This window comes from Xiphophorus maculatus, chromosome 17, assembly GCF_002775205.1.
Source record: "Xiphophorus maculatus strain JP 163 A chromosome 17, X_maculatus-5.0-male, whole genome shotgun sequence".
Classification (NCBI taxonomy): domain Eukaryota; kingdom Metazoa; phylum Chordata; class Actinopteri; order Cyprinodontiformes; family Poeciliidae; genus Xiphophorus; species Xiphophorus maculatus.
In genome coordinates, this window is record NC_036459.1 from 13347100 (window position 1) to 13465506 (window position 118407).

Here is a 118407-nt window from a genome sequence, read left to right on the forward strand (position 1 = left end):
CAATCAAGTCAAAAGAAATATTTGCGAAAGTCCAAAATAAGTGTTTTGCTATGCAAGCATTTCCATCAGTAGGACAAAAAAAAAAAAAAAAGAGTCTGACTGCTTGTGAATGTGACTCCATTAAAATTAAGTGTCAAATTTGAGAAAATAAAATAAAAAAAAATAATAAAAACCTTCCATACTCAAGATTCCTCAGGCAATTATTTCAGTAATTGTTATCTTAGAGGAAGATAACGATAAGAAACGGCTTTGCTTCAAACACACTTTCAGAGTTTTTCCTCGTTGTCACCACAAGAGGGCGTAATGTTCGAATACGCACCGGAGAAGTTCAATGGCTTGCAGCTGATGAAACCCAATTAAATGATATTTAATACAGAAATATTGAAAAGTAAGCCCATGTCGGGGCTCCTTCTGCATGAATTACTTCATGTAGGTGATCATTCTGTAGCTCAGGCTGTTTAATGGCGATATGGATCAATCGCCATGGCAGATAGTTACACGGACTTTGGACTTTACAGAAACACATTGGACCAACACCAGCGTTTTTTTTTTTAAATTGGTCATAATATTCTAATTCTCTGATAATCTGAATATTGTGTTTAATTTACCTCTAAACTATAATCATCTGAATACTGAAATACTATTATAAATCTTTATGATTAGTTTTTTTTTTAATCAACTTATTGTGATTAAATAATCTAGCAAAAAGAAAATTCTAATCTTAATTGAGATGCAGCTATAACAGACAAGTGGTGCATTTTTGTAGTCGCAGGGTTTGTTTATACATCAGGCTGACTACATTTTGCAGTCTGGACAAAGTCAGCGGAAACATTGAAAAGACAAAGAACATCCGCGCTAATTATTATTATATTTTTTTTATGTTTTAACATTGACATAAAAAAATACCTAGTGCATTGAATGACGTGTTGCCGTCTTCGCAACAGAGCTGAAACTCAATCTGTTAACTTTTAAGAGGGATTTAGTCAAAAATAAAAATATTTCTGAACGAAACGTGAAACCCACAATGTCTTGAATCGAGATGTGGAGAGAGGGAAGGGACGAAATGGGAGGCGGGGGGTGTTTGATGGGTGGGGATGCGGGGGCGCGCAGGCTCATTCCAGTGGGCTGGTGCACTCCCTTCCATCTCCACAACATTCCTACTTTTGGAGACCTGACCAAAGCGCGTCCGGACTCGGAGCCACGTGTCCCCCGCTCCCCACCTCACCCACCTCCACCTTCCCCTGCCCTCCCTCCGTTTCCTCTTTTTCTTCCCCCGACCATCACCCTACCAAGCCCTCTTTCAGGCCAGGTGTCAAGAGCGCCCATCGGCCGGGAGATGCAGCGTCTGGTCTGCCGCACACGGACTGCGGGCTCGGAGCTGCCGCAGAGCGCCTCGGCTCCCTCCGGACTGCTTCTAACACTTCTTTGAATCCACATATAAGGACATATTTCTTCACAATCATTTTTTTCCTCCCCCCCCCCCCCCCCCCCCCCACCACCACCAAAAAAAGAGAGAGGGCAAAACAGGTTGTGTTCAATGCGTAGCCATGCTTCTCATCTCGTCTCGCAGTGCGCTGCTGTCCGTCTACTACCCGCAGATCTTCCTCATCCTCACCAGCGGTAGCTACCTGTACGTTGTTCTGAATGCGCATGCTTCCTTTGAATTTGATGCGCTTTTATTTCCTGCAGCCTCTTATTGCGTGCGTAAATTGTGAGCCAATCACGCACAAAATTGGAACGTCAACGCGAGAAACCAAAACATATTTTCGACCACGTTGTAAAAAGAAAATCTATTTTAGGTCCCTATATATGTTTATATATGTATTTTTACTTTTACGTCATTCGTTATTGCTGTTATTTTGTCTGGGGAATACTTTGGAAAGACTCGGTGGAAAAACGCGCGACTTCTTTTTTTCTCGTTTAGTCATTTTCCTCCTCGGTGGAACACGAGCTGCCGATTTCTCCTCCAACACGCTGGCATATTCATTCAGAAATTGAGCCATAAAACGGCTGAGTGAAAACTCGATCGAGTGCAGCCAACATTTAATCTGCTGACCAGCTGATGAGATAACCTGGTGCAATGTGGATTTACACATTGCACCAGAACCACTCGGTCTTGGAAGCACCTCGTCAGAACCGGGCTATAACGTGGGACAGCAGCATATGGAAAATAGTTGTATTAAATGATTACTTCATGCTCTTTCAATAGAAAGAGGGGCCTTTGAAAGGAGCGTTTGGGACTTAGGGGCCCCACAATGATTCTGATTGCTACACCATATTTGCCTCTCATTGAGAACAAGGGCAGGTTCTGCTATGAAATCTATACCATAAACTATAGAACGCTTTCTTCAGGGATGGCGATCAAAACGAGCTCAATATCAACTAGCCTGACTTAATAAAAATTATAACCTCCCATCAAATTTGGGTCCCCTTTCTGCTTTAACAGAGAATGTTCTCCACATTTTTCTAGATTACTGTTCTGATAAAGTCTTTTCACAATCCTCATTCCTGCAGGGCGTTGTCCTCCGTGGTGGCCCTGGGCGCCAACATCATCTGCAACAACATACCAGGACTGGCACCCCGTCAGAGGGCCCTATGCCAGAGTCGCCCGGACGCCATCATCATCATTGGCGAGGGCGCCCAGTTGGGAATCAACGAGTGCCAGTACCAGTTCCGCTACGGGCGCTGGAACTGCTCTGCCCTGGGGGAGAGGACGGTCTTCGGACAAGAGCTGAGAGTAGGTCAGTCTCGTCCGGGACTCGCCTCCTTTTGGGGGGTTTATTTGAATGGTTGCTTTGTGATGTTTTAACAGTGGGAGAGAGTGGTAAAGAAAACATCCACGGCTCAGGTGGGAAAATCTGTCGACCAAATCATTTTTGGTCGTGAGAGGTCCGGTTTAAAGTTAAGCACCCGAGTTTAGCAAACATGAGGCAGGAGAGTGCTGATCTGATGAGACCAAAATTGGACTTTTTGGCAGAAAACTAACACTGTACCTGGTGGAGGCTATGTTGGAAAAATCCAAACAAAACCTAATTTGAAACTTGTGGCAAGAATGGAAGCTTTTATTCAATTTGATGGAGCCTGTGCACAAATTTCACTTTCTAAATGATACATACCCTAAAACCCTTGGTAACTCTATGGTTGTCTGGTTTACATTATAACATAACGTTCCAGAGTTGAAACGTTTAAGGGTTTCTTCTCACATACTTTCAACATTCAACGGAACAAATTCAAATGCAAAGTTTTAAAGATTTCAGCACCCAAGCAAACATTTCATCTGAAGCAATGTCCCAAAGTGAGTGAAGACATTTTTGTGTCAGGCTCGTCAGGTTTCTTAAATTCATACCTGTGTAGTCTATTAACACCAACTAAAAATTCACTCAGGTCGACATTCTTTAAAATTTTGACTCCTCGCAGGCGCCTCTTTGCTCCTAATGTGAACCTCATCCATAAATTGCTTCGGGTCCAGAATGTTTTGTTGCGGTTTTGCTGTGGGTTTGGATGCATGTTTAATCTAGCAGTTCTGGGAGCGATCACTTTCTGCTGTCTGAAGATAGGTTTTCTCAGAGTAAACAAATTTAAAGAGACACTGGAGATCCATTTTTTTTCTTGTCTTGTCAAGTCCAGTTAAGAAAAACAATTAAAGAAGATATGCTACGATCCATTAAATAAGGGCTTTATCAAAACGGGTTGGAACATTGGGTGTGGCTTTCCAAACCAAGACTATACAACAATCTTGTCCTGTAAGTGAATCTTACACAAGTTTACGATGGCGACCTTTAGGGCCTGTGAATTCATTAGGCTTAGACCAGAAAGATTCATGCAAACCACTAATTAAAGGCAGCTCCGGCAGCTGAATGCAACGGCATTCAATCAAAACAAATCACAGCGGGAAGAGACTGTTTGGCCACCGCTTTGCGCCCAATACCTTGAGAAATACTCTGCAGCGTCGAACAACTTCTCTGAATCGCTCGCGGATTTAGCTTGATGAGGGAAGACTTCAGCGTTTGTGGGGGAACTGCAGACTTGACGGTTTCAGTGAAGGAGTTTTTTACGTTGGAAGGGAGCCATCTAAAGGAGACACCATGCATTAATACCCTGGGGTAAACACTTGAAGGAGGAGGATATCCCATGTCCCGCAACTTTAGCACCAATAAATTAATTTTCCCCCTTTGACTCCACAAACATAAAGCTCTTTGTTATGAAGCTCAAACAGTAAACCCAGAAAAGATCGCAAATGGGTTAAGACCATCCACAGATCATCTGGCTGTGTTACGCACCATCATTTGCTGCAATTTCCTTAGTCAGAAAAAGAACAACACTGTATGACACAATAAAGCACAGCAACCCGTAGTCCCAGTGCAGAAAGTCAGCCAGCAGATGTCACTTTGTTTCCTTCAGAGTCCTGATGACTGCTTTAACAAGCCAAGCACTAACTGCTGAGATAGAGCCATTTGAGGCAAGACATGCAGAGACAGTCTGCTGTCTGTGTTAAATACTTCTGAGCAATGATCTCAGAGGAGCAACTGCTGCTGCTCATCAATCTGTGAAAGGGTTAGAAGGCCGTTTAGAAAACAACTTGCATCGACTATGGTGCTGAGTGTTCTCCAAAACCAACTTTTTCTACCTGCCTGTGGTCATAATGTTAGAGCCAATATATGTGGAAAACATTCGGTGCAGTTGCCAACCCTTGTGGCTGTTAACATCTCTGCAAACTCAACAGCTGAGACCAAGCAACATTTAGAAAAACTGCTAACAAACCCCAAATAACACTTCCCAGGCTCCAGAACTTGTTTGCACGGTTCACCAGACTCGAGAACAAGAAAGCAGAACAAAATGAATCTGAATAAACCACAAGACTTCTGTCTCCTTTAGACCAATGAGGCCAAAGTGGAGATTTTCATAATACACAGTGCCACATTTGGTGAGTCACACTGTTTAAGGAGCCAGTCATTTCCCCCCCTATTAGGAATATATGACCATTGGTTTTAGTTCCTCAAGACACTACCAATAAAAAATAAAATAAAAACACTGACAAAGTGAGCCATCAGAATAACACTGTCCACCCTAACTTCTCAAAAGCGTAGTTGTAGTGCACTAAAGCTTTTTAGAGACATTAAGAAATTGTGATAACGTCATAGAAAAAGGTTATATTGTGTCTACCTTAATGAGATTGTGATTTTACCTCGCTTTTAGACCTCACATTCCCAAATACATTGTGACAGAGGAAATCCAAAGGGGGGAATGCCTGGCCATCAGTGAAGGGTTTGGAGTGGCTTAGTCATAGTCCAGCTATAAAACCAAACTTTAACGAGGTCGTTCATGTCTAAAAACCCAGAAATGTGGCCGCGTTAAAACAATTCTGCAAAGTAGATCAAGGTAAAATTTCGAGATGTGAAAACGCTCACTGCAAAAGAACTGATTCCGCATTCTCTGAGAACTAAACGTGTTCTTGATGGGGTTAAGTTAAGAAAACTATCCTGATAACTAGTTCAAAAATGTCTCTGATCAACTTTGTTGCCAAACCGTACTCTAACCTAGACTCTCAAGTACTCTCAGTCATTTAATTATTGATTTGCATTCCAATTCTGTCCTCCTTTCTCCAGGCAGCAGGGAGGCAGCATTCACCTATGCCATCACAGCCGCTGGAGTTGCCCACGCGGTGACGGCGGCCTGTAGCCAAGGCAACCTAAGCCAGTGTGGCTGTGACCGCGAGAAGCAGGGCTACCATGATCGGGAGGAGGGCTGGAAGTGGGGAGGCTGCTCGGCAGATGTCAAGTACGGCATGGAGTTTTCGCGACGATTCGTGGACGCTCGTGAGATCAAGAAAAACGCCCGCCGACTGATGAACCTCCACAACAACGAGGCGGGTCGAAAGGTAACACACCGAGGTCCGATTTGGTCAAACGGAAGGATGTTATTAATGAGAGGTGTGGACTTGAGTCACTTGACTTCAGACTCAACTCAGACTATAAAATTGATGACCTGTGATTTTATTTGTGCTTGAGCATTCAAAAATACTTAATATCTTAATACCAAATAGAAAGATAATTTTGAGCAAGTTATACATTTCTTGGGGGAATTGACTGCCACATATGACAATTTGCTACGAATTGGGAGATCAGACTCCCAATGATCTGCCAGATGATCTGTGGAAGTGCCTGTTATCCTGAGACATTTGTGCTTCTTTTAGCTGGATTGTCTGAGAGCTCTCTTTAGCTCCTCTAAACATAGCACATGATGCAATCATGTCAACATTGACCAAATCCTATGAATGTATCCAATACCTGGCTGACTCTATGCCACAATGAATTGGGGCAGTTCTGCTAGTATAAGAGGAACCAACCTAGCACTAGGTCTACCACATAAAATGGCCTCAGAGTTTAAACCTTCCAATCAGTCTATATTCAAAAATTTAATTCAAGTTCAAAAATACTTTATTGATCCCAATGGGAAGTTAAATAAAATATGAGGAAGGAGTAGCTAAAGGAGCAGTTCACTGATATTTAATTTGAAGGAAATGTGTTTTCACAAAGTGGGACTGTTTCCGTCATTGCTAGAGGGATTGGACTCAGCAAAAGGAGTGGCTCAGCCAAGCTCCATTCCTTCAGGAACCGCCACTTACAACAAATATTTCATGTCCTAGTTGTTGGTTTTTTCCTCCAAAAGTGAGAAATGACAGTCACGTTACGTTTTTTTCCCTAAACAGTCCAATGATCTGTGTTTTTTTATTTGTAACAGTGGTGAAAATGTCAATAAACTGAAACGCTGAAAAGCTTCCACACTTGAATCTTCAAGTTAAAAATATTAACTAAAGCTAAGATAGCAGCTTTATTTAGCAATATTATTTACCATTTTGTCACATGTCCTGAATTATTCAGGAATTATTTAGTCAGGCGTCAAGTGTAATGGGCCGCCTTTTTCTAGCAGTTTAAATTAAATACTTCATTTGTTACTCCCATTTTTTCAATTTGGAATCATAAGACTCAACGGTTAGCAGAGAGAGCCGTTACTTGAAACTGAATTACCGTAATCGGACTATAATGCCATACTCATTGATCCATCTATCCACCCATGTCTTCCGCTTATTTAAGATACTGTTGGGGATTTATCAGGTTCACGACGGAGAGCAAGAAATCCTGCTCTAGATTAACACTCTTCAGTTCATTCTGTGGAATTCTGAGAAACCCTAAGGGATCAGAAAGAGTTGTAAAACCAACAAAGGGAGCGACATAAAAGGCATTCAGATCAGATAGAAGAAGCTCCTAACTTTATCTTTAAATCCCAGCCATCCCTACAAATGAAACTTGTTTCAGTTGCTTGTATCAAGCATCTGATTCGTGATTCGTATCACGTATCTGCAGGTGAAGGATAGAACATGGACAAACTGGTGAATGTAGAGCTTTTGCATTTGGCCCAGCTTTTTCTTCACCAAGAGAGACGGAAGAAGCATTCCTTCTCCTGCTCGGTTCATCCATCACTCATGAACAAAACATTCAAGTCAAAGCAAAGAATATTCTCGCAATCCTCCCTCTATTCCCTTCTCAGCGACCGCAAGCCTGCATACGTGCGCACACTGATCCAGCCGGAGTCAAGAACCGCTTCCAAAACCTTGATAACCCACCTCTGATTTGAATAATGATGTGTACGAACAAGCAGCCCTCTGTTATTAGAGCTTCAGTGACATAACAGAAAAAATATATCAAGTGTGGATCTAGATCAAAGGAGGCTTCCCCCCACCCCCTTTACATCGAAATCAATCACCTGTCTATTTTGTCATTTGAATGTATTTATAGGATGTTATAATGTACATCTGACTCAAACCACCATGTAAGAATATACACATGTAGAGTTACGCAACAGTTCTGGTCAGTCAACTCCTGTCACTCCGTTCTGTGGTTTGAAGAAAGGTAATGTTAATTACAGACTCCAGCTCGGAACTACGAGTCTCTCTTTTCAGGATTTTTTTGACACAAAGTTGGCTCGCCAGATGCTGTGCTGAAAGTTAAAGTGGTCGCAGAAATCCCAGCTCCCCAAAAAGAGACAGGCTTAACTGTTTACAATGACGTTACATTTATCTTGCACAGGGTTTAATACAGGTCTCTCGAACTCAAATTTAAAACTTTTTAAGACCACTATAAGTACAATTTAAGATGCACATCACAGCAATGGTGTTCGAAAGAAATACAGGGGACCAAAATTGTGAAATTGCTGGGGCCTTTTTGTGGCTCTTGGCAGCAGTTTTGTGCTTCTCACATGGTATAAAAGTCTCTAGCAAGCTTGCAGGATTTAGCAGCTTGTTACCAGTGGCCTTAACCACCTCGAGTCAGAACATAATGAGTGAAGATGTTTGTGTGTGACTCAAACTCTTATCGGATAGAAAGATCACATGAGAAAGACCTACATAAAATGTGAGGTTAAATAGTCTTGCCACAACAAGATTTAAGACTTGTAATTAACGTATTTAAGGTGATCTTAAAATTTTTTAAAACAAATTTAAGACATTTCCAGCCTTAAAGTTTAAACAAATGAATTTAAGGCTCTTTAAGGATGCGCTGACACCCTGCTGTCTGTCTGTATTTTCAGCACCTGTCCGTTTTGTTTTTCTAAGACATGCTGAACCTCAACTCTCTTTGTGAGCAGATCCTGGAGGAGAGAACGAAGCTGGAGTGCAAGTGTCACGGCGTCTCCGGTTCCTGCACCACCAAGACCTGCTGGATCACCCTGCCGAAGTTCCGAGAGGTCGGCTACCTGTTGAAGGAGCGCTACGGCGACGCGGTGCAAGTGGAGCCCGTCCGGGCCTCGCGGCTCCGCCAGCCCTCCTTCCTGCGCCTGAAACAGGCTCGGGGCTACCAGAAGCCCACGGACACGGACCTGGTGTACCTGGAGCGCTCGCCGAACTACTGCGAGGAGGACACGATCACGGGAAGCACGGGGACGAGGGGCAGGCTGTGCAACGGCACTTCCGCTCACACGGACGGATGCAACGTGATGTGCTGCGGCCGGGGCTACGACACGCACCACTACACGCGGGTCTGGCAGTGCAACTGCAAGTTCCACTGGTGCTGCTTCGTCAAGTGCAACACCTGCAGAGAGAAATCGGAAGTTTTTACCTGCAAGTAGGAGCAAACGGGGACTCCGAAAAGGAAGGGCCTTGAGATATTTATTACATTTTGCACATTTTGGCATCGTATTTCTAAAGAAACAGAAACTCAAGCTGAATTTGAGCTGCGGAAGTTACTGGGAGCAACAGAGACAAACAACTTTGCAAAGGTTTTCAACTTTTTCAAATATTCTTATGCAACAGCCGCAAACTTGAACATATTTTTTAGGGGTTTTCAGTGATAGACCAGCAATAAGTAGTTAGGTGACTATCAGCTTTGCACAAGCATGAAAACAATATTTTAGTTTTTTTGTGGACAGTAATTTTCACAACTTGGAAGATTTTTTTTAGTTGGATTTAGAGCTGAACTTGGACTGGGCCACTAACAGTCACTGTAGCTCTGGTTGTATATATTTTTATATGGAAAGGTCTGCATATAATTTTCTTCCCACTTCACAATTACGCATTACCTTATGTTGGTCTATCACATGAAAACACTAAAACATATTTAGGTTTGTGGCGATTATTTTTGCAGGAAACCTATTCGCTTCCAAACTGGTGTTAGAAGACGTTGCATTAATAAGGCAAAATTTTTGACATCGAGCAACGGCTGTTGGTTATTATTTTAACATTTATGTTCAGGGGAACATAAATCAGAAATGTACTTTGGACTGCCCTGGAAGAAGCCTCCACATGCGGCCAGAAGAAATGGCAGCCGAACATCTTCTCACACTGTATTCTGTTTAAACACTGAAAAAAATATATATATTAAAACTATTATTTATGTAGAACATCTTGCAGCTGGGCATCTCATACCACTCAAACATATTTCCTTCACAATGACCATCATCTGTTATTTAAAACAAACTGTACCTTCTTTGGCACATTCAGACAGTCACGTTGCCCTATACTTTGCCTCAAGATTTTACACTAAGGGCTGGTGTTGAACTGGCACATTTTATGCATAAACCCACCATCCCCAGGCCAGATGGGTTTGTTCCGCCAACAAATGCATTGCTTTAGGAATCCAACCTGTGAGTGTGAACGGCCCTCCATCCTGACTGCGCTCATTGTCTGGCTGTTGGACGAGCTGGTGCTTAGCAGAAAGCCACGCAAGCCTCGTTGGGAAATCCACGGAGGAGCGATCGGGCCGAGACGCAGAGTCCCACACGGCAGCCTCTGCTTACACAAAGCCTTCCAGCGTGGTTTAGGCCTACTCAGGCAGATGGCATGGGACCGTAAACCACATGGAAACGGGGAGGCAGGGGAAACGCCAAAGGCTTGCTATTTCTGGACAGCACCCTTAATGTATTTACACATTTGTTTTTGGTTGTTTTTAGGCTTTGTATGAGTTACAAAACAATTGGAAGAATATATTTTTATATGAGGAACGTGGCACTTTATGTCATTTCTAGCTGGAAAGAGTGTTTCTTATTCATGTCATTTTATACATATTTGAAAGCTATAACTTATTTGGAATTGGTGTTATTCTGGAATAAAGCTCCTGAAATGGAAATACTCGATTGTACTCGAAGGAACTTGTCCACTCAAAACAGGAGTTTAACCTTCTCAAGGCGTCCATAAAAGCTGAGTTACGTGATGTTATACCGGAGAAGTTTCCGGAAACATTACTGGGACATCTCAGTCGTTAAGAATGTCATTGGAAACTAGACTTATTTCAGTCATTTAATTCAAAAAGGGAAACTCATATTGCATAGATATGAGATATGAAACTGTTCATTTGGATAATTATTTTTATAATTAAATTTCGCAATTGCAAGACCAATAACATATTTTTAAAACCCTCCACAACAAGGGAGAGCCACTAAAGTTATTGCTGAATCCAAGCATATTCATAGAAGGTTGAGTGGAAGGTAAACTACACAAGAAAGAAGGATAACAGCAGCCTTACAAGGCATTAAATGCAGCAACTTTCTAATCAGAAAGGGCATCAAGAGGAGTTTTATCTGGGCTGAGGAGAAAAGGACTGCTCAGCGGTCCAAATTTCCTACAGAGCAACTCCAGAGGATAAGAGACATTACAGCCAACAATGCAGATGCCAAGCTGCTGCTGGTAAAACTACCTGGGCTTCCTTAACACCTTAGCAGAGTGAAGCTGATCGCCTCCATGCCACACAGCTACAGAGGTTTTTTTTGTTAAACTTTGTTTCTGCCATTTCCTTCCACAAAATTTTCCATTTGTATTCTTAGATGCATCACCCTTTACAGTCGGCTTCTTTAGCGTGGACCTTTTACCCTCCTTGTGAAGGGAATCACTGACTTTCCTAAAGACTGCGTAGATCAAAAATATAACATTTCTACATTAACAGATTTTCTGTCATATTCCTATTTTTTGTAGAGCTGAATTTGGGGTTTTACCAAAGCACACAAACTTTTCAATGATATCGTTGAGATGCACCTGTAGTTGAGAAGTTCGGAAACTTTAAAGGTTCGTAAGGCTTGACAACTAAAGAACAAAAGCAATTTTTTAAATTCACATACACTATTAGACCTTTTCTCCCAAATTTAAACATGATCTGGATATTATGATGCAAGGCGATCTTTGTAGGCCTTTGAGCAGCGCAATAGAGGTCTGTGATATAAAATGCTGATATGGGAAAGGGTAAAATTCTTGCATTGTCTGACTTGGCAGATGAGCGCCCGGGTTCCAGCCCTGCCACCTCTTTCAGCTTAGCTGACTTGCACACAGCCCTCTTTCCTGTGGGGCTGAAAAGCATTGCGGCCGGCCGGTCGAGCGTAAACTAAAGGCTGTTATGTTAGCCGTCTGAAATCCTGATGACCGGAACCCCGTAAAGCTCCCCCTACTGTGCTGCCGGATCGGCGGGGATAGTCCGTCGGATTGTTTCAACCCATTTTGTCATTAAAAATCGGAGGCAGAGCAAACAGGGTGGAGCAGGGTGGAGCAGGGCGCGGGCAGACCCGAATAGCGCCGCATTGTCGAGTTGTCAGAACGGCTCAGCTTATCGAGCGGCACGAGGAGGACAGGACGGAGTGTCGTTTTGCAAACTTGACACTTCCCATCCGATTCCCTCGGTCTTTCATGCGTTCGTACAATTACTCTGTGGACATTTCCAAAGCATGCTGTGATTAAGCAGAATAGAGCGGGATATAATAACCGCCCATCAAATATCGATAGAGTCAAATATGAGCACCTCTGCCAAGAGACAGGCTGTTTAGATTTTATTTTAATGAGATGGTTAATGATTTATGATGCATGCCATCAGTTTATTATACATGGAAGATGTAGTGGAAATCCCCACTATCGAGGAATAAACCCTTCAGTGCCAAAGCTAGTAGAAGTGCAGATGAGTAGAATCATTAACTCATGTTAGGCAATTTTGTTTTTTATATACATCTTTAAAGCATGCATATGGACAGATGTTTTCTCAGATGTGCAAAACAGAAATCTTGAATACTTAAAACACAAAACAAAAGCTTCAGAAAAGACAACAGTAGTTTAGAAAATGACAATTACTGGAACCACTGCTAACGAGGTTTAACAATGATCTAAAATTGTCATCTTGTCTTGCAGTTGCACAAGCTCACACTGAAAAAGGAAAAAAAGGGCAATAACTTATTGAACCTCCGTGCATAATTACTGGAGATAAGTTTGAGAGTGCGTTCACACCAATTATGTTTTAGTCAAACTTTAGTCCATTTGCGCAAGAAGGTTCGGTTAATTTGAGGAGGTGTGAATGCGCAATCAAACTCTGATCCGAACCAAAAAAGCGAACTCTAGCCCACCTAAGAACCTAGGTCTCGGTTCGGTCGAAGTGAACTCTGATGCAGTTTGAATGCAGAGACCGCTCCAAAAGCACAAAGCGGATTATAGCGCAGGGCAAATAAAATCAAAACAAATGCGAGAGACTCGAGCTGGCGACAGAAATGGCTCCTGGTTGTTTACCAAAGACAAAAGAGAAGTCCTACAAGCACCAATGCCTTTTGTTTCCATTTTGTGAAGAAGGAAGTTACACTGCGTATTGTTCAGAGTCGTTTCCTCCAGTGGTTCTTGTTGCAGCGCCACCACAAGGAAAGCAGTAAACAGGTTTTTCAATTAGTTTGGATTGTTTGACACAGAACAGTGTGAAAGCGAACTACACCAGCTGAAAATGCAACAAATGTTACAATTTGGTCTCCAATTGAACTAAAGCTACTGGTCCATCAGGTGTGAAAACACCATATGATTTTAGGGTCCTCTTTTAGGATTTGTTCTCGTCAGTTCACCCCAAAGCTTTTCTGTTGAATTCAGGTTAGATAGTTGAAGCAGAAGATACATTTTTGTCTGGTTAATCGTTTCTGTGATGATTTGGCTGCATGATTTTGATTCCTACTCTACAAAATTAACCAATAATGGTTGCTTTTTTAAGTTTGCAGTTAAGAGTCCACCACATTGTTATTTAAAATCGCCTGCTGTTCCAAAGACTAGGGGCCAATACAGGATTCCTAGGAAAATTTTAACAATGTATTTATTTTTTTAAATCACAGGCCTACAGCATCACAGATCTACCAGTCTTCTTTGTCACAGTCTTTTTGGGAGCTGGACAAAATATTGAAACACAATTGCATACACTACCAAAGCACAAAATCTTACAAAGTATTTTTGGTCTAGTTTCTAGTGCCAATACCTTAGTATACTTGAAATAAGACAAAACTAACTTACACATAACTTTCCAGCGACATAAAGCTTGTTTTAAGTTTAAAAAAAAAAAAAAAATGGTTCCACTGAGATTATTTAACTTAAAGACACAACATTTTCCTCATAAGTAAAACAAATCTGCCAGTAGAAGTAGTAACAAGATATTTGTACCAGAAACTAGACCAAAAAATACTTGACAAGATTTTGTGATTTTGCACTGTAGGACTACTTGGGTGAAATATCTGGTAGACTTTTAACACAGCATTCAAACTCCACTTGCATGTAACATTTTCTGTCAGCTGGATGGACTTTTACTTAAATTTTTTTTCAGTGAGAATATGGTGCTGCAGTAAAAGATGAAGTTCTAAGCTTCTTACACATTTTTACTGCGGGTGCCAAGAACCAATAAGGGTGTTATAGGTTGCTATGCTTATGTTTTGTTTTTTGTTGTTTTTGGTTGATTTCTGAAAAAAAGAGGAAGAAAAAAAGTCTTCAATTAAGATGCATTTCCCACCTCAGTCACAGCTTCAAGTTTTATTCTTTGATTAGATGTTTCCTCCCTACAATCCTAATAATAGGTCTAGTCGGACAAGCAGTTATTTTAAGCGGTTTAATAAGCAGAGCTTCATCCCGCGGCCACGATATTTTAATTAGGCGAGGCCGCGAGGGGGTAGATTACCTCACGTTTAAGACATTCTCTTTCATGGTAACGGCAAAAGCCACGTTTGGGCCTGAGATTAAACGCCAGCTCCTGCTGGTAACCTGAACCGTGTTTGAAAAGCCAGAAAGCCTCGACCCTGCGGTGCTCTTGTCTTTGGATTAAACCACAAAACATCGACGTCTCCGAGAGGTGCCAGCGTGTGTCTGCCACTCACCGACTCCTCATTCCCCCAGACTTGGAGCTCCTGACATCTGCGTCTATAGCATGCAGACCTCGTAGGGTTTTGGTCTATGTGGAATCACTTTGGAGAGGTAGAAAAGTTCATTCTACAGACTTTTCTGATTTAAGTATTGCGAGTAAAAGCATCTCTACTGGGTAAATGCACATTTCTTTAGCTGCTCTGCTTTCAAACCCACTGATGGGTGGAGAGAACCTTCATCTTCTGACATCTTTAGGAGTCTTTCCTCACAGTTTTGAGCAGCAAGCTTCCATCTCGCTCCTCAATGAGGAACCCCAGCTCCCTGAGCACGGAGTAGTCCACCGGGCCGCGCCTCTCCAGAGCAGCCACCAGCTCCTGGTTCTGCTGGTTGTTTTCCAGAATGTTTCTGATGGCGAAGATCCCCCACTGGCTGATAACTTGAGGCAGTCGGTTAAAGAAGACAGAAGACGAACTTTAACCAAGATATACTGTTAATATACAGTGCCTTGCAAGAGTATCTTTTCTGAATAAAATTTCTGAATTTTGCCACATTATTTTTAAAAAAAAAAACATACGTAAGTGGATTTTAAGTACAGGGTTTCTGCAGGATTCCCCAACGAAAATGTAAGACTTTTTAAGACTAGTAGTAGTGTCGAGCTTTTTTGAACAGAACGAAAGTAGAATAGTACGGCTCGGCAACGGAAAGTGAGGCAGTTGCAAAGATGAACCAGAAAGAGGTCCAGAAAATTGATGAGAAATGTACACTTACCTAAGATAGACGCAAAAAGTTAGCAGCAAATTAGCAGTAGCCTCAACTGCCTAGAGTCTCAGAACGCCATGTGTACAACTCAAATGTTTGCCTGACAGAAAAGTTGAACAAGAAAAATAACCTGGAATAAGATATAAAATAGTCCTGCCAGCACAAAACTTAAGACTTGTGATTAATGTGCTGAAGGTCAATAAAACGGTTTAGATCTAAGACTGTTCATGTGTTTTAACTCATTGCTAAATAGAAGGGGCAAAAAACTTTCGATCTGCAAAACTCATAGACGTACCCGGAAGGGTTTGTTGCAGTAACTTCAGCAAAAGCTGGTACTACTAAGTATTGACTCAATGAAGCCAAATACAAATACCTGCAACATTTTTCAGGTCGTTTAGGCAGTAAAAATGATTAAGATCCTCACATTGTCTCTTCCCAAAACAGTGTGAAGTATTCACTTACCAAAGTACAACATGTTTCTGCTCTGTGCAGGTATTAAAGAAATGATCTCCTGCCAATCATCGTCAAATTTGGGCTTTTTTTGTTGTCAAACTAAAGTTTTGAGTCGCCTTTTTGTTCATTTCAAGGGTTTACTCGGTTGGCTTCAAATGTAAGAATTTTACAAAGTTGAAAAAAGAAAAAAAAAAAATCAAACAGTTAAAATTCTTCATATCCAGCAATTTTTCCAAATTTGAAGAATTATGGTAACCCTGAACATGGTACCGCCTTCAAGCACCTGTTGTATTTGATTTTCTTATTTTTTTTTCTAATAAGCTGCAGGGAATCAGCAGGATGGATTCAAAAACAGTTTCACAGCTCAGAGGGAAACAATTATTCAAGGAACTCAAGCAAACTTCTCCTACACGCCAATTCTCCAGCTTGGGATGTCAAAACTCCTGTCCACACTGTGTTTGTTTTGGGTCACGGAGAACACAAGCATTCCAACCCAAACAAACCAGTTGTGCAGACGTGTTTTGGGATCTCAGTTTTCCCACTCTCATGTTTCCCAGATTTTTTTTGTGCGTTTTTTTTTTTCCTCCCCCTTTGCCAATCGTTTTGTTTTTGAAGAGAAACAAGGGTTGACAACACAGACAGGCAGACAGAGTTAGCACAGTTTACAACAAGTCTGAGAGGGCTGCATGGGAACAAAGGATCCCCTTCGGCTCAGACTGTTGGCCTGGTAAAAAGCCAGTATTGCAGAGAAATCCGTTTTAGTGAACTAACAATAGCGGCTGGGTCGACGCCCGGCGCAGTGTAAGCTTACAGTTATGAGATATGTTGCAAATGGTACGCAGAACGCAATTAAAGGGGCATAAGACGGTTCTGTAAGATCATAAAATGGATGAATACACAACTTTTCAGAAAAAAAAAAGAAATGTCAATGCAGGATCATTTCTGGAGAAATGATTAGATCTCCGTCCCTCCGGATTAAGACCTCAGTGGTTGTTTGAACATCGTAGACTGAAATAAATCTCACCTCAGTCTATTCGCCTCTTTATCATAATGCTGCAGCCATGGGAAGCATAGCTGTATAAAATTATCTTAACCCGCCACAAAGGTATGTGTAGAACTAATCATGTGTAAAACTATTCATACCGCAGTGGAGTTTAAGTTACTTTCGTTCAAATTTGTTTCCAGTAAGAAATGACAGAAATGCTTCAAATAAAATTCAAATAACATAAAAAGGAATATCTTTTTTTTTTTTTTTTTTAAGTATTATTTTACTTCATATATTTTTTTATAAATGGTATGGAAAATACCGTTTTCAATAAACAACGGAAGAATCTCTCTAGGCGTTACATCGAAGCCTTCTTCAAAATACTGACCAGCTTTTCTGAAACATGTTGCTAAAATTTAAAGATTTCCTCCAAATCTGCCATGGGACATGAAAAATTTAGGGCCTAATTGTAGCTGCCAGCACATTTTCTCCTTTTCCAACTCTTTTTTATAGATTTGCAATGGAAAAATACGTTTTGAATTCAAACAGCAGCCTCACATGTTCCTTCGGTCTCCCAGCAACCAGCCTATCCACAATTACCAATCCGCATGTGCCAGAAGCCTAATCATGGTGCTGTGTTTACTGTACAGCGGTTTACAGTTTTGGTTGGACCTAGAGCTTTGGCAGGACACCATGTGCATTGCTTCCACAACAATAAAAAAAACAAAAAAACACTATGATCTCCCTACAGAAGGTAATGACTAATGCGATCCCAGAGAAAACTCCACATCCTGGCCGAAGCTTAATGTTGTTATGTGGTGTTACTCCAGTAGGAAGGTCTTAAAATTTGTGCTATATTAGATTCACATGATAATTATATATTTTGTTCCCCAATGGTACATACAGGGGTCAGCTAATAAAAACAGAAGTGGGAGATCGGTGTAATTATTTCCAAAGAAAAAAGAAAAAAAAAGACTAATAAATGCGGCTTAAACGACCGACCACATTTAAAAGCCTCTACAGCAGAATTAATGACGAAGTGACATTTTTGAGAGACTACCATTCAAAATGTATTGACAGTGGAATATTTAATCTTCTGTAGGATTGTTCTCCATGCTGTTGTGCAGGACTTCCCTCAGTGTATTTTAAGCCTGGCGGGTCACCAGGCTTTACTTGTGCCCCCACCAGGCTAAGCGTTGCTTAATTTTTTAAGTCTCTTTAAAATGTTAGAATTTTTTTAAGGCTTTATAGTTGGTGTTCAGGTATTAATCTCCCAATCTTTCAGCAACGCATAACTATCAAGTGATATATTCAAATTTCCTGTCAACTTTAAACATTTTTTAACTTTAAACATTTTTTAACCGACAGGCCGTTGGATGAATGACTACACTAGCACACAACCACCAGGCTTAGCAAGTTTTCTGGGGGAAACTTTGCTGTTGTGTGAATTATTATGTGCCTTTTGCACATGTTTTTGAACAATTTAACAAGATTTTTCTATGTACAACCCAGTCTGGTCTCTCATTCTGAGTGGTATGCTTGTCCACACAGAATAATTAGAGAAAATAATTAGGAAACAGGTTGGAACGCACATTTCGAAAGGATACAAGGGTTGTTGCTGTCTATGTTGCAGTTGTCCAAGATGAGCGGGATGCCATCCAGCTCCCTTACCTGAGGACACAAATATTTCAACAAATTACAGCAGAAACATTTGCTACTTAAATCAACGGGAGAAAACAAAGTGTAATATTTCTGCTTTTAAGACACAAAAGCTGAAATCCAGATTCAAAAACCCATTTTCATCTCTCAATGTCTTACTTTTCATCTTCTATATTTAGAAGTTGCGCATGCAACTTGAGTCTGATACGCCTTCTCAGTCCATTTTTGGCAAATTTTTAAAGTAGTAATAATAATAATAAAAAAAGTGAATGTAGTAAAAATCCAGACTTCATGGGAAACATGGAAAATTCATTCTTCATTGTGACCAAAAACAGAAGACAAAAATGATTTTTTTTTTTTTTTAACTGGCAACTAAATAAATGAACAAAACCTACCCACCATACAAAATATCCCTGTTTTTTTTTTTTAAAAAAACACCAACATTTATCACCTTCTGTTTATAAATTCCAGTTTATTTCATGATTCTCAAACAAAAGAAAAGGTGGGTTGTCTGTAGCAGAGCCTCAAATGTGAGGGAAGGCACCAGTGTTAGTCCAAGACCACCGCACTGGGTGATCTGCTCTTCATCAGCTGTCTGATCCTATAGGCTTAATGACCATGTGTTGCCATTGCGGTTCTCCTCCAAACAGACTGGCAAGGGAGCAGAAGAACGGCACCAAGTGCCGAGTTTCAGAAAATGGAATAGTCATTTAGCGCGTCGAGGAAGCGCACGTCTGTGCTTCTTTCCACTTTGAGAACAAAAGCTGCTTACATTACATCCAAACCCATAAAGGGATGAATAACAAGCGAGCAGACCCGTGACTCTCAGACCGGTACGAGCCGTTCAGAGCTTCGCATGCACATCTTAAATTACCCCCTCTGCCAAAAGGTGAACAGAATGACATTTGGTTTACTGGAAGAAATCCTCGTGAAAACAGATACGGGGTGATTTCTGACCACTGACGGACCACAGATCAGCATCCATAAATATTACAGAGAGGCCAGCTGAGGGTGGTCATCCCACAGGCATTCCACAAATCTGTTTCTATTAAGCACAACTGGGTGTATGAAGAGGCCAACTCTTCCCTGACTGCTTCGTTAACCGTCCGCGAGATGCTCGCAGGCGGAAAGTGGACAAGATCTCCACAAGTAGCTTCAAGTTGAAACGAAGGAGGAAAGGAAGAGGAGAGAAAAATCACTAAGAAAAGTGTAGACATGAAAATCGTCATATTTTCCAGCTGTTTCTTCTAAAAACCCCCATCTCAAGGTACTATTTTGGGGGAAAAGGAGGCACAATCTGAAATCTTAAAAAGCAACTAGAATCAGCTCTTTGTTACACTTCCACCACAAAATATGCATCGAAATCGAAAAATCGATGCAAATTTTCTAATGCATCGATAAGAAAATTTGGGCCGATATAAAATCCAATATTAATAATGCTGCTATGGCCGATAACCAATCATTGAAGTTTAAATATAAAGCATATTTCAGCAAAAAGGTAGTTAAAAGTGCTTTACATCACAAAAACACAAAGATAAAAAGTCACCAAAAACAACATTCAACCAATTTAAAAAAATAAAATATAGATATATATTTATTTATTTTTTTCTACTTTTTCAACACCTTTTGGGGGGAAAAACCAACGAGAAGCAAAAATGAAATATCGGTTATTAATAATCGGCCCAGTTTCATTTATCGGCCCAATACTAGCGATATGAATCTTTCAGCGTCTAGCCACTTGACCAAACCCAATTTCTGGATCAGATTCTGAAACAAACATAAAAATTGTTTCTAAAAAATTGATACAGAAACCAATTTAACTATTCAAATGTTTTAAAGATTCTTTAGATCGTTTCATTTAAAATAATTCTACAAGGTTTCATACTTACGGTATATATATATATTTTTTGTTTAAGAATAAACTTTGCTAATACAGGAAATTTAAGTAACAGAATTTTATGCTCAAATCACTTTTTGTTTAAATATAAACTAATGCAATAAGTATCAAAGTAGTAGTCAAAATATAACTTTACGAAAAATTAAGCAAACTAAAATCAATTTTTGAGCATTTCGAAGATAAGTCCACATGTTTAACCCCTTTAAAGGCAGATTTTTGGCATAACTGAACCTCCATACATCCGTTGCTCTATGTGTTTTACAGATTAGACGATGGCTGCAACTAAGCATTATTTTAGTAATCGTTTTGTACAAGTAATTGTTTAATCGGATAAAAAAAACATTATTTAGCACCGTGTGCAGATTTTTCATTAGCCGCTTATTTTACACAATATTAAAACTACAGTAAAAGATGGAAATAAACAATTCAATTCCTTTTTTTAAAGTGGTAAGCACTGCATTGCCTAAAGTGCAATGACAGAGCATTCCTTGAGTGAACGCATGATCATTTGTAGATTAATTGAATCATTTTTGAATTAACCAATTAATAATTAGATAGCAAAAAATACTTAATAGGAGATTTTCATTGTTACAGAATTTGAACCAGGTGAAACTAAAACTATGCCACTTTAAGAGTTCTGGGAGGAACATATTTACAGAGGTCTTTTATGTTAATTGTATACACTTTTGTACAGTTTTGGCTTAATTACTGTCAAGTGTGTTGTCCTGTCAGCAAATGGCCTTTTTTAAAGTCTGCATACTCCTGCAATCAATTACTAAATTAGTCGATTAATCCGATTCATCATTTCAACACACGATCGGACCTTGTTCTGGTTGCTGGTGTTGCCGTGGCAGAGGTTTCCTATGAGCCTGATGAGGTGGGCCTTAAAGCTGACCACCGGGGAATCCGAGGTCGGGTCTTCCTCTCCGGTAAAGGGGGAGAAGTTCTGAGTGGCGCTGAAAATATTCCTACTGGCCTTCCCGATAGCATGCACTTGCTCCAGGAGCTCTGCATAGGGGAGAAAAAAGAAAAAGAAGAAGAACAGGATAGAAAAACGTGAGAAAGCACAAACTTCTACAGCTTAGTCATATAAATCTTTCACTCACAACTCTAAATTAGGTGGTTTGCTCAAAACTTTTTTGGGGGGTACTTGTGCTCTGATTTTATTACTTATCCACACAGAGGAGGTTTTTTTGACTGGAATCTTAAGTGTCTGTCCTGATGAGGAATTGATGGGAATCAGGATCTTCGGGGAGCTTGTCTGCTTTTTTCATTTACCAACGGTAGTCTCTAGAAGATCGGGATGGTCCTGCAGGAACATGAACTGCTTGTGGTCTGAGGTCATCTCACACAGCACGTCCAGCAGACTTATCACTGTTAGCGCCTCCTGCAGGACCTACACAGGATTACAGCAAGCAGATTAAAAATCATTTAAAAAATAATTTTTAAAAAAGTCTCAGAAAACTAGAAATGTTTGGGTACAAATTTAGCAAGCTGCAGCATTTATGACCTCGTTGCTGGAAGCAGAACCCGTCGCGAGCGTGAGAACCGCCCCGCAACCTTTCTGGAAGGAACTGGCCAGGAAATGGGCCACACTGGGGGGAACGCCGCAGCCGTCTGAACCCTCTTCTCTTAACTGGGCCAACAGCAGCTCCAGGAGAGTTACTCTGGGGGGAAAAAAGCACATGTATTTACTCTCTATTCTTCTTCATACAGAAACTAAATATTTACCAATATTTACCAATTAGTACAATTTTAGGTCAGAATTTGATCTGTACCTGTCATGATGGGACATCCCAGAATACATGCTTTCCACCAGAGCTGAAGATTTGAGAAAATGTTGAGTTGCCATCAGGACACTGGATTTGAATAAAAAGCAAAAATGTACTCTAAAGATCAATCAGTAAAACATCAAAAAGAGTGTTTCTTCATAGAGCATTAGTAGTTATTTCATTTGAGATTTTTGTTGACAACATTGCAGGTGTTGAGGAACAAATACCTTCCATTACAACTATGCAAAGGAAAAAGTAGACTATTTGCAGACTGTTGGAAGTAGTTAAGAACGTTCCATAAAAAACTGGATGTGGACAGGAAATGTACTTACCAAAACTATTATTTACAAATGTTAAACAACTGGAGGTCTCACAGACAGACCCATGTTTATTTTGTAATCAGATTAAGAAGGCAGGATAGTGAGGGAGGTTAAAAGAAACAAACAAAATAAAACTAAAAGAGAAATCTCTAAAACATCAGATTTCAAGTCAACATCTTTACCAGGGTTTACCATAAATTCGGACTTAAAGTCAGGCATTAAGCAAACTTAATAAATAAATAATAACTAAACAAATAATTGTTTGCAGTTTCTTACGACAGAGGACTAAAACTAGTTTTGATCTATGGTTGCTTTCTCTCTGTTGATCCAATAAACCAATCCAGACCTTAGTAACCACAGCTATTCTGACTCTTGAGCGGTTTTAAGATTGATGGAGAATCTTTTCTGTGCCCACTCCCTTTGATTTCTAGTAAATATTATTCAAACTGAAACTGATTTTAAAAAGAAAACTGTCAAAAAAACCCTGCAGCAATTCCTCAGTAGTTTCAGGCTCTGGCAGCTTCAACAAACATTCTCCAAGTATTTTGTTCATTCCACTCCTCTGCGCACCCCTCCCAAAAAAAAAAAAAAAAAATTATAATGAGTTCAAACGTCTGGAAGCCACACTTACGTCCAGTCCAGGTCAGGCTGGGTCCTGCACAGCTCCATCACTTTGAGAGCCAGCTTGATATTCTGCGGCTTTGACAGATCCTCCACTTTGGCCTCATCCAGACACGTGTGGAGAACCATAGAGGTGTAGTTCACCACCTTCTCATCATCAATACAGAGCAGCTCCCTGTTCACACACAAATCTGGTTTAAATAAAACTGCGTACGGTCTACAAGAGCTAAAAAATAAAAATAAAAATTTAAAAAAAAACAGTAAAAAGGCGTCCATTCTCTTGGTATAAAAATAAAACCGTTCTCACAGGAGGATGTCAGGGAAGCTGAGCCGCCAGACTTCATCCTTGCTCATCTGGTTTCCGACAGCGAGGTTTCCAAGAAACTGGATCCCACAGCGAAGAGCTGAGCCGCAGACGGAAACAAATGAGTAGATGATTAGATGGGAAGACAGAAAAACAAATAAAACACAGATCGATGTCGTAGTAGTCATCTTTTTTTCCTTTTTTTATGATTTAAACACTGCATTATGCTGCCAATTCAACGGATTCAGACTTACGTTCATATAAGGCATCTTTGGTCTCCAAATTTAGGGTCTGAAGGTAACTTAGGAGTTTAAGGGATATACCAATGAATCCAAGCTCCCTAGAGAATAAAAAAAACAGAGATTTTGTACACAGTAAGTGCAAAGTATTAGTAAAACTTTCATAAAAGTACCTCAAAAAAGTTTATTGGAATCCCAAATTGTTTAACCAACCAATACTTGAACCTTCAACGCAACCACTGAACTTCTTCTTCACATTCTGTTTGCTACAACCGCAAACTTCAATGTGTTCAAATGGATTTTAGAAAAAAAACAGAGAAACACAAAGTGGCACATAATTAGAAAGTCAAGGGCATTCTTGAAAGAAGGCTACAAAAAAATCCCATTTGAGATTCTGAAACACGATGATGGATACGTTATGGTGAGGAAATGCTTCCGTTTAGCACGTATAGTAAATCTGGTCGGAGTGGATTGAAAGCTAAACACAAGGGAGTACTGGACAAGCAGATAAGAGGTGAGATGGGATTAAAAACTATAGCCGGATTAAGAGCTCTAATTAAATAATCAAATTTTTTATATCAAAAGTTTGACACTTTTTTTATTCCAATACATTTTGAATAATGACTGATTTAATAAACTCATAACATTTGGATTACAGTAAAGTGAAGCAATTCAGGGTTAAGGTACCCTATAATCTGGAGTGTTGTGGCTTTGATTTCGCCCCACCATGCAGATCCACGTGCAGGGATTGGGTTAAAATGCCGTATGGGGATTTAAACCGGCAACTCTATACGTCATTATCTTCCAAATTACACAATAAAGTTGAGAAAATGTTTCTATTCCATAGAAAAAGACTTTCTTCCTTTTAGATTTTTGGCTCGAGTCTGTGTTGCTCTTTGCAGTCACAGTGTTTTAGTACGAGTGTGATTTTGTTCTTCCTCCAAAAGGTGGTAGAAAGCATGTTGCTATAGCAATACTAACACATATTCAGCAGATTTGTTTCCCCACCGTCTAACCTCGTCAGAATGTCTCAAGACTTTTAACTTACAGTTCATGGAAGAAAATGTGAAGAGATTCATTGGGTATGAATACTTTACAGTCTCACTGTGTAACAGGAGTTTACCAGCTTTAAAGAGACGCAGCAGAAAGCAGAGGCGGATTGGCAGTTCCATTTAAACTCTCATCTTCCTGCCGCTGCACTCTCAGCGCAATCACCTGAGCAGTTCCTGGTTGCGTGGGCTTTGAACGCAGGAGTTCCTCTGGGACCTGAAGCACTCGGCCGTGAGCTGGAGCTGCAGGGCGGAGGGCCGCGCGTCGTCATCGCCGCTTTCGCTCGCACTCTGCAGGCCTTCAAGCAGCCTGATGAGGACCTTGAGGAGATCAGAGAAAACGTCCTCCGCCACGGCATCCCTGCGAAGAGGGAAATTAGCGAGAAAACAAATTCATTTTACGAGGTTTGACGAGATTTCAAAACCAAGAAGGACATCCTTTTATTTACAACCTCATAGAAAATATTTCTATGCCATGATCATCTTCGTAAAACTCATTTCAGTCGATTTGAATGCTAGAAGTGGTGTTGACCTATTTAGTGTTGAAATCCTCAATTTAACTTGAAGGGCAGCTCAATAGTTCTCTCGTCCAATGAAAAAAGCTCTCTTCCCATGGATTTTTACTGGTCAAGATAGACAGCTTGAGGTTTCAAACCATCATGAAGGTGGTGAATTTAGAATAGGCTCAATTTGGCATCCTTCCAGTCCATTTGATCTCAAACTGTTTCCTCCTTGGAAAGTAGCACAGCAGCTTCTAACAGATTTCAGACAGCAGAAAATAACTGCGGTTTGGAGGAGAAGCATAAAAAACAATTCTCCGTTAAATTGTACTAAAATTACAGTTTACTAGAACAACGGGGCATAAAAACTTTTTTTTTTTTTTTATCATTGTTGCCTCGTGAGACAGTAATATTTCAAGCTTACTGTAATTAACTTCGTTTATGCTGCGGGGAAGCAGCTGAACTTGCTCTCAAACCTCCAATTTACGAGCAGCGTATCAATAACAGGAAGGCACGCATTAATTAAAAACAACCAAACATGTTTTCTGAGCATCACATTAAACTGAACACGATTCAAGCTAGCGTTAGCCTGGCTACCGAGCTTCACGTCTTCACGTTTTCACTAAAACAAGAGAGCGTACGGGATCAAACGGTACCTGTATTCCGCATCTTTCAACGCACTTGTAAACGTTTTCAACACCTGCAAGTGTTCAGGGCTCTGTTTCGCATTCAAAACGTCAGCGAGAGCCGCTGATATTTTCTGCTTGTCATCAATGGATTCTGCCATGTTTCCCTAGCTGCGTCACGAATGTGGGCGGGACAATGCAGGCCAAAACTCTGACTTCTTATTGGCTAAATTGATCGCGTAGGCGGAGTCGAAGCATGTGCTCGTGTTTGCATGTGTTGACTCGCCGCCTGCGAACTATTAGTGACAGAAGTACCGCATTATTAAGCGCAACATAGACTAAAGCTTTTAAAAAGGCAGTTAAGTAAAATTATGCCGTAATAAAAAGTATCTATATTTATTTACACATACATATAATAAATGAATGAGGCAGAAAATATTTAAAACAACTATTTGTCTTACTTCAAATCATTTTTAATGTTATGTATTTTTGTAGAAGTCAGTTTTCACTTTAACACAAAGGTTTTTTTGTATTTATATTTTTGTTATTTAAAAAAAAAAAAAAAAAAAAAAAAAAACCCTAATCGTGGATTTGAAAAATCAATAAAAAAAGACGAAACATCCAAGGGAGTGAATCATTTTTATAGGCTCTGTTTTTCTTGCATCCAGTTTCTCTGGATAACTCAAAACCGCAAACATTTTGAATAACCAAGACCACGAGATGAAGGTTTTGAACTGTTTCACAGTTTGAACATAAAGGGATGATGTGGAATGTCATGGAGCAGGTCATTCTCTTTCAACGTAGCTGAATTTGTAGACAGGTGAAAAACAATGTTCCAAAGAAGAACATAACAAAACACCTGCGCATTGGTGTAAAAGTTGAATTCACTGTTATATAGAAACCTTTGGGGGCAAATTATTGCCACGTGCTATTAGGTTTAAGCATTGCCTTTTCCCAGTAACAACTGAAATCAGTATTCGAAAACTTCAATTTGCATTTACTTAAATTATCTTTGTCTGGTTTTTGAATTCAAATGTCTTAAATGATCTGAAACCCGTGAGACAAAAACACAAGAAATTCACAACGGGGCAAATAACTTTTTCATGTCTCAGTTAGCCCCTAAAAGACGCAAATGGTGGCATTCGGAATTGAAGGACGTGAAGCTCGACAAATAGCACAAGCACTTCAACGTGACACAGGTAAATCAGAACACACTTGCACCGTCAAGTCTGCATGTGGAGCAAGTTCTCATTTTCGTCAGTGAATGTACAATTTCCCCCAACCGGCGTTGGAGCAAACATTACAACTGGAGCAACAAAGTCACATGAAAATCACTTGTGACTTCCAAAAATTGTGGTACACTTCAGATCACAAATCTATGTCGTTCCCTCCGTCTCTCCACGCGGCCAAAAACAGCACAGCTGTGGCTTGAGGAAGGTTCGTGTCAAGTAGAGTTGATTACGGATGGTAAAAAGCTTCCACCCTCAAGCAATTTGTCAGCTTAAAGAAGAAGTATTTGAAGAAGCAAATTTTCCAGTTATAGAAATCCCATTATTTATACACTGGAGTGGAATAACTGGAAATACCCCCACAAACTGGAAGTGGAGCAGTATGATGGGAGGAATCTGAGCAGTTGGATTACAGGAAAGCAGCACATTCTATTGGATTTTAGAACTGTAGGAAACCTCAGTCATGCCAACTAGTTGATGGATGGTTTAGTCTGTTGCAGAAGACAGTATTTAAGGAAACAACACACTACTGAAGGTTTTTATTATTCACAGATGGTTTTATTAATTTTTTATATATATGTTTTTTTTGTGTGAAAAAAACACTATTGCTTCAGTTAAATACAAGCACTTAAATGCAGAAGTTTGGCATCAGAAGAAGCAAGTCCACAAAATATGGAGTTAATTTCCAGCCAAAATTTTGCAAACAAATAAAGCATGCTGCACACAAAAAATATATGTTTCACAAATTGTTCTGCCAAAAAAAAACATTGCAAACAAATAAAGCATGTTGCCCACATATAAAACGTATCTCACAAACTGTCCTCGAGTAGAAAACGAGCTCTACTCGCATACGAAACGCTCTGCGCCAAATTTCTGCCAACAGTCATGTCATACCTTAGACAGAACCTTGACACCACAGGAGGGTGATATTCAGACAACTGAAAAGCAGTGTACTCTATAACCCAGTAGAGTACACTGCTTTGTAGGGGATAACAGTTTGCAAAGTCTGTTTTATGTGTGTGCAATGTTTGAGGACAGTTTGTGTGCTTTATTTGCTTACAGATTTTTCTTGGCAGGAAAGTAACGCCAAAACAAAAACAAAACAATGAAAACATTTTCACAAAGAGTGAAGGCAACAAACTCTAAACTGAAACACTTTTATGATGTATAGAAGAACTGACTGGCCACCTTCTAAATAATTTTTTTTCCTGCAAATTCTGCTTTGAAATATTTCAACACATCTGGCTAATAAATGAAAGCTTACATCTGTTAGCATTTGGCTAGCAGATGTAAGCTTTGTGCTATATTAGGGTTTGTTGAACAAATGAAAGCTAAGCATTGTACTAGAATCTGGTTAACAAGTGAAAGGTTAGGACTGTATTAGCATTTGGCTAACAGATTAAACCTTATTGCATTAGCACTTGGTAAACAAATGACAGCTAAGCTTTTTATTAGGGTTTTGCTACCATATGAAAGCTTAGCAAGGTATTAGCATATTGCTAACATACAAAACTTAGCATTGTATTAACATATGGCTAAAAGACAAAAGCTTTAGCTAAGCATTTGGTAAGAAATTAACATTTAATATATTTGTGTTAATGCCTATATCTGCATGAGAGTGCAGCATTGTGTTACCATGTGGTGAAAAAATGAAAGCACAGCATTGTAAGAGCAAGTGTCTCTAGAAAGGTACGCAGTGCGACTACAGCTAGCAAAAAGAATTTCAAGTATCAATCTATGTCTGAGGAGACGGGGCAAAATGACCACTTTCATTGATTCCAAATTTCATATTTAACCTCAACATCCTTCATGTTGCTCACGAAGAATCACAGAAATACTCCAATTCGCCTGGAAATAATATAAAATATTCTGGTATATTTTTTCCAAGTAACATAAGTAGCATATCTTGGAGATTCATGGCTATTTGCGTCTGATCAATTAGACTGACAGAACCTTTTATCTGTAAATCTGCAATTTCCCGTCAGGCATAGTGTCATCTTTGCAAAAATAAAAAATAAAAAATGCAACTTGCCTGAAACGTGAACCATGTTGTGCATACATACGACCTCACAGAGGCTGAAGACTGTGGAGCACAAAAATCTCTCCTTGCATGTTAGTAACCTGCGCTGGTTACTATCAACACCTGTAACTGAATTCAAAGCACTATGCAAACAACCTCCACACAAACTGAAATTTGCCACTGTTTTCCTTGTCGATGTATATTTACATTAATTATGTCATGTTTTTTCTTTCTTCTCATTCCTAACCAGTAGAATTATCTATAAAACCTTTACATTCCCTTCTCAGAACCAGAACTCGGAGATAAAGACGTGAATGAGGACGATGTTTTGTTGAGAAACGACTCCTGACTGGACATATTTCATGGACACCTCCAGAATGAGCTCCTTTGGGCCCAATACGGGCTTGATCTGGCGGATCACCCCTGAGGGACAAAAAAATTATTTAGGACAACAATGTAAATGTGACTTTATAAAGCGAAATCCCGTGTCTCCTTACCGACTAGCATGTCGTTTTGCGCACGCTTTATCACGTCGAAAGAGAGCAGCTCGTCGTCTGCTAAAATATCAAACAACACATCCGGCTCCTCCGGGAGAAGATCTTGTTTCGCTGCCGCGGACGTCCGCAGCAACACGATCTCTGTTGGAACAAACAGGTAAAAAAAAGAAAAGAAAAAAAAAGTGGGGTCGTCAGATTGGCCGAAGACTAAAACGTTTTCTTTCGCCGGTCTCACCCTCTGGCTCCTTTAAGCGTTGCGAGGTCGGCAGAGACAGAGCCGTGGAGGTGATGATGCGGACGGGGTCGCGAGCGCAGTCGCCGTCGTGTTCCTGGCACGCCTTGACGCAACGCACCACGGCGGACGCGTTACCTGCGGATCTGAGAGCGCCGGGCAGTCGTCAGGAAGAGAGACGAGGAAAGGTGAAGAAGCAGAGGAGGGCAGCGGGTTCGTGACAGTAAAGAAGGAATACAAAAATGAAATTTAGTAGTGAATCCTGCAGAACCCTGATCCCAAATCCAAACATTCCTGCAAGTTGTTTGCCGCACATGAGGCCAAAGTGACAACGATGAATCTCTGCCACCAAAATGAAACTGAAAACCATAAGGTGGAGAATCTAATCATAAATGTGAGTAAAAATTAGGAAGCTGACATTTGAAAATAATTGCTGGATGATCCATTTGTTGAGCATTTAGATTCACATTTCACTCTATATTGTTGATACATCCGAATTGCACGACCCAGCCCACAAAAACAACCACGACAAGATGGTATATCTGCTTACATTTATCCTGCTGACCAACGCAGGCAAGTGGCCACTTGCTATCGTTTTCAGCGAATTAACTGATAGCCACCCATCGCCAACACTGAAAAGCCCATTAATCATGCTAACTACAACACCGTCCCACCAATAATTGAGCCTCAGTGAGTTGGCTGAGCCCCAGGTGCCCCAAAATAAATGCCACGTTTATTTTTCTTGCTGTCCGCTAAGACCGCGTTCCTCTTTGATGTTTTGGTAAGGCAGCTTGGATCGCTTTTTATTTTGGGAAATTTGGGTTTTAGAAGTGACCACAGCAGAGAAAGTACAGGAGAACTGGTGAAAAGGAGACCAAAGAGACATTATTCTTCATCATTTTTTTGACTCCATGAACATAAAACATAAACAGAAAAGAGGCTAACGATCTGACTGGAAGTAGAGAGAAATAATATAAAGCCGAAAAACTGACACCGGACATGTAGTGCTCCGAATCCGGCTCTTTGTCAAAATCTTCAATATCCAGGTGTTTGTGAATCAAAAGTGTTCAGTACAGAATATGGATTTGATAGTTTTCTAACACAGAACTAATTCTGATCGCTCAAACTCACAACTATGACCAGCTTAAAAGTACAAAATTAAGGCAGGGCTAATCTTGACAACAAAAACAGCTGAAAATGTGAAGTTTTTATCACTAGATCAAAACCAAACAAATAAGAGCCAAAACGTCAAAGGTTGGGAAGTGGAGAGCTGCAGTCACTCTGCCCCCTTGTGGTGGCTGAGGGATGTAGCAAAAATATATATTTAAGACAAAGAACTTCAAATTTTACACATTTGAAATGCTTTAAAAGAATCTTAAGCTGCTTTAGAGAACAGAAATTAAACGGTAGGCAAAGCTGGATTTCCACCTGTTGTTCTAGTTCAGCTAGCGATAGCATGGCAGCACAGCCGGATGGAGCAGGAAGTTAGAAAAGCAGAAGTTTAGAATGTGAAGGTTGTGTCACTTTCATCTAGGCGAGGAATCACTGTAGCGAGTGTGTTGAGGTCGATGCTCTAATATTAGTGATTGATAGCTACCAGGCTAAAAGCAATGACTCAAACACCTGCCAGTCGTCCTAAGCTGGCAATGCTGTGAAAATCTAAAGCGATATCACTCAGAGACAGAAGCTTTGAAAAATGAACATAACATAAGTTCAAACTTTCTGTTTGTTGTGTGATGATCTCAGGCAAATATCCTCTGACTTTAGCAACCTTCTGAATTCTTACCCCTTTCCTGCTCGCCTGAAGTTAGAAGGACACTCGAAGAACAGACAGCGAAATCCTCCCTGGACGTTAAAGCAGGCCTCCTTGGCAGAACAAGAATGAGTTCCTGCAGCACATTCATCAATGTCTGAAAAAGACAAACATCAAAGACGCTTAATCATAGTTAAACTCTTGGAACCCCATGCAGCAGATAATGGTTAGTTCATGTTACCGGCCATTACAGCAATTCATTTCAGCGATGCTCAAAACTGCTTAGAGTGAACCACGAGGCTCCTCACTTACTCCTGATATTCTCCATTAACCCACTGTAGCATTTCTAGTAGTTCTAGTCTAATAATACCTTTAAAATGCTCATTGAAGATGCTTTAAGATGTTTTTCCCCCCTTACCCTGACAAGTACGTCCGTCGTACGAGAGTGTGTAACCACTGGTGGGGCAGGTGCAGTTAAAACCACCAGGCGTGTTGACACATTGGTAAGAACATACGTTTGGCAGCGTGCATTCATCAATATCTGAGAAGATGGAGACAACAAAAAGAAGGGAAAAAAATCAATGTTAGGACACCTGGGACTCTTCCCAAAATTAAACATCTTCTTCTGTCTTCTAGAGATGAACACAGCTATCTTCGGTTGTTCTGCTTTGCAGCAACGACACCTTCACACGTTGTCCCGTCGACGTCGTTCAGCTGGTAACCGCGGTGACAGTAGCACTGGTACGAGCCGTAGACATTGGTGCACTCCTGGCTGCAGGGTTTGTCCTCACACTCGTTGATGTCTGTCGTCAAGCAGATTTTAAGCAGTTTGGTAAAAGACCAAAGAAAAAAAAAAGACCAAAGTTTGTTTCAAAAATATGTCTACCTTCGCAGTCTCTGCCACCATAAGCCAGCTTGAAGCCGGTGGCACAGCTACATCGGTACGACCCCTCTGTGTTCTCACACTTGTGGGCGCAGAGTCGACCGGGATAATGGGTGCACTCATTGATATCTGAACAGCAGGGGGGCGGGGCGAGAAAACAAGCTTTAAAAGTGTTATTTGACTTTAACGACAAACAAATTCATAATTCTGTCACATGAAGAAGCTGTTAGTCCTCTAGCAAAAATGAATCAAGTTCCTGGTTCTGTACCGTCGCACAGTTTGGTGACGCCGTTGAACATGTAGCCACTTCTGCACTCGCAGCGGTACAGTCCTTCCAGGTTGACGCACACATGCTTGGCACACTTACTGCCAACCATACACTCATTCACGTCTGTATTGAAATAAATAAGTAAAAAAAAAAAACATTTTTTTTTGAAAGTCAGAGTTTTTCACCAAGAAAAACTACGACACAGAATGAATATCTTAAATAACATCTCAAGCAACGACTGAGAACGGATGAGAATCAGTTGTTTGTATCGCATGAAACTGCTGGATAAGCTCGGGCTGGACAGTATTTTGTGGTACTACTACAACAAATGATGGTAAAAAAATAAAAATAAAGTCATTTTTAGGTAACTGTATGGTTGCCATGACACCACAAACAAAAATACTGTTCTTGAAAAAGATTCCCATTTTTGATTATTAATAATAATAATCTTCAGATACTTATAAAAAAAGAATTGTGATTTATATCACCAAACTGCACACAGTGATCGCACTTAATCATACTACTTCTGATATTTATTGATACTCTTGTGGAACACACTGTGGAGGAAATAGTAAAATCTCAAAACAATCTGTCTTTTATCCAACATCATTCATTGAAATTTATTGACTCAGTGATAAATCAAAATCTTTAGAAGTCATTTTTCACTATAAATGCAAGTTCAACCCTCAGATTATTTTTAAAGCCCCACATAAACAAACATTCATAAGCAAAATAAAGACCTGAATGGGCAGCCGTGCATTTCTAAAACTACCTTCACACCGTGTGCCGTTCACGCTCAGATGAAACCCTCGTGGGCAAGCGATCGCATTAGTGAGGCAGCTGTGGGAGCCCACCGTGTTGACGCACGTCTGGCTGGGCTGGCATGGACTGGTGTGGGCCGAGCACTCATCAATATCTAGCAAAAGAGAAAATTATTAAGAGAGCTAACCCTTAACCTCGGAGCTGCTTTCGCTTGGAGTGTGAAAGATCAACGTACCGGCACAGCCGCCGGCGGCGTCCAGAGCGAAACCGTCTCCGCACACCCGCTTCTGCTCGCAGTAGAACGAGCCGGCCGTGTTGACGCAAGCGGAATTTGCCCCGCAGTCATGTCTCCCCAAAGCGCACTCATCGATGTCTGACAGAGGGAAATATCTGTTAAGAAGGGCTTTCTCCTCAGCAGGGCTGTCTAACTCTTATTTCTTTTTGGGGGTTATGTGAGACCAGGATGTAACCCTAACCCTTCAACTCATTAACAAGCTGCTAAAATATTAATAAATAGGGGTCTCTGTATCCAATGACTACTTTCTAAAATCAAATATATTTGAATATCTTTTCACATTGATGCCATCTGGCAGCATGCAGGTAAAAAAAAACAAAATAAAAACACTACTTCTGTCAAATTTTGTCTAGTTACAAAGGGATTTTGTTTGATAGATGAATACACAGCAGAGTGGATTAAAATGATTAATAAATGATTAATAATGGAGAAAAATGCATTTATATTTAACTCTCTTCACAATAAGACTAAATAAATACGGTATTTTCTGGAATATAGGTCACACTTTTTTTCCACAGCTTGTCCAATTCCATATTCAGGAGCTACTTTTTTACTCTTTGTGACAGACGTTTTTGACAAATGCGACCTTTACCCTGGAGCAATTTACAGTCTGGAAAATCCGGTGGAATGAATGAAATCCAGTGCAATCAAATATAGCAAGCAGCATCATAAAGGCCACGTACAAATCTGGTAGCGACAAAAAAACAGACTTGCAGCTCAACTGCAGCTGAAGGTGACTCCACAATGTTTTGACTCAGAGCTGCGCCTTTCTGACTTTCATTTGTGAAAATTACTCAAATTGTTTTCCTTCCACGTTGCAATCATGCACTACTTTGCATCTCTTTAGTCACATAAAATCCCACTAAACCACACTGAAACACATGGCTGCAAAATCACAAAGTGTGAAAAGAACACTTTTGACATCCTGAGATAGTAATCTTTTGGGGGGGGGGGGTTTCACCTTGGCAAGAGCTGCCTGTGAGTTTGTAGCCGGTGTTGCAGGCGATTTCGCGCTGGCAGTGAAACGAGCCCTCGGTGTTGAGGCAAACCTGACCTCTGGCGCAGTTGTGACGGCCAGTCAGACACTCGTTGATGTCTGAAGGAGAGAAAAGAACACTGCAGTAACCGAGCTCAGCCACAAGATACTGAACACGGTGGGAGAGTCAAAAATAAAATGAATTTGAAATATTTATTTCAGTCAGAGTCACACACTCTCTGGCTGAAAATGTTACTTTCATAAAGATTTATTCCTTCTACAAAGTCAAAACAAATAAATTCACATAAAAAAAGAAACTTAAAAAGAGAGATATATCACTTTTTTTTAAGACACATACTAACTGTACATGCCAACCATTTGCTGAAAAGGCTTTTCTGCCGCCTACTGGTACTTTAACTGGAAATATGTGTTCTAGTCTGATGAGACTAAGACTGAGCTTTTTAGGCAACAAAATCTGCAAAAAAGCACCTCGTGCCTAATGTCAGGTAAAGTAGAGGACATGTAATCCTGAGGGCCTGCTTCTCTGTTAAATTAACTCTTTATGTGAAAGTTGCTGTAGTAACAACTGTCGCAATAATATAATTTAGAATCCCAAAAAGGAAAGAGGTGCGTCGGCCATTTGAAATATGAAATGAGTTGCGTCGCAGTGAGCTTACCTTCGCAGGTCCTTCCGTCCGGAGCCAAGCTGAACCCGGATATGCACCTGCACAGATAAGAGCCCTCCGTGTTCTCACATATGTGCCCGCAGAGTCGCCGGGAGTAATACTTGCACTCATTGATATCTGAAGAGCACAAAACGGCGCAACAAATTAACCTCTCACGTTTATTCTCCGACGCCCCCACCCAAATAATTCCCCCAGAGAAACGAGCGAAAACCTTCGCAGACTCCGGTGACGTTGCTCAAGCGGTAGCCCGCTCTGCACTCGCAGCGGTACGACCCGTCCAGGTTCACGCAGGCGTGGCTGCCGCACACGTCGGCGACGAGACACTCGTCCGCGTCTGGGGCAAGGGGGGGGGGGACGTGAACGGGCGGAAATTGAAAGAGAAGGCAGATTTCAGACGACTTCAACTCAGACCTTCGCAGCGCGTCCCGTCCGCCGCTGGATGGTAGCCCTGCCGACAGACGACCGTATTCCCGAGGCAGACGTAAGAGCCAACGGCGTTGACGCAAGTCTGGCCGGGTCGGCACGGGTTGGAAAGGAGCAGACACTCGTTGATGTCTGGTGGGAGAGGAATTGTTTGGGAGAAATCCTCTTTAATCCACGAGCTGCTTTTAACTGAGAGCGAAAGCAAACGTACCGATGCAATTTCCGGAAGCGTCCAGAGTGAAACCGTCTCTGCACGCCACCTTCAGGCCGCAGTAGAACGAGCCGGGTGTGTTGATGCAAGCGTAGTCCGCTCCACAGTTATGGCTCCCCACAGCGCACTCATCTATGTCTAAAAAAAATATATTTTTTAAAATGATAAAGTATATGAGCTAGACTCGACTCTCTCGTCTTTTATTTGGCAGGGTAAACGCCCAAGGCTTAATAAATTACAACTCCAAAAACCTAAACAGCAGGGGGGGTTTGCCTCCCCCAATTTCCGGTTTTATTATTGGGCCACCAACCTTAGATGCTCAGTGTTTTGGTATTTCTACTACAACCTGGGTGACTGTCCTGACTGGGTGGCTATGGAGCTGCGCAGTGGTAACAATATATCCATTCCTGCCTTGCTCTGTTCCCCACTTTTACTCTCTTCAGTTAGCGCTATTTCAAACCCTGTAGTGAAACACTCACTGAAAATATGGGGCCAATTTAGGAAATACTTTAAACTTCATGACTTTTCCCTCTTAAGTCCAATTGCACTTAACCATTTTTTTCAAACCATCTGTTCAGGATGGGGTGTTCCTAGAGTGGCACCGGAGGGGGCTTACTTATTTTAAGGACCTTTTTTTAGAGAAGAATTTGGCATCCTTTGAGGAACTTAGCACTAAATATGGTTTACCTAAATCCCATTTTTTTAGATATTTGCAAACCAGAAACTTTATTCAGTCTCACTTATCAGGCTCAGTTTCTCTGCCAGAGTTTACACTATTGGAAACCATCCTATTATTGAACCCGACCCGTAAAGGGCTGGTTTCTTGGCTTTATGATAAAATGTTGAGTATGAAAGAGACCTCCTCACCTGAACTTAAAACTTCATGGGAAGAAGATTTGAATATATCTATACCAGATGAGACATGGGACTCTATACTTAAACTGGTGAATACAACGTCTCTGTGTGCGCGCCATTGTCTCATTCAGTTCAAAATAGTACATAGAGCCCATCTCTCCAAAAGCAAACTGTCTCGTTTCTATCCAGAAGTCACCCCATACTGCGACAAATGCAAAACTGCTGTAGCCACACTAGTTCATATGTACTGGTCCTGCCCCGCTCTTGGTCAGTTCTGGACAGATGTTTTTCGTACGATGTCCGGGTTGGCCGGGGTGGTGGTAACACCTGGCCCCCTCTTGGCTCTCTTTGGGTTCAGTGGCGGGGGGTTGCCCTTATCGGCCTCTAAACGGCAGGCCCTGGCATTTTGCTCACTGATAGCGAGGCGCACAGTTCTGACCAGGTGGAAGGGTGCTGCCCCTCCAACTCATAAACAGTGGCTATGTGACCTTATGTCGTGTTTAAAACTGGAAAGGATTAGATGTTCTCTTCAACACGCAACTGGTAAATTTGAAAAAACATCGGGACCCTTTCTTGACTCATTTCAAAACATACAATAATGCTCCAGATTAATTAAGTTAATTAATTTTATTAAAATGTGTTCCGTTTCTGTCAGGGATAGGAATGTAGTGGGTGGACCTACTAGGCAGTGACCTGGGTGGGTTAAATGGGATTACTTTGGAGGGATTATTTTCTCTGTGTGTATTATTTTATGTATGTGTTAGATACACTTCTTTGTACTCACAAACTGTATGTACTAAAGGAAAAAAAAAAACTCAATAAAAAGACAGTGATTAAAAAAAAATGATAAAGTATATGGAAATGTTATTTTTTTTCATTCTTCCACGAAGACTTCATTTACATGTCTCTTGCGAGGCTGCTTACCTTTGCAAATGATGTTGTCTGCGATTGTGAATCCCGGGTGGCAGCTGAGCCGACAGAGAAACGAGCCGTCCGTGTTGATGCAAACCTGCCCGGCGCTGCAGCTGTGGCTGCCCGCGAGACACTCGTTAATATCTGAGGAGACGAAACGTCAGGAATCTTCTCAGAACTTTAGCGAAAAGCTCAAGGAAGAGCAAAACGAACAAAACCAAAACAGAAACGGCGTAAAAAAAAAAAACAAAAAAAAACTTTCGTTTGCATTGCAACCCCTCCCTCCTCCCCCCAAAACAAACCACACAAAATCTGAATTAGTTTTTGGTCTACTCTCTTCTACAAATATCTTTATAAACTTGAAATAACTTATAATTGCCTTTTCAAGAAGATCTAGGAGTTTGTTTTAAGCCCATAACATTGATGAAAAAGTACTTGCTATGGGTGAAAATATTTTAACGAAAAATCTCTTGTTCCCCTGGCAGATTATTTCACTTATATCCAGTACTTTTCCCATTAATATTAATCAATTACTGACATAAAAAAGCACCTGTATATTGCTCAAAAGTTATTGTGAGGTAGTTTTGTCTCATTTCTAGCGTGCTAAGGTATTTGCACAAGAAACTAGACCAAAAATACTTGGAAGGATTTTGTGTTTTATGGCTCTTGGAAGCACAACCAGCAGGGTCAAACTTTCTCCACCACATGGCTGCAATCAGTTGACTTTGTGCGTTTCAGGTGACTTACCCTCACACGTCACTCCGTCCCTTTGCAGCCAGAAGCCGTCGTTACAGACGCATCTTCCGTTACCGACGCACAGCTGAGAGCAGTTGAGCTCTGAAAACGGCAGAGATGTGTCAGGAGGCACGTCACACACACACACCCACACCCACACCCACACACCACTTTGTGTGTCATTTAAAGACACCGTTTCTCAGTTCAGACCACAACCAACTATTTATTTATTCCTTACAGTGTCCTAAAATGTTTATTATCTAGTAACTGGCTTTTGGAATTACGTATTGCTAGTACTTGGGGCAGACTTTCTGATTTCTGATCTCCTTATCAAAAATTATGTTTTAAAATAATTTTTAAAAAGCAATTGTAGTAGTATCTAAAGGACAACAGTTTGACTTTAAAAGAGCTGTGAATAAAAAAGCAAGAGCAAGCGCCGGTGAGACAATTCGATCGACTTTCCCCCCCCCCCAACAACAATCAAAGAAACTGACGTTATCAGTTTCTTTGATTGCTTCAAATTGAAACAAAAAAGGACTTTGATTTTGTTGTTTGTTTTTTTCTAAGATTGTGTCTAATTTAAAGACCTAGCAAGGACTCAATGTCTCATTTTATTCCTATACATGTGACTTTAAAATCTAAGAAATAGAACAGAACCATAAAGAGACTACGACTTCCTACAACTGCAACCAAGGCGATAGCAAAAAAATGGAAATCAATTAAACCGAAGGTGCCAAACCTCTGCAGGTATTTGGTTCGTCTGGAGGCCTGGAGATCGACACTTTAAGCTCTTCTTGTCCTGAGACAAAAACATGGGTAAAATGAAGGGGGGGGAAAAAAAGTCATATTGAATGTCAGAGGATAAAGAGCACACACTCATGATGAATGAGTGTTACCTTCGATGACAAAAAAGAAGGAATGAACTGCAAAAACAAATATTTTTTTGTCTTTTTGCACTTGAAATAAGACATAAATGTAAATACAAGTCACTTTCCAGCAACATATAAGAACATTTTAACTAATTCAACGAGAAAAATATGGTTTCACCGGCAGATTATTTCACTTATAGCTAGCATGTTTTCATCAACACTAAGGAATATTTTTTACTTAAAAACACGCTCCTATATGTTGCTAAAAAGTTATTTGTAACTTAGTTTTGTCTTATTTCAAGTATCTTAACATATTTGCACTAGAAACTACACCAAAACGTATTTGGATTTTGCAGCGTGACAGTGGATTGCGTTTGAACACCCAACGTTTGCTGATGTCGAAATCCTACTGTTGCACAGCCAGACGGTGATGTAAGATAATACCGACAATCAGCGCCGGGAGCACAGGATTGCTTCGACCTTTCACCTTTAGCAGACGGAGTGATGTCCTTGGGTTTCTCACAGCAGGCTTTAGCCGCGTTAGAGCACTGCTTGTCCAGCTGCAGGTCCCGAAAGTCGCAGCTGAAGCCCGTGCTGTCCGTTTTCAAGCCCAGTGTGCAGCAGTCGCAGCATGACTAAACAAGGGAAGGAAGTTGAAGAAAACAAAACGTGCGTTAAAGAGAACAAAGTGTGTGTTTTCCAACATGCTGTGTGCATACTGCTTGTGTCTGGAGGCGTGGAGGAGAGCACACCTGCGAAATTTGCGCTTCCCAGTTGGAGCCTGTGAAGAGGGGCCGCTCGCAGACCCCGTGACCACGGGCCACCTGAACGCCAGTGTCGCAGGCTCGCTTCCTCGCTAAAGCCCGACAGCAGTGCTCCTTGGCAATGCTGAGAAATGTAGTGTTAAATATGAGACTGCAGTTTTAAAAAATAAAGCACAACGTAAAGTAAAACACTATGTTAGTTATTTCCTTCTGTGCAGGAAGTGAGGAGCTAAAAGGCGTTATCTTTTTGACTAACAAAGATGGTATAAAGGAGGACAAAATAATAATATCACGGCCAAAAGTTATGAGTCTTACAACAGTAGTACAGCTCACTGCTATGGGAAGTTAGAAAACAAGTCAACTGTGTTCAAATTAGCTTGGAAACTGGATCTGGAAATAAAATCAGACAGGAGCTAATCATTAACGCTAACTAGTAGCAACACAACACACCATCTTGGTGTACTTCCATCAAGGAATTTGGCAAATACAACTTCCAAACTGAACACAACCTAAACCACCTGTACATTTTCTTTCACCATCTTGTCTTGTTGCTGGAGATAGCTATAATATCCCACTGATGACTGATGATTTCAAAACTGGTATCCAAGTTGTAACTTTTGATTCCGATTAAATTAGGGGGTCATTTCTGTTCGTGAATGAGCCTGGACTGCACTTTGGCCGTTTTTAGTTTAACATCTTTTATGCCCAGCGTGTTCAGACCTCACCTGGGATTATAACGCATGAAATTCAGGTTTGTTCAAATCCAACTCAGCCATGAAAGCTAAAGAATAAACCACACACACATCTCACAGCAAATATTTAATTATCGTATGAATTATGCAGAAGTCCTCTTCGTTTTGCTTTGTTGTATTAATAGCACACGCACAACAGAACAGGGCCCTTCGGTGACCTGCTCTCTAGAGGCCTCTTAGAACCTCCACTAGGAGATCCAATATTGCATTCCTGAAGGTATGCTTTGCTTTTTTCCAGCTAGGCCTTTACGGCACAATTAGTGTCCAGCTGCTTCTTACCTGCAAATGTGGGAGCTGAAACGTGGAAGCGCCGTGCAGTCTTGCCTTCTCAGGGCTGCCACCCTTCCAGCCTCACAGCACTCATGCACAGAAGTAAACTTGCTCTCTATAAAGCAGGAACGACGATACAGGTTTTTAATGCGGTGCGAAAATTTAAAGTTGCCGACTTCAATTTGGTTCCTTACCAATCCCCGTCAAAACCGCGTAGAGGGAAAATAAACGGACGATCTCGTGCGCCATATCAGGCCCAGTTTGACCCCCTGAAGGAGGCGAGAGATGAGCCTGAAGTGAGGAGGGGGGGGAGAGCTCTGACAAGCCGCTGGAGAGGCGTCACGGAGCGGGCCCGTACGGCGGAGTGGGAGGGCTCCAAGGAGCTGCCATGATTAAAACACGGCCGATAATAAGTGTGTCGAAGACGCCATCAGCAAGATAACATGAAGCCAGCAGCAGCGACACAGCGCCTTCCAAAAGTATTCATAACACCTTTTCTTCTTTGCGTGTTGCCACACTTTCGACTGTTTTGACGGGATTTTAATTGACAAACTAGTAACTTTGTCCAAAAAAAAAAAAAAAAAAAAAAAACAATTGACAAATCTACGGAAGCCCATTTTCACCAATTGAAAGAAAAAAGCGATTAAAACACGCACTCTCTTCAATTTGAGAAACAAAACCAGAATTTCTACTTCCGAAGTCACCATTTTGACTTTTGGTCATAATGATTCGACACAATGTCATAATTCTGGCTTTTAAGGTTCGAATTTTGACCTCAATATCGTGAGGTTGTCATTATTTCGACATTTTATATCACAATAATTTGACACCATGTCATAAATATTTATTTTAAAGGGGAAATTATGACTAAATGTGTTGTCATTACAACGTATTTTAAAATATGCAATAAATTTGCCAATGGTACGCTTTCTATGTATTTTTACACAGATTCCACTAACAGCATAATACCTTCATCATTTCCTTGTGAACAGGTAAACTTTTGCTATAATGTTCCATTCCGCAACATATTCCTCATCTCTTCATAGTTAATGTTTTTTTTAAACCCATAAAAAACATATTGCAAATATAAAACTTTGATTTTCAGTGGTATGTAGACTTTATTTTTTGATAGGAGCAAGTGCAGAAATGTCTCTTTGCAGTATAAAGGTTGCTGCAGTTTGTCGTCATGTGACATCTGAAAATGAATAAACGGCAAATTTTGATAGTAAAAATAATTCACTATCAAATTATTAACATCATTATACGCTATTGCTAGTTCTGTGCCCTGGATTATCCACTCACGCACTGAACGTATTTAGAAACGGAGGCAAAAATGAAGATGGTACATATGAATTTGTGATGCAAAAGTCAGTTGTGTATCATGTAATCTGGTTCCATTACAAATATTCTAAACTCAGGAAGCTTTTTTTATGCTCAACATTGATTTTGTTGTTGATTAATGGCATCGTGTAGCGACCTTTAGCAGTGAAGTGACAGTGTAAACCGTTGCTTTCTAAACGACTCCGCTGTCACACATAAGCCAAAACTTATTTTTCTGGAAGTGAGCACTTCCCTCCATCTAATCAAAATGAAGCAATCAAGGTCAAAGGTTGGAAAACTGAACATCACATCTCTTAAGTTGAGAGCGATAACAGTCTAGCAAATAAAATCTAGGATTGAAAAAAAAGAGGCTTCTTTGTGATAAAACTGGAAGTTTGGGAAACTGGCAGCACAGAGTGAAGGGAAACAACCAATCAGCTTTTTTTCTTTTCAATTTTGTTCAACTCTAAAGGTACTTTTTTTTTTTGTACCAAAATCAAAAGAGACCCAATAATTATTTAATATAAATGTAACTGATGCCATTTTCAGATTTTTACTTTGGCTTGACGTGAAACAAAGGTAAATTCATCCTCTTTTTTTAAGAAACCGAATCAATTTATTTCTTCTTGAAGGGTTTCTTCCCAATCAATGAATGCACTTAGATAAAGTTTGAATTGTTCTAAAAAAAAAAAAAACCCATTCATGACAGATTATGCTCCTCCAATGAAAGCGCTTGTTTAGATCTTCACCAGCAATAGCAACAAATGTTGCCATTTGTGTTTATATATATAGTACATATACCACATTGTACAAAATCTACAGTATTATGTTATGTCTTATGTTTTAATACTATAAATAAAAATACTACTGCAGATGAGTTCATCTTGAACCAAAATGGCTAGAATGCATGGGTTATTGATATCAAGAGCATATTTCATGCATTAAAAGTCCAAACTTGGCGTTTTTTTTCCTACTTCAGAAACTGTGCTTTCATTATTAAGACGTATTTACAGTAATTCATAACTTAAACACGATCCACAGAGAAGCTCATGTGCGAGTGCTTTTCACAGTCGTCGTAGATAAGAAAGAACAACGAGTTTGTTTACTCTCTTTGTTGTGCCCCAGCAGCATAAACCGCCATTAAGAGTACGTCCCACGCAGCGGCAGCAACTCTGCTTCAAACGAGTTATAAAAAGGATCTAATTGCATCTAATGGCGGCCGACGCCACGGCCGTGACTCTGGAAGACTTCTCTGATCTCTGATCTATCCTCCTGGAATCTGGGGGGGGGGGTCCGTCTATCCCTGCTGCTCCGAGGCTGGATTCTCCGAAGTGTCCGGTGTGTCCTCGGCGTCGTCCGCAGGCAGCTGCGCCTTCTCGTCCTTGCCGCCATCTTTAGTTTCCGTGTCAGAAGATTGGCGGCTTTCCGCCTGCTTACTATTGATGCTCTCATCTTGCTTCGCCTCCTCTGCAGGAGGAACGCCTCCCTCTACGTCTGCAGTCCCTTCCTCTGTCTCCTTTTGACTCATTTCGCTCCTTTCCTCCAGGTTCTCGCTCTCTGCCGGAGCCATCGGTTCTTCCTTAGGAACCATCCCGCCGTCTGCGTCTCCTGCAGGGCTTTGTGGTTTCTTGTCCTCCGCTGTGGCGGCGCTCGGCTCCATCGGCTGCTCCTCCTCTTCTTCGATCTCGTCCTCTAAAGGAGGGATCATCTGCTCCTCTCTCCCTCCTGGGAAGACCTTGTCCGGGTAGACGAGCTTCAGCTGCTCCTCGAAGTAATCCTCCAGGTACAAGCCGGCACTCCCAACCTCGGATGTCGCCTTGGAAAAGGTAGAGGGCAACTTTTTTTAAGGTTGAAGGAAAAAAAAAAAAAAAAGAAATACAAGAACAGAAGTAGCATTTAATTTTTTTGCAACAGAGGACTGGAAGGGAAACCCACCTTGTAGTACTTGGCACAGTTGAAAAATATGAGCCTGACGTCGGAAACAAACTCCTCCGGGCTTCCGTAGCGCTCGTCCTCCTTCGACTGCAGTTTTTTCTTCACCATCGTCAAATCCATCGGCGTCTTTATTAGCTCCTTGTACCGCCGAGTTTCCTACAAAAGCAGCACATCTCAGGTCTGCTGCACTTGTTTTTGGTCGAATCATGGTTTCTCCGTCACGTAGCGTAATCCACCACTTTTTACTTTTAGTACAAGTACAACGAGTCACTATGGACTTTGAATATAGCAAAAAAAAAAAAAAAAAAAGAAAACAGGACAGGTGGACAGACGGACGACTGAAGTGACCAATCGATTGGGCCGAAAGCAGATAGAAAGTTCTGGACGGAAGAGCAGATGCCTCGGCAAATGAAGGGATGGATGACTGGGTTATGTAGATGGATGAAAGGATGGATGGAAAGATGAAGGGACAAACTTAAGCTAAGGTCACATTCAGTTTGGGACTGATGTTTCACTGATGGACAGACGGATGAATGGATGAACAAATGGTGGGATGAATGGTTAGATGGTTGGTTGGACGGACGGAGGGTTGGATGGATGAACTAATGGACAAATGGACGGGCGGTTGGATGGATGGACAAATGGATAAATGAAGGGTTGACTGGAAGGATGGAGAGTTGATTGGTTGGATGAATGAAACTCACCCCAACATAAATATAACTAAAATGATAAATAAGAGCTGATGTAGTAAATAGAAAAAAATGACATGGATTGACAGAAAGATGGCTGGTTAGATGGACAAATGAATGGATGAACAAACAAATGGACGGATGGTTAGTAGTTTGGTTGGATAAATTGATAGATGGACAAACATCTATCCATGGTTGGTTGGACAGTTAGACAGTTGGACGAACAGATGTGTCAATGAAAGGTTGATTGGACAGAATGACTGATTTCCCGAAATGTAGACAGAATCCATTCGTCCACCAACACTAATTAGTACAAATAAACTGCATGAATATCGACTGCAGAGGGTTACCGATGGAGACGCAGGCTGCTGGAAGTCTGTGCTGACATCGTTGCTGAACAAGCGTAGCAGCAGTCGCTCGCATTTCTAGAATCAAGAAAAACATCAGAATCACGAGATGCTCCGTTATTATTTATCCTAAAAGAGAATATTTTTCATTAATGGGTTGATAGCAAGAAGTGAGCAATAGTGTGAAAATGGAAGTAGTAGAGGGTTTAAAATACCCTTTTGTCCACAGAGGGGAAGTTTTCGGAGGCCGGCCCGCTCCCTCTGTCGCTGTCGTACTCCATCTCTGGTGACTCTGGGTCCCGACAGAAAGAGCAAAACCACTCACCGCTGAAGAGAGGGAAAGACACAGACAGAACACAGATGTTAAAAAGTGTGCTGCAAGCGTTGGGACAAAGAGTTTTTCACCACAAAAAGAACTTTAACATCAAATGTCAAACATTTGTCAATGGAATTAGGATTGTTTTTAGTTGCTGGATGAACGCAGAAAAACAACCAGACACCAAAACCTTTTTTGCAACACGAAAAGGTTTTTATGCCAACATGTGGTGGTTTTTCTGACGTATTGAAATGAATGTATTTTTGCATCACACAAGTCATGCAATCAATAACCAGATGTCACTAGTGGAGGAAACTACGAAGAAGACAACACAACACAAAGTTGTTGGATGATGATGGCGCAGCTTGTTTTTAAATGACTTATTGCGTGAACAAATATATTCACGTGTGATTTTAATTGCGTTTCTTATTTAATGGAAACGCCCCTATTGCAAAATTGTGCTTTTTGACATTAGCAGACAAAGTTTTGCACACATTTGTAATGGAAACGCAGCTACTGATGCTCTCCTATTTAACAAAGAAACTTTTGAGTGTCTACAAAATATACAAATCTGGTACAGATTTACCCTTAAACCATCTCAGCGGGGTTGGGAAAAAAAGCAGCACCATTAAAGTTTTTGCAAGCAAAAACTTTTCAAAACCATATGCCAATTGTTGGTCAGATTGCTGATGTCTTCGATTGAGACATAACTAAAGGTGACATTTCAATTGTACTAGCCAGCCACTTTAATACTGCACTAGTTAAGTGTTGATCCATTGCTGCTTAGTTTTGACACGCTGAGTGGCTAACGTTGTGCCTGTTGATCGCGTAAAGTAAATCCCAGAGATCTTCTTGTAGTCCAAATTCCAAATTTATTCCAGTCAGATGAACCATTTGTGAACAAAATCCATTTATTCCACGATACACGGCAACAGTGTTAACAATGACTGCGCCTCAGCAGTCAAAAACTTGTATGCCCTTCCGCGTTGAACACCTGTCAACCACCTGTCACTTCTCGGTTCATATACTGGAGCCGACAGCCCCACGTAGTGACCAAAAATACACATACTTGGCTCCAATACAAACAAAGTTCGATTCTTTTAAAAGCTGATCCGTGTCTCACCTCGGCGACTCGTTCAGAGCCGGAATGTGGCAGGAAAGGTGGAAAACTTTGGGGCACTTGTCGCAGCAGAGCAGCTCTCCGCCGTTCTGACACACGGCGCACCAGTCCTCGTTGGGGTCGTCCTCTGGCACTGGTTTCTTTTCCGGGTCGGGCTGCGACTGGGTCTGATTGCACTGGTTGACGGAGGTGGACGCCGGGGTCGTGGACGCCACAAGTCCCTTCGGCGGCGGCCGGGGCTTCGACTGAGCGCCGGTGCTGCTGTCCGGTAGGCTTGACCCGCTGCTGGATTGCACCTGTGGACGGCAAAAACAACAACAAAAGTAATACGTCGTCAGCACAGCTGGGATGGAATTACGTCTGGATTTGAAAGAATCGGGCCACTTCGCTTACAAAACGAACTTCGTCCTCGTCCTCGGGTTCATCCTTGATGACGATTATGGGCCCCGGAGACATCCTCCTTCTTCGCTTCGGCGCGGGGCCTGATGGAGGCGCTGACCTCCAGGACGTCGACCTTCAGAGTGAAAATTAAAGATGCACTAAGATTCTGAGTTCTGCTCAGAAAACTCCTGACAAGTCCAACACCTTCTTACCCCGCGGTTCTGTCAGAAGAGGACGGCTTTGCCAACGGCGAGTACTGCCCTCCTTGACCTGAGAGCGCCGTTTAAACAATTGGATGTCACATAAAAATAATAATAATAATTAAAAAAAAACTAACTTGAGACAAAGTTGGCAAACAAAAGCACAGACCTGTCACATGACCAAACGAGCTGCTGCTTTTTTCTGAGCTTCCGGCTGCCAGACCCAAACCCATGCTGGGTTTTGGGACGGAGATGCTGACGGTCGGGACGGGCAGACCGGCTTCGCTCCTCTTTAGGAGGGACGACTCCGGCATGCATCTCTGAGGGACAAATTTTTATTTTATTATTTTATTAAAACTTGAAATAATACTTTTCAAGTTCACGTCAGATGTTCTTGCTACCAACCTGGTGCAGAGCGGCCTGGGGAGCCGACAGAGGCTGCGGGAAGCGGGGAGCGCCCTGCGATATGTCGATGGGTTTAGGGGGGAATGCGGAGCTGTGGATTAGTTCTCGTAGAGACTAGAACAAATGCGCAAAAAAGTAAGTGAGTTTATCGTCCGATATAATACAAGTCTATTTTTTAATACTTGCATTAAGAAAGAAAGAGGTTAAAAAACATAAACCCTGACTCATTTACAAATTCAAAAATGAGACATTTTAAAGATATCACATGATAACTTTAAGTAGTTCACCTACTTGTACTGATACTGACACTATAATCATCACTATGTTATAGTTTATACGTGCTGCTAAGTGTGCAATTTTTACTTTGGAGAAAAGAAATAGATAAGATAAGGATATGACACAAAAAGTACTTCATTTAACAGCCGACTGTTGAATGAAGTACTTTACTTATGATAAATTTCCTATCGCAAGAACTTTGATTTGTTATTCTCATGATAAATTCTAATTATTGACGTTAAAAGAAATTGTCGGTACTGTTATTTTTAAAAGTTTCTAGACTGTTCAATGAGAGCACCAATAAATACCAATAAATTTGAAAATATAATTTAATGCAGTTACTGTGTGCAGATGAGTAGGATAAGTCAGACTTCTTTATGTTACTGCTGTCTTAAAGAAGCAAATTACAAATGGGAATGTTTCCAAGAGGAGTTTTTGTGTTTGTGGGGCTGTAATTGCTGTGACACACAGTCGTAGTCAGACAGTCACCAATAAAATAAGTAATAAATAGTTCTGTCGCTTTTATTGTTCTCACATTAGGACTGCAAAATGTTGCGATAAAACTTTAACCCCGTATCGTACAACCCTAGTTGTGTGCATGACTAAAAGTCGCCACTTTTCCGATTTTTACTCGTCAAACGACTTTGAAACCCACGCATCATTTCCCTTCTGCTCCACAATTATGAATCACCTTTTAAAGGCAGCTTGTTTTCACATTGACAAATTTGAAAACTTCTTCAAGGGGCATAAATAATTTCGGGAGAAACTGTACAAATGTACATCCACCAAATTACCTGTGACGCTCCGTAGCCTGGGCTCTGAATCATGGACGCTGGAGGGCTCCTAGGGTTTGGATGGCTGTTCCCGTACCTGCGTCCAGGCTGCATCAAGCTGGGGGGAGCTTGGGAGGGAGAAGATCCCCCATGATTGGCTCTGGTAGGTGGAGGGGGGCCTGGAGGAGCTGGGAGCCTGACATTTTGATACCAGGACCAGTGGTTAGGAGGGGGCTGCCTCTGAGGATGGTGGGAGAGCTTGTCAACCTTGGACGGGGTGGTGATTCAACAGGTTAGTAAAAATCTAGTATTTAAAATGAGTAAAAAATAAATAAAAATAATGTTACCTGCATTTGGAGCTGAGCTAGAGTGCTTTGTCGCTGCTGTGCTGCTGCGAGGGAAAGACCCCCGGTCGGGGCCTCCGGTCTGGGACCCTGCTGATGGCTGGGGATGGGGGGCCTCCCTGGACATCGCTCGACCACCAGCGAACCTGCAAGGAAACGACGATGACGAGAAATTACCAACATGTTTCTACGACAGCTGCAGAAGGACACACATTCGGTTTCTTATTTCCGTTTCCATTCTGTTGGAATGGAGGTTTTTCCTCTCTACTGTCTCCAAGTGCTTTTCCACAGGAAGGAATGTTTCCCTTCTATAATACTAAAAGTAAATGTGTAAATAATTTATCACCTTTATTAGGCTTTGGATAATTATGCAAGTACAAAACATTTCCCTAATTGTGATCAAAGATAAAAGGTGTAATAAATTAATGACAAAGCACTTTTTTTATTTATTTTACTTTGAGATTTGATTGAAAAAAAAAGTCTAAAATTTTCTACACTCAGTTTTGCTTTTATATACATATGTGTAAAAAAACACACAACTGAAGAGTGAGATGTGTGATGAAAATGATCAGAATCCAGTTTAAAAATTGCTACAAAATTCAAAACGACTTCTTCTGTGATGTGTTTTCCTTTAAATCTGTTTGGTTCCCAAAAACTCAGAAACAAAAAGGATAGAGTGGTTGAAAACAATAACAATAAAACAACCATCATGTAGGTCAGATGGGATTAACACACTCTGACTTACACAGATAAAAGAACAAAATGTCTTATAAACTATATCTGGATGCATCCAAGAGAAAAAGCCCCTGATAAAAACGTGAATTGACCTCACAAAGAACTGAATGTAATGATATGTAAACTTACATTCCTGTATAGTTTTCTGCAACTTTAAGCCTCTGCTGGGCTCTACACTAAAACACAGGGACAAAAAAAAAAAAAGTTAGCTGAAAACAGACGTACCGAGGTCTACGTTTGAGGCCCAGAAGCCCGACCGGCACTGGAAGCGAACCGAGCTCTGCGGGACGATGGACGGGTTGTAGCTTGTTCTCATCAGGTAGTGGATCTGGTAGAGGATCTGAGAGGTGGAGAGACGGGGATGTTAAAAACTAGGGAGCAGACACGATGGAGAGTTTTCAGCTACAACCCATAACGCTGAACGAGCATCTGAAACAACCCAAAGGTTCAGCACAAGCCAATCAATGGTCAACAAGACAAAAAATTTTATTAATTAAAAAAAAACTAACAACATCTAAATTCAGGATGATTGATCTCATTATCATTTTCTGAGCGAACAACACACTCACAACAGTAATTCAGCTAAAACTGTACAAATAATTGCATTTAAGATGGAATTTATTTTTTTCCTGTACATCTGCCTCAATGAGCATAGTTTTAGCTTTACCTAGTTCAAAATCTGTAAAAATAAATAACATTTAATATATATATATATATATACTGTATATACAGAATAGAATTATTTTATTCATCCCAGCAGGGAAATTATTTCGCAGTTACAGCAGCATAGAGACAAGACACACAACAGCCACCACTGAGTAGCAATTGTAGACAAAATAAAAATTAAAAATAACATGCTGTCAATATAAAAAGCAGCTTAGAGCAGTCCTTGCAAAGATTCAAAAAATGCAGATACAGTATGTGTATATATATATATATATATATATATATATATATATATATATATATATATATATATATATATATATTTATTAGGATATTCTAATATCCTTATTAGCATATATATATATATGCTAATAAGTAGCTTTTCCTATCCAGTTATTAATTAAAAACATAATCACCGGATCAGCCCTACACTGTAATAATATTATCTTGAGCTTTTCCCATGTTGATGTCAGAAGTAAAATATTTCTTAGCTGAAAATGATCCTTTGCTACAAATGATCAAGCGTTCATTAAAGGAATGAAGCCATTACATTTGATGAAGTGAAATGATTATTTATAATTTTAAGAAGGAATTGAATTATTTGTTTATTTGCGTTTTATCCAATTAATTGAAAAAAAGAAGAAGTAATCGATGCCTAAAATAATCATTACTGGCAGCCCTAACAGAAATAATACCAGTCTCTTGCAATACAGCAGAGCCGTTCCGCTGTGACTCGCCGTCGCCCACTTGGTGAAGCTGATCACGTGATCCAGCTGCCTCGTCAGGGCGTTGATGTCCTCCTGCTGCTTCTTCAGAGCCAAATCGTGGTCCTTAGTCAGCGCCTGAGGGCGAGAGCGGTGTTCACTGAAACGTCACCAGAGGACTTCTGGTGGAAGCGGCTCAAAGGGAAATGCAAACACACCTCAAGCTGGTTTATCAGGATCTTTCCCTTCCTGTTGATCTCCATGATCAGGTTACAGATGGACTTCTTTATTTCGTTTGTCACAGCTTTCCGGTTCTCCTCCACTTGCTGCAGTCTGTGGAAGTTGAGACGGAGGGGGAATTTGGTGTTGTGAATCCAAATTGACTGACTCCTCGTGATTATTTAATTAGGGTTGAAACTGTCAGCTGCTTTGAAATAAATAAAACAAGAATAAGTAGATACTTTAATTGACTCAAAATTGTTCAACTCTTTTCTGCTTCCTTGAGGAAGAAGAAAGGCAAAACAGAAAAACAGCAAGCAGACATTTAGCCTGGTTTTGTTTCACTGCTTCACATCAAATGATCCCAAAACCTCTTTGGCTAATTCATACATTTGTGAGAAAATTGGAGCCTATTTTTCTTCAGCTTTTGGCTCAGTAGTTCTGTATTAGTTACGTCTATGTTTAATATGTGTTTTATTAAAACCTGGCAGTTGTTAATAGCTTCCTCTTTCTGTCACATCTTCCTTTTCTGAACTTTTTGGACTTCAGCAACCTTTAAAAGCAGAATTCAGTCTAAAAATTAAACTTATCTTGCGTAGTCTGGTTATTTAAAAAAAAAATGAAAAGATTTAGAACTTTGTGAAAAACCCAAATTTGCTGCTAGAGGTGATATCTGACTGCTGAATTCCAACTGTAGCAACAATATTACAAACATTTGTAACCAAAGCACAGTGAATCAAAACGAATCCTTTTAAAGACGCGTTTGAATCCAGCCGTGTTGCAGAACTTTACCCGGAGTTGATACAGCTCGACACTTCTTCAATGGCTTTTCTCTTTTCCTGCAACTGCAGCGTCATGGTTTCCAGATACTGCTTATGGTTCCTGTACGCATCCTCCAAAAACTGGTAGCTAGACACAAAAAGAAAACAACATGAGTGCAAAAGATAAGACAAGAGGACTTTTAAAAATATATACATCTGTCATGATTTGGTCCTGGCAGTTTGGTGCGTATGTCGCCGCATCTCGCGTGCAAAAATCAGCCCTCCTTGCTAAATCATCAGCAACATTACTTGTGGTCCTTGTGTTTGAGGAGCTGGCAGTCTCGACACGTGAGCCGGTCGCACGTCTCGCAGAACAGCTTCAGCGGCTCCTGCTTGTGAACGTCGCAGAAGACGGGCTTCTGCGTGGACACGCCTAGAGCCTCTGCGCAGGAGGAGAACACAGCAGGATCCGTTCATGAGAAACATTGGAGCTTCGCAGCCGGAAGATTTACATTTCCTATTAAGCACTTTCTTCTACCCAATTATTAATCTGTTAATCAAAATAATAATAATCGACACATCAGCCCTACACTTGTATCGATAGTAAGTCAGAGGCTGAGATTTCATATCTTATTGGACGCATCATTTTAGCTACAGATGAGTCCTAAAAGAAAGCTATGCATGTTAGGCAATAAAATGTTTACTTTTGTTCTTTAAAAAAGGAATTGAATTATTTGTTAATTTGCTGGTTTTATGCACTTATTAAGCTTAAGTGGTTTAATAAAAAAAACTGCAGAATGTGCCAATTTATTTTATCCAATTAATCGTCAGAACAGTCGATAAAATGATAAATTACTAAAATAATCATAATTCTAGTAGATTGGAGAGACGAAAAGCAGCAACTATTTAATCAAACTTAGATAAATTACAATCAGCTACACACAGAGAAACAAAATGTCTGTTACCAGCAGATAAATATTACACTTTTAGAACTATTCAAATGCACAATTTGAATAGTTGTGCACCGCTTGGTTTGAAACCAAGCCGACTGGACAGTAATATGTCATAAAATGAAAGTAATCGCAATCTAATCAACATCAAAATATAAAAACAGGAATACTGTGTTTGCTTGTTTTGCTTATATCTCCCAGCTGTTGCTCCATATTGACATTAACCAGTCAAAAGAAAAAAAAAAAAACAGACGGTGTATTCCTACTTAAAAAGAGCAAACTATAAGAAGGATGAAGGACACGAACGCAGCGATGCGTCTGCCCCCCACCTGGAGACATCTCCTCCTTCTGGCGTATGGTGTGGTCTCGGGTGAACTTCACCCTCTGGTGCGCCTCGACGCACGTCAAGCACAGGAACTCCACGCACTCCACGCAATAGCCCGTCGCCTCGGTGTTGTCGTCGCAGCTCATGCACACCTGGCGGAAGCAGAGGGACGTAGAGAAAAACGAAAACAAAAGGTGAGTGGGAAAGGCGCACAATTTGCAAAGATTTTTTTTACGAGACGATCCGCTCCGACAAGAGCGGGTGAGGGGCTGTGAGGCAGAACCTGGCTGGTTTTCTCCACCGTGCTGCTGGGCACCTCGGCGGAGTCCTTGACAAAGAAGTTGTCCAACACGTCAACCTCCCAGCATTCCTGTCCGCACACCGGACACCGAATGGAACCAACTATAGCAGGAAACACACATTATTCAATTATTGGGCTTATTTAACCAGCAATACTACTGCAAATATGTATGTCAGACAATGACATGGGATTTTATCACAATATTTTCTGGTGCTATTGTGATAACGATAAAGATCATATATATATATATAGATATATATATCTATATATATATAGATATATATATAACAGTTTTTTTGTCTGTGACTGAATGGAACAGCATTCACTGCACCACAAACACTGTTCTTTAAAAACCTTCTCATTTAAGATAAGCGTCTTCAAGATGGCACTTTTTTTTTTTAAAGTCTTTTTTATATCCATAAACTGCACACAGTAACTGCATTTATCATGTTTTTGGATTTACTGATATTTATTGATGCTCTCGTAGAAAAATCAAGTGTAGAAAATAGCAGCATTTGCCATCACACTGTCGGTTTAGTTTTTTTTTTAATTACTCTCAATAATTTGTCATCGCAACGTTAAATCAAAAGAAATTTTCCACAATAAATGATAAACAATGCTCGCCCTACGTCAGAGTGTGGCGGTACGATCTGAGGTCCTAAAATGATCCATGAGTGACAAAAACGTCAGCCTCCATATACTCAAAACTTATTTTTACAACTTTACATTAATGCACCACTTTCTATTTATCACATCCAATTTGTTACAGCACACACACACACACACACACACACCATCATAAGCAACAGAGATACAGAATCCTCATCATACTTAAGAGTGAAAAGTCTTAAAATGCAGTAGACCTGTTTTTCCTTGCAGTAGCAGAGTTTACATCGACACAGTTTGAAAATTCTACCTTTAATATTAATCCTTTTATTCTTGTGAGATCCTATTTTGACAAATTGGGAGTAAAACCGCACGAGTAATAATTGGATTTTCAATGAAATATTGACATTACAGAGTGGATCATCAACGCGTGTTGTCATTTTGGCTCTGAAGACAGGCAGATTAATGGACATATCTTGTCATAACACATAGTTAAAACGGTGATAAAAAAAAAACAAAACAAACTGAGCTCAGTCTCTGTGGATGAGTGAACATCATCACCTGGACCGTGCGGGTCCCGCCTCGGCTCGGCGCTCCTCAACGGGGGAGGCAGGCACCTCCGGCAGAAGGAGTGCAGACACGGCAGCAGTTTGGGCTCCCTGTTGTGGAAGCTCAGCTTGCAGATGGGACATGTGTCCATGAGCCCGAAGGCGCCCAGCTGCTTCACCTTCTCTTCCCCCGCGGGCAAACTCTCAGCCTCGTTCTCCACGATGATGACGAGGTCGTCGTTATCGGCACTTTCGTCCATTTCTGTCGCGTCACGATAACTCCAGCCGGTTAATCAATGTAGCTAGCCCTTCGCCTAGCATCGAGGAGATAGCCTTTTGTTTCACTCATTTGGACTGGGAGAGTGAGCTAACGCTGCACATAGAGGCGTTTTCACTCCTGCGCGAATTCACTGAAATAGTGAATCGTAGCATAAAAAAAGGAAACAACACGAGTTAGCTTGTTGCTGCTCGTTTGTAGAGCTAAATTAGCAATGTAGCTTACTTCAAACGCATAAACGTTAGACAAAAACACTATTTCCACTTTATGGCGGTTATTTCTTTTAACCTGCAACACAGAGAATCCAATAGTGCCAATATCTACGAGAAATAGGTTAGAAGCAAGATATTTTCGGCTCACACGTCCATTAGGGATCGGCTAACCGCCGTGCTTTCTTTTTTTTCTCTCAAAACACTGGGTATGTGTCGTTCGTGGCCGAGTCGGATTGACATACCGGCTCTTCGAGATGAACGATGAAAGCCGGTGCTCGTTGGACTCTTAAAGGCGGGGACCACATGAGTGGTTTGAAACATTTTTCTTTGAAGTTTATAATTACTTGCTTACAAAGGTTCTAAAAATAAAGAAAAGGAAATCAAGCAAATGGTCACAAATTAAAAGGACAAATAAAATCCAAGATCAAACTAAGGAATGTCAGGGGACAACTTGTGTTTATTGTGTTATTTTGTATTTTTACAGTAAAAAGTGATGGGCGATGATGTATCTCCATTTTGTAAATAGTTACAATTTTTGTGTCCCGAATAGGATTATTATTCTTCGTATGTATTAATGCACAACTACTAAATCAATATGGTATGAATATACATTAATAAGAGGGTGTGAAACGACGAAAGAGCTCTTTCAGTGAAGCCATTTGATCCGGATCCCCCCCAAAAATCCGTAATTCCCATAACACCAAAACCACAGCACTTGAACCCTGCAGCGCAGCTGGAGTTTGCAGCTACGGTGTCCCATTAAGGACAAACTACGCATTAAAGTCAGCAGCTTTAAATTAATCCATTTCCTACACACGTATGTGCGGGGTGGAGAAGCGGGCATAGCTGGGTAATCGGCAAAAATGGATAAGAAGCCGACAAAAACAGATTAAAGGAAAGAAAGACATTAGTACAGGAGGCTGCCAAATGTGAAAGACTCACAGACATATTTTCCAACAAACTCTAGAGGCATTTGGGAGATATAATGTTAGGTCTAATTTAAGTACAATATTAGTCATGAAGCTAACAGTCCATTATGCTACTAATTATTGCCCGGGCATTTATATGCCTATCTGCATATTATTCTAAGCAGAGGTGGGTAGTAACTTATTACTTTACTAAGTTAATTGAGCAAGTTTCTGGACAAGTTTGTTGTTCTGGTCTTAGTTTCTCTCTGCGAATTCTCCTGAGACATTTGAAGGTGACAAAGATACAATAACCTATATATTGTCAATAGTTTTGAAAATCTATCTATCTATCTATCTATCTATCTATCTATCTATCTATCTATCTATCTATCTATCTATCTATCTATCTATCTATCTATCTATCTATCTATCTATCTATCTATCTATCTATCTATCTATCTATATTCTTATTTGGAGAAGTGTTTTTTTTCTGGTGTGATTTTATATTTTGTAATTGTTTGTTTTTACATTTTTGTTTTAAAAATATTTGTCTGTGAAATACAAAACTTTCCACTTTATACTTTTGTCCTTCTGACATCATTTAAGAATATTAAATTAGATGCTCTGATCAGTTATTCGGAAATTGAGTAGCATTTCAAGTTGTTTCTTGGGTGGATACTTATTATTGATGTAAAATATACTGTAGTAGTGATACTCTATCTTGTGGATACTACATTCTGGTCCTAATGTAATTTTCAAAGCATTGCATGCTTTGAAATGTCGACGTTTGTTTAAAATCGTTATTTTATTTTTTTTTTTTTTTTGAAAGCCTTCAAATCCCACTGCATTCAAATCGATGTACCAGTCACATTTTCTACTAAAAGTTTTACTGATAATGCCTCTTATTTACATACAATTGTAGCAGAGTAAAGTTTTTATAATTGCTTCTACCTTGGCAGTCCTTAATGTAATTAATACAGGTCGAGTTTGAGGTTCGGCGAACGTAAAAATCCAGGTGAAATTGAACAAATTGCCGGTTGGTGTACGTCAGCAAACGGACCTCCAACGTCCGCACGCACCGTTCAGCGGACGTTAAATTCTTTCCATGTCTTTTCATTTTCACTTCATCGTTTAGTTTCATTCATTTCATTTCATTTTGACCCTCTGGCGAACGTTCGTGGCAACAATCAGGTGACTGAACGTTCAACGCGAGCTGGGCGTGTCCCGTCTGCTTAGGAAGTGTGTCAGATACTTCAGGTTTATCAAGTCTGTTTGTGCAGGGGGAGGCTGTCCGCCCCGTCTGGGAGGAGTTGTTTGCCTGATCACAAGAGGAGAAAAACTACTCGGCAGTTAGTGTGATTGGCACACCACTGTTGAAGGCTGTAGCTCTAGAGACGGTGTTCAGCAAACCCTTTGGTCAAATATGGCACTGACACCCCAAAAACACTCAGTTCCTTTGAGTGATGGAAACAGCATACCTTTGATTGGACTGGGTACCTATTCGAATCCTCAAAACGTAAGATTGTTATGTTGTCGGACAGTTTAACGCCATGATGCTTTCTTGGAGACTGTGTACTCAAGGAGGATACATTTATTGACAGACTCCCAAAGGAACCGCCTTGGCAGCTGTCAAACGGGCCATTGAGGTAGGATACAGACACATTGATGGAGCCTTGATCTACTGCAATGAAGACGAAGTGGGTCAAGCAATCCGGGAGAAAATTGCAGATGGCACTGTAAAGAGAGAGGACATCTTCTACTGTGGAAAGGTTTGCCTGTTTGTGAATTGACCGTTGAACATTTTCCACCCTCAGGGATAATGTTCATGGTCACAGAGATTACCTACTGAACAACTAACACCCTTTTTGTTTTTTTGTTTTTTGGGGGGTCGCAATGATTTTTCACAGTTGTGGAACACATTCCATCCCCCTGAGTTGGCACGACCTGCTTTGGAGAAAACCCTGCAGGAATTACAGCTGGATTATGTGGACTTGTACATTATAGAAATGCCCACTGCTTTCAGGGTTCGGAACATGTTTTGTGACATGTATAGGGTCAAAAATCTTATTTGTGAGTTGTTGTTTGCCAAATTGAAAGTTTCTGTTCATTTTTGAAGCCAGGAGATACGTTCTACCCACAAGATGAGAATGGGAAGTGTGCTTATCACAAGTCAGACCTCTGTGCTACATGGGAGGTGAGAAATCCTTGTCATTTAAAACGTTTCATTCATACTTATGGTCCAAATTTGAGACTGTAAAAGACAATAGTTTATAGCACTTGCAAGTTAGAGATCCAAGGTCAAAGAAGTCATCAAACTTCTTTGTTTGGTATCAAACAAAGAAGGATTTATGATCTTTGTTTCTATAAAAATATTTATTTTACGTCTTGTACAGGCTATGGAAGCTTGTAAGGACGCTGGGCTGGCAAAGTCAATCGGCGTATCCAACTTCAACAAGCGCCAGCTGGAGCTGATCCTTAACAAACCTGGACTGAAACATAAACCAGTCATAAACCAGGTACTCCATCATAGCACTGATAATATAATTTGACATTTTTAAAGATGGGAAGAAAGAAATGACAAAGGTAGATCACATAATACTTGTCTGTTACCAGGACATTGTCAGATTAAAATATCTCTTGTAAAAGCTTAGTAAATAGTTAATAAACGAATAATAAATAAAAAGCATTACTTATGCTTTAAAAACTTGTAAGGTGACATTGTCACGACAGCTGCAAAGTTCAAATAAAACCATAAACATTGTTGAGTTATTAAATGTCATAGTCTTATGTCAGATATAATTAATAAATAGTTAATAAATAAGGAATAAACCACAAGCTACAAGTAGACTGTAAATCTGTATAGAATCTGTAATAAGATGCTACATCAGGTGCAGTTACATCATTTGGCTTCTGCCAGCTTTAGACTAAAACTAATTACCAAAACATGCCTTATAATTTGCAAAAATTAAATAACAGAACAGTCTTAATTAATAGAAACAAAAAACATCCTTCATAAGTTAATAAATAGTTCATGAACTACAAGAAACCAGTAGTAAGCAAATAGTTGACGTACATAAATCAACAAGTAACTACAGGCATTTGTTCTGTGCACTTTACACTATAGTCAGAGGCGGTTCTAGGAAGAAAAACGGCGAGTCACTGAGGGTCATTGCGCAAAACGGAAACCCTGTAAATTCTAGACACTAACAGGCACCATAGAATTGAACAAACATCCGTGAGGGACGGCGGAGTCCCAGCTCGAAATTCCGTGAAAGAGGTGAACGGAGCCTGGTGCCAGAAGCCCACTAAAATGCTGTTTACATCGTTTTAAACTGTGTGATTGTGAGCGTGAGTGGGAATAAAAATAGCAACAGGTATTTTGCTCCATATAACACAGTAGGAGTGTAACAGGTAAAACCTTCTATGGATGCAAACTCGGCTAAAAACCCACCTGTTTAGGATTGTATTTGAAACGTAATCAATTACAAATTTATTGATGGAACCTGACTTAATGTCGTGTTTTGATTGTTGATTCCATGTTGCTTTGTGTTTCTGTGTTTGATATGATGTAAAGCACTTTGAAATGCCTTGCTGCTGAAATGTGCTATACAAATAAAATTTGATTGATTGATTGATTCTAGCCTGCTTGGCACCCCACCTTATCAAGTCCCCCCCCAACTCCCTTAAAGTTGTTGACTGGGGGGTTAATGGTGCTTTGTTTGCATTAGGCACTGTTGACATTCAGATCCTCCAGTTGTGAGAACAAGGAGTGGATGGGAGGTGGGAGGTTGAGGCATTTGAAGACCTGGCGTTCATGCTGCCAGGTGGCCATCGTCGCCTATATCAGAAACCACCACATGCTACCTGCGTCATTCAAATAAAATAAGATGCTCTTCTGGAGATAAAATGACAATTGTCATCATGCATAGCAGCAACATTGACCATGTTCCCATTTACAAGAAGCAAGAAGAGACTTCTTATAAGGCGAATATCGAAGGGTTCAGGTCAGCAAGCAAGAGTGCGGTTGAGGGCAACAGGACCAATGAACTCAATCTGTTTTTAAATATATTTGACACACAGCCCCTGCACCTCCCACCCACACTTCCATCAATACCACTGCTGCTCTCCCCTCACCCTCCTCAGTCCTTCATCCCCATGTGAGTCTCACCTTCATACCTCCCTCCCTCCACTCTTAGGCCGGCCACCTCTACGGTAAACATCACCCCTGAAGATGTTAGAAGGCAGCTGGTGAAACTCCACCCTGGCAAGCTTGTGCCATCCAGCTCTGTGGAGTCCTCCAACACCTGCAGAGGGTCCCTGTGATACAGCAAACAAGCCTGCATTGTTCTGCTGCTGAAGACACAGCGTCCTTTGGACTCCAAGGATTACATACGGGGCCGACCCCGGAGAGACTAGTCCTGGAGCAGCTCCGGCCTCTGGTCCAATCACATCCTTGCAGTTTGCCTACCAGCCCAAGCTTGAAACTTAGGAAGCCATTATCTTCCTGCTCAACCGTATATACACTCACCTGAACCAGCCTGCGAGCACTGAGAGAACGATGTTGTTTTGACTTCTCCAGTGCATTCAACACCATCCGTCCAGCTCTAATGGGTGAGAAGCTGACGGTGAGGCAGGTGGATCCTCTCCTTGTGTCCTGGATTGTGGACCATCTGACCGGCAGACCACAGTTTGTGCGCTTGTGATACTGTGTGTCAGAGAGTGTTGTCAGTAACACAGGGACTCCACAAGGGAACCTTCAACCTCTAAACAACCAACTTCAGCTATTGCACTGAGTCCGCCTGTCGTCCATCTGTCCAATGCATAAATAAGTAATAAAATCAGTAATAAACAGTAATCACCCATTGAACTGTTACAAAAGAACATGCACATATTCAATGTACTACTAATGCCCGGTGCTATACCTTTGCATACTGCCGGCTGTTCTAATAAAACATTAAGCTAAAAAGGAAGCAAGCTTGTTTCTGAAGATACAAAGAATTAAATAACAAACATGTACCATACAGAACACTATATATTGGCAAGTCAGTACCATTTTATTATAAACCCCCTTTTATATGATAAATACATTGTAAATAACTAGTAATAAATAGTAATTAACCAGTAGACAGCCATTAATTAAGCTTTAAACAGTATTCATATTTAAGCAGTAACAGTGAATTACTCAAAAGTAGAGGCAGTATGTTGCTCTAATAGCTGCATTACAAATACTTGAGTGTCAGTAAGTGGACAGTCTAATACCAGGGTTACTAAGTAACGTATTTTCTCATTTCCAAACAAAATGTATTTTTGCTCTTTCCAACACAGGTTGAATGTCACCCATATTTCACCCAGCCAAAGTTGCGTGAATACTGTCGGGAGAAGAACATCGTGATTGTTGGTTACAGCCCACTTGGGACAAATAGGGACCCATCGTGGTGAGAACTTTTTTAAAAATTATTATTTATAATAAAATGCATTGTTCTGTTTACAAAAAAAAAGAAATGAAAGAAAACTAAGCTCGCCCCATAGATATATTTAAATTAATAAACAGATTTTCATTCATAAAATGGGGATGAGAAACGACGTTCTAACTATCAGGTCAGTAGTGACAGCATTGCTCTGCCTACATCTCCCATGATGCTGTGCGGTTCTGGATCGACACTGCCGGATCGGAGTGCGGTGAAATTATCGAATATTCCATCAGACGTATAATCTATCGATATTAATCACGTATCTATCGTCCACATGCCCACTTAATACTGTCTGGAACAGGTTTCTTATAGTATATCTTCTTTTTTTTTTTAAAACAGGGTAAACTTAGAATGTCCCCCGATGTTAGAAGACAAGCTTCTGACCTCAATTGCCCAAAAGTACAAAAAGACCACAGCGCAGGTGTGCCTTAGGTTCAACATGCAGAGAGGAGTGGTGGTCATCCCAAAGAGCTTCAACCTTGATCGCATAAAGGACAACTTCCAGGTACACTTGCATTACGGCCCGTTTATTGACGAATCCAAACTGGTTAAAAACAAGATGCAAGAAATTAAGTTCTGGCTGATTTGTCAAAACTGCAGGTTTTCGACTTCTCTCTGTCAGAGGAGGAGATTAAGGCGATCGAGGGGCTGAACAAGAACATTCGCTTTGTGGTGCTCCCCTTGTAAGTGTATTATTAATGAAACTTATATTTTTGCCTTTTTTGAAAACAATATTCACATTTCTTTTTACTGACTCAACAGTTGGGCTGATCATCCAGAGTACCCCTTTCATGAGGAATACTGACATCCCAGACATTGAATAAAAATATTCAAAGCAGGATTATTGATTTCTAATCGATTCAGCTTTACTTGGGGATATTTTTTTCTTGCACAGTCAACACACAATTCCTCATTCCCACTTTGCAAATGCAAATATATATATTTTCTGGAGCTCTTGCATAATTCAAGAGGTTCAAAAATGATAACCGAGAAAAACTATGTTTATCTTTCATTGTAGTGATGTTTTTTTCATTTACTGAGGCAAATGGTCTTACAAAATGCCCAAATCTCACAAATGTATTATTTAAGTCTTTATTTGTAATTTGGATCCGGTGTGGGAGATAACCTTGTGAGAATCCAATTCTTCTCTTTAACTTGGAAAAAGAAATGTACAAATAAATCCATAAAAGCCAAAAACAAATGCAGCATCCAAATACATGATGTACCAATCATGTATTTACATGATACATGTAAATACACATTTATGCAAGACACACGGGACGCTTCACACAACTTTATTGTAGATTGTGTATAAATACACATGCACAATTCAAATGTAAACCCAAGTGAACTCAAGTGCAGCCAAACCTGGAAACCCCCATACATCATCATGCAAGAACATCTGAATAGTTTTTACAAAACAAAAAAAAAGTCCCAAAAACAACAGGGAAAAAAAAAAAAAAAAATCCTGTTTTAAAAAAATATTCCCTCCCTGGACAAGACTTTGCAAACTATTGTATAACTGAATGCCCCGACTCATCCGGGTCTTGCCAAGGTTTTAAATATATTGTCTGTTCATTATTAAATGCTTACATATAAATAAATAAACTTTATCAAATGTGCACTCACAGAGTGAACTCTTCTGTACAATATCATATAAGCCTATTGAAGCCAACGCGTCTCACTCAGTCCGGATGGGGTGAGTCGTCCTAAAGGACAAAAAAAAAAAAAGAAAAAGCGAGGCGGCCCGTTGAAGCCGAAGCACAAAGAGGCTCGTAAAGGCGTGGTCTTCTACTCTGAGGCAAGAACAGGTGTGTGGATGTCGTCTGCAACAAAGCACTCGCGTCGCGAAGAACGGCTTCAACACGAGTCACATGGATGGACGATTATCCTGCCACGATATAATGTCACTGCATCATGGCCCTACAAGCCGAAAGGTGCGTTAGGCCGACTCACCCCACTGTTTTCAGTTGATTCCCCGCAACCCACCCGCCCACCTCCCCCGTTTCCCTGCTTCAAATCCAAGAAGCACACACACACACACACACAGGCACACGCGCGGAAATATTTTCCCAAAAAATTCATACAGCCAGCATCAAAGGCGGAGAGAACCTGTTAACGGAAAGCATAAGAGAGGGCCGGGAAAAAAAACCTGGGGGAAAATTCGTAAACCGAAAGGCATCATTTCCATACGTGTGGTCTTTGTTCAGTTCGTTCAGTTCACGGTACATTCTGGCCCTCTTGTGGGTTAAAAAGACGAGACTTCGAGGCGATGCGTACGCCAGGCGGCAGCAAGCAAGCATCGAACGGACATTCGTCACGCGACGTTTTTGACGTGAGAAGTGGGAAGAGGGGGGTCGTCGTGTGAACAACAAGGCGACTGGTTTCACATTTCAAAGTTAAGGCCGAGGTGATTTCAACGACGGACGATGCATCGGATGTCTGTGAGAAAAAATGGATGAACGCAGGAAACGGACGATTATTCAGCACCGATTCTTTAGATGTCGGTAGCAAAAGAAATGTTACTTTTTTTTTTTTGGTCAGTAAACACATCATGTGAAGTTATTCTTTAGTAGTTAGTTTGGTGTTTAAAGTTAAGAGGGAGCAAACGGATGTGTGACAAAGAGCAAGATAACAAGAATAAAGCTAGTTTGTTTGACCTTTTTGAGCTTCCATCCTCTAGGTAATGGATCATGCTTTATATGGAAATGTTGCACATCCACAATCTATAGGGAATACACAGGAAGCGCTAGCCGTGCTAACTGCTAATATAAAAAGGCTAGAGACGGTTTAAAATGTCAACAGTGCGATCATTTTGTCCCCGTTTTAAAACCTTGTTTTACAGCGCCTGCTCTCACACACAGTGTGACGTCACCTCTGCTCAATAATTAGCGTTAGCTCATGACAGGATGGAAGGAAAGAAATATTCTGAATTCTGAAGATTTAAAATCAGCCAGAATCACGTCTAAGCAAGGAAAAAATATCGGAAATTGGCCCAAAAATGGTGATCGGTGCGTCTCTGGTTCTTAGTCTCAGCACACCTTGAAGATGAAGACAGGAGAATACAGAAAAGGACTAAAGCTTCAGATAGATACATTTACGAGAAGATTGGCAGTGTGGAACTTTCTTTCTAGCAGAGGTTTACTGCAGAAGAATGCACAGTATTGGCTAACACAGGCTGCTTCATCTCTTAACAATGCAGCCAATCACGATGAGGAATACAATTATGGGCATCGCTTGTCTACGTAAAGCCTGGGTTATAGACCAGGAAGCCGGCTCGCTAAAAGCAGCTGCTGCAGTTTGTCTGGAGTTACCAGGAAATGGGAGAGGTTGTGTTTGTGCAAGTTCAAAAATGTTTCAGAGCATCGTGAAAACTCAATGCAATTCAGTGTTTTAAAATATTTACAAAATTGAAATAATACTAATACGATATGCAAAACAATTCACTACTCAAATGATAAAAAAAAGCGGAGATTCAGAGCGCGGCGCCTGCTGGAGGCGCCGTCATCGGTCTCACTTTGTTCTGTTCACACAGCAGATGTTTAATGAGTTAACGTGGCAACACACTCGCTCAAAAACACACACACACACACACACGCGCGCACACAGTGATTCACCCACATGAGGGTCCTGATTTCTTAGAGTTGCGTATCGAGGCAGCTCCTCTCCCCGCCCGCCCCCCCCGCCGAACATTCGTCGTCCTGGCGGCGGCTCAGTCCGCGCCGTCGGGCAGGAGCGGCGGCGCCTGCTGCCACGCCATGCGTCCATATGGCTTTTTGATGGATAGATCCCTTTCTCTCTCTCTCTCTCCACTTGTTCCTGTAGGCATTTACCTCAGTTGGTTTTCATGGTAATGTCTCGATTGGATACCTGCTCCTCCTCCTCCTCTTCCTCCTCCTCTTCCTCTTGTTCTTCCTCCTGGTCGATGTCATTTTTACTGCTCTTGTTCTGGACTGGCTCCTCCTCCTCGTCGTCACTTTGCGCAACGGCGCAGGCACCCTGAGAAGACGAGACAGTCCTTTCTACCAGCTCTTCCGCTTCGTTCTCCTCATCATCCTCACCTTCCTCTTCCTCCTCCTCGCGGTCGAGAGCAAAGTAGCCGGTACCTTTAACAGTGTCCTGGCGCTGGTAGAATAACACATAGCCAGCTTTGGACTACACAAACACAGAACAGGGGACAGTTAACAAGAATGCCAAAAATGTACAGGAAAAGACAAGAAAATTGTTAGCTTTTTCCTAGAAAAGAAGTTTCTATAATCTGCCTCTCAGGTTAGCAACATTTTGTGCACCAAAACTCCTGTTTGTTTCTTTTACCGTCCAGTTTTATGCCAAAAATAACCAACATTATATTCTACAGTGGAAACTTCCTGCCTGTACGCAGAGGTTTTCCCCAAAACCAAAGTGACACCTAGTGGCAGAAATGAGGTAAGACATGAAACACAAATCGGCTGCTTCTCTGATTGACGCTCTTTTCCACCTAGTTTAGGTGGATGACCATGTGTTACCATTCTCTTTCCATTTTCATATGATATTTTGATCAGTGCGATGTTCAATGAGACGTTCATAGCACCCAAAGTAAAATTAAAGCATTTTTCAAGCATTTCAAAGTAAGTTGTCAAACTTTTCCTTTAAAAAAAAAAAATCCCCAATTTTAGTAATCTTTAATTTTAACTACACATACCAATAAGTCACTGTGTCTTTAAGAATAATACATATTAGTCAATAATTGAAACAATACAAATAACTCGTGTTCAGGTAAATGACCTTCCTGCTCAATTAACGTGATTAAACAGAATATGCAAAGAAAGTTAGAAAACAAAATCTCTAAAATATGTTCGTGCCAAGTTTTCTGGCATTTAGCAAATGGAAATAATTCAAATAATTCAAATCAGGTAGGCGATTCAACCTAAGCTAAAACAATAGACGTTTGGTCTAATTTAACTTCAAGGAAAAAAAGTGGACGTTTTTTATTAGGTGTACGAAAGTATCAGGTTTCAACTGTAAATCGTTTCCACGTTTTTATGTGAAATAAACTGAAACTAAGGACACTCACCACTATTTGGTCTTCGCTGGCAGGAGACACACTACTGTCATCAAAGTTGTACCACTTCCCATCTTCCTTGTTCTTAGCATATGCAGTGTCTGGGAAGAAAAGCTCATCTTAAACTACAACGGAATAATAATATTACTAGACGCTAAAACATTTACCTGGTCTGACTTGTTATATTTTCCAGATTACACAAAACAACACAGTTCAGAGCAATTTCCTCATTTCTCCGGGATGTGGAAAAACTCTTAACTTGTTGAAATCTACAATACGAAGAAATCTGGACTGGGTTGTCCACAATTAAATGCAGAAACCTTGAAATGAGGTTTGATTCGGTAATATCTTTATCTCACTAAATTAAATAATAATAGAAAACCCAGATCAGGTCAATGAATTGAACATAAGACTCAAATTGTGAAATGCACCAAACAAAAGAAAGGTCATCATTTAAATAGAAAATGTTTTTTTTATTTTTCCAGATTTTTTTCTTGCTTTCAGATAAAGAAGTGAGACCTCCAACCTTTCATTTTTCTACACCCAGAGTTTGGATCTGATTAAATGCACTAAGATTTTTACCCAATTCACTTTTACTTTTTCTCACTAGAATTTTTTTCAATTACATGTTTAAGAAGTAAACATATTCTAAACACCTTCAAGTGGAGAACATTTCAAGAGTTTTTAATAAAACAACCCATCTGTAGGGATTAAATTAAACAGAAATTATTGTTTTCATAAAAAATCATGTTTAACCTGGCAGTAATCAGATTTTTTTGTTATATTTATAATTCATGTCTAGGAACTGCCTAAATCGGCACAAACATCTTCACAGACAATCCTTCTACTTAAGTACATTGTTTGAGTACTTTCTCCACCACTGCTTAAAAGTGAGTTATGTTATAAAATAAACTATAAATCTGTAAATTTAAAAAGTAAATAAATAAATAATGCAAAGGAATTCAAACAGAAAACTGGGTGAAAGTCTTACAATGGCCGCCTCCCATCCCGCCATAGTGGTTGGACACGGCGATGAGGTCATAGCGACAGGGCCCGGCGTTGGGGTTGATCAGGAACTCTGACATGTCCAGATCTCTGAAAATAAAAAAAACAGCAAACAAACAGTTTTAACTGGTGACTGACAAGGGAATACAAAGCAGCTTCTGAGGTGTCATTTATTATCGTGTACGTCCAAAACAAGAAGAAACATCATCTAGAAATAGTATCATATTAAACAGGTGCAGGACTGGATGTGTGTGTGTGTGTGTGTGTACCTGAGTGGGAAGTCGACCAGCGAGTCCAGCTTGTCCCTCATGTAGCGACTGTAAGAGAAGCGCTTCAGATGGACCACAAGGACAGGCGGCAGAGACCACAAGTCCAGCTTCTTGGTGGCCTGCTGATGCTGCTTGCAGTTTGGACAGTACCTGTAACATCGGGACACAGGTCACCAAGCGGTTTCTGGACTATTATGGAAACACAAAGGTGCAAAAAATGGGTCAATTTAAAGATAAACGATAATTTGTTGCTAGCTTGTTTTTTCATTCAGTAATATATATGTATATATATTTTACTTTTTACTTATGCAAACTATAGTGCTTTAATAGTTAGGTCTTCACATCAACAGGTCTAAAGCCAAGTGAGATGGCTCCGTGTTGGTCCCAAAATAATGCATTATCTGTAGGGGTGCAACTAAATTATTTTAGTAATCAATTGATCAATTATTCTGACAATTTTCATTTTTCACCCACTTATTGTAGTTTGTTCACAGTTCAGAACCACAATTAATGGAAATAGGGTGCAACACAAAATCTTCAGTAAATAATATGCAACAAAGCTGAAAATCATACTTTTACATTTCCACTAATCATCAAAAATATGGGGAAAAAAAAAGGCGACCAATGGTTTAGTTGATGAATACAATGTGGTTTGTTTACTTGTACGAAATTAGGTAAAAACTAGTAAACAGAATATTACATATTTATGTTTGCTCCTGAATCTCTGCCAAAGCCAACCGCAAGCAACGTAAAATTGAAGTTGGTTTACAAGTGATCAGTTTCATGGTTTCGCTTCTCACCAGGGATCCTCTGCTCCCAGTTTCTCCTTGGTAGTGAAAAGCTCGATGCAGTCCTTCAACTTGAAGAAGGCTTTCTTCTGAGGCTTGTACTCCATGCTCTCGTGCTTTTCATAGTCCTGCACAGATCCACAGGTTTACATAAAGATTTAGCACTAGAGAAATATCCACTCTACATTCCTGTTAATACATCTAAGAGATGATATGAAGATGCATCAGGCGTTAAATCGGCCAGTAATGCTGGAGTCGGCCTGAACAGCAACAGAACGCTGAAGACAGCTTGCGTGTTCGCTACACGCCGCTGGAGGAACCGATTCCGATTACATAAGACACTTTGTGCACTGGGCTTGAAATTTAATTTGCCTGCACTGTAGGTGGCTGATGGAGTAGCGAGATGTGACGACAAGTCAGCACACTCTGGTTAGAAAAGGTAGTTTGCATGTTTCTTTAAGGCCTTCAAAGTACAAACTGTCTCCACACTGCAAAAACACAAAATCCTACAACGTTTTTTTTTTTTTTAATCTACTTTCTATTACAAATATCTTCGCACACTTCAAACAAACTCCTTTTCGGCATCAGAGCTCGTTTAAGTCAGTGACTCATTAATATTGTTAAGGGCTGCAACGATTAATTGTGTTAATCGTGACAATCAATTATTGAAATGATCAGCAACTATTTTAGCAATCGATTAGTCACTAACAAAAACCATATTAAGACAAACTGCACAAAAAATACATACATTTTGAACACCTTTGTCTATAAATATGTTTTAGCCTGAAATCCTCAAGCGTCACAGTTTTAGCTTTACCCAGTTCAGATTTACTAAAGGAATGCTATGACATTGCATTCTGGGTGATAAAATGTTGTATAAAGAAGGGTTAAGCAGCTAAATGAAAAATATGTCAAAAGTGCCATATTTTTTATCTGATTAATTGTCAGAATAATCAATTGAATAATCGATTACCAACTAAATGTTAGCTGCAGCGCCAATATTGATTTTAAAAAGTATTAGTTCCACTGGCAGATTTTTTCTTATTTAAATAAGATATTTTCCCCATGTTTTAAGTGAAAAAAATCTTCTTGTAAACTAGTGTTTTTTTAATAATCATTATTAAGGAATTATTGACTTAAAACAAACTCCTACATCTTACTGAAACGTTACTTGTAGGTTAGTTTCACCTTATTTCAAGTGTCCTACAAGATTTACATGAGAAATTAGGCAAAAATACTTTTATGTTTTCATTTTGATTGAGCTTTTAAAAAAAAAAAGCTTTACCTCAACAACAGTCTCGTCAAAATACTTTTTCTTGATTTCTGGTTCCCAGTCCAAAGACAGGTATGAGCGGTCTGAAAATAGATGAAGATGTAAAAACCAGATAAATTCAAATAAACCCAAATAAACTCTGGGCCGTTTCCTACCGCTCAGTCTGAGGTGCCCCTCGTCAAAGCGGATCAGCTTGGTGTCCTCCTTGATGAGCGAGAAGTCCGTCTTGCCCATGTTGTTGAACTGGAATGTGAAAAGCCTCTTTCTGTGGAGGCCGGACGTTTTCTGGCCCTTAGTGGAGAGCTGCGGTGCGACCACGCCGTTCTCCAGCTCGTTGTCGCCTCCCACAGAATCTTCCGACTGGCTGTTCTCGTTCTCAGACGGCAGCTCCTGATCCTGGCTCGACTCGTCGTCCTGCTCGTCTGTCTCCATCTCGCCTGGAAAGGGGGATAACGTTTTGGATCAGTTTGCTTTTTGAACCGACACAAAACTGAAGTTAATTGTCTTTGCATCTAAACGGCAACAATCTAGAGTCATCACAAAGCTTCAGGTATTACAGTTAGAAACTGGTGATTAGACCCAAAATCTAGGTGTAGTGATGGACTTAGACCTGAACCTTCAGAATTACATACAGATGGTTACAAAGTCGGCCTTCTATGACTTGAATACCAAATCCAGGAAGGTAGAGCACATCACTACACTTCTTAAGTCCTTAAACTGGCTGCTTGTAGCTCAAGGAATAGACTTTGAAATATTTCTGTTAGTTTATAAATCACTGAACAGCGTAGCAGCAGTTGTGGCATCAACCTTCCCGACCTCTCGGGTTTCTGGTTCTGCTCTGCAGCCCCAGAACCAAACAAGGAGAAGCAGCATTCAGCTTCGGTGCACCTCAAATCTGGAACAAACTCCCAGAAAACTGCGAAACGGCTGAAACCCTGACTTCCCTTAAATCAATGCTAAAAGCCTGCCTTTGATTAGCAGTAAGTAGAAGATTGGTCAACATATTTGATGTGCACTTGCTTGATAATTTTGATAATGGGATTTGATAGAACGTAATGTTTATTGCTTGCTTCATAATTGATGGCTGTATGATGTTTTCATGATGTAAAGCTTTGAACTGCCTTCTTGCTGAAATGTGCTATACAGATAAACTCACTTGGCGAGCCCTCCTCTAGCAGTCCGTTAGTGGCATTTCCGTTGATAGTGTGCTGTGTGGGCGGTTGCGTCTCTTCGCTGTCCTCCTCGTCTTCCTCTACAGGAGACCGTACGAACCGGCTGCAAGCAGAGAAGCGGATGGGATTGCAATCATTTGGGTCCCATCCTGGTTATCACTTGCGCTCGTTCATCTGAAAACCCACCAGAGACGAGAGAGGAGCATGTTGTAGAGTTTGTCTTCGCTTAGTGTTCTTGGGACGGCGATAAGGAAGGGCAGTCCGAACAGCGGCGTGCTGGTGTGGTTGTAGCCCGACTGCTTGTATTTTTCCCTCAAGTGCACGGGGATTACTACGTGATCGGCGTCTTCGACTCTGTTCACTGCAACCTCGAAGCTACAGGGAGGAGAGGAAGTCTTCAAATCACACACAGTCAATGTTTTAAAGCTGTATTATAAGCAAAAAAATAAATAAAAATATCGCTTTGAACGATGAAAGGTTAGTAACATGAATATAGGTACGTTTGTTAACTCGACACTAACACGTAAATATCGTCCCGCTCCATGATGCTGCTGAGGTTTTCGTTAGTGGCAAAGATCCGGTGGAAACGGTGGTTGTAGATGTCGGTTACAATCATCTGAGGGACAAAAACACAAAAATAGCAACATGATCGAGAGCATATAGACATATGAAACTCCTATTTTTATTCCATCAAAATGATTTTTGAAGCCAACACTTCCAAAACTTTTAACACTCAAACTCGTCTTGAAATTAGAATGTTGTGTGACAATCGCTGTACCGAGTCGACGCAAGTGATTACTGCCACTATTACGTTCATTAAATATTCATATTCAGATAAGGAACGTTAGCAAAATGTAAAGTGGTTAAAACAACTGAGGCTATTTTGTCAATTTTGTTTCAAATTCTTAGCTAGAAATAGCCCAGAAAGTAAAAAATTGGTACAAATCTGTCTGCAGCTTTAAATGGAAAATGTATTGGTGGGTTGAGCAACAGAGTTGACAAATGGTTTTACTTTTTTACTCCTCGTCCTTTTTTACCATCTACAAGAAAAAGATTAGACCTGAAACGATTAATCATATTAATCATGATGAATTGATTATTGGAATAATTGTCAACCAATTTAGTAATCCAGTAATCGTAAACTGGAGCAAACAGACTCAAAAAAAGACAACTTGCTGAAGAAACAACACACCCAGAGCAGCAACAAAGACTAAACTGTACAAAGAATTTGTACATTCAACCCATAACTCCTCAAGTGGCCTAGTTTTTGCTTCAAATACTGTAAAAAAATATCTCTTATTAAGCACCCTTTGTTATTCAATTATTAAACAGTTAATTTAAAAAAAGAATCAACAAATAGCTCTATTTGTTGATGTTAGGTCAAGCAGAAAGGGATGAGCTTTTCACATGTTAGACATATTTTTTTAACTGAAGATGCATCAAGTGTTCAGTAAAGGAATGCTGCTACTGCATATTCATCAAATGTTTATTTTCTTTTGCAAATCAACAAATAATTCAGTTGCTTTTTAAAATCTTTTAAAGTATTTCTAATACCATATAAAAAAAGACAAAAATATCTGCAGAATGTGCCAATTTTATTTTAACCAAAAAAAAAAAAAAAATTTGATGGGACTTTTATCAACTAATTGGATAAAAAAAGTCTGATTAATAGATGTTTGGGATGCTTCCCAAATCAGACTGATTACCAATTATTGATTGATTTATTAATGTAGGTAAAGATGACATTTACCATGTTTTGACTGCTCAGAAAACAGCTGACAATGACGTCCATACCTTCTCAGCGGGCACGGCAGACAGGCTGGAGAGGGAGGTACAGAGGTCAGAGATGTAGCCGACCTTTGGCACGGTCAGCTTGTACTGAAAAGCAAGGAGCACGGGGTCAGAGCTCCGCATCGCTGCATGGTGTCATGACGCAGCGCTCAGCTTCTGAGTTCTGCTACCTGCGTAGGTTTAGCAACTGGGTCCAGTCTGACGAGGTACACCTCCAGAGTCCGCTCTTTCTTCATGGGAAGCGGCAGGGTCAAGTAGCAGAACGGGTCAAAGGTCACAGAGACCTTGGCGCACACGGGACAAACCAAAGTTGACTTGAAGAGACCGTGGAAGATGTCCACGATGATGGAGTCGTTCCTCTTGATGTGGTTCTCCCACGCTTCCTCGGCCACCACCTGGAATTTTAAGCCGGAATATGAGGATAAAAATCAGAATTAGGAATACAAGTTACCGATTCATCTTTTAATCTAAAGTTGGTCAAGCTTATCGGTCGACTAATGATTAATTGGTAAGCAGTTATTTTCGTAAAAACCTGCGTTAAATAATAATAATAAAACACATCACTCAATTTTTATATTTTTGTCAGCCTACCAAATGAACTGAAAATTGTGGTTTTCTCGCGTTATTAAACGTAGACCTATTAATGAAATATTACAAAACAGAAACCTATTAGGTTACTGAATAAAAAAAATAAAAGATTAGAACTGCTTTTTTCCCGCATTAACAGAGAAATGTTTATATAGAAGTAGTCCATGGTTGCTCGTGAAGGAATGTTAAAACTTCGCTCCATGAAGTTTAACTCACAACAGCATTCAAAATCAGACGTACTAATTGGCATGTTTTTTTTTTTTCCTCCATCATGTTCCAATTTTTCTAATTATGCCCTCCACTTTTCTGACATTATTCTCGCCTTCGTAGCACATCAGTAATTTTTCAATGAGAAGTTGACGCAGCTCCGTTATACTGCACGGTTTATATTTCAAAACAAAACCACACAAAGTGATTTTGCATCCCACGCGGGACTCTGTTTGGACCGTTTTCTCTTTCCTGTTCTGGCATGGCTCTGCCATCTTTAATTCTGTATCAGACGCTTTAAGTGTGACCAGCGGCGCCCTCTGCTGGATGGTGGACAAACTGTAACGCTAAAACAAGGTCTAAGCAGACGTTGGTAGTTAATCGACTGAAACTCAATTGAACCTAGTACACCGCTAATCAACAATTCATCGTAGGTCGATTAATTCTCTGCATCAAAGATTTGGGAAGATGCACCATTTGCGAAATCCGACCTTGTCCGGACGTCCGTTGGCGTCCTTGAGCTGGATGTAGGGTTTCTTCCGGATGCGGTTCAGGTCCTCGTGAAGGCCGTCCAGGAGGAAGGCTAGGAGCTCGTGGGAGTCCTGCTGCTGGTATCCTGAGAACTGCGGGGCAAAGCGCCCCACTTGGGTCTGAAAAAGAAACAAAGAGTGACTTCTAGTCTAAAATAATTTGCTCTTTGCTCTGGGTTTGGTCAGTTTTCACTTGCTAATATGAATGCTGTATGAATACCAGAGACTCTATTAGAGTTAGCTATCTCAAGGCAGTTACCTTGAAGGGTCTCGGGGTGACGTAGCTGTATTTGCCCGACCACAGCTGCTTGATGAGCTCAGCGTAGGCTCTGGCGATCTCCCCTTTCATGCCCAGGGGGTTGTCTTCATTCAGCTCGTCTCGGTACTTGTCTTTGAGGAAGTACTCCGTCAGGGGGGTGATATTGCTTAAACACTGTGGGGAGGAGCAGGAAATGAGAAACTCCGGACAAAGACGTGGCTGTGAGAGGCGACCGATGGCCGATACCTGCACTGCAGAGTTCATGAAGCAGGTGTTTCCCAGGTTGGAGAGCCCACAGAGGCCTGAGCGCTCACTCTGCCGGCTCTGTTCTGAATAGTCATAGCTGTTGCTGTAGGTTGGGTACGAGGAGGGCAGACTGTAGCTGGAGTTCTTAACACTGCAGAGTAAAAACATGCAGATACCTATCACACGAAGTTCAAAAGACATTTAAAAACTTCTGTACGATTTAGCGATTTTCCTGATCATTTAAACCACTGGAACATTTTTGCATTTTTTCCATGTTAAAAACCACAAAATTCTACGTGCTGCTTCAGGATTCGGCCCTATTAAATAAAATCTAATCAAGAAGGTAGTGGCAGGGTCATGCTGTGGGGATGCTTTTTCGAGGAAGGTGGGTAATCCCAGAAGGAAGCCTCGAAATTGTTTAATCAAAGCAAGAATGTCAGAATGGCCTAGTCAAAGCATATATGTTTGAATACCTTTGTGAGTGGCTGGTATGAGCACATCCAGAAACACATGGATAGTCACAGCGAAAGGGGGTCCTATTGGATATAAATGCAGGCCACACTTTTCAGATTTTCCTCTCTTTTTAAAAAATAAATGTAATGCCTTGCAATGTTTTTCCATCACGTTATGCCAATAAATTACATCGAACTTTATGGGTTTTTTTTTTTTTTTTTTTTGCAAAGCACCACAAATACAAATATATTCACTATTTTAGTTCACTAAGGAAAAAAAAGTTTTACTTTTAGTACTGCAGTGTTTGCCATTTTTATGAAAACGTCCTGCCCTACAAGCTTCCCTGAAAGTACACAACAACAAAAAAAGTAAAACTTTCAAGCAGAGCCTTTAAACCGCAGCGATCAGCAGACCTCTGGGAGGCGGGCAGCGCAACGTGAGACGTCTCCGGCTCCCACTGACCGAACGACGCTGTCGTGATGGTGGGGGACCTTGGGGCTTCGCAAGTTAGAACGCGGTGGTCCACCCTCCGGCTGTCCAGCTCCACCGCCTCAGACCTCAGGCACCACCAGCAACACAGGAGCATGACATCTCAGCCCCTCCCCATCCCGTGCCGGCCCACATGTCAGCACGGAAACAAATCGGCTCGAGTCCAAAAGAAAAATAAAGAAAAACGTGCAAGTCGAGGTTTTTATAACCACGGGAAGGTAAAGTCCTGCTACTTCCTTCTGCTGTCGACTCCAAATGTTGATGTTATTCGTCTGAACTGATCAGGTCTTCTGTTTTCTGCGCGCATGCCCTTGTCTTGTTGTCCTCTGTACCTCGGATCTTCCTGGCTCTGTCCTGTCCACCGCTCCTCCCTTCTGCTGCTCTACGGGTCCCCGCAGATATTTATAGCAGCGACAGCAGCAAGGATGCTCAGGACTGCTACCGAAGCACGGGGGTGTACGGGAGAGAGGAAGAGGAAGGGAGGTGGGGAGGGAGTCAGGGGCTGACGGAAGAGAAACGAGATGAGCAAGGAGGGAAGCAGCTGATTCACTGCATTCAGCTGAGGCTGCAGTCTCACTCTCTTCTGCTATATTGCTCTCTGCAAAAAAATCTGAAGGTGGTTTTTCAATTCAATTCCCTCACGCTGTCCGACCCTTCCTTGCAAATCCCTTCCGTTTCTGTCATGTTTGTGTGACGAGTAAAAAAGAAAAAAAGAGGCCGCTAAGCAAATCTCCAAACTGCCCGACCAGTATGCGGGAGCAAACTCTGACGACGAGAAGACCGAGCGGATGAAAAGGCGCGCTGAAGGTCGGCGAGACTGCAGAAGGTGCAGTAAAGACACCGAAAGGAGGAGGTAGAGAGGGGTGGAGGTGACGTGGGGAGGTGGGGGAGAAACTTGCTGCCGGGACTTGAGCAGGACCGCAAAGTCAGGGAGACGGATAGCACGCAACACGGGAGCGCTTGATATGAAAAATAGAGGCCGCATGCATAATTAAGAGGAAACCACAGCGCTGACTGGAGTGAATCAGGGATAGGAGAGCTGCTGAGAGCGAAGATCCGATTTCTCCAAGTCATCCCGTTTGTGTCTTTAACGGCAAGCAGAAAAAAGCCCCCCAAAAAACGCAGCTTCGGATGCACACAACGCAGAGCTGAAACAGGACGATTTATGGCCACCGTCTAAGTACGGAGCATAACAAAAACCTTCTCTGTTTATCACTATTGATCTCTTCTGAGAGTTTTTATGCGTTTCTACCTGCCAAGCATAAGCACAGACACAAACACGCCCTGAAATGTGCAATATATCTCACATGAGTCCGGTCAAAGGTCAAAAAGCTCTGGCAAACAGCTCATTCAGCCTCTGGTTGCCGATTTGCAACTAATCTTCACAGCAGGTCAGAAGTTTACATACACTCATGGTGGCCAGAAATACATTTTAATATTTAAAAGTTTATGATGAAGCACCTGGACTTCTCTTTATTTCCAACGTGAAATAAAAAATAAAACATGCATCTTAAACGAATCAAAGTGTTTGTGACAAAAATGTTCTACTTTCAAGTTTGAGCGCCGGTAGAGTTATGCCTGTCACAATAACAAATTTTGCTAGACGAAAAATTCTTCCAGTAACAACTGCTATAAATGATAATATATTAATAATGGCATAATAATGCTGGTTGTATACAACATCCAAAATAAAATGACAATAAAACGGAAATAAAATACACACACAATCCGAAACAATAAATAAAACCAATCATGAAGTCGCCATAAACTGAATTGCAGTTCAAAAAAATATTAATCATCACAATTAAAATGATCAAGCTCATCTTAATTTATCATGTGATTAAATGATTAAACTTTTAATGCGACAGGCTTAGACGGAGTTTAGGTTCAGGCTCAAGTTACGCCTGCCGTATCCAATCATAAACTATAACTGATGTGTGTTTGTGATCATCGTCTCACTGGAACCTCCAACTGTGTCCAGCTGCTCAACCAAAAAGCTGTACGTCAGAAGATTTAGCTTAGATATTCGGGTGTAGTCTCCCTTATTTTGGCTCCATCAACTTTACTCCAGTACCACCAGGATTTATGATTCACAGCATTCTGAAATTCCTCATGCAACTCTGTAAAGTCACGTTTAGGCATCGTTCTGTAGCGGAGATTTTACAGGAGGGCAGAATAGAGAACCGCAGCAGATTCAACATCCAAACACCCAAAAATCCCACCCACCCAAAAACCCCTCCCAGCTATTCAACCCGCAACTATGCCTTACTTCCTGCTGTTGAAGCTGCTGTTATGATTGTTTGTGAGAGATGAAGGCGAGATCTTTGGCAAAGCAGAGAGATTGGAAGCGCCAGATGACCTTCAAAAGATAAAAGAATAGATCATGAGTTAGAGCAGAAAAAGAAGGTGTGCGCGCGTCAATCAAATTAAACTGGAATGAATTGGAAGCAGAGGGGGTGTGTCAGCAACAAAGGGTCAAGCAAAGGGAGGCAGGGAAACTTTGGAAGATGGTGCAGTGGCATTAGATGAACAGCTTAGAGCTGAAAGCTTCGTAAAACAGGAGAGAATAGCAAGGATGAGGCCATTTTGTTATTGAACGGCTGCAAACAGGCCGTTCAATAACACTTAATCTGCTGTTATCTGCACATCGCAGTGCAGGTACCTCCAATCTGATTTGCTGGAATATTCACTTTAAAAAAAAAAAAAAAAAAAGCTGAGGTTTGTGTTCTTTACTCACTTGGACGCCATGGAGCCTCGGGGCCACGTGCCATCCTCGTTCTTCTGTTCTATTACGAGCACCTGTGGGAGACGATCCACAGAAGAAGAAGAAGAAAAGGTTCTCCGTCTGTTGGTTTGAAGGTACTAAATGTTTAACTATCTGCTGTTAAGCTGAGGATGTCTATCTGCTGTAAGTAAAGAAAGACATATGGCGCCATGACAAAAGGACTCCACACAGATTTTGTATTTTGTGTTGTGTTTTTTTTTTTTTTAGCCTATTTCCTGTTGCCGGGCAGGATTTATTTCAAGCAGAAATCAGAAGTGGGCGTGGCTGGTAGGGGTGGGCACTTCATTGTATCAATTGTCATTTATAGTGAAAAATTTCTTAACCTGACCTGATGAGAAGTTTGATTTATTAGTGTCTTGATGAATTTCTATCAATGATGTTAAAGAAAAAAACTAAAATAAAGGTATTATCGCAACATAATTTTCTCCACAAAAGCTGCAATAAATTCAAAACTATGATTTACAGCGTGCAGCTTACTGATGTAAATCACACGTCTTTTATCAGTGGCACCTGTGATTGGGAAGGTTTTTCAAGAGCTGCATTGAATTCACTGCCATACAGTTATCTAAACCAAAAAAGTAGTAAAAGTTTTTTAATTCTAATTTTTATAATTTCAGTAGAGTGCCACAAATGTTTTGCAATAAAATTCCAAGTCCATATTGCCCACCACTTGTGGCTAATAAAGTTGAACCAACCTTGTGGTTAATCTCAGGAAATTCAAAACTCAACATAAAAATTCACACAGTGCTTGGTTGGTTTGGAAAGCTTTTTTTTCTTAATCATGTAATCATTTGAAAAACTGCTTTCTGTATTCTAGACCAATCTACTCTGATGTTAAACTAAGTTTATCTGAGATCTACAAAGTGCTCATTCAAACTACGCGTCTACCTGTAAACATTAAAATGACCTTATTTCTCTAGTCAATGATGCAAAATGATCTTAAACCTTCTCTACAGCAAACTGTGGGAAGTTTCTAGCAGAGAGGCACTGATCCAAAATTAATATCGGTATCGGTCCCAATATTGAAAAAAATTCCAGATCAGGCATTGGTGACACTGTGCCCGGCCATAAGGGGAGATCTATCCAGTATATTTCTATGCTTTGAGCGATGTTATGCTTTATTATTTCTTTTAAATCATATTTAAAACCCCCAATTACACTTTCTGAACCATTTGGAAAAAAAGTTTGTTGCAGTTTATACTACGGTAGTCAACCTTTTGCTTTGGCCAGTTTCAATTTCTTTGTCATTTATTTTACATTTGCTGTTATGCTCATAATTGCACTAACTGAGCACATTAAAGTTGTGTTGTTTTTACATATCTGACCAATCTTGTGTATTTAAATGCGCTGTACTGCTGCAGAGTTACCAAATAAATTTGTAATTCAGTACATTTATGTCTGTATTTAAAAGAAAAAGATAGGTTTTCAGTCAACTCAGCACTGTTTTTCTGTATCGGATCGCTATCGACTGATACTAAACCTCACATATCGGTATTGGAAGTGAAAAAAGTGGATCGGTACATACATCCCCACCCTCTAGTACAGTGGAGAAGCTCATACCTGTCCTTGATAGAGGCCGGCGTCCTGGATGGTGCTGTCAGGCTTGTTGAGCGGCTCGAAGGTGTTGCTCATGTACCTGTTCCACAGCCTCGTCTCCTTCTCATCAGGGATGCTGAACAGTTTCCGCATCTCCTTCTCTATCATGTCTGCAACATCACAACAGTTCTTTGATGTAAAAGGATCCCAGTTGGGTTCTTATTTGACCATATAATTCTGAAAACTAAAGAAATACTCAAACTAAGGTGTTATTTGTTGTCTTTTTTTAAATATATATAAATACTCTAAAACCCAACAGAATAAAATTGGAAACATTGAAGCACAGCAAGTAAACTTAACTAGAATGTTTCTTATCGCCATAATTCAAAGTCTTGTTGTCTAGAAGAGCATTTTGTAAAAATTTTAGTTAGTGTCCACAGATGACCCACATATGAAGAACTCCCAAATCCAACCACTTTAGAGCAAAACTACATTTTTGTCATGAAAACCTAGTTGCATTTTTTTAGTTTAATAAACTACCTAAACATACGAAAGATTATTTTTCTTTTTAATAAATAAACACGAGAAACTTCCAGTATATTCGGGTCGTTTGTCAACTGATGATTCAAAACCATTTTCAGAAATGTGCACATATAAACAATAAATATCAAAAAGCAGTTGGTCAGAGCTGATTTGGTTTAATTAGCTGCCAAAATCTTGACGTTTTAAATGAGTGAGTTTATTATGGAACAAGTGCTTTACTTGTTACATTCAAACATTGTTTTATTGAAAATGTGCTCACCTCAGTGAGCATTGCAAAAATACCCATCTTTATGGTTGAGCTTTGTAAGAAAGAAAAGTGTTTTACATGAAAATTTTGTTATGAGAATGTTGCAATCTAAATAATCCAGAAATTAGAGATTTATAGAAGTCTTTTTAAATGGATTCTTTACAGGGAAATCAGAATAGGTTAAGATCGGCTTCAGCAGAAACACCGAGGATCGCCACCGCTGCTTCTTTAGCAACTTAACCCTGAGCAAAGTGATTATTGGAGCCGCTGATACTCCAGACAGGATAACCACTGGGACTGTTATGAGTGATTCAAACTGATCAACTCTGAAAATGTAAAAAAAAAAAAAAAAAAAAAACTCCAAATAAAAATACAAAACAAACAATAAAACATCTGGCCACCATTTTCAGATGACTTTGTTTGAAAAAGAAACAAAAAATCTAACAAAACAGATCAAAGTACATCTACGTGCTGAAACGGCCCTGTCAAAACCCAAATTTGAATAAATTACAATCAGGGATATGGAGCACAACTGAATAAAAAATGTGTTGGAACATAAATAGCAGCTTGCAGAAGTATTCATACCCTTTGAATCATTCATAGTTTGTCAAAACTGACAACAGCCTAAACATTCCCACTGTAAGACATGGTGGTGGCAGCATTATACTGAGGACGCTTTACTTCAGTGGGGACAGGAAAGCTGGTCAAACGACCCTAAACGTCAGCCAACAATACAGGGGTTCAAATCTGTGTATACATTTCAATGGCCTAGTCAAAGTCCAGACTAAAATCCAATTAGAATCTGTGGTCAGTCTAGAAATGAAGCTCTCCATATAATCTGACTGAGCTTTTGAGCTGCTTTGCAAAGAGGAATCAAAGCTCGACTGGTGGAGACAAACCCTCAAAACTGTTCTGCAAACCATTCAGGACAGAATACAAGTTAATAAAAAAATTCCTTCCACTTCAAAATAACTGAAAATATGCACAGAAATCTGAGGTAAGAAGACAAAACGTCAAATAGTTCAGTAGCTACACATCTGCAAGTCGCTGTAAAAACACATTCAAAGAAGCTGAAATTCAGTTTAATGGTGACCCGGAGGATCCTGGTGCGTACCTATTGTGTCGGCTTTACTGAAACGTCTGGTGATCACGTTGTCCATGTTGCTGTCTTCACAAAGCTTCAGCTCTGTCAGGTACACCTCCACTTTGCAGTGCTTCACGAACATACCCTGTTCCACCACCTGCAAACAAACAAAACGCAAACACATGATTATATCCAGAAGACTGGAAACTTTATCTTCTTTTTTGCAACAAATCCAGCATCTTGTTTGTTCCTATGTAGACCGCTGGGTTAAGAACAAGGATTTCTCCGCTAAACTGAACACAGATAAGTTTTTTTTTTTTGTCTCTCAAGCAACTCGTCTTGCACAATGAAGCGAAATCTGCTGCCCTGGTTGAAACCTATCATTGCTTTGACAGAATCAGAGTCGAATGCTTAATTTAGCTGCACCTCGCGGAAACAGCTGAGGAGTCCCAGCCTATTTATTTCACCGCTGAGCCCCTTCTCTAACACACGCATGCATAAACACACGCAGTACGAAGTTCACAAATGTCACCGGGGCCGGCAACACGCAGCTTGGGTTCTCTCCACAAACCCAGAGATATTTTAGATAACTGAATCGGGGTACAACCGCTGTACGTCTGAGAGTTTGGGTCGACCGAACTTCTGGCCCGAACTCGGGCCAAAACAACAGGTCTCGCCCTCCTTCACTCCACCCCCCACCCATCCCCTCGAAGTGGTTATGCCTCTTCTGCACTCCTCTTGAAAGCTTTCTCTCAGTGTGACCTCAGCTGGCATTCCTCCACTTCAAAAAAGAACAACAAGGACGCAGCAGCTCTCCGCCGGTGTTGGCAGTCAAACCAGTAGAGGACTGCGTAACGGACCTCAGAGCCAAACCTCTGACCACGGCCCTCCTGAGACTTTGTCACCCACTTATGCTGCCTTCTCCCCACAACGCAGGAACACAAACCAAACAAAATCAGAGAGAGAGAGAGAGAGAGAGTAAGAGAGAGAGAAAAAAAAAACCTAATGATGAACCTCCTGCATGTTGTGTCTTGTAGCCCGCTCCATGTAGCGTTTCTGTCACCCAGAACCGTTGCCTGAAAATAGAAACCCTGCGGCCACCCGATATGAGCCGTGGCATACATGGGAAAAGGGGGAGGGTCAATGGATGGGGGAGAGAAAATGAAAGAGAAAAATACATGAGAGAGGTGACAGCATATAGGACCTCATCCGGGGGGGATAATGATGCCACGATTAGCGAGATTTATAGGGAACAACTTGAAGACAGAATAAAATGAATGAGGTCAGCATACTTCCAAAAAATAAAAAAGTAAACTGAAGGAGGAAGCACTAAACGAAGGATATATTTAAGTTTTTTTTTAGAAGACATTTTAACAGCCTGCTAAAACAAATACTGCCTTTTGTGCTAGAAAGCACCTTTTTTCCTGAACCACACAAGCTGTCATGGTTTTCGGACAACTGACAGAAAGTCTACCTTGCGTGCAATTGGCTCCTGGCCTTCTGTCAGCCCGTACCAGCCGACAAGCTTGTTCCAGCCCTCTGTTGGGACCAGGATGTAGTCGAGCTCGTCGATGAGGTGCTCCTTGATTGCCAGCACGTCCCCATCTAGCGAGGAACAAACGGGCAGACAGACAGCACATTTAGTGAGGGACCCTTACATCACAGATCCAGCGAAACAGAGCAAAGAAAAGATGGCATGCTGGAGAGCTTTCTATGAACCCACCACTAAAAAGGCTACTCTGAAAACTCAGACAATGTTCTCTGCATTTCCAGAATGATGACACTGGCTGCAGGTTTTATTTTAACCGTCAAAATATCAAAAGTCGAGATGCAACGAGAAATCGGCTACAAGATAAGAGAAGGCGCCGTACCAAAGCCATACCAAGTCATGCTAATGACAACCCTCTTTGGTGAGGAAGTGGTGGTTGAAGGAAGAATATTCCAAGTTAGCCTTTCTCTGACTATAAAATGATGCAACAGGAAGCACAGAGATGAAAGAAGCTATTTAAAAAGAAAATCACTTTTGCCAAAACATGCTTGCAATTCAGTCAAACCTTGAGAGGAAGTAAAATTTCCAACAGGTAGCAGGAATAGTGAATAGGAAATAGTACAGTTCCTCTGATTTGTCCTTCTGAGGGTTCAGCCTCATTCTGCCATGGAACATGTCACACCGGGGAAATGTTTTGCAGGCATTTGGGAATCTCAGGTAATGATCTACACAGGCTCTTAAATTTCAAAATAACATGATGCTAATGCAAAAACGTTCACCAAATTGGTTTAATAAGACAAATGGCACATTTATTAAGAATATACATAGATCAGCTGTACTTGTTAATATAGCCTGTTTAAGTGTTTGGAGCAATGTTCAGATAATCCAAGCAGTGATAGTCGAGGTCACTCGGCTATCTGTCACTGATTTGGGAAGCGTTGCTATGGGGACAAACTCTTGTTTACTCTCCCCATCCTAATAGCTAATATACAATGCTATAGATAGCTGAAAACACTCTCTAATCATATTGTACATTTTAAATATCAGCAAACCCTGATTTATAGGTAACTCATCTCTCACACACAGAAAGTTGCCTCTGATACTAATATGAATTATCAATTCACACCAAGGAGCAAAGGAAAAAATATTCTCATTGTTGTTCTTATACACCAATCAATCGGGTGCAGATAAATATTGATGATTTTACCTACTGATTAACAGTAGGGATCACCTGATTATCTGATGATTTTTTTTTAAATAGAAATTTAGTGTTCCATATTCAAAAAAATGTATAACAACTATAAACTCAAACTATTCTTAAACACATAAGTCAACACCATGTACTTCCCCTACTGATGCAGGTTTTAATTATTACAATAAGGCACATTTTTGTTATGCACCTTTAAACGAAATGGAATTAGTCAAATATGGAGATGGCAGCTCAGACCTCAAGGAAACCCCGAAATCAGGATCGACCAGAAAATATTCTTACGTTGCAGCTTTTAGAGAGCAATCGGAGTGCGCTACCTTTGAGGAGGCCAGAGTTGTCCACCGGTCCTGGGTAGACATTCTGATCTCCCATCTGGTACTTATCCCAGCTGTCGAATCCCACATATTTCTTCCACTGTTTGAACCAGCGACTGTCCGCAAGATACCTGGATAGAAAGCAGAATCTACTGTTATAAGATGACCGACAGAGCGTCGAAAGTTTCCTGTCTTTGCCATACTTTAAAAAAAAAAGCTTCTTTAAGAGGCTTAAAAACTGCAGCAGCAGCCTTATGGACACAGGTCTCAGTTCAGGTTGCTGCGAGCCCGGCCAGCTGGCTTCGACACTTTGACAGGTGCTTGTTTTCCGACTCCGCCCTGCTAAAGTAGTCTGAGGAACCCTCTGACTGGAAAACCACTCGGAACGACGGTTGCTAACCAATTAGCTATTAGCTTTCTACTTAGCCGGAGAAAAGCAACCGGCTCTAAACTGTATGAGAACGTGTTAGCCAAAATAAGACAAACGGGTGGGGTTTTTTTCAGCGTTTAATATGACAACACAGGCCCGTCATTTAATAGTTATGCGTGAGTTTAGTCGTTCTTCATTTAAGTGTACCAGCCAGGCTCCCGTTAGCTCCCTTGGATTCAGCTCACTGTCAACACGGCCCGTTGGCTTTCTCGCACCCTTCGAGGCGTTGTCAGCCCCAGCCGGGCCTGCAGGCGGCCGCGCAGCAATACCAAATGCGATTTAACTTGAGTCTTACCAAGTGTCTCCCTTCCGTAACTGTGTTTTCAGCAGCGCCGCAATCTCTCCTCTCTGGGTATCCAGATCAGCCGCTCCGCCTTCCGCCATCTTTCCTCGGACATGACGCGTCGCATGGTAGGGACAGCGTGGGGGCGTCACTGAGGCACGCACGGGGAGACGCTGCGGGCAACAGCCAATCCGGGAGCTCGGCGGACGAAAATGAGAATTCTAGAACATTGGTTCAAAACTGCTCTATCATTATGGCAAGCAATTGTATCATATAAATGTAAACCCGATAATACTATTCATTGCTGTCAGAATTACGTTGAGGTCACTCGCCATTGTGCAAGCAGGAGTATAACTAACACTAAAAACGCTGCACAAAATATTTAAGAACAACAGCAAGAATGCCGTTTGTCCTGTCCTCAATTATTTAAACCATCCAAAACATGACTTTAAAGGCATCTACAGTGCAAATATTTCGACACATAGTCATATTTTATGAGTTACACTATTAAAGGTTCTTTTTTGCGGTAACTTCATCACTTAGTGAGATATGCTTACAACACATTAGAGTGAATATTAAATCAAACCACATTTTGATGATTATCAGTGTAAAGTCAGTTTGTTGTTTAGGTCATATTTTAAATGAATACAAAAGCAGAGTTGGTAATAATTAGTCATGTTTATTCAGTCAAATTTACCCGAGTAACCTTTTGGGAAAACGTATACTTTTAGGAATATCTTTACTATGTTGTGCTTTGTACTTTTACATGAGAAATTTTATTATGAAGAATCGCAACTCTTACTTGAGTAATACTTCTGGATACTCGACCCATTACTTGTTCTTCTTTCATTCTTCACTGAATGAAGAACAAGTTTGACTTAACCAAAAATTAATCGAATACAGACACACACCCGCAGTTTTTCTTAAAGTTTTATAAGTATTACATTGGAAGAAATTGATTATTTCTTTGCCTGATTTTGTTACTTTATAATATTTTATAATTATGTCCATTTTGGTCCTAACCAATTCCAAAATTTCCATAGTAAGTTACTCAGTAGTTGAGGACCCTTTTATTTGAGTAATTTATTGGACTGCTACGTTTTTTTAAATTTTTGCTTGAGTAAAAATATCTTGAAATAGTGCTGCTCTTACTTGAGTGCAGTTTTGGGTACTTTACCCACCTCTGACCAAAAGCATCGTGAAAAGTATAAAATCAGAGTTAAAGCCAATACAAAATATATATATTTTTAGAGGCTCAACAGATACTACTTGAAATGTGAAAGTTTATTACATTAGTCCAATTCAACATTTTTATGTTTCTGATACAATTGGATTTAAGCGCAAATTTAGGTTTTTACAATTTGCCACAGCGTAAAGAAACATCTTTAGCAGAACATTGTTATTGCTAAACAGTGAACTCTAACTACTCTATGCTTTCAAAACAGTAATACTTTTTTTAGTTTAAATTTTTTTTTTTAAATAAATATCCGACAGCCATCTTCAATTTTTCACAATTTTTTTTCTGAAGACGTTTTTATAGTATCTAATAAAAGTTATACATTTTATTTGATCTCCCCCTACAGGACGAGAGGGAGAACAGCAGGCCAGAAAAGCCCCGTTCCTGATAACTAATAAGAAAAGCTGATTTTAGCATGGCTGAAAATAAAAGCAGGGTGTGTGTTTTCCAAAAATATAACCAACATTTGCAAAAAGAAAAAAGAAACTGTCAAAGACAAGTTTATTTAACACCATACTTACAGAATTCACATTTTTTGCACAGTCAACATATGTTATGTTATAAAAAGAAAGCTACAGTTTATGCCTCGTGTTAGCCTTGTGCGACGTTGCAATAGAATAATGTCTATAGCTACTTTATAGTTGTGTTTATTCCCATTTCTACAACAAAGGATAAACTAACTCTAAATAGTTCAAACGCCGCAGAATGACTACTGCAAGCATATTTTAAATTAGATAAAAGAAGATATAAAGATTATCTAATATAAAAGAACATTATGATGTTTACTTTATCAATCCAATATGTTGTCAATATTTCTTTAAATTTAAATAATTTAAAAATGGCACAATATACACCAATACACCAAACCCAGCGCTGAACTTCCTCTGTGTCTCCTGAATCCTTAATTTCACTTTTAGGCATGATTTTGGGTAAAGATGGTGATGTTTTTCCTTCTTCTTCTACTTAATGCTTCTGCATTTGTGAGGAGAAGCAATGAACTCTTTGATGTTCTTAGTTATTTTTCATTAAGACAAGGTGCTTACGAAGCACCTATGGGACTTCACAAGGTGGAATCGCTCTCTGACACAGGAAAGTAGCCGTTTGTCGTTGCGGTCGAGTCGTCCTCGGGAACAAAGATAGCCAGTAACCTCTCCTGCTCCCTTTTGGTTTTAGGTAAATCATCGGATGGTGTGACGAGCGCCTGGATGCGCTGCAGATAAATCAATAAATAAATCAAATGATACATCAAATAGCAACTCAGAAACCACTGAGAATCTTTGGCTATCTTACAAAGATGTATGAGGAATTTTTTTCCTAGTTCTGCAAAGAAAGAGGCAGATTTTCCACGTAGCCCATATGGGCATATGCCCAGGGCGACATCTGAAAGGGGGAACAAAAGTACCATATAAAAAAAATATATCTAAAAAAAAAAAAAGGAGTCCCCACCCTTGGTGCCATTCAGACAAAAAATTAGGTATGGATGATACGGATTTATAATTTTATCACAGTATATTTCGATACTATTATAACAACAAAAGTGTTATTTATCAAATCTTTTTAGGTAGCTGTACGGCAGTGACTGCAAGCCATCGCCTTCATATTACCACAAACATGGCTCTTGAAAAACAAATATTTTTGAAATAAGCTTCTTTTGTACACCGCTTACGTAAAGAAGCATGATTTATGTGGCGACCCACAGAGACTTCAATTAATCATATTTTTGAATTTACTGATATTTATTGACGCTCTTCTGGAGAAAAAAAAACAAAACAGTCGGATAGGTAGCAAGAATAGGACTGTAGTCAGCTTTTTTCAACATTAACTGAAATTTATGGAAATCAAAATTTGTATCATGATAAGAAATTTTTCACAATAAATGATAAAACAATATGATAAATGCCGACGCCAACAAGAGACGTACCCCAAAAAGACTTAAGAGGGTCGGTGAACGACTCAGGAGGGCTGAAGACAAACGCATGTCACTTTTTTTTAGATTTTTATTTGCAAAAAGAGCGTAATTACTTATGCAAGACACTTTCGAGTTAGTTTAATCTTAAAATAAACGCATCAAGAGAACCTGCATACCTCTTTGAGTGTTCCCTGTGCAGTGCTGATCTTGTAAGCCATCCATAAAGGAATGCAGACCATGGAGGAAAGGGCGAGCAGCCAGCCTATGAAGTATCCCCACCACGGATACACGTACACGTTGTTGTACTTCAGAGGAGTGTATTTTATGAGGGAGAAGGCAAATGTCCCCTGTAGAGGCAAAAAGACAAGAATTTCAAATGTGACGCTGGAAAATGGAAAAATCCCAGCAATTTGAAAGTTTCCTCAGCAATGATCCTCACAATGCACGTGGCTGGGGTGAAGAACAACCAGCAGTACTTGATGTAAGGTCCCGGGCGGTAGCCAATCATGTCCTCAATGTTGTCATAGAAACGGTCCGCACCTGCAAAGATGCGATGAGGACGCAAGTCGCAACACACGGCGTAAAATCTCTAAGCATCGAGTCTCCAGAGACTAGTTTGTTGGTTGCTTACCATAAACCCAGGCGATACAGACGGTTTCAAAGATGGACATGAGGAGAAGACACATCCCGCTGGCTGCATAGTAATCAAACAGCTGGAAAACATACATTCCTCCCTGGAAATAAATACAGCCACAGGTCACCTTGTGACAGATTTATCTTTCAGTTTTCTTTCGGAAGGCATACAAAGAAAAAACGTTGAAAAACTAAAATTTAATTTTGAATTAATTTCCGTGAGAAGGAACCTTATTTGCAATACATGTCAAGGTCAATGGATTTCCCTCATCGCCGCTTTCAGAATCTCCTGCTTTTTCTGAAACTCCGTCTTCATGAAGTCATTGCAACATCGCGCCACTTTGAACCATTTAACAACATTTTTAACCTGAGGAGTAGCTCGTGTAGTGAACTCAGCTGATGCACAGTTCCACCAGGTGTCTGCTAATTGCTGCTGGCTAGTCTGAAGGAGCGGGTGAGTCGTAGGAGATTCAAGAATTCGTCAAACACGCATGAAAGAATCAAAGCAACACCCCAGGGAATGTTTTTGATGAGGGAACAACATTATAACATGATGTAGAGCTCAAAAAAGTAAATTTTAAACAATAATTACTCTTTAAGATATAATAGTTTAAGATATACAATGTACAGAATATAGTCATATTTACAGATATTGTTCACGTGAATGCATTTGTTAGCCCCGCCCCTACCTCCATCAGCATGATGAGGCCCATCAGGAAAGAGAAGAGAACCACCCCTAGCAGGAACAGTTCCCTGCGATTCTTGCGCCGGAACACAGTGGGGTACATGTCAACGATGGCCGTTACCAGGCTTTCCACACACACAAACTGTTAAATAACCAAACAATCAGTAAGTATGCAAGAAACCGAGGAGCCCCTTTTGTCACGGCGGCAGAAAAAAGTGCAAAGTTGCCTACCTGGCTGTCCAGACCCAGAAAAACTATCATGACGAAGAAGAGCGCGGCCCACAAGGAAGAGAAGGGCATCATGGAGACGGCACGGGGGTAGGCGATGAAGGCCAGGCCGGGTCCTTTTCAAAAGACAGAAAAATATACTAATACATCTTCAACTTTTTGTTGAGATTTTATGCAAAAAGTTGACTATTTTTGCATAAAACCTACTGGAGTGGTCCTTGGTCTTCTACACAGGCAGAAAAAATCTGTAAACTCTGAAGGCAATGGCTTGAGTTGGATTTTTTTTTTTTTTAGCGTTAGAGTAAAACGGGCTGAATACAAAAGGACACCTATTGTTTCAGACTTTTGTTTGTAAAGAATTTTGAAAATGTGGAAAACTTTCTGTTTTAATTTGTGGTTGCAAGCGCGATTAGGGCGTGGAGGTTCGCTGTGGCTGAAGCGCAGAACGAAATGCCCGTCGATGCGCCGGTGCCGAGTTTCTAGTCTCACCGGACTCTGCCACTTCGGAGATGGGAACATTTTGCTCGTAGGACATGAAGCCCAGGATGGAGAAGATCGCAAAGCCTGCCACGAAGCTGGTGCTGCTGTTCAGGAAGCACAGAGCCAGGCAATCTCTGCCAAAACACACACGTTTGCATCATCAAAAATCTTCACAGCGATAACACGTTTGAGATGGGAAATGAGAATATTTGCTGTGAAATTTATGAAATAAATTTTAGTACAAGTCGAGACACCTGTAGCAGTTGTTGTTATATTTGTTGTAGCTCCCCAGAGCAGTCAAGGAGCCGAGGCAGATGGCGTAGGAGAAGAAGATCTGGGTCCCGGCATCCATCCACACCTATCAGCAATTTCATTTTAACGTGCAACGGAAATTCATGAACTTATCTTAAACATAAATTATTATCAACAGCTTGACCGAACCTAGACTTTTTGGTAGTGCAAAAACCCCCAAAAAACAACAAAAACAAACAACTCTTGATTAAATTCAAAGCCACATTATTTTACACTAAATTAATAAAAACGTAATATAATATTTGTTCTAACTATAGTAGATTTTTACAATAGAAAATGGATATTCTTTTGTTGATGACCAATGAAGAGGAAACTCTTCATCTGATTTTTTTTCCCCTTAACATTTGACACTGTAAGTAAAATATCTAAAATGTGTGAGTTACGCTACTAGCAAAGCAAAGGATCAAAAATGATTCCAGAAGAAACAAAAACAAAATTTAGCAGATTGAATTCTCCAGCTGAGATCTTTTCAAAAGATATTATCTTTTCAAAGATAATGAAGTACCGATGCTCCGACTTTTTCCTTTATTTTTTTCTTTTGTCAAACTGCAAAGGACTGAAGTTTTGTTATATGTCTCGTGAAAAGTAGCTCATCTTTGGCTAAATAATTGGCTACCAAACGAGGATGGAAATCAACACAATAAACACCAAAGAACAAGACAAAACACCTCATGTCTTAATCATTGACCCATTACGCCTTAAAAACAAATCTTACTAATCTTGTCTCAGCAGAATCTTTGCTTCCCAGCTGAGAATCATGGGATGTATTTATCAATCTGATTAGAGGGTTTTTCAAACGGATTAATGACACGTTTCTTTCTCGAACCGTACCTGTGGATCAGCCAGTCGGCCCAGATCGGGGTACAGATAGAACTGAATGCCAATCCCGGCACCAGGCAGAGTGAGTCCTCTGACTAACAGCACAACCAGCATCAGATAAGGAAAGGTCGCGGTGAAGTAGACCACCTATAACGGCGAGGGACACAGGGGTAAGAGACACGCAAACACGAGTCCTTCCAAAACAAACAGCAGATGTTTCCCTTGACGTGCCTCCCAGCCCCTCAAAGGCACATCTGCGTCTTGTAGTCGAGTTCAGATTGGGACAGTGCTTCATTTTCTGTTCCCGACCCACCTTTCCTGTGGATTTCACCCCCTTCCAGATGCAGAAGTAGCACATGACCCATGCGATGAACAGACACAGCGCCATGTCCCAGTTCAGAGAGCCCATTTGGTCGATGCCGGAGGAGATCCTCAGCGCTCTCCTCCTGCGCGGTCGGGAACATTCAGATGAGAAACAATCGACGAGAAAGAGTCGTCCGGAACGGACCCGGAAGCAGCAGCTCGACAACTCACTCCCAGAACTCCATGACAGGAGAAGTCGTGTTCAGGTTGACCTCTTCGGCGACGGAGGCGTTTCTCCTCTGGAACTCGACGCAGTTTTCTGCGAGGGGGAGAGGTCTAGAAATGATGGCAACTCGATGCTACGAATGGGGCATTCGAGGCGGTTTCCCCCACATTCCTTACCTGTGTTCCATGTGTTGTTGCAGGACGACCAAGGCAGGTCCCAAGAAAAGGAGTAGTAGAGGTAGAAAATCCCCCAGGCCAGGACAATGATGTAGTAGAAGTTCAGCAGAGTCACAATCACCTGAGTACCGTAGCCAAGACCTGCGGAAAGGGCGATCAAGTAAATGGATCAGCAGGCATGTCTAGAATGGTCCAGTCAAAGTCCAGGGCTAGAAATTGAAAGAATAGAAAGTCTACAACATATCTCAAAAAAATGATTGTTCACAGATGGGCAAAGAATCCAGAAGTGAAGAGCTTGTAGAGACAGATTTGTATTACATAAAGTCCCAATAAAATAAACTTTATTTTGCGACTGTAATCTGAGAAAATCGTCGGGAAGTTCCCCGCTCTTTCCTTACCTTCGAACAGGGGACTGATTTTTCTCCAGCAGGTGATTCCTCCCTGGCTGGTGTACTGACCCAGCGCGACCTCCAGGAAGAAGACGGGAACGCCGCAGGTGAAGAGGAAGATCAGGTACGGGATTAGAAACGCACCTGAGCGTAGCAGACAGGAGGAGCTGGATTATTTATTGCACACGTTGCCTTAATGTTGCAATGTTGTCTTTGTACTGAAACTTTATGCATAAAGAAAAAGGAGGAAGGTTGGAGGTTACATTTTTTTTCTCTCTACAAAACTTTGGGTGTGCTCAGATTTCCGGCTCTCTGTGGGAACAGCTGCTGTGAAAGCGAGGGGCAACAACAGCTGTCTGACCCCGCTTTATCCTGAACTTTGACCCTTCTTGCCGCCCCGTGGAGGGACAGAGAGACAGGAGGGGCGTGAGGGGCAGGGAGGAGGCGGTGTCCAGTTCGGCAGCTACACGAACAATCTCAACCAACAATTTCTTAAACTAAAGAGGAAAATTTGCCCTTCTTCAACTTCTTTTAGTTTCAATGCCTGTTGTTGACCCTTAACCTTTTCCTCAAAGCCCGCGTCGTGCAGTAGGTGTCTCTACTCACCTCCTCCGTTCTTGTAGCAGAGGTAGGGGAAGCGCCACATGTTGCCCAGGCCGATGATGGAGCCGGCCACGGACAGGACGAACTCCAGCTTGTTGCCCCACTGACCCCGCTCCTCCATCTTCTCCTGCGAGGCCGGAAGCACCTCCTTGACGCGGTTGCTGCGGTTCGGATGGGCTGCCTTTGCTCCTGTGAGACCAACAGAAACCGACGGAGAAAAGCTGATTCAGGTTGGGAAAAAAAAAATAAAAATCAAATAATAATAAAAGACCGTCTACCTTTCATCGCGGCGTCACCTCTGCAGCGTCTCTGGGGGTTGAGGGCGTTTGAAGATCTTGATCCAGAAAAGCTCAACGTTTTAGTATTTAACGTGGCTGGGAAAAGGCGCAGGGGGGCGGGGCTTTGTAACGCTAAACTCAAGGCTGGCCTTACACTCTCTTTCCCTCTTTCCCCTCCATCTGCCCCCCTTGGGTGCAAAGTACATCGCCGACCACGTCTCGACAGTTAAAATAAGGCGCAACATAAGAGTCAGACAGGGCGACCTTTGACCCCGCCCGGTCTCCTGTGTCTGTTTCAGCTGCAGCGCACCTCCGCTGAATAAACGTGTTATGAAAGAAATTGGAAATGATGGAAATTTGCAGAGAACAACCACGTTTTAACTGGGCTTGGTGCTTTGGATGGGAACTGGTGAAGGGTGGTGACATAAGCAAAGGTTAGGCATTCTTATTGTTTGTTACATGGACGATTCCTCCTGTCAGTACATTGACAGAGGTGAAACCGTTCACACGGAGGAGGACAGAAGCAGCTGAGGTCAGTTTCCGCCGGATTGGACTCGGATGAGTCGGCGCCGGCACAATCATCAGGCTCCATCTAAAACGGTGTGTTGTGTTCTTTCAAAAAGTGACACTTGCGGCTCTACGCAACTTTTATTTTAATTGTATTAGTATTTTGAAGCTACTGAAAAGAAATAACTTGCTTGTGACCATGCGGATAGGTTGTGACCTTTGACATAGTTTAGTGTCTTTACAATTATTTTTGACACAAACAAACCACAAACCATTGATAGCATCATGTTTCACACTGGTGTTATACTGAGGTGCAGAAAGAGGAAAGCAAATGTGTACGATTTGACTAGGAATCGTTTATTAAAAGGTGAGAAAACAAAAAGCCACAAACCATTGTTTTTAACCGTTTAAAAGTTATATACATTATAAATAATTCCCACTACATTTTAACCGTTTGTTTCCTCCTAGTCTCGAGTCCTACATACTGACATGGGTTTTTTTTCTTTTTCTTTTTTAAATCAGAGAGTCAGAGGGCAACAGTGAATGTCCCAGGATTGGGAACATGTTCATCTCTTCTGACTAAACCAAGCAGCTCGAGGAAATGTGTGAGTGCTTCACTGTAAATTCATGAAACCAGAGTACTATTTAACCCTCCTGCAGTGTTAGCGCCATGTTCCGGAAGAGCGCAGTGGATATCACAGCTCCGTCAGTTCCTGAAACCACAAGAGGAAAAAAAAAAAAAATCCTAAAAGCGAGCGTGGGGTCCACTCGACCTCTCTTAGGGCTGCGGGAAGGTTAAGGGAGGAAGTGTTGTTGTAGACCGACACCTTTTACAGGAGGAGGAGCATCACCACATCTCAGACGTCAGAGAGAACCTTTTTCTTATTAAGCCGTGGAGAATTCATCATTTCCTGTGCTTCATAATCCATACGGTACCAGAAATCCTCCGAACAATCCTCTACGAAGAGTTCTTCTAGTCGTGCACGCCCCAGCTTTAGCGCTAGCTGTCCTGCCGAGGCTCCTGCTGTTGGTGTGAAGCCGCCGGATTTAAGAGGGACACGGCGGACCACGGAGCCATGGCCGCCGCCGTGCCACACGGAGACAAGACCACGATGCTCTCCCCCGCCACGTCCTCCAGGGCCACTGTGTCGACCGCGCCCGCCGCCTTCTCAGAGCAGTCCACGCAAATGTAGTCCTCGTTTTCCGCCATTTCGCACGACACGCCCACGCAGACCTGGTGGAACCACTCGTCACAGCCGCCGTCGCACTGCACCCAGTCCACCTGGAGACGAACAGAAACGCAATTAGGATGTTTGGATAAAAATCTTAAAAAGGAGGAAATAAAATAAACATTTTTTCTCCCAGCATGTGTGGGTTGAAATTAATATATATAAACGTAGTAGGCTAGCTGTGATTGGCTGATTCAATGAATTTATTGAGCTTTCTTGAGAAAGAAAACCAGAGAGAATGAAAAAAAACAAAAAAACGAGAAAAGACAAAACGAAAACAAGAAAGAGGAAGAAAACAAGACAGCAAAGACAGAAAGAAAACAAAGACAGAAAACAAGAAGGGAAAAACAGAACACTAGGAAGTACAGAACTTAAATGACCTACTTTTTTATAAATTCTTGCATATTAATATTTATTGAAGGATTTTGTATTCATAAGCAGAGCTTCAGTTTTATTGAGCCTGCCCTGTCTGCCCTCTGAGCTCCCTGTCTATCAATTATCTCTGTTTCCCTGTTGTGCCACTTTCTCAGCAGGACGGGTCTGGATCCACAGCAAGGGAAGTGACCTTGTCCTCACCTTGTCTTTACACGGCCTCTGGCAGTTCTTCGCAGCGCACACCGCGTTCTCATCGTTGGAGTCCTCGGCGCCCGACCAGTCATATTTGGACGGGATGTCCAGGATCTTCTTCTCCTTCCTCTTCTCCAGGACGTCCTTGATGGCCTCGGCTTTCGCGGCTGCCTTCTCCTTCCTCTTCCTCTCCTTCTCCTCCTTGGCCAACCGCTTAGCCAGCTGTTTCATCTCCCGGTTCTTTTCCAGGTTGAGCTTCAGCTTCTTCTTCTTGGGCTTGCTGCCGAGGCCGAGCTCCAGGCCGACCCGTTTCAGCTCCTTGGACTTCTGCAGCCTCATGTCTCCCATGGCGGCGGCGGCGGCGCCACCGGCGGCGGCCATTAGCAGGTGGTGCTGCTCGGCTCTCTCCAGCTTCCGCTTTCGCTTCTTCTCGGAATCTTTAAATTTGATTTTGAGCGGTTTCTCCAGCAGCGAGTTGTCAGGCTGCAAAAAGGGATGGAGGGGAAAAAAGGTTCAATATTCTGCCAAAGTTTGACTTGCAGAAGTAGCCACGCCCCTAAAACTGCTCCACATTTGGTCTCGTTCCAAATACATACTGGAATGTAGCTTATTTGAGTTCTATGTTCTGACCAGCCAACAGAACGTAGATCATAATTATAACATAGAAAAGTATCAGAGATATTTCGAAATGTTCTACTAATAAATATTAGAGCCGCAAACTAATGATTATTTTAGTAATCAACTATCCTGACAATTAATCCATTAATCGTATATATAAAAAAATTTGAATGTTCTGCAGATTTTCCATTTAATCACTTCAGCCTTTATACACAAAATTAAAAATAAACTAAAAGATGCAATTACTTTTTTGAATAAGAAATAAAAATATATATATGACTACAAAGGATGCATCCCTGGCAAAAAAAAAACAAACAAAAAAAATCCACTTTATATTAGTCTGTTGAATATTTTTTGGATGAATAAATGGTTAGCAAAATATGATTAATATGAGATTTGTTTTTTATTTACAAAATTGGAAACTGAGGAGTTCTGGTTAGAATATATTGACAGACAATACAAACTGCATATATTTGTTGTACAGTTTAGGCTTACTTACTGCCCACACTGTGTTGCTCTTTCAACAAATGACCACTTTTAGAGTCCGCATACTTCAGTTCACAATTAATCGATTACTAAATTAGTTGACAATTATTTCAGTCGCTGATGAATCACAATTCATTCCATTAATCGTTTCAGCCCAAATAAAAATCTGAAAATGTATCGTGCATTTATAGCTCAAGACGTACGGAAGTGCACATAAAGCATTTCAATTCGTTCACACACAACCCCAGCACTCTCCCCCGAATATTCCTCCATTTTTAAGTTGTTGCAACTATTTGCACAATCGATGCGCTCCCTTACCTCCATGACCTGCAGGAATCTCTCCTCAGAGGGAGGGTGCGTGGCTTGCAGAATCCTCCAGATGTGCTGGGTCTCATCCAGGGACACCTCCAGCAGGTCTCCCAGCATCATCAGGTCCTCCAGCTGTGCCTTAGCCTGCAGGGACAGTTCCAGCACCGGGGGCTCCAGGCTCCGGGGCACCAGGGGGGTCTTTCGCGGTTGCTTTCTGGGTGTGCTGAGGTCTGAAGTGCAAAATATTTGGAAGTGAGACAAACTAGGGCTCTGAATGTAAGGAAAATGTGTGTAGAAGAAAAAAAAAAAGTGAGCACTCACTTTGCACGCAGGACTTGGAAGCTGACGAGTAGGCGTGTTCGGCGCAGAATGAAGGCGTGGCGGCGGGCCACATGTGGCTGACCACCTCCTCAGACTTCACGGGGATCTCTTCATCGCAAAACAGGTAGGGCTTCACCTCACCTGGGTCCTGGACAAGCACACGTCACAATTACAGAGGAACTTTGGGACCATTTGAAGGAAACTCAGGGTTCTGACACGCTTTCCACAAATTACACACTCCACTTTCCAGAGTTCTCGGTCCTTCCTGTTCGTTTTATAGCATAAAACAAATAAAGTTCATACTTAAAGTTATGGCAAACTGTAAAAAAAATAGAGCTGGCCTGTGACAACAAAGAAAAAAGAAAGAGAGGAGGAAACAAAAGAAAAAAATTAAAGGTAGAAAGTAAAAGGAAGAAAGAAACAACGGAATAAATAAAGAAACTTATTTTCTTCTTTTAAAAGAAAGAGTAACGAAGAAACAAAAATAAAGGAACAAAGAAAAAGATACACAGGAACAAAGAGCAAGACAGAGAGAAAGAAAGGAACAAATAAAGAAAGGAAGGTTTGAAACAAGAAGAAAACAAACAAGGAAGTAAAGGACACATCTAGACAACACTACATGCAGTCTGGAAATACAAATATCTTCTGTATTTCCAGACCAAGAAAGTAAGTAATTATCTTACTTTCTTTTTCCATACTTTTCCACAACTGGAAAATACTGAGATCATATTCCTGACCTTTTCAGGCGGTGTAGGAAATCTTTCACCCCTCACTTACCTTCATGTCGTAACCATAAGTCTCCCTGATGTCCTCGTCTGAATCCGTTTCCTCGTCATCGTAGTCCACAGACGGCCGTGGTGAAGCCGCTCGGCTGAAACCAGACTGCTGAAAGGTCTGGATGTGACCCTGCAGAACGGAGAAGGTCACAGCGTCTGGTTTCAGTTCAACGCCGGAAAACTCAGCTGCATTTCAAATCAATTAATCGCATGATAAATTAAAATGAGGTCAACAACTTCCATTCTGACGATTATTACTTTTTGAATGGTATTGATGTTTAGATATTTCATCAATTTCATTTATGGTTTTGGTTGTGGTTTTTAATTTCCATTTTATTTATTGTTGTTGGTTAAAAAGCTTAACCAAACAGCGGTGACATCTTCACAGATGTTAAAGGGTTTTAAAGGCTCACCTGCAGGTCAGGGTTGGCGGCCGCTTTCAGCAGCTCGGCGTTGATGATCTTCTCGGTTTTCTCCCTCGCCGCCTGCTCCACCATGCGCTGGCTGAGCACGGAAAGCTTCGCCAGAGCCGAGGACAGCTCCTCGGTAGCCAGAGCTTGACGTGCTCGATCCTGAAAAGGCAATTGGGCGAAAAGAAGCAGGTTAATCTGAAAGCCAACACTAAAAAAAAAAAAGAGAAGGAAAAACAAACAAAAAACAAAAAAACGTAGAAGGAGAAGAGTTTGGCGTGAATACCTGCCAGCTCATGGCCCGCTCCGTTAAACACTGCAGCGCCTCTCCTTCCGGCAGACGCACCGGCAGCTTCTGCAGAGAGACCAACAGGGACAGGATGGTCTCCAGTCTCGGTCTCCTCGATCTCTGGCACAGCGGACACAGGAACTTGGAGTCTTTGCTGTTGCTCTGCCAGCTGACGCCCACTTTCTTCTGCGTCCCCGTCTTGGGCAGAGGGACGCAGGCGCCGTGGAACCAGTCCTTGCACAGCTCGCACTGCAGCATGAAGCCGCTGGCCGTCTTCCGGCACAGGCAGAACTTGACTTCCTCGATGTGGTCCGCCATGGCCATCTTGGCTAAGTTGGCGGCGCGGAGCGAGTGGATGGCCTCCACTTCCTTCTGCTCCTTGGCTTTGAAGGCGGCCACCACGGCCGAGGGGTCTCGGGCCTCCTCCAGGTTTTCCTCCAGGTCGCTGAGGGCGTCGGGGTCGTAGCCGCTCCGCTCCTTCTCCATGAGCTCCTTGACGCGCTTCCGCTTGCTCTTGCTGTTGCTGTACACGCCGATGTCCACACGAGGACTGAGAACCTTCACAAAGTAAAAAGTAAATAAGAGAATATTTCATTTTGTTCCCCATAATCACACCGGATGTAACCTGCTTTTTATGGTTAAAAACACACTGAGAAAAATATAAAAATATTGATCATTTTTGTTGAGAATTCTATATGATGAATAAATAAATCCAGGTACACAATATTTAAAGAGGCAGTATTATGTATTTTTCAGGCACATAGTGCTATTTTACAGCACAATAAAGTAACCAGAACACCTTCAGCTGTTTTAAAAATGCTATGACTTAAAGGAAATTTGACTTCATCTTGAAATTGGGCCTCTGTCTCTTTAAGAAACTCCTCTGGAAACGGCTCCTTTAGGGACTCATCACAATATAGCTCCTGTATTAAACCTTTGACGTCAGCGACGTACTCCGCAATGTACTGAGAAATATTCCAGCAGATACGCAGCTCTACCCGGTGTTTGCTAATTGCTGTTGGCTAGTCTGAAGGAGCTAGATGGGGGAGATGCGGGGAAGGGCTGCTCTGCGAGGAGGAAGCTCAGAACCTGCAGCTTAGAGGAGGAGCTGCACCTCGAAGGCGTGGCTAGCTTCAGCCAGGCAGTTTGCACAGCTGAACAGTTGCCACGGGAGACTCCAAGTATGCTTTTGATGGGGGAATAGCATGATGTAAAGCTCAAAAAAAGTCAAATTTACATAATACTGCTCCTAAGAGGACTAACATTTATGAAGACCATCACACTCATTAACATCATAGTAAATGTCTTAGAATGGCCTAGTTGAAGTACATATCTAAAATAGATGAACTTGAAAATAGATCTTTTTTTTTTTTAATGACTGAGCTTGAGTTTGTTTATTTTGAGCTAAATTTTCTGCCGTTTGATGTGCAAAGAAATAACCCAAGAGTCAGGAAGTTCGTTCTACATCGTGTTCCAAATTATTATGCAAATTGGATTTAAGTGTCATAAAGATTACATTTTTTGTTGTGCTATTAAATTTATAGATGGTATTGTGTGTCAGGGCTCTTTGGATCACTATAATTAATTTCAGAGAGCTGAGTTGATTAGTTTGTCTGGTGAGCTCAATTAAAGGAAATCTACTGAAGAAGGATGTTCCACATTATTAAGCAGGCCACAGGTTTCAAGCAATATGGGAAAGAGAAAGGATCTCTGTTGACGAAAATCATCAGATAGTGTAGTGCCGTATGAAAACATTAGATATTTAACAAAAACTGAAGCGTTATCGTTCTGTGAAGAGATTTGTGGCTGATTCAGAACAAAGATGGGTTTGTGCAGATAAAGGCAGAATGAGGAAGGTTTCTGTTAGACAAATTCATCGGATTAAGAGAGCAGCTGTTAAAATGCCCTTACAAAGCAGCAAACCGTTATTTGAAGCTGCTGGTGCCTCTGGAACCTCAAGCGGGAGGATCCTCAAGAGGCTTGTGGTGCATCAACCTACTATTCGGCCACCAGTAACCAGAGCTCACAAGCAGAAACGGTCACAGTGGGCCCAGCCGTACATGAAGATTAATTTTCAAACAGACTTGTTCACTGATGACAAGTCTGTTGGATGGTCCAGATGGACGCAGTAGTGGATTGGTGGTGGACGGCCACCACGTCCCAACACGGCTGTGACGTCAGCAAGGAAGTGGTGGAGTCATGCTTTGGGCCGAAATCATGGGGAGAGAATCATTGGTCGGCCCCTTCAGAGTCCATGAAGGTGTGAAAATGACCTCAGCAAAGTATCTGGACTTTCTGACTGATCACTTTCTTTCATGGTTCAAAAGGAAGAGCCGTACCTTCCATAGCAAAACCATCTTCATCATGACAAACCACCATCTCATGCTGCAAGGAATACCACTGTGTCATTGGCTGCTATGGTCATAAAAGGGGAGAAACTCATGTGTGGTCACCATCCTCCTCTGACCTCTGACCTCAACCCTACTGAGAACCTTTGGAGTTTCCTCAAGCAGAAGATCTGAGGTTGAAATGCAGTTCATATCAAACCAGCAGCTCTGGGAAGGTTTTCTGACATCCTGCAGAGAAATTCGAGAAGAAAATATCCACAAACTCACAAGTTCAATGGATCAATAATTGTGCAGGTGATATCAAAGAAGGTCTCCTATGTTAATATGTAACTTGGTCTGTTAAGATGTTTTTGATTGAAATAGCTTTTGATTTTAGTTAATGCTGCACATTCAAAGAATGACCGTTTGCAGGTCTTTATAATCCATAAAATGTTTAGAAAATCTGCTGTGCATAATCATTTGGAACAGTGCATTTTGAGTTTTTTATTTTTGAAAAAAAATACTGTTCTCATGGGGAGCTTTGTTCAGTAAAATTTGATTTATACTGTAATAGTTCATGACTTGAAAATTATACTGACCATCATTTGCATTGACCATTTAAGAAAATCTGAGAAAATATCACTTGAATAATAATTTGGAACAAGGTGTATTATCAGCGTATCAACTGAACAGGGTTGAACACAATGCATTTAACACTTTTTAAAAAAAAATCATAAATATTCAACAGAATTTTCCTTCCACTCCTCACTTTAAATAGAAATGTGAAAAGGTTCAGAGGTAGGGAATCCCAGGGTTTCCCTCCCTACCTGCAGCAGAGTGTAGGTGGAGTTCTTCTTGAGGAAGGTGCGGGCGGTCCGCTCCCTCCAGGCTCGAGCCGAGGCCACCTGAGACTCCACTTGTCCGAGCAGATCGAGCCGCACGGGGATGGAGCGGCCTCTGGCCAGCAGGCTCTCCAGCTGCTCCAGGTAGGCATAGCTGCTTCCGCTGTGGATGGCCTCCACCTTAGAGGTCCAGTCCTTGGCCTTCTGCAGGGCCTCTTCCAGAGCCAGAACATTAGGCAGATATGCTGGGATGTTCCTTGCCTCCAGCACAATGTTCTCCAGCGTCACCATGCTGTGGCGAGGCCTGGGTTTACAAGAGGACACACAGGCAGAGGGGCGGTGTTCTACATCGCTTCGCTTCAACATCCGAACATCAGGAATTCAAAGAAGTATTTCAGGATGGAAATCGTTACCTAGCCTGCAGGCAGGCCCGTGCTTTATCCTCCCATCTCTCTGAGACAGTGAGGACTTCCTGTAGCTCTGCCATTGCTTTCTCCACAGCGTGATGCGGCGCTAAGCCGACTCCAGAGTCTATCAGCCGCTTCATTAGCTCCAGAGTGACGCGGTGCGGCTCAGCAAGGGTGCCACGGACCTTCGGTTTCAGAAAGACGACAGAAGAAGCAAAAAAAACAAAGCAAAGAAAAATGCTTAGTTTGTTTGAAGTTATAAAAATATTGCACGACTCTGTCACTGCTAGCAATCAAAACGAAGCATCTCCCCTCAGACACTTGGTTTCTGCAAGTTTCAAAAACTCAAATTTAAGACTTTTAAGAGCCATTGTGAGTAGAATGTCAGTTCATTCAGTACACTGGTGATAAATTTCCATTTAACCATGATAGATGCAAAAATACAAAAGAGGTTTCTCCTAATTAAATTCATGTTCATTTGATCGATGGTCTTAATTATGCTATTTGGGACAGAGGGCTACAAGCTGAAGACATTACTCTTGACAGACTTTTAATTTTTGTTTTATTAAATTCATCATAATATAGAACGGTCTCGCTGGAACCACAAGTTAAGTTTGGATTTATATTTGTTAATTTTGCTTACAACAGTTAAGCTAAGCGCTAACTAGCAAGAGTGTTTTAGCCACTAGTTAGCGGTGGCCTCAATGTCTCGAGTCACAGAACGCAATGAGGATTTCTGAGCGCGACTCTAACTTTTGCCGGACAGAAAAGTCCCACGAGAAAAAAAAAAAAAAAACGACATTAAATGGTTCGGTCAAGAAAAAATCTTAGATATTAAAGGCCAACTTACTTTCTTAAATTAATTTAAGACATTTTAAGGCCATAGTTTTAGATACACACATATAAGACTGTTTTAAGACGCGTTGACACCCTGTGACAGAATCAAACCCTTTTCCAAACAGTATATGCCACATTAATGATTAGCAACACCAGGGGTTAAGCACAACCCGCATAAAGAGGCCTTAGTCCTCGACGCCGCTGTCGCAGGTTCAATTTCTGATCTGGTGACCTTTGCCGTATGAATTCCCCCTCTCTCTTCATCATACTTTCCTGTCTTAACATTTTCAAATAAAGGTCACTAGAGGCAAAAAACAACCTTAAAAAGCATTAGCACCACCAGCCCACCTCATCAAGCCAGCGTGCCTGCTGCAGCTCCTGCTTTAGCTTGGGCAGCTCAGGAAGCTCCACATCCAGGCCGCTACCCAGGTCCAAAAGCTCCTGCAGCTTGGAGGAGTCGGGCATCTCGTCGGATAGAGCCACCTGGGCTCGCTCGTGGAAGTCCTCCACCGTCTCCAGTAACTCCTGGAGACACGGAGAGCATTAAAAAAACACCCCCAAAATAACAGATGCTGCTGAATGAGAAGGAGGAAGGTGATAGGATTTGAGACGAACTTTGACTTGTCGCGCCTGGCTGATGATGCAGGGCAGCCGGAAGAGCTGCTCCACGAAAGCTTTGAGCTCGTCCACAGTCAGCTTGGTGCGGTTGCGGCTACTGTCAGAACGAAGGCGGCTGCTGCAAAATCACAGAGAAAACTCCCGGTTCTCATTTAAAGCAGATGAATACATAACTAAACACGAGATAAATAAAATAAAAAGAAGTCAACAACGCAGCACTTTCTTGATACAAATGTGACTAACCAAAGTAGATGTGATTACACAGAAACATCTTTACTGATGGATTCCATGAAAGTATGAATACAAGGTTTCACTCTGAGGGAATGGCAGATTTTTTTTTTTACATTGATCACAAAGTGAAAGAACCTGCAAAAAATAAACTGAGGGGAAGAAAGAAAAAGGGAAAGAGAATGAGGGGTGGAATTAGGACCACTGAAAAAAAAAACTGAATTTAATCTTCTGAGATCAAAACACCAAGAAAAGAAAAAAATGATTTTTTCGTTGTTTCAGTGGCCCTAATCATCTTCTGTATGGACAGACGAGAGGATGGATGGGTGAAAAAGATAGATGGACAGAGGGTGGAATGGGTGGAATAAGGTCTAGAAATAAAAACAAATAGTTTTCAGTGATTCTCATGATCTTCAAAACACTTCAGACTCAGAGTTTTCTCAACCTTTGCCGTTTTGGAGCCCTGCTGGGAACCAACCTGTGCCTTTGCTTGCGGCTGAGCAGCAGCTGGGCCACAGAGGAACACGTCTCTGCCTCCTTCACCATCTCCCTCAGGCGGCGGAACAAAACGTTCTCGGGATACTTCCTGTCCTCGGCGTCCTCCAGCAAAACCTTCAGCTCTATTAGATCTACCACAGAGGAAGAAGGAGCGAGAAACCAATCAGTCTGGAAATCAGTTTACTGGTGTTAATTAAACTCTCACGCACCTCTGATTTAAATTTTTTTATACATATAAAAATATTCCAAGAAGGCTCCTGTTCTGCGAGAAACATTAAAATCAAATTCCGGTCTTTTCTAGACTCTACAGAAACCCTATAATATCCATTTTATCATCATGTGGATGTGTTTTTACAGCTGAATTCGGGTCTACCTTTCTTGTTTTTCTGGTCTGCTGCTAACGCCTCTGCGACCCGCTTGGCCCAGGTGTCGTAGGACTGTGCCCGCGTCTTCACACCGTACAGCATGGACGGAAACTCCTCCAGACCATAACGGTACCTGAAAGAAACCAGTTACACACATTTATCCAGTAAGCTGAAGTTCCATAAAACCCATGCTGAGCCGTCGTGCAGGAACAGAAGAGGATCTCACCGGAGACACTTGCTGCCGAGGGGACAGTCGCAGAGGTCCTTAGCGTGATGGAGACAGACGAGCCTATCTGGGCTGCAGGAGCACGTCAGCGCAGACAGGAAACACGTCGTCTTACACTTGTAGCACTGGCGCTCGTCGTCTGGAACGAGTTCGAAAACCTCCTGCTCCGATGAGAGCACTCCCTTTGAGGAGAGACAACAGAGCGGACGATGACTGCATTCATGTCTGACGATTTAGCGTTCAGCTAACCAGAAAGAAAAGACTCACCATCTCCTGGACAGCCTGCCTCAGTTTCGTTTCCTCCTCTATCATATCGTCCATTTCTTTGAAGACGGCCGCCGCCAGCTCCACATCGAGGTTCTCGGGATCGGCCACCATTTTGCACAAGAGCTCCTCGTGGGAGAAGACGCAGTAACGGTGGAGGCGGCGGTAGTGGGCGACACACTGACGGCCCAACGGCAGCTAGGAAAGCAGAGAGGGTGTAAGCGCGTTTCCAAACAATGAATAGAAATAAAACCTACAAGAGGAGTTTTTGTTTTCCTAACCCAGTCTGCGGTGCAGAAGTTCACAGCTTCCGCAAAGTTGTAGCCCTGGTTGAAGCCGCTGTGGTAGGCCCTCGGGAAGGTTACCACGAACTCCCCTGCGCACTGATTGGTTCGGTAGACCTGGAGTAAGAGATTTTTTTTATTCACACGAGACGACCCAGACACCTCATCGAGTCAAATATTTAGACTTCAGGTGTTTGGGTTACTTACGGGGACGCCGTGATCCATGAGGACGTTCGGATTCATGATGGTGACCAGCTGATGCAGGAGGTCTGGCTGAGAGTCAAAAAGCTCTGGAGCCAGCTTTTTCATGACAGCCTCTAGTTTCTCTGCTGCAGAGGCCGGCACTCCATACCAGGTTTTGGGTTCTCCCCTGGAGGAAAAATAAAGGTAAGCAACAGATTAATAAAAAATAAAAATAGAGAGAAAAAAACATATAGTTTATTGAACAGTTATATTGCTTGTATTTTAAACGCACACTGAGATTAAAATAATTCCCACCAGATTCCCAGGCAGCCAATGAGGCTAAACAACTGCATTGTTGTCAAAAGCAATCCACAAACACCACAAATGATATCTAAAGGCGTTCCACAAGGAGCTATTTTAGTTCCCATTTTGTTGTTTATTTTTGAAAATGACTTAGAAAGTACAGATTGCAAACGAAGTCAATTTATTTGCCGATTATGCATTAATACACGTTTCCAAACTCAAATTTTTGACTTTTAGTCATAATTTTTTTTTTTAACTTCATTTAAAAGTGTCTCCCCTCCGAAACGCCGCTCCAATGCAATAACGGTCACCTGTAAATCAAAAGCCTCTCACCAGTGAAGGAAATTGATAGAGTAGCTCCAGTGGTCCTCGATGTGCCAGCAGAACGAGGAGAAACACATGCCCACGTACAGCCAGGGCACCTTCATGCCTGATATGTCAACATTAATGTGTGTGAGAACGGACTGCTCCAGTACTGGCATGTTGTTCAAGTTCCAGCCCGAGTTTGCATATTCCTGTCAGAAGAGGAAACGAGGACTTCTTTACTAGTGGGTCAAAATACATTGTCACTTTTTTTCTCTTTTTTGCCCAAAGTGATTTTGGAAAAAAAAAAAAAAATTATCATCTTTTTCTTTCCAAAAAATGTTTTGAGCAAAAAAAAAAAACAAAAACAAAAAAACAACACTTAGAAATTACTTATTTTAGCAAGGTGGCATTATTACAATTATATATATTTTTCATCATAACTGATTAACGTTATAGAATAATAATTAATGTAACAGGATGAGAAATTAACAAAGTTGAACATATGACTTACGAGGAAGAACAGATTACATTTTTGTTTAAGCACAAAGCCTATAGTAATGCAGTGCCTTAAAATGAATCAGAATTTTCTTTCATTAAGTGGATTACATTGAAATATGCTTTTTGTTATTTCTATTAGTTATTTTGTCATTACATCAAATTGAAGCTAATTTGATAAAAAAAAAAGTGTTACAGTGAAACAAGTTATAGCGCTTGCATGTGTTTATTGTTGACATTACTGCCGCCTAGTGGCTAAGAATTAATATTTCAGCAGTTTTTGTTAAACAGGTCAGGGATGATTTTTTTTTTTTTTTAAATAGCAACTGAAACATATTAATTACATAATTCAAAGACCAAGGCCATGTGAGACGTATGAGTGTTCTCACCTCTTCATCTCCCAGAAGCCTCCTCTTGCCGTCCTTTATAGGAAAACCACTGCCCACGTCCTTGGAGCTGATGTCAGCGCCGTACTCTACGATGACGTCCTCCTCAATGCTGCTGACCAGGCGCCAGAACTCCTTCTCGACCAACTCTGTCGGAACCATCTAATAACACGCGGAGGACTTTGTTGAGCTTTCAGATTTGAGGTGCAAACTGCCGTGACTCCACTTCCTCACCAACGGGTCAAACACGCTAGCTCAAAACGTTCGTTCTACTCACGTGAACTGGCATGTTGAAATAGTCGGACTTAAAGTGGTCGGCCATTTCGCCAAAACTCTGCAGAGTGTACTCCCTCACAGCCTGCTCAAAGCCAAAAGCTTCTCGGGGCTTACTGCACTCCTGTGAGGGAAACAGAAATGCGCATGAATTTGAAACAAAATACCCAACAGAGGACATTAAAAGTGCCCAGCAACACAAAACTCTGGTTCTGACACACAAAGCTGGCTCAAATCTTATTTGGCAGACAGAAACTACTTTGTTTCATTTGGTAATTATAATTCTGGCCAAAAAAAGAGAGAAAAAAGTCCATTTTGAGGCTCCCCAAGGGTTCATTGTTGGTTCATTGTTCCATCTCACACCAATATGACTTCATATCTCTGTGTCACCTCATAACCCTAGTGCTCTATGCTCACTGATACAGTGTGTCCATAGTAGAAATGAGGCTCAGTGGGTTTACAGAACACAGAACTTGCAAGAGACCTGACAGTAAAAACACGTTGCCCTGCTAAATAAACACTTCATAGCAATTTTAATGGCTCTGGAGATCAGATGATTATTAAGTAAAATGGTTTTCTCTATAATTCAGTTAGTTTTTCTTGATGTAAAAGAGTAATTTTAAAATAGTTTTGGGTCATTATGTAACGACTGATCAGAGTAAATTAGAGTCGTCCCTGTTTTTTGGATCCAGTCTGAAAAAAGAAGTGTAATAAAAAGAAAATTAACTTGCTGGATGATAAATTGTCCAAAAAGTTATTGCGATAAATGATAGTATTGTTGTTTTTAGACCATTCTCAATATAATGGAAATGGCATAATAATGATAGAAACCATTCTCAAAAGATCAATAAACTTTCAATTCTAATGAACATTTAACACAGGAACTGGAAGACATTTTGAATATTCAAAATAAATAAAAGAACAGCAACAACAAATAAAATGAATCACAAAGTCTCTGTAAACAAAATTGTTCTTAAAGAAAACAATAAATCATGAATATGGAAATCAATGAAGTGGTTTTAATTCATCATGCGATTAAATAATTTATTGATAATTGCGTCAGGGCCAGTTCTAAAGCAGTAAGAGAGCAAAAAAAAAAACAACAATCCATACAGTGATAGCATACGAGACCAAATGTAAAAGGTCTAGTTGAAGGTTTGAACTTGTCAGTGTGTCTCGTAGCCTACCTCAGCGACACACTTCGGGCACCTCCAGTCTCCTTTGGGCACGTCCTGCAGGGGTGGAATGAGGCAGAAAGTGTGGTAGCTGTCGTCACAGCCGTCACACAGCAGCAGCCGGTCTTCCTCGTCGCCTCGTCCGCACACCAGGCAGAAATAAAGATCAATCTGGGGGAAGTAAAGAGGGCACAAGAGATATAAAGACTGTCACAGCTCATCTAAATAATAATAATAAAAAAACAAGACTCAGATTTTGAGCAAAGATGACTGAAACTCTTACAAAGTTGACCTCCAGAGTCTCCTTGCGTGGCCTCATCTTAATGGCGAAGGCCTGGGCTTTGAGATGCCGCTGCTTCTTAATAAATCCATCTTCTGCGTAGATCGAGAGCAGTGCAAAAACGGATGAGTCCGCCTGATGTTTGCAAGTTGCATTTAAAAAAACAATAAAATAATTTACCAGCTGATACAATCTCCAATCCGACCATCTTGGGACTCGTTCCGAAGATTTTGAGGCTTGTGGGCTCCTTGTTTTCCCTCTGTGGGGACAAAATCAGCAGAAAACTGTAAAACAGACGGATTCCGATGGAAGGCAGGAGCTTAGTACAACTTATACTGTATAGCGATTTACATTTTATCATCACAAGGAAGAGCAGCAAACATATAGTAGGTGAGTGAGATCATGATTTTCTGCAACTGGTCTATGTGATTGATGTAAACTGTCACTTTGCCTACTACCTCCGACTTTAGTCGTCTGGATCGCCTCTCTGAAGGAAGCTGATCTTTGGTTTGAGTCACGTCACCCTCTTTCTCCTTGTCGTTTTCATCCTCCTCTTCTTGCTCGTCTTCCTCCATCGCCTCCTCCCCGACACCCTCGTCCACTTCTTCCCCATCTGCTCCCTCATCGTACAGCCGCTGGACGCCCTGATTTAAAGCAATTGGCAGAAACGAAGCAACGTCGTTTTCAGGTCCAAGGTGACCGCTTGTGCTTTTAAACAAAACTACATCCGTAGAACGACGGGCGCCACTTACGGTAAGGGTAGCTCCAGACTGGAAGAGCTCATAAGGGTAAAGGAATCTCTCATAATGCGAACGTAGAAGAGAACCGGTGCCTTTTCCCGGTGGGAAGCCCATGCGAGTCGCCACTTTGGACCATCTCTTCTCTTTGCACACCGTCTCAAATCCGCCTTCAGACGACACAATCTGAAAGGGATGCAAGCGTCCAACATGAGGAGATTAAGTTATTTGAACGTGTCCAGTAACTTTTAGCTGTGTTCATTGTACCCGCTGAGTGCAGAAACAACTGTCTACTTAAAAAGGGCCGAAAATCTGGCTTCACCTTGCTGAGCTGATAGAGGTCCAAAATCTTTCTCTCTACATGAGGGAAACGAATCTTGGATCCTTGCAGCTCCCAGAACTTTGCGATCTGATCCAGGAAGTTCAGTTTTACTCGAGTGAGTGCCTGTAAAAAAATTTTTTTAAAAAGTGATTAGAAATATAGACTAAAGAGTGAGTGTTTTAAGTGAAACTGGTGTAGACGTCCAGCTAGTTATGAAAGGCTTTAGCGGAGTGTTTCTGCTGACCCGAATTTTAACAAGGACAGTATAAATCTTCATATAAAGTTCCCATCAATGGATGTGAGCTTTAGCATCTCAGCCACTACCAAACATTATATTTAGCGAAGACACTAAAGTTAATTTGATTTCATCTAACTGGCCAAATATATCCTCAATTTGCAAAACCAATAAATAAATAAAAAAACTCACCTCAAGTTCATTGAGTCTCTGCACTCTGGGTGTGAAGCGGAAGTTGCGAACATCACAGGCAAACGGAGGCTGCCAGTCCTGACAGACAGAAGGGAAATAGTAGGTACTCCCAGAACTACTTGAGGAAAGAGGAAATGGAAACAATCCAAAATGGATCTAACGCTCAAAGCAGCAACGATTAAAAAAATTAAATAATAATAATTTAAAAAAAACTTTAAGATACAAGGTTTCCCCCAGAAAACTTGCTAAGCCCGGTGGTTGGGTGGTAGGGCAGTCATTCATCCAGCGGCCGTCGTTTTTTTGAGTAAAAAAAATGTTTTAAGTTCACAGGAAATTTGAAAATATCACTTGATAATTATGTATTATTGGAAGATTAATATCTGAACACCAACTATAAAGTCTTAAAAAAATATAACATAAAAAACACATAAATAAAAAAAAAAACTTAAATAAGAAATGCTAAGCCTGGTGGGGGCACAAGTAAAGCCTGGTGGCCCGCCAGGCTTATAATACACATAATAGCTGTTATAATAATAGCTATACACCCAATTTACAAGCGTCACACTGTGCATTTTATTGGAATGTTTGGTTGAGTTTGAATGAAATTAAAAGTAAAATCCAGGAGTAGCAGTTTCAAAATATGTAAAGCCATAAGAGCTGTCACTATTTCTGAGTTGACATGAGCATTAGGCCTGTATTTCCTCCAATGTCATCATCCACATTATTGATCTATAACTTAGTCATCAGGACAACAAAAGCAAAACATTAAATGCAAGAGCTGCATAAAGCTGTCTTTAAACAGTTTTCATGACAAAATACGGAAAGCAGACAAATGACACAAAGGGCTAAGAAATTAAGCTCTGTTTGACCTTTGTTGGAGCAGCCAACTAGTAGTTGAGTTACAAAATTCAAGCAGGCCTACGGTAAACCTCAGCTGCGCACTTTTGACATCATCACAAAGGATAAACCCGTGCAGATTTTCAAACAGAAGGCTTTTCTCGTGCTCAAATGGAAGAGTTTACCTGGGGAGGTCTGATCTTGCAGATGCCCGTTTTCTCTGCAATCGGTCGGATCTTGTTGATGAATCCTAAAGGATCCGAGAATTCCTCCCAACTCGGCTCAAACACCGGGCACTCGGGAGGGGGAACGAACTCGGCGAACGCAGCCATGTCGAAGTGAATCCGGGGGAAACAAGTCATTCACACACAAAAGAAAATACGCTCAAAAATAAAAGAGTTGACATCAAGGATCCATGATTTAACAGCAACCGTCTTCTTGGGGAAGTTCCTCCGCGTCCATGATTATTCTGCAAATCTTCCCTCGATGAGAAATGTATCACATATAGCAGTGATCATGTCTTGATTCATAACGAGGCTTGTGAGATAATCCAAAACACAGAAAAAGGTAGCAGCTAGTGATGAGTGTACACCCATCCTCCGCAAACAGTAGGGTAGGCCAGGCCGGGAAGTGTTCACCTGAGACGTAGGGCAGGGTCAGTCCGACACGTTATCATCTTTCTTCCTTCGGGTTTGTGTGTTTCCAACAAAGTTATCAGCGCCTAGCTCACACTTTGCTTCTTCTTCTTAAGAATACCACCCAAACTGGGCGCTAATAGCAAGCTCGAGTAGCCGGGTGATGTATTCACTCTGTCCAACAACTCGTACTCAAAGGGGCAACAAGCAGGAAGCTAATTAAATCGGTGCTAGCTTAGCTTTAGCTGTCTGTTGCGCACCTAAACATTGCCGTCAGACGAATAAAGTCGCCTAAGCGAGCTATTCTTCTATTATGCAGTCTTGTTAAATTAACATACATTTTGAAAGCACAGACACATTTGTTTTATGCTTTAAAACGTTTAAGGGTGGTAGGTTTGCGCATAAATGAACGTCGTCTACGAGTAAGATAGCTGCATTAGCAGACATGCTAACTAGCACTAGCAAGGAAGAGAGAGCCGTTGTGATGCCTCCAGAGAAACTCGGAAAAAAACATTTTGAGCACTAGTACTGACAAAGTTGATAACGAAAACATGTAACTGAAGGTATTTTATCAATTTAAGTTCCAACACGTTTTTCTTTAAAAAAAAAAAAAAAGATTTTTTTTTTTTTTTTTTTTGGCCTTGCTGCTTATGCAAACGCTATACTGGGTCTGGATGTTGATTTTAAATGACAGAAATTCCGAAACAACACAGTGCAAACTGAGAAATAATATTGATTAAAAGAGACATATTAATAGGAAAAGCAGCTGTTTAATCCAGGACTAGAAATGCAGGAGTGCTATTATTGCTGTATTACATTTTGTTCTAGGGTTGTTTGACAAGACAAAAGTAAATATTGTTTTGGCAGTACAAAAAAAATAAATTAGTTCCAAGTAGAGCTGAACTGTGCCATGGTGGGTTAGGAACATGCATCCTTATACATTTACCTTCTTTTAAAGAAAATGCAATTATAAGAAAAGCTACAATTATAAATAAATTTTAAATAAATACAAGAAAGTAGGCGGAGATATTGTTCATGCTGAAAAGTTGACTATCAAATTAACAGAAGCTTTCGGTCATTTTTTTTTCTCTCTTCCATTGTTCTGTTTTGTTCGACTTGTACCTCCCTTTTTCAGGTAAGAAATTAAGTTTATAGTGGCTTACATAGAACTATATCGGATTTCATAGCCTCGAAACCTGTGGAGTACAGATGTATTTTATAGAAGTGACCAGCAGGTGGCGCTCGCGGACAGTTTTCCCTTTCGGCTGGTGTTTGGAGGCTCTCAACAAGCCCACCCCTCACCTCACAGTCCTCAAACCTGTGACGTTCCCCGCGAACTTCATCCAGTAGCACTCCGCCACATCCGCCCATTCACAGCTGCACCGAGGATGCGGAGGGAAAACTCATCGTCACGTCTTCATGGTTTTGGTCGCATTTGGGCGTTTAGGTTCGCATGGACTTGGGGCTAAACAAACCCCCCACCCCTGCTCCCGGCTTCACCTCTATCTGATGCAGACTACAAATCAAACTCTTGATGCAGCTGCAAAGGCGAAGACCTGGAAAGGATGATTAATTTGTAGACATGGATATGAGACATTTTGTGTCAAAACTCATTGAGCAAGGACTGTGCGTTTTGTGCAAGGATTTATTTTTTTCCTCCCTCCTTTTTTGTTGGATTCAAGCATGCGTAATTATACTTAATATCTGCAGAGTGTAACATCGTCTCGCTCTCTTGGCACGCCTTGTTTCTTGTGCGCTTTTACGCACGGACGCAGACTAAAACTGGCGCAGGTTGAGGTAGTAGTTTGTGCTGTTGGCCGGGGCGACGTGCTGCCCCACATGGAGATGACTGCGCAATCTACTGCCTTGCCGGCGCCGGTGACTCGCTGCAGAGAAGACTGAAGACTTATTTGAACTACAATCTGAACTCGGGTTTTTTAAAGATAAATATGTGATTATGGCGGGGTACAGAAGCGCCATTCTCGGTTAACTGGTGTAAAACTTGCACTAATTTCCCTTACTGGTTATTTTCTTTGAGTTTTGGTCCTAATAATAAATAGTAATATATTAAAAAAAATATCCAAATGTTAAAACAGAAAAATGAACTTGTATTTTTGCACCTTCTGAAATAGTGGGGAACCAACAAGTTGGTGTGGAGAGATTAGAATAAGAACTATACCAAAAGCGTTTTTACACTTTACCTGTGATGGACATAAAAAAATGTCAATAGTGTTTTTTGTTTGTTTGATTATCTTTCCTTTTCTATTTTTTCAGCGTTTTCCAACCTGCTGTTATGAATTTGTTCAATGTAATCATGCATGTGTTTGGTCAGCTACTTGCCTTTATAACAGTATAAAGTGAAATCCAGCTTAGCAGTGTTAGGCCCCTTCTGGAAAAGCATATTTGAACTGTCTGAAATTAATAAACAAAGTTTTGAGTAACACAAATTATGAACAAGTTTTCAAAGAGTACTTTTATGTTTACCCCGCTCTTTATTTGACACCTGCTTGATGACTTAAGACAGACCTAAAATAACTAGTTTTGCAATGGATAAAGTCAACTGCAGTAGAGAAGTTTGTGGTCAAACGCACACATTCCTCTTGTAATTGAAGTTCGCACAATTAAGAGAATCACTTTTAAACTTTAATCTTTAAAAGCTCTACATGGTAGTTCAGAGTGTTCTTCTGCAGAGGCCTGAATTGTAAATGAACGTAATTCCTTGTGATATTAACTCGACGTGCTTTACGCTGGAGTCACATTTACTGAATTGTACTTTCAGAGGAGGAGGAAGCTGGAACTGAACCAACAACGCCGCTCCGCCATCTTTCCAATCCCTTAAACGGGGAGATGACATTTTAAGTGGATCTTCCCCGTGCACTGGAGAAGCTAAATGCCAGATTACTGGCACAGAGATTAGTTTCCCCCTTTCAAATTCAGATGTTTACATACCTTTCCTGAAATTACCTTCAAACTGTAAAGCTTGGGTCAAACATTTTGAATATTGTTCCTCAAGCTAGCACCTCTAAACACTAGCTAGCAGCAGATAAATCTATAGCATAAACTGCATCAGTAATGTGCTGCACCTCCTTTGTGCTTGTTCTTTCTGAGACTGCCTGCAGCTGAAAGCAGGACAGATTTTAGCAACTCATTCTGACTGGTAGCTTTTAGTATTCAATTATCTGAATGAGACGAATTGTATTTATTGACATGGATCTTTATTGTCTTTTTTTTTGATTCCTGGGTAAGAAACACTGAAGGTAAACATTGCTTGTCTCCTTCCGACGTCAAGCTTGTGCGAGGAGACATCCAAATAGTAGTTTATCACTCGTGTTCCTTTATAAAATCACATCTCACATTCACATTGAAGTAAGGGTAGCATGATAGTTAGCTAACAACAACCCCCAACTAGGCCTCAAAGTTGATCTTTGCTACAAAAAAAAATCCCCCTCGGCTTCACAAGTTTCCTAACCTGGTAGTGTCACGTAGGAAAAAACAGAACAGCGATTATAGTACAGCAAAAACGACAACAATCAGGTAGATGGTACTGGATTAAAGACTTCATGTACAGCTAGTCGTGAACGACTGCATTCAGAAAACCAAACGTAGGTAAATCATGGCCGAGCCTGAGCCGATGTGCAAAAGTTGGGTGACGACACAGATAAATCGTACTTCACATTCTTCTAAGAAAGGGTCTCAATCACGTTCGGATGACTCGGGATGTAATACAAACACGTCATTAATTAGCAAATGAGATTTTCTTCAATGGAAGGTACAAGAGGAGCACAGCACCACATCATCTGCAGGAAATAAGAAAAACAGCTGCTGCTCTGATGTAATGCAGATGGTTTCAGTTATGTTGGGGAAAAAATGTCCACGATGGTTAACTTCAGAGGAACAAATATCGGACAGCAGAAGGAGTATGAACTGTTGATAGTAAGTGCATTCATAAGAAATGAAATAAACTTTTAGTGTATTTCAGACATCAATAGTTTAATTTTGATTTACCCGAATTTTAAGTCTGAACGAAGTTAAATGAGCTAAAATAAGCTATGCTAAAACATTTTAAGCTAAGCATCTGATTGTTTTATGGTGATAACGTTTTCAGTTTATTGTTCAGACACAATACAACTTTGAAAATACACTTCTGAGTTTAAAGTTCTGTTCATTTCAAAGACTATAAAGAGTTTGGCTTAGCCTCATCTTAATCTTAGGCCCAAACTATGGTTAATTAGCTAAAATGAGCTAAGCTAAGCTACACTGAGCTAAGCAGCAGCTTGCTGAAACTTTCTTTATAGTTGTAGGTTTTACAATACATTTTTGGAGATAATTCAATTTTGAAAATACACTTTGGATCTAAAATCTAACATTTTAATGCATTTCAAATAAGCTAAGTATTATTTGTTGTTTATTTACCCTTTCTCGCTCAAAGGGTTATAAATTTTTATCTAAATAAGAAACTAAACAGTGTTATTCTGCTACAATATTTAGAGGCAATATTACACATTGTATCATTACACTTTTTAACAGATGAGGAACAGGATGAAAAAATTTATTTCAAGGTCGCAACCTTCCCCGATCTCAGGGCAAAACTAAGTTAAAATAGCTGATCTAAGCTCCATCAAGAGAAACGTCTGCTTGTTGACATTTTAGTCAAAATTTCTGTTTATTGACGATGAGAAACAATAGTACTTATTTAGCGTATATCGATACTTTAGCTTCACCAGGGTAACCATCAACGATTTAACAAAAATCCATCAAAAAGGCCTTTTTTTAACTCCTTATCTTTTAGCTGCTAATGCTATCAGCTTTATAGCCTTATTGCTTTCATATGTTTTATTCTCTGCAGATGCGTTTTAACATTCAGATTTATTCACCAATTTTTATTTTTTTTCTTAGAATGGTTGTTCATTTGAAGTTTATTTAACTGTTTAAAAAACATTTTTCTCAATTTTTTTGAAAAATAAGCTCATTTTAAAACTTAGCAATTAGCATTTTTTTTTTGCTAATGGATGCTTCTCTTATCTTCGGCTACACTCTTTAGACTCAGTTCTCCTTTTAAAACCCAGTAAATAAACTCAAACTGACACAAGCATGCAAAAATTGCCTATATTAGGATTGTACAAATCCATAAGCAATTTTTTTTATGTCATCCTGTAGCTTTTGCAAGAAATTTCTGGATGCTTCCAAAGCTAGGAAATCCAACGGTCTTATAAACATCTTGTTTGGACATTCACAACAGAAATTACGAGATACATTACATAAATATAAAGCCAATAAAAAAGAAACAGCAAAATTAAACCATTGCACCGTCGCTCATCCCAGGCCTAAAATAAATTACTGCATAT

General features: G+C 41.0%; 8 protein-coding genes across 16 annotated transcripts; 2 read left to right on the top strand and 6 right to left on the bottom strand.

Moving 5' to 3' along the window:
* The first annotated feature begins 1509 nt into the window (after window positions 1-1509).
* LOC102229577 (protein Wnt-7b) lies at window positions 1510-10598 on the top strand. 3 transcript variants are annotated; one of them, XM_005797206.2, is made up of 4 exons: window positions 1510-1630; window positions 2515-2741; window positions 5607-5878; window positions 8644-10598. In XM_005797206.2, the coding sequence occupies exons 1-4, from the start codon at window positions 1548-1550 to the stop codon at window positions 9121-9123; spliced, it is 1062 nt and encodes a 353-aa protein (XP_005797263.1). In that variant the 5' UTR covers window positions 1510-1547; the 3' UTR covers window positions 9124-10598. The 3 variants fall into 3 exon arrangements, with proteins under 3 accessions (XP_005797263.1, XP_023205644.1, XP_023205645.1); XM_023349876.1 differs by having other exon boundaries at window positions 1510-1620; XM_023349877.1 differs by lacking the exon at window positions 1510-1630 and having other exon boundaries at window positions 2367-2737.
* Window positions 10599-12290: 1692 nt separating this feature from the next.
* atxn10 (ataxin 10) lies at window positions 12291-25973 on the bottom strand. The gene is made up of 11 exons (XM_023349757.1): window positions 25835-25973; window positions 24845-25039; window positions 23645-23730; window positions 23394-23490; window positions 23097-23261; window positions 22152-22232; window positions 21884-22040; window positions 21652-21769; window positions 21197-21381; window positions 18425-18488; window positions 12291-15056 (listed from the first exon to the last, which is right to left on the bottom strand). The coding sequence occupies exons 1-11, from the start codon at window positions 25963-25965 to the stop codon at window positions 14872-14874; spliced, it is 1464 nt and encodes a 487-aa protein (XP_023205525.1). The 5' UTR covers window positions 25966-25973; the 3' UTR covers window positions 12291-14871.
* Window positions 25974-29275: 3302 nt separating this feature from the next.
* On the bottom strand, window positions 29276-41712 carry fbln1 (fibulin 1). Its single transcript, XM_023350433.1, has 22 exons — window positions 41391-41712; window positions 41206-41311; window positions 40163-40298; window positions 39898-40045; window positions 39281-39340; window positions 38554-38643; window positions 37819-37950; window positions 36040-36177; window positions 35817-35960; window positions 35617-35739; window positions 35397-35522; window positions 34705-34839; window positions 33684-33821; window positions 33459-33602; window positions 32687-32809; window positions 32422-32547; window positions 32219-32338; window positions 31954-32076; window positions 31569-31692; window positions 29786-29928; window positions 29551-29691; window positions 29276-29476 (listed from the first exon to the last, which is right to left on the bottom strand). Exons 1-22 carry the CDS (start codon window positions 41443-41445, stop codon window positions 29337-29339), a joined length of 2715 nt encoding a protein of 904 aa, XP_023206201.1. The 5' UTR covers window positions 41446-41712; the 3' UTR covers window positions 29276-29336.
* Window positions 41713-43197: 1485 nt separating this feature from the next.
* LOC102222076 (transcription intermediary factor 1-alpha-like) lies at window positions 43198-55816 on the bottom strand. 2 transcript variants are annotated; one of them, XM_023350331.1, is made up of 19 exons: window positions 55131-55816; window positions 53946-54064; window positions 53667-53814; window positions 52697-52829; window positions 52419-52535; window positions 51626-51740; window positions 51399-51545; window positions 50263-50377; window positions 49306-49448; window positions 48980-49198; window positions 47910-48023; window positions 47674-47824; window positions 47517-47574; window positions 47317-47437; window positions 46927-47219; window positions 45703-45814; window positions 45491-45565; window positions 44452-44607; window positions 43198-44332 (listed from the first exon to the last, which is right to left on the bottom strand). In XM_023350331.1, exons 1-19 carry the CDS (start codon window positions 55375-55377, stop codon window positions 43814-43816), a joined length of 3102 nt encoding a protein of 1033 aa, XP_023206099.1. In that variant the 5' UTR covers window positions 55378-55816; the 3' UTR covers window positions 43198-43813. The 2 variants fall into 2 exon arrangements, with proteins under 2 accessions (XP_023206099.1, XP_014331521.1); XM_014476035.2 differs by having other exon boundaries at window positions 48980-49225; window positions 55131-55377.
* Window positions 55817-57783: 1967 nt separating this feature from the next.
* On the top strand, window positions 57784-63434 carry LOC102229839 (3-oxo-5-beta-steroid 4-dehydrogenase-like). 2 transcript variants are annotated; one of them, XM_023350143.1, is made up of 9 exons: window positions 57784-58030; window positions 58116-58283; window positions 58422-58538; window positions 58631-58708; window positions 58908-59030; window positions 61840-61949; window positions 62325-62490; window positions 62586-62668; window positions 62748-63434. In XM_023350143.1, exons 1-9 carry the CDS (start codon window positions 57938-57940, stop codon window positions 62788-62790), a joined length of 981 nt encoding a protein of 326 aa, XP_023205911.1. In that variant the 5' UTR covers window positions 57784-57937; the 3' UTR covers window positions 62791-63434. The 2 variants fall into 2 exon arrangements, with proteins under 2 accessions (XP_023205911.1, XP_023205912.1); XM_023350144.1 differs by lacking the exon at window positions 58422-58538 and having other exon boundaries at window positions 57795-58030.
* Window positions 63266-86135, bottom strand: usp15 (ubiquitin specific peptidase 15). 5 transcript variants are annotated; one of them, XM_023350139.1, is made up of 22 exons: window positions 86030-86135; window positions 85308-85435; window positions 83766-83896; window positions 82322-82448; window positions 80442-80587; window positions 78834-78895; window positions 78366-78455; window positions 75155-75305; window positions 74909-75082; window positions 74611-74769; window positions 73495-73719; window positions 73328-73411; window positions 72055-72149; window positions 71720-71908; window positions 71518-71636; window positions 70517-70798; window positions 70374-70444; window positions 69101-69216; window positions 68301-68450; window positions 68018-68121; window positions 67039-67127; window positions 63266-66140 (listed from the first exon to the last, which is right to left on the bottom strand). In XM_023350139.1, exons 1-22 carry the CDS (start codon window positions 86116-86118, stop codon window positions 65820-65822), a joined length of 3102 nt encoding a protein of 1033 aa, XP_023205907.1. In that variant the 5' UTR covers window positions 86119-86135; the 3' UTR covers window positions 63266-65819. The 5 variants fall into 5 exon arrangements, with proteins under 5 accessions (XP_023205907.1, XP_023205908.1, XP_014331510.1 ...); XM_023350140.1 differs by lacking the exon at window positions 78366-78455; XM_023350141.1 differs by lacking the exons at window positions 63266-66140; window positions 67039-67127; window positions 68018-68121 and having other exon boundaries at window positions 68406-68489.
* A 1606-nt stretch (window positions 86136-87741) lies between these two features.
* LOC102230360 (sodium- and chloride-dependent GABA transporter 2-like) lies at window positions 87742-94562 on the bottom strand. The gene is made up of 15 exons (XM_005797209.2): window positions 94296-94562; window positions 94021-94206; window positions 93424-93558; window positions 93026-93166; window positions 92855-92942; window positions 92634-92766; window positions 92333-92467; window positions 91444-91547; window positions 91199-91323; window positions 90713-90825; window positions 90486-90623; window positions 89795-89897; window positions 89603-89703; window positions 89340-89510; window positions 87742-88464 (listed from the first exon to the last, which is right to left on the bottom strand). The coding sequence occupies exons 1-15, from the start codon at window positions 94300-94302 to the stop codon at window positions 88315-88317; spliced, it is 1830 nt and encodes a 609-aa protein (XP_005797266.1). The 5' UTR covers window positions 94303-94562; the 3' UTR covers window positions 87742-88314.
* A 576-nt stretch (window positions 94563-95138) lies between these two features.
* On the bottom strand, window positions 95139-113557 carry kdm5a (lysine demethylase 5A). Its single transcript, XM_014476039.2, has 28 exons — window positions 112613-113557; window positions 111591-111668; window positions 111164-111286; window positions 110857-111027; window positions 110563-110748; window positions 110285-110363; window positions 110108-110199; window positions 109837-109995; window positions 108654-108773; window positions 108380-108538; window positions 107523-107704; window positions 106911-107073; window positions 106701-106820; window positions 106423-106617; window positions 106156-106337; window positions 105938-106062; window positions 105545-105695; window positions 104836-104956; window positions 104569-104745; window positions 103390-103568; window positions 102962-103280; window positions 99805-100365; window positions 99522-99680; window positions 99110-99238; window positions 98333-98480; window positions 98021-98241; window positions 96608-97081; window positions 95139-96084 (listed from the first exon to the last, which is right to left on the bottom strand). The coding sequence occupies exons 1-28, from the start codon at window positions 112787-112789 to the stop codon at window positions 95803-95805; spliced, it is 5232 nt and encodes a 1743-aa protein (XP_014331525.2). The 5' UTR covers window positions 112790-113557; the 3' UTR covers window positions 95139-95802.
* Between the last annotated feature and the right edge of the window lie 4850 nt (window positions 113558-118407).

What these genes read in the sequence shown, in the direction of transcription:
- LOC102229839 (XM_023350143.1), top strand. Translation starts at nt 57,938, where the DNA reads ATGGCACTGACACCCCAAAAACACTCAGTTCCTTTGAGTGATGGAAAC. An exon ending in ACAAATAGGGACCCATCGTG is followed by an intron (nt 61,950 to 62,324) that starts GTGAGAACTTTT and finishes TTTTTAAAACAG; the next exon opens with GGTAAACTTAGAATGTCCCC. An exon ending in GCATAAAGGACAACTTCCAG is followed by an intron (nt 62,491 to 62,585) that starts GTACACTTGCAT and finishes TCAAAACTGCAG; the next exon opens with GTTTTCGACTTCTCTCTGTC.
- fbln1 (XM_023350433.1), bottom strand. Translation starts at nt 41,445, where the DNA reads ATGGCGCACGAGATCGTCCGTTTATTTTCCCTCTACGCGGTTTTGACG. An exon ending in CGAACCAAATACCTGCAGAG is followed by an intron (nt 38,644 to 39,280) that starts GTTTGGCACCTT and finishes TGCCGTTTTCAG; the next exon opens with AGCTCAACTGCTCTCAGCTG. An exon ending in CGCTTCCGGAAATTGCATCG is followed by an intron (nt 35,961 to 36,039) that starts GTACGTTTGCTT and finishes CTCTCCCACCAG; the next exon opens with ACATCAACGAGTGTCTGCTC.
- atxn10 (XM_023349757.1), bottom strand. Translation starts at nt 25,965, where the DNA reads ATGGCAGAATCCATTGATGACAAGCAGAAAATATCAGCGGCTCTCGCT. An exon ending in CAAAGATGCCTTATATGAAC is followed by an intron (nt 23,491 to 23,644) that starts GTAAGTCTGAAT and finishes TCTGCGGCTCAG; the next exon opens with CTCTTCGCTGTGGGATCCAG. An exon ending in CAGCCTGACCTGGACTGGAC is followed by an intron (nt 22,233 to 23,096) that starts GTAAGTGTGGCT and finishes ATTCAAATCCAG; the next exon opens with TGTCCTGATGGCAACTCAAC.
- kdm5a (XM_014476039.2), bottom strand. Translation starts at nt 112,789, where the DNA reads ATGACTTGTTTCCCCCGGATTCACTTCGACATGGCTGCGTTCGCCGAG. An exon ending in GCCCGAAGTGTGTCGCTGAG is followed by an intron (nt 108,774 to 109,836) that starts GTAGGCTACGAG and finishes TTTCCCTCACAG; the next exon opens with GAGTGCAGTAAGCCCCGAGA. An exon ending in TCTATCAATTTCCTTCACTG is followed by an intron (nt 107,074 to 107,522) that starts GTGAGAGGCTTT and finishes TTTTTCCTCCAG; the next exon opens with GGGAGAACCCAAAACCTGGT.
- LOC102229577 (XM_005797206.2), top strand. Translation starts at nt 1,548, where the DNA reads ATGCTTCTCATCTCGTCTCGCAGTGCGCTGCTGTCCGTCTACTACCCG. An exon ending in CTCACCAGCGGTAGCTACCT is followed by an intron (nt 1,631 to 2,514) that starts GTACGTTGTTCT and finishes TCATTCCTGCAG; the next exon opens with GGCGTTGTCCTCCGTGGTGG. An exon ending in ACAACGAGGCGGGTCGAAAG is followed by an intron (nt 5,879 to 8,643) that starts GTAACACACCGA and finishes CTTTGTGAGCAG; the next exon opens with ATCCTGGAGGAGAGAACGAA.
- LOC102230360 (XM_005797209.2), bottom strand. An exon ending in TTCTGGGTCTGGACAGCCAG is followed by an intron (nt 90,624 to 90,712) that starts GTAGGCAACTTT and finishes GTTATTTAACAG; the next exon opens with TTTGTGTGTGTGGAAAGCCT. An exon ending in CTGTATCGCCTGGGTTTATG is followed by an intron (nt 89,704 to 89,794) that starts GTAAGCAACCAA and finishes GCATCTTTGCAG; the next exon opens with GTGCGGACCGTTTCTATGAC.
- LOC102222076 (XM_014476035.2), bottom strand. Translation starts at nt 55,377, where the DNA reads ATGGACGAAAGTGCCGATAACGACGACCTCGTCATCATCGTGGAGAAC. An exon ending in TCGAGCTGTATCAACTCCGG is followed by an intron (nt 51,741 to 52,418) that starts GTAAAGTTCTGC and finishes CAACTTCCACAG; the next exon opens with ACTGCAGCAAGTGGAGGAGA. An exon ending in GGCCTCAAACGTAGACCTCG is followed by an intron (nt 49,449 to 50,262) that starts GTACGTCTGTTT and finishes GTTTCCTTGCAG; the next exon opens with GTTCGCTGGTGGTCGAGCGA.
- usp15 (XM_023350139.1), bottom strand. Translation starts at nt 86,118, where the DNA reads ATGGCGGAAGGCGGAGCGGCTGATCTGGATACCCAGAGAGGAGAGATT. An exon ending in TTACGGAAGGGAGACACTTG is followed by an intron (nt 85,436 to 86,029) that starts GTAAGACTCAAG and finishes CTTTCTATCCAG; the next exon opens with GTATCTTGCGGACAGTCGCT. An exon ending in ATGCTCCTCTCTCGTCTCTG is followed by an intron (nt 71,637 to 71,719) that starts GTGGGTTTTCAG and finishes CTCTGCTTGCAG; the next exon opens with CCGGTTCGTACGGTCTCCTG.